We start from the raw sequence: 105,607 nt of genomic DNA on the forward strand, positions 1-105,607 counted from the left end.
AAGTCTGAAATGCCTCTGTGCAAGTCTCCTCCCAGTTAACGAGTTGCTGCTGTCTCAAGCTTTTAGAGTTTTTTGGGCTTATTCCTGTTAATAAGCGGTTAAGTGGGCTGGCAATCTTGGCAAAATCTTTGACAAAGCGGCGATAATAACCTGCTAAACCCAAAAAGGACTGAAGCTGTTTCACTGTTGTAGGGATAGGCCACTCTTTAACACACTTAACCTTCTCCGGATCTGGAGAAACTCCTGCTGCAGAGACTCTGTGCCCCAGATATTGCACCTCCTTTTTTAGAAAATGACATTTATCTGGCTTCAGTTTTAAGCCATGCCTCCCCAACTTTTCCAAAACAGAGTCCAAGTGGGTCAGATGAGAGTCAAAATCCGGTGAATATATTATCACATCATCCAGATAAATCAATACCGACTGCAGGTTTTGGTCTCCCAGACATGTGTGCATTAATCTTTGGAAAGTAGCCGGTGCATTGGACAACCCAAAGGGCATCCTTGTAAATTCATACAACCCCATTGGCGTAATAAAAGCAGTCTTTTCACGATCGTTTGGGGCTACCTGTACCTGCCAGTACCCGCTGGCCAAATCCAAAGTGGTGAAATATTTTGCCTTGCCCAGGCCAGCTAGTGACTCTTCTATACGAGGGAGCGGGTAAGCATCTTTATGAGTCACTGCATTCAATCTGCGGTAATCCACACAAAATCTAAGAGTCCCATCTTTTTTACGCACCAGTACTATAGGAGCGGCCCATGGGCTAGTACTAGGTACGACAATGTCTGAGTCCAACATACCTTGAATCAACGCCTTTACCTCTTGATACATTTGTGGTGGTATTTGGCGATACCGTTCTCTAATAGGCGGTGCACCTGCTGTTGGTATCACATGTTGCACCGTGGTTGTGCATCCATATTCTTCATCACTGGTTGCAAAGACAGCCTTGTGTTTGTAGAGCAGGGCTTGCAACCGCTCCCTACCTTCTGCACACAGGTCCAAATCGTTCAAGTTAGGTAAAGCAACAGGCTCAGCACACACTTTGTTATCTGTACTCACTCTCACTGTGTTCGCATGAACTCTGGTCAGGGTCACATTATTCTCAGGGATTACGTCTGCAGAGTTAACTTCAAATGTTTTAGCTAACAATTGGTGCCTATACAGATACATTGGTGCGTCGTTTGGATTTCTGACTTTTATCAAAACTCGCCCACAATGAACAGTGGATAAGGAACGAGCTATTAAAAGTCCACCCACCTCCAGTGGTTCCACCAAGCACTGGTAATCCTTCCCGTCAATTCCTCCCTTGGTCCGGCCCCACAGTAGAATTTCGCTTTGGGCTGGGACCCGAGTAGGATGACGAGTGATTGTCCTCACATATCCAATTGCCCCCTCCGAATCTGCAAACTGAGTCTGTCGGGAGCAGATTTTAAATGCCACATTCCATGCCCGCTGTTGTGAAACATCACAGGTCATTGATGCAATAGTGTGCTTATCCATTTCCTGCCAAAGGCGAGAAATAATGTTCATCCCCACTACGCCACTAGAGTCCATGAGGCAGTGGTCTTTCACAATCAGGAAACCACAATCCGTCAGCTCAGCCTCGCCTACTTTAATAGGGAGGATTACATAACCCAAATAGGGGATGTTAAGCCCATTGGCGGCCTCTAGCGTGAGCCAGTGTCCTGCATCCTCCAATCTCTTTCCCTCCGTGGCAAAATGATGCAGGAAAAAGCTATTTTTCATCAGTGAAACATTTGATCCTGTGTCTAGGATGTAATGAGCTGGAACATTTTCAATCATCAAGTCAACATTTGGTACTTGTCCAATTAATTTGGTTGCAACACTCGCCTCAGGCCCTTTAGGTTCTAAGCACCCCACTGTGTGGGCCACCACAGTGGTGTCAACTAGTTTAAAGAAGTTGACCTTGGCCTGCCATTACAAAAGCGGGCAATATGACCTACCTGATTACACCTATTACAATGCGGATTACCCTGATCGTCATACCGGTTTACAGAGTTCATACGGGCACGGCCCCTCCCAGCTGGTCTGACTGGTGAAAATGACGTCTTCCATCCTGGAGAGTGGACTGATCCGGGCGGGGTCCTCTGCAGCTCGGACCTAATATCACTAATAATAGTTTTGGACAACTCGGTGAACTTAGCAGTCATCTGAGTGCTCATTTCTTCCCTCAGTTGTGATTTAAATTGTTCAAAGTCATTAGGATGTACTACATTACTGTCATGGCCCTTCAGAGTAAAACATTGAGCCTGCTCAGATGTCTCACCATAGGCCTGTTCTCTCACACATAATTCACCTTTGACAGTTTCAAATGTAAGCGTGTCATCCAGCAGAATTTTGGTACGAAACTCACCCCTAGTTGCTGGGTCCCTAAGGCCCTCAACCAAGTGGTCTCGGAGTAAAACATCATCATCATGAATTCCTCTTGGGTCTTTATTTTTAAGCCTATTAAAATCCTCTTGTAGTCTGAGGGCGAAGGTACCAACATCCTCGTGTGGCTGTTGTTTAGCATTAAAAAATCGTGAACGCAAAGTGGAGGCGGTGGCCTTATCCCCGTACAATTTATTAAGTTCTAAAAAAATTTTTTCCGTCGTGTCCCTTCTATTTGGCGGCAAAATTAAAATCTCTCTTTTAGCCTTCCCCTCTAAGCAACAAAGTGTCAGTTCCACTCTAAAGTCCACTGGTACTCCTTGCAATGCAAAGGTGGTTTCCAAGTTACTTTTCCACTCCCCCAGACTGATTTCTGAGTCTTTGCCTTTAAACTTCAAAGTCACCATATTAAACATGGGAATCATGCCCAGTGGTCTCATTGGAGCTTGACTGGGGTCCGATGTACTTGGACCAGGCTGGGCTTGACTTCGGTCTGTCATTTTGTCCACCACTGGTTGTTCTACTCCTACTTTGTCAGACCCTGCTCGCAGCGCCAAGATGTAACGCAGGTGCTTCTGACCAACCAGTAAGAGGTGGACAAAAATGTGCAAAGTCCGAACCAAGTCAAAAGATAAGTTTATTACAAAAAAGGGTTTAGGGAACACTAAAAAAAAGGGATAAAGTCTTTAAGTGCAGGTGTGCTGCTAGCCCTGTTAGGAGGGGGAGAAAGAGTCAGCGGAGGAAACTGGGTCTGTTACTCCTGGTCATCAAGTGTGTAGCAACTAGCTACAGTCGGCCAAGCGATGCTTGTGCTTTGGCTGTATTTGGGGTCAGACAGCCCAAACCACCGACTCAGGCCCATACAGTTCCTCCTTCTTAGGCAAAACCAGAATCCCCCTCGGAGCACACCTGGACACAGAGTTCACCACGCCACAAAGAGAGAAGAAAAGCATAACCATGAAATGTCTCAATATAACCCCATTATATAAATACAAGAATAAAATAAGTACCGGTACAATGTGTGTTATGCCAATCTGCAGTTACCTGGACACAGAGTTCACCACGCCACAAAGAGGAAGAACATTGTGTGTCTGCTGCTTAAATAAAGTAGTGCTCCCCTGAGCAGATTGAAAACACCTGGTTCACCACACCCACAAACACTCCCACAGCAAACCACACAAAAGAACATAGGCTGGATACAGCTCTACCAGGTTACAGAGGGTCTGATTAGTCCTGTCACTAACGTCAAATTACGTTACTGGGTGTCAGATTACAGTATAGTATTCTATAGCTCTACAAACCCACAGCCGATAACCAGGGGGCTCTGTGTGCGCATGTGCAGAGAAGAGAGTAGCAGCAGTCGGACCGCGGCAAACCAGAGCTAGCAAAATGGACAGAAAATCTAAGATAAAGCAGTTACATCTCCTTAGCTTTTTTAGAAGAAAAGTAAAGGGTAAGATATGCAGTATTGTCCCAAATATGTGTATCTTTTGTTTGACACAAGCAGATCGCCGTCGGGGGTCGCTACACAAGACAGTAGTTTATGTTACACGCGCGCAGGTGTCAGTATGTGCGCGCATCTCGGGGGAAACTCCGAGAGCGCGACAGAGAGATCAGCTCTGACATGTCATGTTGTATATCCTACACAGTCTATGTGCATATCAGCTAAATAACACCACACTGTTTAGTTTTTAATAAAAGAACTCAGTATAAACCGTTTATTATTACTGTAAGCAAATGAGACTTAAAGGACTTCTGCTGTGACTTCCTATTACATAGAAATCAGATAAAAATAGTTCAATTTGATCTGGTAGGGGTATAATGTTAGGGGAAACATTGATAGTCTTTTTCTGAAGGTTAGTTGGAAATTGGGGGTTGTCTTATAATCAGGGTTTGGAAATGTAAGTGTTTACAATAGCCAACAATCATTCTGACTTATACAGCATTTTTGTTTAGGTATGCTAGTGCTACCTAAGCTGCTAACCTTAGTTATCTGTAGTTAGAATTAGTTATCATTAGTTATCCTTAGTTATTAATTAATGCAACTGAACTGCAACATCTCAACAAAAACATGTTAAGTTTTCATATCTTGAATCATGATTGCTCATGCTCAATAGCAGCGGTTCTTTTTCAGTACTTTACCCCTTTTGGAATATTTTTTTTCCAGTCTTGTACCCTGGACCGAATCAGGGCAAACCCCTTGTTAAGAAAAATATTACATGGGAAATACTTAAATAGTAATGCTTTCTAGGAAATATTATTTTGTTCTTTCATGTCATTTTGTTTAATTATTATTAATTACTCAAAGTTTTCATTACCTGGTGTTGTATTTATCTCATGTACCTCCTGTGTAGTTTATAGTACTCTTCCCATTTCTGAATGGCCAGATAGCCAGGAAAGGTTCATGCTTTCATTGTGCTGGAAGATGTTGATTTAAAAAAGTTGTATTATATTACAACATTGTATTATTGTCAGCTTGACTTGTTTTCTGTTTTTTGATTTCATTATTTTGTAGAGGGTAGCAAAGATTAGTTACAGACAAAGGAGGAGCCAGTAGCAGACATCCGAATCAGTTATGGACATTGATAATAGTTATTTAGCTCAGTCAAAGAAAGATAACTTTACAAGCATTTTGTGGCATCTGGTTCTTTGTTTGACTCTATAGGAGCTGCCTCAACGACTCCCTGTATAAACCCCCAAATGTTTTCATTTTGTACCTTTTACTGTGCAGCAAGTGCATAAGGCCTCAAATGTTAAAACCACAGAAAACCTCCTGGACCAGATTTGATAGAGCATTATTATTTGAGAAAGGCTGCTAATTTTGTTGCACAGCCTCTTACAATACTTTTTAATCTTTCGATTGAAAGTAAAGAAATTCCATCAGAATGGAAGTCAGCTTTTGTTGTTCCTCTTTTCCTCTTTTAAAAGGAGGCCAGTTTTAACGAACTACAGGCCAATATCAAATTTGTGCATTTTGTCAAAAATTATTGAATCTCTTGTGTGTGATCAACTTAAAGAAATTTTATATTCAAATGTAATACTCCTGAATATACATATATATATACATACATATACACATATATATATACACATACACACACACATATATATATATATATATATATACTCCCCGGGCTAAGCCCAGGGTGTCCTCAAAAGCTGGAGACGCCCCTGGATGAAACTGTCTGTCCGTCTGCGTATCCATCTCCTGTGTCGAGCATAAATGGGCCTTAAGCCTTTGGAAGTCAAGTTTCAAGTTGTTTATTTGTCACGTGCAACATGGAAGTGAAATGCAGTCGTACATGTATCTGAGGCTGTGCACACCCATTCACCACTAGTAAAAAAAACTAAAACAACACGGTTATAAACGAAAAAGACAATAAATATAATATAATAAGCCACAGTGCAATGACTGTAGAGGTCACAGTTCTGACAGCCTCAGGGCAGAAGCTCCTTCTGAGTCTCTCTGTGTTCACCTTATGAGCCTTAGATGCCAGCCAGAGTGCAGCCACTCGAACACAACATTGTTAGGCTGATGAGAGTCTTGATCCTGTTCGCGCTGGTTGTTGTTCTCCTAATGAAGATGTCCTGGAAGGTGGGGAGTGTTGTACCCATTGTACACTCTTTACTGGCTTCCAGTTGCAGCACGCATCAAATTCAAAACTCTGCTTCTGGCTTACATAACAATAACCAAAAGGCTCCGGTCTACCTCCACTCCTTAATCCAGAGCTACACTCCCTCTCGACAGTTATGCTCTGCCAGCAAAATCAGTAGCCAGACTCTTCTCCTCTGTTGTTCCCCCCGTGGTGGAACGATCTACCAAACTCCGTCCAATCCGCAGAGTCCTTATCCACTTTTAAAAGCAAACTAAAGACTCAGTTGTTTAAGGAGCATTTCCGCACCTTGCTTAACTCTTCTACTCAACAGAATGAGTTAGAAAGATTTGTCCAGCTCTTTTACTCAACCAAGTATTGAATAAGCTGCGTGCACTTATGCCCAAGTTGATATTGTGTGATGAAATCGTGATCTTGTATTTAAACAAAATGACTTACAACAAAACCATAAAAAAGACTTAAAAAAAAAAAGATATGCACTGCATCTAGCACTACATGACAGCACCTGGGTCCAACTTGACTCACAGCAGTCTGACTACCACTTAATTATGACGTCCCATCTTGTTTGAATTCTTGCTTGTGTTGTTCTTACTCTCAAATGTAAGTTGCTTTGAATAAAAGCGTCTGCTAAGTAACTGTAGAATAGAATAGAATAGGTCGGCACAAGATGGAGAGATGTTCCAAATCTGGCAAGCATGATCTGGTCTCTGTCAAAGAAATGAGAAAAATAAGAAGTTTGTCTTTAAGTAAAACAAATGTAAAAGTGAAAAGGTCTTTATCTGGAGAATAGCACATGTCAGAGCTAAAAATATGAGAACAACTGTTATTGGGAACTCATGGCCTGAGCTGTTATTTATTAACTCCCATGTTATAGCCACCAACTGGTGGTGTTATCAGATATGGATAAAATACATTTTCACTCATTTAACAATGAGATTATTAAGATCTAAATCCACAGTTATGTTCACCATCCCCCGTTTACCCTCCCCACCCCCAAACCCCCCACCCACCCACTCCCTGGTGTGTTGTTAATTCAGTAATTAAAAAAAAAGAAAACTAGGAGAATATTAAACCAAACCTAAAAGGATGCTGTGGGTCAGATTATTGCACAATTGCTGGTAAATGACCAGAATATAACAATATATTTTAGAATGAAGAATATATTTATGCTGTCAAGCAGGTGTGGATAGACAAAGGCAAACACCCTTGAAAGATGTCCTGTATAATTAGAGGACAAAGTGACAGGTGGAGAAATTTCCCCATTCTTTATTTTGTTTCCAATTTGTTCGCTGATTGGAACATTGTGCTGAGGCTTTATTTATCTGTTGAACTGTGCAGCTAGAGCTCCATGACCATAACCGGCAGGTAAATACATCATCAAGTTGGGCTAAAAATACCTAGTGCTGCCTTTCAGCACACATACAAAATCACTGAAACGTGCAGGAACTACACTGTCACATGCATCCACAAACTGGGAAAAGTAAGCACACCTTTTGCCCATAAATATAACACTTTGGCAGCTGGACTGAAAAACAAAATTACAGTCACACCTCCATTGGGCTGAAAGCCAAAATACCAAACATGCAGTTAAGTCTCTTTTTCCCTTGACTGCCGATGACACGCAGCAAACAACCGGACCCAAGTGTCAAGTACATGTGTATCTGTGTGGAAGCTCAGTCACTGGAAGGATATTTAAAATGCATGTGGTGTCCACACATATACACAGATACTTATGCATACAGACATCTTACAGGCTCACAAACTTAAAAACTCACAAATTATCTTGATATTCTTTTTCTCTCATACCCTCTTTCGTCCACATCCCACTAATTCCAGTGAGAGAATAACCTGCTCTGTCTGTCTGAGATATTTCAGTACTATTTCACTGATCTCTGCATGGTTGCACCTGACAGGCCACATCAAAGACACATTCACCGACCCATCCATCCTCATACACATGCAGTAGACCATACCTTTTCTGGCAAATGTGTGCATTAGGAGGAATGCATGTTGCAAAATCAGCTGAGCAAAGGTGAGTAGAATGTTTAAAACCTGATAACTAATTCAGCTATAGGTTTGCCAGATAAATCCCTTGTGGCAAGAGGTTTTGATTCTGAAAATTATGCAGCTCATGATTCAGTAATGGCTGTTGAAAACAGAGTGCAAAGCAGAGTTGAGCACACCACTGTCTATGTTTCTCTCTCAGCTCTGCAATTTACATTATGTCTGATTAGCTATGTTATTTTTGGCAACAACCTGTCAGAGCAGCTTCTCTTTATATTTGATTTTCAGTTGTAAAATGAATTTAATGAATCCCTTTTAATTGTACATAATTGAGAGAAGTTGACGAAGTTCCTTTAAGTCTATTGAAGTTTTTGGGAAATCCAACCATACGGAGAAAGTTCATTTTGATACACTAGGCCAACACATCTGTCTCCATAAATACTACTAGAACTACTAGAAATGACTAGTTCTGCTTTACAGGCACACTGTTTGCACAGTGTAACAGCATTGCAGTAAGGAATTCAACAGGAAATACATTTGTTTGTCATCACAACTGCAAGATATGTATAGCTGGGAAAGTCATTCTATATTTTTATGATTATTGACCAAAAGTGTTTTAACAATTATAAATCATTTGCTAGATGATTGCTGTGTGTGTTAAATAAAAAGTGAGAGTGTAAGTGTTGACAGCCTCCTTGCATGAAAGTAAAGAAATACAAAATGTGAAGCCTATGGAATGGCAGGACCATAAAAAATAAATCTGGAAAAGAATAAGGAAATAGATGAGGAAATATAAATTCAAATACATGAAACAATAAATGAAAACATAAAGATTGATAGAAATATGTGGACAAATAAAATAGATCATTTTTTTTATCGTTTATTATTATTTTCCCTAATATTTTCTTTATCATTTCCCATCATTATTACTTCATTCTTTTCCTTCTTTTCCTTTTTTTCTTACAGTTCAAGTTGTCAATTATTTGCTTTGGGGCAGAGTCAGAGAGGTCGATCTCCACACAAATGATGACAGCTCAGCATGAGTACACTCAGACTATTTTAGGCTAAAAGTGTCATTCACCTTAGACCTATAATGCCTCATTTAAGGGATTTTGGTCTGACTTATGGACTGACTTACAAATAGAAAAGAATTTAGATAAATTGGGAAAAGAATGTGGAAAATAAATAAATAAAAACAGAAGAATTAAATTATAGGAAAATAAATAGATTTAAAATATGTTATTAAAAATCCATCCATTTTCTTGCCGCTTATCTGGGGTTAGGTCATGTTGGCAGCTGCCTTTGCAGGGAAGCCCAGACTTCCCTCTCCACCTCTACATTAACCTGCATGTTCAGGGGTAACCAGAGGCATTCCCAGATCAGCCGAGAGATGCAGTCCCTTCAGCACTTCCTGGGTCTTCCCCTGGGTCTTCTCCCGGTGGGACATGCCCGGAACACCTCACAAGGGAGGTGTTCTAAGCATCCTGACCAGATACTCAAACCACCTCATGTGGCTCCTCTTGATGCAGAGGATCAGCATCAAGAGCAGCACCTCCCGGATGACCAAGCTTCCCACCCTATCTCTAAGACAGAGCCCACACACCCTGTGGAGGAAACTTATTTCAGCCGCTTGTATACGTGATCTTTTTCTTTTGGTCACTATCCACAGATCGTGACCATAGGGGAGGGTAGGAAGATGCTTGAATTCCTCCACTTGACGTCCATAAAAGTTATGAACAGAATCATGCCAAAGGGCAGCCTTGGTGGAGTCCAATTTTTACTGGAAATGAACTCGACTGACATCCAGGCAATGCAAACCATTCTCTGGCAGGGACTGGACAGCTCGTACAAGGGGGTCTGATACTCTGATACAACCCCCCCCCCCCCCCCCCCCCCCCCCCCCCACCACCACCCTTACTATCCACAGTGTTGATGGTGCATGGCTTTTCCCTCCTGAGCCGCTCGATGGAGAACCAGAATCTCCTCAAAGCTGTAAAAGAAATGAAAGCTTAATGATGGTTTGATGACTTGCCTAAAAATTAGGGGTGCTCATGTTGTTTACAGAAAAAAATATGAGTTTCTAGAGGTGTTGTCAGATAAGTCAGAAGGTTGACAAGAGGATCCTGTAGGAAACCATAATCTTTGGGTCATTTTGGCAGGACTACATTTGTTTTGTTAGGGTCTCAAAAAACCCAACAACCAGCTATACAAACTCACCCCTACAGCAAAATGTCACAAAAACTTAATCCATTGATTCTTGTCCACAGACACAAATTATACTGAATACAAAAATATTTAGAATAATAACAAGCAGAATGCAAGCATATCACCACCTATCCTGTTGAATGTGGGGTAAGTTGTTTGAAAAATTCATTCTTTTCCAACGAATGAATACTGTGATGAAGACAGCAGTCCAGTATGGCATTGTTAAGCGAAAGGCTCTAAAAGCTTTGTTTTTTTTTTCTTACAGTTCAGTACTTTCCTCCTTTTTTTTCCTAGCCATACGTAAAGTTTCTGTGTTAATGGTCAAAAATTTGAAACGTGTCAAAAACACACAGTCCAGGTCAGAATATTTTAATGTCATTAACAATAACTCACTGTCCTATTCAAACCATCTAGTAAGCCATGATGGTGTGATGACATGAAATATATCAGTACCCAAAAACTGAAGCAGCTCATAGAAATGAATTGCTTTTATTTAGCTAATACATCAGAGGTAAAGTCCTGTTACAGTAAGCGGATTAGAATAATGTTTCCTCCTCTTTTATTTAGAGTATTATACAGGCATCATGATGGAGCGTAGCAAAGGGTCACAAGGATTAAAAAAGAACAATGTGATGAATGATGTATTAAGCCAATTTAGTTAAGTTACAATTCAGGAAGTGCCAGCTCAGTGCACCGGTTGACTGAGACAAACTGTTAGCTTATAGCCAGCAGCCTCTCCCACAGGCATCCATTTATGACCTTTCAAATGATTGCTGATTAGAGCACTCAGCAGCCTCCAGGGAGCAGAACAGGAAAGCAAGGGGAGCAGAGAAGAAGCGAAGAAGGGCCATCCTGTCTAAACTGTGTGAACTAAAAGTATTTTCATTCAGTATTTGCTGCGGGGCAGATCACAGTCACTGCTTGTAGAAAACCATCAGTCACTCAAAGTGCCATTTTTTTTTCCTTTTTGTTTGATTATTTTTTTCAGAACGCTATCTTTTTACCTACCAGAGTTTACCCATCCTCTTTAGAATAAAAGAAATGCTGCCACTGTTCCCAGGCTGGATATGGTGTAGATATTAGGTATGCTATGGTTGGAATTCAGCTGTATATACGTATGTTACTTAGACCTATAAAATATTGTTTTGTGCATGACTTTCCTTCTCTGTGTTCAGTAGAATAAACTGAAAATCAGCTGTTATTGCAGTAAAATAACTTTTGCTTTTGCAATTTGGAACAATCTGTAGAAATTTTAAATTCAAGCCACTTTGTCTTTAAAAGCATTTGATTATCATTTAAAAAAAATATTGCAAAATAATCCTGCATAATTTATTAGGGAGGATTTGTTATAGTATTTTTTTCATTTTATTTAATTTTTGATTTTGCAAAAACCTATTGGAACGTTCACTTGTGAATAAAGGTTTTGCACATGTGGTATGAGCATGTTACATTTTAATACATATCTGTTTTTAAAAATGTCTTTAAAATCTCATTGTAATTGCTGCTTCAAGTTAGAACAACATACATGTAAAATTCAAAGAAATGGCAGAAATGTGCAAAGCTGGAGTGCACAACACGAATGTTGTGCTTTTTCTATTTGCTGCAGTATACTACTAGAAAAAAGAAAAGGAAAACAGATCTGATATGGCCCCTGCTGGTTCTTTCAGTCTGATGGCCATCTGTTTTCCACTCTACTCGTGTTTAATCAAGGATAGAAAAATGCACAGCAACAAACGATGGACAACATGGAACATGTGCAGTTATTGCTCATGTACACATGGACTAAAATCAAACTGCTCTCAAATACAGCTCCTTGGGCGTTCACGCAGACCGCAGTTATATAGAATTCCATTAATAGAAAATGTGACTTTTTGTGTTTTATTAAAGATATTGAATATGAATGGTAAACACACCATTCAAGACGAATCTGTAACCATGATGTATAACTCTAACCAAGTTATGTAATAGGTTTAAACCCAACCAGGAAGTGACACAAGTATTTGCCTCATTTTATGGATTTTGAGACTTTTTAAAGGAAAGACCTGAGAACTGCATGTATTCCGATCTGGAAACAATAATATGAGTTGTACTTTCCTCCTGCTGCATGTAAGGATTCTGTCTTACTGGATGCCATTATGCATCATGTTTAGGGGTTTAAAATTCCTATTTAGTTTAATTGGGAAACTTCTAAAACAATCTTCTGTGGAACATGTTTTAAAAGTGAAAAATAAAAATCAGTTATATGTTTCAGCAGACCCCCCTGGTTAAGTTTTTTCTCTCTCTCTCTCTTAATCAGTGGGTAGGCTGAAATGATGATAAATGGGGGGAAAAAGAATTGTAAACAAACTAATTAAATTGACCTTAAATAGGTATTGAAATGTACAGTTTGTCATGTAAAATGCTGCCCCCTAGTGGAGATAATTTTTTAAACCAAAAGTCACTAAATCTACCTTTAAAGCAACACTACATAACTTTCTGACCTCAAAACTCTGTGCTTCTGACTCGATTTGATGGCACACTGACATTAATTATGTACATTCATGGAGCTGTCGCTGCCCTGCAGTGTCCTGAGGCTTAGAAACATCACATTGTAACTTCTTTTTTTTCCGGCCCAGGGCATCACCTGACATATGCAATTTGTTGTACAGCACACACCAGCAACTAAACATCAACTTATGTTTGTGTATAAAAAGGTCAATGAAGAAAAACGTGAAGGATATTCAAAATAATTTAAGTCATTCTAAAGCAGTCATTTGTTTCTGTTTCAAGCACCTGTTTAAACAGGTGCACGAAAGTTTGTTTTGTTTGATATATATTGCATATTACAGATATCATATCTCCTTTTTCTATTATAAAGGTCCCCTCCAAACTGTGACTACACAAACCAGGTAAAAATAATGTTATTGTCACAGTAAATGCAGTCTCAAAATATTCCATTTTTTGTGGCAGGGATAGAGTATGTGTATACCAAGTGTTTACTGAAACATGAAAGTACTTTACCAAGCTGTACGACACAGAAACAAAAAGTAAAAACAACCAAAGGGATAAAAACATAAAGGAACGGGGAAAGACGTTGGCTGTCTGATGAAGCAGTGAAGATCAGGCCAGAAAGAGAGAATGAGTCAGCAGCAGCTGGCAGCTTTCTCCCTCTCTGAGGACAGATGTTTTCTTAAGATTAATATTTCCACTCAGAGTTTATTCATCTATGTTATCCCCACCCTCACCAGGTGATTTCATGCCTCCTGCACAGCCAGAAATGCCTTTTTTTCCCTCACAGCCTTGATGTCCAACCTGCCCCAGATTTTAATAAATGATACTGATGAAGCTTGCATATGGGACAAAGTTTAAGGTGGGGCTGAATTTAGGCTAGTTCTGTATGCAAGCCCCGTGCCATTCGCAGCTTTTTCATTTCTTCATGAATCTAACTTGTTGAAATCTGATGAGTCATAATTAACTCAGCCAGTTGTGGACATAGTATTCTATACTAAAGGCAACAGCACTCTGCAGTTTTCACTAGCCAATGTCTCAATTGATCATGGATTCAATAGATGGCAGTGAATTATGAATCTGTTTCCACAGATGTTGGATGGTGGTGTATGGTGTCCTTCATTTCTCAGTGCACAGATGATTGAGAGTGCTTTAGTAATCAGACATGAGTCCATGATATTGATCTGTGCGAGGTCATTTCTTATAATGAGACTTGGTGATCAAGTTCCAGCTGTGCAATTGTGTGCATAGCTTTAGCATTCTGTTTAAATGAATGTGTTATGGTAAGCTTAAGTAAGAGGGAGCATGTTTAATTTTTAGCCCTTGTCCTTTGAGACCAGACCATGAAATCTACAGACATAAATGGATTACCTTGTGTGTGATTATTACCTGGCAAATTCTAATGCAGTTCTGGCTTTCACTTTAACCAAGCTTGAGTTCAAGAAGAAATACTTTGTTCTGTGTTGTTTAATGAGCGGTTCAAATCCTATACCAACAGAGCAGCTTTTTCCCCTAATGCCTTTTATTTCCTTTTATTTAATTTTATCACTTCCAAGTGTATGAAAATGACAAATAAATGTATTCTATTCTATTTTTTTATATATATATACATACATTTTTATATACATATATATGTTGCTTTTATCTGTAGTTTCCATGCTGGCTTTTAAATAGTACTTCCTGCTGGTATTCATTTTGCCAAATGCTGATTTGTAGAGGAACTGAACTTCACTTTAATGTTCATGCTAAGGATATCAGTCTCAATCAGTGGGGCATTTATAGAATCCCTGATATTTGCATTTTACTGAAGCTGATCTGCTTCATGATTGTTTGGTAAAAATTATTCTCTAAAAGATTCTTAAATAAGTAAGAATATGGCATAAATGAAGATATGTCCCCTCTCCAAACGAGTTTGAATGAGCACACATTTTCAGATGAAGTCTGTTTTCAAAGTAAAAACCCTTCAACCATTTTACATACTTTATTTACAGTTTTTCTTATCGTTAAAGACAAAAGTCAGAAAATATAAATATAGGAAAAACCTTTATTATCACTCCTTAAAATATAAACAATTTAAACACCGTAGGGGTGGAGGCCTTAAAGCTTTCCGTAGTGATTTCGTGGTTGGAGCATAGTTCATCTAGAATGAGTTTTTAGCTGCTTCCATCCACATGTGGAGGGGGTTCTGCACAACAGAACAGATCTGAGCTTGACACAAGACTGGTGTTCTGTCAAAACGTGCTACCTTGTCAAACGTGACATGGAAGGCGTAATTTTTATCTGACGATCTGTGCTACCCTGTCAGAACAGAATACTGTGTCTATTTTTCATACAATTCAGTTTTGTGCGGTCAAACATAGTTTGTTGTTAGTTTGTAATTACCCTATAAAAAAGTGCTACCTTATACTGTAGCCCATTTTCGTGTACGATGCCAAGATGGTGTAAATTACCCCACCCAAATATTAAAATAGGATGTCTTGACAATATAAATTTATGAAAGTTTATATTATTAGGATTTTATAATAATGAAAAACTCAAAATACTTTTAATATAGGCTTAAAATTTCTACACATATGAAATAAAGGTTATTAGTCTATTTCAGGTACAGCTGACAAAAGCCTCACACAACAGGTACAGTTGTTAGGGGTAGCATGGATTTATAGGCATGTCTTTACTCCACATTGAAATAACACTTTTTGTTGTGTGCATGTGCAGAAGGCATAGGTGGCACGTCTTCATGGGTAGGATCAAATGTTAGAATACCAGCAGCCTGCTTTCGTCTTATCCATTGTCTTTGTCTATACACACTTTACTGGGAAGCTGAAGTTATCCCAAACGGGAGATTTTAATGATGGAAGTGGGTCTTCAAGCTCTGGTCCTTCCATAAAACTAGCCATAATGTCCACTAGCACAGTGCAAGGCAGTTACTCTTCCGTGTTGGAACTAAACGTTCCATACCAAAAAATCTGAATAAAGATACATGCACCATTTACAACACTAATATATATATATATATATATATATATATATGCTCACAGCTCCCTTTGTAAAAACATGGTCTGGTACTTCTTGCAATTTTGTGAGTTTGGTGCTTAAAGGGTTAAAAGAACAGAAGTGAACCGAATTGTGAACTAGTTCAAATTTGACTAGTGAAATATGAACATGAACTATTCATTTTAAACTGAATGTACTGAACTTTAAACTAATTCATGAGAAACACAAATTTACACAACACACACACACACACACACACAGAGAGAGAGAGAGAGAGAGAGAGAGAGAGAGAGAGAGAGAGAGAGAGAGAGAGAGAGAGAGAAAGAGAGAGAACTGCCTTCCTTAACTTCCAGTCAATCAGAGATTTTAAATGAGACACGTCATCGTTAGCTGAACTGATTGAGCTTCTGATATGTTCAATGACACATTGTAAATTTCACTACAACAGTAAAAGAATACTTGTATCCCAACTGAATAGATTTTTTGTGCCCAGTAACATTTTTAACATGACTTACATGTAATATATCAAAGTCGGTTACAATATGGACTATGTTGACCCATATAAACAATATAAAACTAATATGTTGTAGCAATTACTGTGGTTGGTCTTCTCGGGGTGGATTTTGTTTATTTTATTTTTTGTGTGTTTTTCTTTTATATATTTTCCATCATGCTTTTTGGCACCCCTACTCTGTTCTGCACCATAAGTTAAGCAAACCAGTTGTGCACAGAGCACCTAAATGGATCAGCGGCCCTGCTACCATCAGCATGCAACCTGCTCAGAAATAAGACATCAACATGATGATGTGACAACGACTTGCATGTGAAATGTATCCTGACCTAATGAGACAATGTTTTTTATTTCTGAAACATGAACTGTGCTGCACACAGAAAAAATATTTAGAATCTGTCAAACACAATGCTACAAAACACAGTAATGCAACATTGTTAACTGAAAAAGACAGGCTCAATCACCAGGACACGGTGTTCGCTGGTTGTAATCCAGCATTACTCCGTAATGATCTCCATCATATTTAGCTGCTCACGGTAAAGACCCTTAATTACCCCTGCTCTTTTTTTGCCTATTAAATACATGTACAACAGATGGCATAGCTAACCTTCAAATAGAGCCCTTTGTGTTGTTATAGAGCTCCTTAATTATGGCATGGCTTTGACCTTTATTGAGTCTGTTGCCAGTAAGAGGCAAAAATTGAATTGTGGAGTTAAAACACCTGCTATTCCATTTGTTCTCCATGTTAATTGCAAATGTTAATTAAGTTCTCCCTTGATGTAGGGAGTGTTTCCTCTTCCATATGCATCAGATCCGTAGCCTGTGGCCAGTTGCTGCTGACGCCACATGCCTCACAGCAAAGTCAAGCCAATAGCAACAGAGCCAGTCTGCCCCCTCAGTGACCACCAAATGATGACGGATAAAGAAATAACAAAGGAATCTATTTCTTTTTATCCTTTTGCACTGCTCAGTGTTTTAGACTGAGGCAAAGTTGTTTGTACATATTTATTAAATTTTACTTTATGATGCTGTCAGACAGACTGTTTTATAAAGCTGGTGTTTGTTGCACTGCTGTTGCACTGGATTACGTTATATTGCACTTTAAATCTGTCATTTTGTTCTTTAGTGAAGACTTAACGCAGATGTGCTTAGAAGAGTTCGTTCTAGTGTCACCCAATGCTTTTATAAAGAGCAAGAGAGCAAACAATTTTCATCATTCCTGGTTGACACATGTAGTGTATTTTCTATGAGCTTAGAAATAAAAGTAGAAACATAATATTTGCCTTTGCACAATGTAATAATGTAATATTTTTTTTTTATTTAGATTGCAGTTGTACTTCTAATCTATAGGATTATCCAATTACAGGACTCACAGATTAAAACCAGGCCTGCTATACAATTAATATGTCATTGTGTGTGATCTTTTTCAGCATTTGTTTCTTTCTTTTGTTGGATTAAAGGGTTTAAAATTGTAAGAGGGTAATTTTTACCCATGTGAGGAGAATTAGGTTGGACAGATAGTAATCAACTGCCAAGTAAGACTAAAGTGATGGATGAAGAAAATGAGAGAGAAGTTTACATTCAGAGGAGGAGAAAGGAGAAGAGAGAGTCTTTCTATCAACCTGCTGCTCAGAACAAAACAAAAACAACAAAAAACCTCAAGATTACCTGAACAGATTTCTAAGTAAAAGCAATACACAGATGTTGTGTGCAAGTGGTGATATTGTTATAAAAAATAACATGCATCTTATTATATTATTACCCTGCAGGTCACAGATTTGGCTTTAACTAGACCTCTAGCTGTGTCTCGCCCAAACCTGCAGGCATTCTCCCAGTAGCAGACCGGAATCACAATCTGTCACCTCCACCAACATCTACTGTAGTGCTGTATGGCCCTTAGCACCCATTATCACCTCTCCTTCCATCCCCCCATCATTCACCTTCATCAATCCCACCTAAAACCTTCACTGCAGCGTCCACCTTCCCTACCCCTACCCTCATAACCTCTATCCATCCACAGTTCACTTCATCTGTCATTTCCCTGTGCAGGTTACTGAGTACATCATGTTGTGAACTGACAGCAAAAGCTGAAGGTACACATGAAGTAATCGCACAGGCCAGAGTTAAGACAGGAAAACCAGAACGTGTGTGTGGTCTCAAGTTAAAGAACGTTTGACTTTATTTTTCCTGAATAATTAGTTGTTTTATTATTTAGTTACATTGTTGATGTTGTTATCCTGTTTTTACAAATAAAATAAGCCTTTCAATTCTTCCATTCAGTTTCTTAATAAAGTCTTATTTGACAATAGTCTTTACATTGTGTTTGATTAGATAATAATAATGATCAATAATAAAAGGCAAAGTAAATAAACGACTGTAAAATTTCAGCAAAAAGTGTCAGTACTGGCGATACTTGCTCCACCAGTAAAGTAGGCTGCTCTGCAGGGTTTCTCCATTTCTGCGATTGGTCAGACACTCTGGGGTGAATTATCAAGCTTTGTCGTATCACTTATCCAGATCCTGAATGTCTGTGGGTAAGTCAACCCAGGTAACAGAGAGCTATCTGGGATATGTTAATCACACTTTGTCGTAAAGGCCTCTGAAGACTGTTTTATGTTCAAGCGGGGCCTAACAATTTATTGTTCATTTAGCTGCTATAATGCACATGCACTTTATACTTTTTTCCATTGTCTTAGGTTGTGTATTAATAGTTGAATCACCTTTTATTTGATTTGTTTTAAATGTGATTGCACTTTAAAGCCAAGCTTTAAATCTCGTATTTACAATGACAATAAATATCGATTCTGTGACATTGCGACATGGTAAGAAGATATCTAGGATTAATAGTTATTCTGATCAAGTTCATGAAAATGATTTCATTTTTTTCCCCTTTTCGACAAAGAGACATTGGATCACAGAAGCTTTCCCTGTACCACGGGGGAAATGTTCCATTGTAAAAATGACAGCAATAATGCTGGAAAATGAGTGATTAAAAAATTGATTTATACATATTTAAAATTGTCACCAATAACCTTTGTGATCCTGTCTATTTGTCTGTTGTTCTGTATTAAATTTAGTGACTCTAGCCATCATTAACCTTTTCATGCGATTATAATGATCAGGTTCCATAATCATAATTTTCTATTATAAAGATGGGCGCACAGGTGGAAAAGAAGATAGATGAAAAGGTTAAACAAAAATAAATCTGGGGTGAGTGGGGCATGTGATTGCTTTGATTAACAAGGCCATTAGCTTTAATTACTTCCAAGAATTGACTGTCAGCTGGTAAATACTGAGTTTCCTGTTCACAACTACTTAAATAGTCTGGTGGTCGCGACTGTGTGTTTGTGTTTGTATATAAACAGCTGCTTGAACCTTACAGGACTTTTACAAAGAGCAGTTTTATGTTTTGCTGAAGCATAAGTCATTATAGTAAAAGCAGACTGCTGCAGAGAGAAGCAGTTAGCATGAATGCATCCATGTTATATTTCCTGATCTAACTACAGCCATGTTTCAGATAAGAGAGGATAGCTAGTTACCTGCCCTTATAACCTTAGTGCTGGATAGCTGAGTGGGAAACCACGAGCAGTGCTTCTCCAACTGGCTTTGCTTCAGTCAAAGCACACAAGCTTTACATTCATCAAAGTACAAGGCTGCCATTGTCAGTTTCAATGAACTGTTGGGGGAAAAAATGTGTCTCCAGATGCTTTATGTTACATTTAAAACTCAGAGATGTTTAATTCACACAAATTAATGTGAAAGAAAAAGGAGAAATTTATCCTGTTGGATATATTGGAGCTATGATGTTCTCACATTCCTCAATAATATTTGATTTAAAATTTTAGTGGAAAAGATTAATGGATTATTAGAGACCTAAGCCTTATTATTCTCTCAGTTTTTTTTGGCTTGTGGATTTATTGATTGCTTCAACTTTAATTTGATCTCTTGAAAGCTTTTCTAACTATTTTCATTCATGTGGAAATGATTGTGGTAGAGAATTAATCCAACACATCTGATAAGAGGTCAGCAGTAGATTTTTGTTATCTGCATCTTTGAGGTTTTTTTTTTCATTTTTTAGAAACTCATAATAAACGTCACGATCTTTATGCATGGATTACTATTTTAGCTGAATATTATAAACATTTAAATTGCGCTATTTGCATTGTATCATTTTTGCATTAGACAGTTATTGACTTTGTCACAATTCTTTCTTTCATCCAAAGATACATTTGTGTTGCTCTGCGTTGTTGTTTGCACGATGGGCTGCCCTGAGTATCTTGCTGCTGATCATCTGAGTCCATCAGAAGTTACATCATGGACAGTTTCCTGCTGGGTTTTACTTTAGCAAAGACGTGTATGTGTATGCTTTCCCAGACTTTTCACTTATTTTTACTGTCTTGTAGTTGGTAGTTTGTGATTAGACTGGCAGATTTGTCAGTCACGGATATTCAGGATAAGGATATGGACCAGTATGCATGGGCAATGACATGAAGCATTTTTATTGGATGTAACTTCTATGATTAAGACATCAATGCACAGAAAGACCCTGCACAAAATCTGCTACCACTTATATACTTATATACTGCTACCATGTATACTTATTTACTCCCTAAACTTTCATTGTGAGCTATCAGGCCCTCAAAATGCAATGGTTGAACCCTGTTCTATAAATAACGCCTCACGTCACAGCTGCTCCAATTCGTCATCATATCTTCTCACCTCCTCTCACGTGACACATTACTGTTTTGTAGTAAGCCACCAGAATAAAAATACCCCTACTGTGACAGGTTTATGACAGTGAGAGAGCCTCCAACTCAGCTGGTTCTCTCTTCAATTGGTTTCTACACTCAGCTCCCCCAGATGTCTCCTCTCTGCTGATGAGTTTATGCTTTCATCTCCACTTTAGTTGTTCTTCCATCTTTTATTTTAAGAAAGTGCACAGTGGATTAGTTCAGCCTCTGAAAAGCCTTTGGATTAAGATGTGTGAAGGGCGACACAGAGGAAGATGAAAAAGGGACAGAAGAGGCAAAGAAAAGGAGAACAGCGTGAAAAAGCGGAAGATAGAAAATGGGAAAGAAAAGGTAGAGGTTGTTTAAAGAGCAAAACGAGGGAGTTAACAGGATAAGAAAGCAGCATATTTACATGAGAGGATTTGATTCTTGTTGGTGTTTAGGTCTGAACGCCTGCTTCATGTTCAACAGTTTCTGTTTCTTCTGAGTTTACTGTGACTGGGTGTTTATCATCACTATTGGCTCCTTTCAAAAACACAAAAACTGACTCGCTGTTGCTATGCAACTTCTTAAAAGGGTCTCAAAGCAGTTTTAAACCTCTGCACTCTTTTGCTGAAATGATTCAGTGTTGAAATCTTGAAACCTTCAGCATCCCAAATACTTAGAATGTGCACACCATCCAAATCTGAGCCGGAGACTTGGACTTGCTATTACAGGAAAGTCAAGTAGCAGTCACTGTGATGTGCATGTGTACTTATCTTTGGGGCTGCTTACATCTTTCACATAACAACAACCCTGCTTGCCCGGCATTAGCACCGCTAGCAATAGGGCCATGTTTGATTGCATGCTTATGAAAAAAATGCATCTATCTGAGGCAAACCCAGCAAAAGTTGGCTTTTCATATTTACCTTCAAATAATGATTTTTGGCAGAAAGACTAAGATTAGATTGATTGCAGGACTAAATTTGTTCTAGTTTGGTAAACAACCAATGGACATGAGCTGTAAAGGAGGCCAGTGATTGATAGTGTGCCTATAGTTTAGTTTGCCAGAAGGGGATCTGGGTAAGCTTCAAATGAGCAATTTCATTTGATGTGTTGTCCAACCACTTCTTAAGATAAGTGTTCATACTTGCTTTCAGTGGCCAGACTTCAAACTGGGGTGAAAAGCCTGCTCTCACAGATGTTGCAGACTTAAGATGAATTGTTCAAATGAGTTGGCTATTTCATTCTGAATTATGGGAGACTTCAAAAGAGGGAGAAAAAAATACATATCCCAGAATCTTTCATGAGCAAAGATGGGTGTTTAAACAGTTCAATAATTTAAGAATGATGTTTGATCATGTGATGTCATTAAGAATTTTTGGATTTGATTGTCTGCAGTATCAGTAGATCTAAAGGTGTCTCTGTACAAGGAATACAGTTGTAAACCAGCTTAAGGAGGTTGAGATCTTCTGCACTAAAATCACATGGGATTCCATAGCCAAAATCACTGCATGTATTCAGGAACAGCTCTGAAAAAACGCTTCTTACTGAGTCCATAAAGTTTAAATTGAACCATGCAAAAAAAAAAAAAAAAAAGTAAAACTCTTCTTGGAAGTTATAGACACAACATCTACTGGATATGGAGATAGATCATCTAATGTTTTACAATTTGGAAGCCAGCATCTGTCATTAGTAAATAAGCATGTGTGAAGTAGAAACAGATTTTGGAAGCATATTCTGCACATATTACAATAACATCATGCTGGGGGCTAAACTGGCCTGCCTGCAGTCCCGTTAGGGAGGAAAAAAAATGTAACCATGAAAAAATGCAGTCCTGCGTTACTGAGCTGCTGAAATCAATATTACTGTGCAAAAAAAAAAAAAAAAAATGTTCTCAATAAATATTAAATATTTATTGAGATTTATTGATTTATTGAGATGAATGAAGAATGGCAAGACAGGCAAAAACAGTACAATTCCAAGCCTGAAAGCCATTGTAATAATGATTTTTATTCTTTAACACAACCTGCACCCTCTTTTGGAAGCTTTTTTGTGCTCCCTGTGGCAGAAATGATGCTTTCAGCTAAAGTGGAGACCAACATTTTAGCAATCCACTGAGATGTAGTTTCATTTTCACCTTCAAGACCCTGCTCTGCCTTCTTGTTACTTTCTTTAACATCCAATGTTTTCTTCATCCGCTTCCATCACTTTACAAATATCATTCTTAATGCAAGATGGGTTATTTCCTTCTTGGACCAAGAAGGGAAAAATTACCTTATGAGATCGAGAACATGTAGATTGCTCAAGAGAGGAGATCAATGCTGTTTCAGATGTCGGTTAGGAATCTGAAGTGATGATTTGTTTGTCTTGTGCATATAGATTGTGTAAACTCAGCAGTGTTCTACACAATACAAATAAAGTGTTGAAATGATAGAAAAGGAAAAGCATCCAGGGACTGAAATCATATTGAGAACAGCAGCTCAGGCTCTGCAGGTTCTTGCAGCTCCACATTTGAATTGATGTATGTAGTTGTTGTTTTGGTGGTGCTGCCTGCAGCTTTAGGCTACTGTTGTGGCTCATCTGCAGAATTCTCTCATGAATCAAGCAGCCGTTTTCAACAAACAAGTTCTGACAAACTGCACACCACCTGCTCAGTCACAAACAGCACAGTGCTGCATTTTGCAGTTTGCAGACCCAAGTATTTTCTTACAGATGTTGATGGAGCTAAGGAAAAAGTGATAACTGGCTTAACATTTTGAGATTTTCCGGGAAACAGAGCTCCAGCTGAATGCCATATTTGCCCCATGTCGGTTCAATGGACATAAGGTAGCCTACTGTTTAATTGCAAAGTCTCGCCATGTAAAATTTCTACCATGTCTTACTTCATATGTGTGCGCATGTTTGTGCACGTGCTCGTACGTCAACTTGCGCGCGCACTGCCCATGTTCATGCCCTTGCCTGCGTCGTGCAGCTCATTAGGTTTGATCGATGCAGGGTTCCTGCGCAGCTGCTGCTGAGACCGCGGGACTCAGCTCATCACAACCCTTCTTCAGTCACGGTCAGTCTGGGATTCCTTTAGTTTTCACACGGGGATGCGCATCTGGACTGGAGAGCGTCCCGTGGACAATTACGCGTCGAGGCGCTTTGCTGCTGCTCTCCCTTTCCTCTTGCCCACACAGAGGAAATAATCACACCAGCTGAGGACAGTTTGGGTATTTTCTTTTGAAAGAATGGCAGGCGCAAAGTGCCTTCTTAAAACGCCGAGGTAAGACGTCGCTTTTCATCCCGAAATTCCAAACAAATTGGCGCATATTCCTAAACCAAATAAGCAAGTCTCTACTGGCTTTTCAGTTTAATGTCTTGATTGTCAGACTTAATTGCGTTTTTGTTGTGTCTATATTGAAACTTTAATCATTTTCCAGTAAGTATAAACAGTCTATCAGATTTGTGTGATATTCGTGTATTGCATGTTTTATCATTAACATAATTTATTTATTAAAGCAGAGTGATGGAATGGGTGGGATGCGATGCGCCATAATGTATGTATCGATTTATAATTTTATGGAGCGTTTCAGTTTGTGTTGAAGCGCATTGTGAAGCTCTAACTGTTCAGACTACAGTCAGAGTTGTGCAGAATGTGTCAGCTTGGCTGGCTTGAATGACTGAGGTGTGTTGCAATGACAGCAGTCACGCTTCCCAAATAAATGCCCAATTTTCAGACTTTCCAGCAAGCAGATGTAAACCGAAGCTAACATGAAAGGAGTCTGCGTTCCATGTGACTTATATTTGCCTTTTCTTCGATTGTTGTTCTCAGTTTTCCAAAACACTGTCTTAAGAAGGCCGCTGCTGAAAGTTGCCATGTGGATGACTGTCCTCTTCGTCCACGAAGCTGGGGTTATCACAAAGTTATCGTAGATAGTTATAAAAGTCACTCATGGGCATATAAAAAATAAGACGCATCAGACGATAACTACGTGCTCAGGTCAAGCCACGGCAGGGGTGCTTTTTTCGGCACGACACCTGGTACCTGAAGCCTCGATGGCACGAGACCACACCAACCAGTCAATCATCACGGCGCGTGTCGTGATGAAAAGATTGATAAGTGCAAAGAAAGAAGGCAGAGAGAAAATATTCAATAAAAATACATGAAGATGGATTCAAGTGTCGTTTGACTGACATTTCTAAGCGCTTTTCCCTCTTCTGTTTTGCACTGCATTAATCCAGTTTTCTGCAATCATCCGGGGTATTTACAATACAATCATCACCATTTCATGTGTACGCGCGCGCGCTTGGGTGTCGTACGGGTGTTTTTGATGTGCCCCTAGCAGATAAATCTGCGTTTTAAAGTACATCCACTTATATCCACTCATTTTTTTTTTTTTGTTTCTTTACAGCAAACACCCTCTTACCCTGGCACAATCACTTACATCAGACATGCTTTCTAATTGCAAATACATGTTTTCGATTTGCGTTTAAATATAGAGATTATACTCCAGGAAAAAAATATAAAAATTACAGCTCTTTGTATTTAAAAATGCAAGGCCAGCCTCTTCATTTCCCAAATTGATCCTCATTAATGGCATTGCAGATAAGCTTTAGTTTGGCTTATCTCAGGGAAAGCATGCACAGAGGATAATGATGCCTTCCTCTCAGTTTGGAATTTTTTGTGTCTTTTTTTGGGCACATCGTAATTTTGCTTTGTGTACCAACCTAGCGTCACATGTTGGATTTTCTAGCTAAGAATCTTCTGCTGCCATGCACAGTCAAATATCAGTCTAGATTCATACCTACATGCTTACAGAAATTGTGTAATATTGGTGTGTTTTATCATTTTAAAAACAGAGATGCTGTCAGCTGTCAGCAAAAAGCTGCAATTTATGCCAACGTCCAGTTAAGTTTGCTTTAATGCAGAGTCCAGCATGTATGTATTCATGCAGTTCACTTGGAGAAAGTAGACATCACACACATGGTTTCTCATTAATTATATGTGATAAAAGGTTCTTGACATGAACAAACACATGAAGCTCCTCAATAAATCACGAGATGTCACTTTGCTACATGTTACAAAGAACAAACTGGGGCATTCAAAACTGGTTTCATTTATCTCATTTTTTAAGGTGGGAAAATGACGTATTTAGCACATGATTCTCATATTTGAAGTAGAAGAGTGTTGCAGCTCCACCGCATTAGGAAACCTGTGATCAGTGAGGGTGCTCCAGTCAGAGCCAAGATAATCAGTTCTTACAGATTAGCAGTTTTTTTTTTTAATGGAGAGGGTTAAGCACTTGATGAGAACTTGCTCTGACAAAGTCAATTCCGTGCCCTTTTGCCTTGCAGTAACTTCCAGTCATCTGCCATGTTTGAAGGCTCAGAGTCTGTCGAGATGGAGGGCGGCAACACAGAGAGCACTGTGGCCTCATCCATCAGCGCCTGTAAGAAGGTAAAAACAAGTGTTTGTTTTGGGACAAATGTGTGTCTTCCTACATAAGTGTCCCTCTATCTGTCTACTCCATCACCATCTGCCAACCACTGCTTTTTATCACCTTTAGGTCACGTTTGTCTTTCCAGCTACTGCTGTTTCCAGCAGTCTAAGGGATATTCATTTCCTCCTCCTGAGTGCTACTGACACGCAGGGGTTGTGTAATAAGAGGAATAGTTAGGCCCTCAGGTCAGCCCAGTAGATTTATCATCACCCAGTGCCATAGAGACAGGAGGGGAAGTGGTACAGATCAGTGGGCTGAGGTGGTGGCTAGATTGAATTTCCTTTCAAGGTGTGCGTAAGTCTTATGTGACTGCCTGGCTGTACACAGTGAGTGTACAAGTGTGCTGGCTGGTGTGTATTCCTAATTAGCCCACCACCTATGATCGTAACTACTTTCCCCTTGAGTGTCCTAGAGAGACACAAGGTGATGTCTTTCTTATAATTGGGCTTCAGGTTCCGCTGAGTGGTGCCAGCAGCCTTTAATATCATAACTCCCACTGAGATCAGCTGAGCCTACGTCACGTTTACCTGGCCAAAAGCCTGCACAGATGGTCTGTTCCAGAGGGGGCATGGCATGTCTTTAAAATACACAATTAAATAAGCCATACACTAGGTGTCACATGTCCAAGTAAATAAGTAATTATATAAGGTTAAATTTACTTAAGTGTGTGTTATCTGGTACTTTTGGAGTAAAAACTATGAATTGTGGTTCAAAAACACAAAGGCAGCTTTTTTTTTTTCTTTTCACCAACCAGATATTACACATGGTCACACCCCTCAAGGGACTATTTAATTTCACTCTTGTAAAGAACTTGCTATGTCAACAGTCAGTGATGTGGAATTATATCGGCAAGGCACAAAAGCAGCTGGGTAACCACATGTTTGCAGCGTTGCTCCCATTACTGTTGCACATTTTATACACTAAGTGTGGTTAGGTGTCAGATTATTAATCCTGTACTGGAGACTCTGATGCAGACTTACAGAGAAAGGTCACTTGATGCCATCATTCCAAAGGGGAAACACAGAGACATTCAGATGAAAGTGAATGAATGATTCAAATGGTGTTTGCATGTGAAGTCATCTGCTTCATGTATGTTTGTGTGTGGTGTGCTTCTAGTGCTACTGCAGCTGATAAGGGTTTGTCTTTGTGCTGCAGGTTCTGTGCAGTAACAGTGTACTGGATTCCTCAGAGTACTGGCTGAGGAATGAGAAGTCACTATGCAGACTGGACCTGCTGGATGAAGACACAGAGGGCACCTGCACCATGGTGAGTGTAATACTGCGAGTGGCGAAGCAGGAACTGTTTTGGCAGCAAAGCTGGACCAAGTCATTCTTAGTAGTCTTTAAGCAGCAGGAGGTGAGTTTGTTGCCTTAAACGACAGCAAGTAAACAAATTTCAGGCAGCGATGATGTGATATGACATCTAAAAACTCTCCGCTTCAGCTGAGAGGCTTGTAGGGATGGAGAGGGTGAAAATCTTTTTATAGCGGGTTGTTGGTGCTTCCTATCTGCTATTTAGCTAAAAGCTTCGGCTCATAAAATTTGATGTCCCTCAAACCCTATGAGCATTATGTTGACATTGCAGATGGTCAACAGAATGACTGCACTAACATTGCAAAGAAGTTCATTTGTTAGATAACGCCCTCCTTTACTCCTTCTTTGACAATATCTAAAAGTATGTCTGTAATTTGTTTCCTATTAAATTGGTGGTGTTGATATGGAATTTTATTTTGGCTGTAAACCATTTTAAGCTTTACAAACTAACAGCAGTATTAAAAAAAATAACTGTTTGGTGAACAGGAGACAACTGTAGTCACTTCAGAACTTTAACAACAATTTAAAATTACTTCAGTAGATTAAATAGGTATTTTACAATGTTTTTCCTTTGAAAGTGGTCTCATAAATTTCTGTACACTGGACACTTGAATTAGTGCTGATGTGCTCTCACTGAAGCCTGCATATTGTCATTAAAAATGGAGTTTAAAACGCCACTTTATCGTCTCTGTCTGGGTACATTTTTAGTGTCTTTTAATGGACCATTTTCAGGCTTCATTTGCCATCTGTTTAGTGTATGCTGCAATGGATTTTCCAAAACAAATTATGAAAGTGGGATGGATTTTTAAGCTGATATTGACTCTTTTACATCTGGTAATCAATTAGTGTTTTTTTTTTTGTTTGTTTTTTATAAAGACACTGTTTTTGGGTACAGACTTTTCTGTATCCATGAAGTTATGATGTTTAATAATAGTGTTTGTTATTCTTTTGAATACTGATTCACACCATTTGATATACTTCATTAATGCCTGTAGCATTATTTATTATATATCTTAAAAGTTTTTACATATCAACTGGATATGTGTGGGACATTTTGTCTCAGGAAACAGCTATTGGCAAAATACTGAGCAGGTTATAAGCAACTGTTTAGCTGAATCATAACAGGAGCAATTATAATTTATGATAATAAATAAATGATGACTACATGTTTTGGCCACAGAATATGTTTGGGTTGGTTGTTTGGGCAGGGAATGTGACTTTAAAAAATATATATCTGTTAATAGCTTCAGGACATAAATGCTTAATCCTTGCTGTCACCCAGATCTGACGTGTCATCTTTGAATACGCATTCATCTTAAATTACAAGCTGGGCATGAACTGCATTCAGGATCTGCATCTGTCACAAACTACATGGCATAGAATTGATGTTTGCAGAGGAGTGATGGCTGTTTAATCCTTCTAATGCCTGTAGTAAAAAAAAAAAGACTTCTCTACGCATCAAGCCCAGGCATTCAGTATTTACTGTGGGTTTCATTATAGAAATTCTCTCTAATAACACAGACGTTAACACATTTTACAGTAAGAGGGATAGAAACAGTATTATGATAACCTCTGACATCTAGAATCTATTTATTATCCTTCTTCTTCTTCTTCTTCTTCTTCTTATTATTATTATTAAAGTGTGAGGGAACAGGAGAAGATTGAAAGGGGTCTTCAAGTTTTACACAAAAAAGTTTCAGAATCTGAAGGTAATTCTTTCTCCTGTCGGTGCCATATTTATGTGTAAATGTAACCTGCATGGGAACCATGTCTAAAAAAACCCTTTGCTGTCCAAAAATAACTTTAGACGAAAACTACACCTTGTCGTGTAGAACATGAAGGCCATTATGAGACTTTTTAGAGCAACATACTCTCATCAGATGAATGAGACTGAGATTTTTTCGGAGAAGAAACTCATGCCAGCTGGGAAATATAATGTTTTGGAGCTGTCTCGTGGACGAGGCAGCATGCAATTATTAATTCAGCTATAAATTCTTAATTAGATTAAAAATGTTAAAGACAGTATGAGGCTATCTGACAGAAAGTTGAAGCTGAACTGGAAGAAGACCTTTAAAGACAATGATCCCCAGCACACAAACAAAATGATTGCCTGAAGCATAAAACAATGTGTAAGTGTAATTGGTTATGTCAAAGCCCCAAAATGAATGCCGTGGACATTCTGTGCAGAGATTTTAAATGAGCCGTGCATGCAAAATCACCCTCAAATATTCTGGGATTGATGGACTTTTTTTGTAGGATACATAATATATATTGATATATGTGAATAAATTGCAAAAGCGAAGTTTTGTGATGCCAATCAAATTAGACATCTTTCTTTGTGAGTGCTGATTCAAAAGGGATCAAGTTTATGGCATAAGTCCAACAATTTTCATGAATGAACTTGGTTTTCTCATGACTACATTTAGATTAGGGCAGGATCTACTAACAGTTTCCACTTCAGTAATCAACACTTCAAGCTATTGATCCAGGTTTGGGTAAATGATCAAGGGACTTAAATGTGGATTAAATCAAGTCCTTAAGAAATACAAGACGAAAGGCAGAAACAACCAGTGATAATCTATTTCTCAAGAGAATAAAAACCTATCTCCAGTCTTGTCTGTGGCTTAGCTCAAGGGATTTTACTGACACTCAGCTGTTCATTTGACCCATTGGTTTAATCTAGCAATGTCACCCACTGCATGGATTGGTGTGATGTTTGGTTGAAAGATGTCCTCTGGATAGGCTGTTGTAACCTTGAACAAGTTTTTTATCCAGTACTTTCATTTGATCATCACGTTCACTTTGTTTTTATATTGGTTTACATGTTCATAGTTAGTTGCTTCAGCTTTTTACTGTATTTGGAGATGATTATGTAAAATGATTAACTTTGATGGGGAATAAACATGATAAACATTACGCTGCCCAGTCTTACTAGATAAATTAGAATTGATATGTGTGTCGACACCTCCAAAATGTAGTGGTGTCAGAAACCATGTTTGTGATGCCAATATAGGGCAGAATCTGTGTGACCTGACAGAACATCTACATCCAATGTCTACATTTAACCATGCACATTATCTGTGCATTATCATTTCCACTTCTAAGTGTAACCATTCTCACCTGAGATGAAATTAGAAAAGCAAATCATGAGTCCGAGTGCAATACAAAAGACAACAGTGTCAAACTTAATGAAAGATAAGAGTTAAATTCATTGAACCTTGCATGGGAGTATCCCTACCATCATATTTAGAACCACGTATGGTCAAATCAGCATGTCAAACATATACAAAATCTGAAAGATTGGCGTGAAATCATTCATATCAACATGAAGCTTGGACACTCTGAACTTGCAAAGAGAGGTGTGGAGACGTTAAATGCCACAGCGATAAAGTCGAAGATGTAAGCTTCGTTTCTATGAACAAATCAAGGAAAATTTTGAAATTGTAGAAATTTTGAGGCTTGAATGTGACGCTACAACATCTTGACAGTGAACTAATGTACCTCCATGTCCTTTTGTGAGATCGGGTTCCTACTAACGATCAGCTTTTTATCATTAACATCCGATGTTAGCATGTTATGTTAGCATGTAGACTGAAGCTGTGCCATACTTAAGTACGGCTTTACTGAACTTAATGTGAATTAGGAGTCTTGTTTTAGTACTAGACAACTATACATAGGTAATGTTTCTTTAGGAGCTGAATATAAAAACAGTTATAAAGCTCCAACATCAACAATGTTTAGCTTTTACCTAGCATCCATTCCCAGGTCGACTAGTCAACGAAATTTGTCAACTCCATGTGTGTCCACCAGTGATGGAGACTTGACATCTGGGAGATATGCAAATTTTCCATCCGTTTTTTAGTTTGGATAGGTATTCATGGAGGCAATGAAGTATTGTGACCTCTACTGCTAACTTGACTCTGTCACTTCACAAATCCTTTCATCCATTCAGACTAAGCATCATTTGATCAGCATTGAGTCTGAAGATGCCAAAGTGAAAAATATTTAAAAAGTAATGACAGTCACAAGCATCTATGTATTTACTAATGATTCATTCTGCTGCACACAAACCTGTTTACCAGGGAAGAGTTGTTCACCGTTTCAAATCCATTTGGTCTATGTAAAAATAACCATGCCAATAATGGTGTTAAAAAAGTAATAAGCAGTACAATTATAAGTTTTTATAACCAAAAAAATCCTTACAATCATATTTTAATGTCAACTCTTCTGCGTCATGAGCTGAGCTGATCCATTTTATACAATATAAATGTCAATAACTCACAAAAGTGTTCTGGCATTTTTCCATGCTCCCTAAAAGATGCCTCGAGTGTTTGATAATCATTACCAAGGTAACAGAAATAACAGTAATTTAGCAAAGAACACTGTTTTGGCACACTCATCTTTCACTTTGTAGGTGTGAGCAGCTGTGTGCTGACTTGAGTGTTGCTAAAACCCCCAAATGCATCCTGCATTCTCAAGAACAAAATGTACACAAGACTCAACTATTTGAGTGTCATCTGAAAAATTTCAGATTTTCTTTAAGAGCATAGAGACACACAAGATGTGTTTTAGCAGCTAAAGACTATTTATATAAGGCCAATGATCTTTCCATCACCTACAACCCCCCTACATGCGTTAGATAATTGGCCAGTTAATAAGCAGACACTAATTGCAGCATCCCGGTTTCCAACACCATTATTCAGACAGTTATATCTTGGCTATATTTCTTTGTAGAAAACAATCAGCTTCTTCCTCACAGTTTAGATCCATTGCACAGTGGTCATTTGTTTCCATTGCTGTGTCTGATTTTATGAAGAAACTGGAACTTTAATGTGACTGCGAACAGATGGCCTATCCCCCTCCAGCATCATTCTTGGACATTGACATGAGAAATTGCTCTTTTGACTCCCAGTTTGCCGTCCTGCCTTTCAGTAGTTTACGCAGCGAATGGGAGCATGTGATAGAAGATACTGAGAGATAATTTCTTCTGCTTGGTCTAGATTTTATAGGAAGGTAGAATAAAGGTGGGATTTAGAAATGGGCACAGTTATGATCACTGATGCTGTCAGAATAGAAGGAGTAACCAAAAAAACAAAAAAACAGGAAAACTGAAACATTAGTCATTAATAAGAAAGATGTGTACTTCATGACATTTAAACCTAGATATACAAAGTTAACCACAAAGTTTTGATTTCATAGACGGAAAACTAACAATTTAGTTTAGTATTGATTGATTTGATTTAGTATTGATGATAGTATTGATTAAGTACAGACAAATCCATATTACTTTATCAAATTGAGCTTTATAGAAGCTATGTATTCAGGAACAGGTATTGCTAAGTATAGCAAGTGTAGAAGGCCAAAAACTGTGTTGTAAATAAAAGATAAAAGCTTATAGTTCCTCCCTTTCTGCTTCATGACCTAACTCTGTGTGTATCATGTTGTCCCTTTGAACATTCATTCATGTTTTAATCCATGGAGTCACAGTGACGCATCATGATGTGTAGTCACACTGAATTTTATCTCACTGCTGGGTTGATTGACATGCTGAGTGTTTTAAAAGGGAAGAAATGAAATGATGTTTTATTTGAATGGGGAATAGTTACCTAATCTCTGTGTACTGAATTTGCGTTGTTGTTTCCATGCATTGATGCACCATTTTAGCTTATAAGAATAGACTTGCAGTCAACAGAAAGGTTCTGCACATAAAAGGCAGAAACAAAAGTTAATCAGTGGAATATTGGGGCGACTGTAACTCAGGAGGGAGACCAACCAGAAAGGCGGTGGGTCAATCCCAGGCTTCCCCTGGCTATATACCTTGCCTCCAGATGTGTCTGTTGGTATATTTAAGTGATAGGCGAAAGCATTAAACAATATGAGTGTGTGTGAATGCAACATGTAGTGTAAAAGTACTTTGAGGGATCAACAAATGACTAGAAAAGTACAGCCCATTCATTGTCTGGAATTAAACTTAATGTCAGCAGTTGTTTTAAAATACAAGCCTGCAGAGTCTCTCCTCTTCCTCCTTTTCCTGCTTCGAACTGTCGTCTCTGGCTGGAGGTGAGATATCCATTCATCACCAGATTCAAACACTGCCATCTTGGGTAGTGTGTTGTGCCCTGACCTGTTCCTTCGCAGCCTAAAGAGAGGGAGAACAGAATAAATATGTCATCAGTCACAGCAGGAACGCTGACTTACAGCAGGATCAGAGCAGGAAGAAACCCTCTTGTTCCTGAATCTAACCCAAACCTCTTCATTTCAGCTTAAACTTTATACAGTCCTACCTTCTGACACCAGTGCCATAGAAGTAAAAATGGAGAATTGGCCTGTAGTGCAAACAGAGATGGATGAACAGAAGTTCCTTAATGCATAAACAGATTACACAAAGTTATGTGAAACTAATTTAATCAAAACATTTTAAAAAAGACATTAACATATATATTTTCATTATGAATTGGCATCTTTATTTATTCTCTAATTAATTTCCAATAGATTTGACATGAATATTTTTAATTAGTTTATTTTTATTCAGCTAAATTCTAGTTTTATTTCAGTTTAATTTTATATAAAATAGGACATATGTTTTTATGCCCATAGATGTCATTCGTTTGTTCGCTCGTTCGTTCGTTTGTTCCTCCAGTTGACCGGAATTAATCTAAAAGGAAAATAAAACGAGAAACCAACAAAACTGAAATATCTAATTTACCCAATATCAATGTTTTCTTTAAAAATTTTTAACCTAATTATTTTAATTATTGTTTAAATTTGTCATTGTATGTATGAACTAATACAAATTTATTACAAAAGATACAAAGAACGGATGGATATAGATTGAATTTTGCATTAAAGACCCTTGAGTATGAGTGGAGATTATAACATGAATGGATGTTAAACACACAACTGCTGCTACACTCATTAGTGGACCACATTTATTTGGACTATAGTCAAACTGTACTTTCGACACAGTAAAAGTAAAACTTTTAAGGCCCCTGGCAGTCTTGGTCTTTTAACTTTTTCTTGCCTGATAACCCACTTTCTAATTAACTAAGTAGGAAAGCCTTAAAAAGAAAATCACCATTAATTTGATATTTAACTATTAACAAAGTAAATATTTGCCCCAAACTTAGTAACAACCTAATATTCACACAGTTGAATAAAATGTCAAATTTAAAGAAAAAAATGTCTAAACAAAGGTACTTTTTCATTAACACATTCAGCTGATGAAAAAGACAATAAATCTTGTGCAAGTAACACTTTGAATTAAAACACTGTGATCACATCACATGTTGGCACATACTGGAATGTGCTAACAACACGTTAACATTTGCTCTTCAAAGACAGAAACTGCCCAGCAGCTGTATGTAAACTGCTGTTCACCATTTTCATCATAATCCTGTAGGCTTTTTAATTCCCTGTATGAACATATTAACATGTCAAAAGTCTGTTATGACTAATAAACGATGCTGTAGATATCTGACAACCCAAGGTTAGTGTCCATATGCACACCAGCGATATCGCTGCACAAGTTTTCTTTTTCCCAAATTTTCTGTGATACATTCAAATTATTCATGTGGTCAGTTATGTGGTTTTTCTATTTTCCCTGAGACCCCAGTCTGAGCAAGTCACAGCTAAACAGTGGTTGTAAGGGTGCACTTGTGTGTGTTTAGAGGCATCTGGTCATCATGTATGCATATCTATTTCTTTTTTCTTTTTTTTTTAAGGAGTTGAGTTTTACAGAAGTGTTCAGCATGTGGCATTGTCTTCATGACATAATGTGTTTTATAAAGTCATATTTAAATTAATGAACAAAAATATGTTTTTTTATGGATCAGCAGACCTGTCTGGATTTTACACCAACAACACCATGTAGCTTGTGAGTCACATGCCAAAATAATATGGTAGTCACTGAGCCTTGATGTAGTTTTTCCCCCCAAACGTAATTTAAATTCAATTAAACTTAAACTGGATCCTAATTACAGTTGCCAGGGCCTTGGATAAGCAAAAACATTTTTCCACACAATTTTAGGGCTACACTACCGTTGAAAAGTTTGGGGTCACTTTGCCATGGGATTCAATAGGGAAGTGACCCCAAACTTTTGAACGATAGTGTATATATTGTATGTAAGTTTTGTGACCTCAAACTGAAATATAGGTGTACGTATGGAAACATGAAGGACATTTTACACACCAGTAAAAATTCAGAGAGTATGTTAATTAATTTATAGCAGCCACAGAAAATAATAGTACTATAATGCAAAGATAAGGCTATAAGATAGAAGTTTAAACTGTGAATGTATTGTATAGTAACTGAATAGAGGTGTTCTGAATATTTGTTACAAATGTTTGTTTCAGCAGCTTTTTCAAGTACCCATATCTTATTGCTGGTTTTGAAAAGAGACAAACATGTAAAAGTGAAAAAAAAAAAAATGTATGAAAAAAAGCTAAAGAAAAAATTAAAAGAAACCCCAGTTTAATGAAAAAAGGTGACAGAAGGACCAAGAGCAGCAGCTGTGTGTGGGAGGATCATAGTGAGGAGAGAAGGGGAACCGCTAAGGAGGAATGAAGCTTTGATGGACAAAGGAAACTGAATGTTTGCAAAGGTTTCTTGTACTGATCTTATACTTTTTGTACTGAACTTTGTGCATGTATTGAAATTGTGGCTCAGTATAAGCTCTTTTTGTCTGCGTGCACCAGAAAGAAAGAAATCTTCCAGCCTCATAGTAAGGAAAATTAGGATTTAATGCATAAGTGAGTTAGCACAATTAAACCTTTGTGTGCAAATGCAGTGTCAGGGTACTGGATGCACACAGTGTATCTCCAATAATGCATACTACTGCTGAAACAGATTGCTAGTCCTCTAGGTGAACCCCAACTCAGCAGTGGTGACATTGTTATTCCCGAAGCTCATTTAAAGCCCTTAAATAGATTACACCATTACTACAGCAATATGATAATATAGAAAGGAATGAAGCAATATAATTATCATTTTATTACATGTGTGCACCATTACAGCATGAGCAGGGATATGTCTACGTAAATACAGTTGAAGACTAAGTAGAAAATAAAAAAAAAATCCAGAGCAAAGAAAAAGAAGCTGACCATTTCTCCATGCTAAGGAATAAACCCAATTATGGATTATCTGCAACTGTTTATAACAAGGTAGAGGAGTGGTACCTGCATCCAGTAATCACCTTTGATCAGTCACACATTACATCATTAAAAAAAATAAAGGAGCCAATTAATGTTCCATTCACTTCCCTTCCAAACATGTCACAAGGTTTTGATCAGAGCCTGCTAAGGTTGGTGGGTGTGATGTAACTCCATACATACAATTATTACCGCTGTTTGGCTTCAAAGTTAAGAAGAAGTTCAGCCATGAAATAGTACTGTGCAAAATCGCTGCAAGCCAAGAGTCACATATTTGCTTTTTTTGCAATTTAAAACTGAAAAAGTTTAAAAAAAAATTTAAAATGACTCACCTTACATTCAAATATACTAGATTAAATTACAAACATTTAATACATTAGATCCAATAATTAAATTACTGTAATGTTCATCCAAAAACTCACTGAAATTTTAAAGATGTTTTCTTTTATGTTTTTTTTCTTTCTCCCTCTGAAGTTTGATTTTTATTTTTCAAAAGATGGCCTCAACAATAAAAGGAGACATCAAAGTACATCATATAACCTTGTGCACGTTTCCCCTTCAGCGCCAAGATACCGCTCAAATTTCCATTAAAATATCCACCATTTATGTTTTGCTCATAGTAAAACAGAAATGTTACTTCTACAACGCTGCTTAAGGTTTGTGCCCAGTGTGGTCTTAGTGATCCATCAGCACATTTGTTGCAGTGCTGAGTGCTGCTGTAAATTTACTGAGGTCAAGTACTTATGGAAGCAAAAGTCACCTGGATCTCTGCAATAACATATGAGGCTGTACATGTTATCATTAACAGCTTGAAATGATTGACAGCAAACCAAGGAATTTCCTGACCTTCTACAGCTGTGGCAGTATTAACTTCAAGAACTTACATGCAGCTACCTTTTCCTTAAAGGGAAGTTAAAATATTAAATTCATAAAGTAGTAGAAGGCTACAAAAAGATGGCAAAAATGTTTCAGAATAGATGTTACCTCATGTAGTGTGATCAAGAAATGTTATTTACCAAAAGTGGTGGAAATGTACCTAAAAAACAAACTCCCAGACAACCATCCATGCAAAGACTCATGTCCATGATCTGTGAAGCATCACCAGATAACTAACATACTTTTTTGTAGAGTATGCAGAGACACATGGAGAACATGCAAACTCCTCACATGAAGACAAATACATTTAATTTTTTCATTTATCTCACACTGTATCACCTGTTGGGGTCAGGCCAGTAAATCTGTTATCAGCTACAACAAGCTATCAAAATCCTTGATTTTAAAAAAATTCCATTAATATCATTGAAAATTCTAGAGAAACGTGGCCAATTGAGCTGGAGTATTTTTTTTCATTTGAGTCTAGTATATAAAATCCTAAATAGTCTGGCACTTGCATGTCCGCTGGATTTTGTCTGCTATCAGCCTGCTCGTTCTCTAAGATCCACCAGAATATTTTCTATTTATTTAACTGTAATGTACCTTTCTGCCACACAACTTTTGGGCAATCTGCCTTTTCGTTCCAAACCACTGCACAGTGGAATGCACTAAGAGATGATATAAAGAGCTGCAGCTTCAAAAACCGAACCAATCTCAACTGAAAATGTTTTTGAAAACCACTCAAATCTGTAACCGCTGATTTAAATCAGTTTAAATAGTGTTGACTAAGTTTGTGTGTGTGTGTGTGTGTGGGTGGGTGAGGGGACGGGGTGCCCTGCCAGGGTACTGCAAATATAAATTAGCCGAAGGATAACTCTAGTACAGTGCATCAAAAGGAAAAATTTATGTTTGAAATTGTACATGGTCCCTAATAAATAAAGTGAAATTAAATGTAAAAATAATTTTAAACCTTCTTTCTGTAAGGTGGCAGCGCTAAACACTGAACACCTTGTCCTTGGGCTCTGTGTATATTTATTAATGCATGTATCTATTTATTGACATTTTGAGACTGAAACAATTTATTAAATATCTCCTGTTTAGCTTTAAGCCTTTTGGAAATTATCATCTTTTTCCCAATTGCCATTTTACCAGTCAGGTAACCCACCAGCTATGTTCTTATAAATATTCCTCTATAGGACAAAAGGACAATATTGTTTTACCTTCAGTGGGGCCAGTGGTTTTTAAAACCATGAACCTGTTTATATGGGAAAGCTATTTACAGAAACTTTTCATGCCACTACAATCCCATAGTTTATGTGTTTAAAAAAATGTATTTTAAATTCATACAGGTTGCACATTCCACTGTAATTTAAAAGATAATTTGCCACTATAACAGACAATCAAAGTAATTTATTTTTTTAACTTTATAGCCTTGGTCAGTTTGATCATCTCTGTTCTCCGTTTCCTGTCTTCTTTTTCTTTCCACCAGTCTTTCAGACGCCGGCTGACGTATGTGTGTGTATCGTATAATATGTCTGTAAAAACCTGATGGAATCAGACCATGTCCCCAGGCTTGTGTCACCACCAGATGGCTAAATGGTATTCTGCTTCCCAAATTTAGAACAGCTGCCTCTTGGCTCTCACCGTCTGATGGGGTTAAACTGTTTCAACCCCTTTCAAGGTTAGAGGGATCACTCGCTTCCCTTTGCCCAGGTTTTGTGAGCAGGCAATGTGTTGGCAGATAGGAGAAGGTGTTGCCTCTGCTTTTCATTGCATATGTTCCAAAATCATCACATGTAAATAATACTGAGATGCTCCTAAGCAAACCTCGTCATATGTTGGGAATTAAATGACAAATTGTCATATAGCCAAATTGACTTTTTGACTTACTTGTATCTGCAGCCATGAACATGCTGAATAAGGTGAAAGAGTACCATGTGTCCTACAAATTCTTTTCTTTTTCCAATCAGAACAGGGTCAGCAGGTGGTAATAATGGGCCATAGACTTTGTTTTCAGTAAATGGTGTGAATTAATCTCAGGTCCTTAGTGTATATTGTTGACATTTAGAGTCTATTCTGACAAAAAGGTCCTCATCACACTCAGTAAGCTGGCATGAGCAATAGACAGCAAATGAGCAAACTATTTTTACTGCTTGGTGAGTAGATTGCAGTTATTATTGTGAGTAGGAGGTAACAAAGGGGATATTCAGATAAAAGCGATATGTGACACATGAACTCTATAAAGAGCACAGGGCAGAAATGAAATCACAACTTCATCAGTCAGACTGAAAAACCTTTCCAAATATCATATCATTAGTGATTTTGTGTTTTTATTATTAAGCAACTGTTTTCAAGCAGGATTAGTCATCTTCTTAGCCTTGATAGTTTGCTAAATATTATATATAGCTTGAGAAAAGGCGAGGCGAGGCAGAGGAGGGGGGATTGCATTTTTCTGGACGCTGACTCATCCGATGTGACTTTCTAAACATCTTCTCTTGCCCTTTTTTAATTTTAGCTTTGCCTTAAATGTAGAAAGCCTGACTCTTTTATTTGGAAGGAAAATGTGTAACGTGATGGCAAATGAAACTCTTATATCAAGATAGATATTCATCACTACATTGACCTGTAGTGTAACATTTACACCATTTCCTGCGGGACTAATAAAGTATTCTTATTCTGACCTCTTTATTATGGTGACAGTTTTAAAACTGCAGCTAGAAACAGACAACATGACAGGATTTAAAAGAAAAACAGTTAAGAATCTACAGTACATAGACCTTAATGCTGGATCTTTCTTTGGATTTCTGACATGACTTTCTGGGAATATTTCTAGTTTAAATCAACAGATAAAAGAAAAAAAAAAAAGACAATCCTGAAAATATATTTCTCAGAAGTGCTCTTTAAAGGCCCGTCAGGATTAATCTAAAGCTCTTCAGTGATATGTTAATATTTTCTTCTCTCTTTTTTTTTTTAACTAAGCTATATATAATTTGCAGGTGTAGAGAGTGAAGATGGAGGTGTTTTTTTATGTAAAAAAGAAACAGCTGAGTCCCACCTGTGCATGTTTTGCATTTGAAAGAGTGAGACTGCCTCAGTCACTCACAGTATGACTCGGGGATGATCAGTGATGACTACCAAACAGTTAGAAATGTATATGCTGGTGACAGTGACACAAATATCACTTTTCAGCAAAGCGCATCAGAGTACCTTGCATATATATGCCGAATTTAGCTGCTCAAATCACCCCCATCTGCTTCTCAAATACTTTTTTACATGTGATTATTTATTAGTTGCACAGGACTAGCTGGGTTATGCCACCTTACATCAGAGGCTTTGTGTTGAACCAAACAGCAGCTGTAAGACAGTCCCCGACTCCCAGTACTGACATGAGGACTCCATCACAGACCATTAAACCTGCAGCCTGAGGCAAAGACATGTGAGGCAGGAGGGCAGGAGGAAAGGAAGGCAGAATCATCACGAAGAAGCAGATACAGGTCTAGTTCTTAAAAAGGCGTCTGCCAATGAGAGATATTGTGGTTATTCAGACACAACAGACAGCTGCTGTATGTTTAAGTTTCTCAGGGGGAAGCGTTCGTTTTGTCAGGCTGGAAGGATCTGGGACAGAGAAAAGTAGCATTGTTGCATTTACCATTACATATGACACCTGGAAGCACATGTACTACACTTGAAGTTAGCTGAAACCATAAAATGTTACCTGCCACACTTTTACTTTTATGCCGTTTTATCTTTCTTTTCATAGATCTGTTTTGTAAATCTGGACCCACAGAAAGCAGATTGTCGTGATGACAAAAGCATCAAGGTGAGTGGATTCCTCGTCCACACACATTAGTTCCCACCCCTAATTTCTCCTGCTCCCTTTTCTTTCCTGCCCACTTCTCATCTCTCAGGAACTCTCTTCATTGTATTTCACATTTCAAACACACGTCACCTCGGTTGCCATGGATTCAAGATCATTAACCTAGAATTAGAGTGCTGATTTGTTTAGATGATAAGCAGATTTCACAGCCTTTTGCAGCTGCTGGTGACAGTGGTGGGCGATCAATAATTGTTCCAGATGGTTCATGACTTCTCTTGGGAGGGAATTCATAATTATGTCTCTGACTTGGAACCACAGAGAATGCATTGTGTTCAGTTTTGAAATTTTATAAGAAAAAAAGACTTCCTTTGTCATCATCTAGCATTGTCTCTGAGCTCAGCGTGTATCTTGCAGAAATTGGCATCAGTGTCTCCAGACCTGCCAAAGCTCGTTGAATTACTGACTGTCCACCAACCGAAAGAAAATGAGATCCTGCTGCTCGGTGGCTTGGAAGCGTCAGAAACTTGCCCAACACTCCCACACAACCCCCTGCAGGTGAGTTTGCAGTGATCTACAAATCCTTGCAAGTATTTCCATGCTTTGAAAAAACTGGCCTGGGCTGTGAAGTAGAGATCTGAAGCTGCTTTGCTGAGCAATTATTTAGTGTGATTAGATGTGATTCTTTTCCACTTTTGAAAATAGGTAGTAATTCTGCTTGTATCCCCTCAGCATAGTTGCTTCCTCTTCCGTAGCACACAACAATCCAGCTAACAGTGGATGTTGATTAGATTTTCTTTCATCTTAAATTAGACTCATCTATGATCAATACTGCTTGGTCTAAATATAGGTATATGATACTACATTGTGAAGTGGGACAGTGATAGATAAAAGGTAGAAAAGTGTGTGCATTATATATATATATATATACATATATATATATATATATATATATACAGAGCGCTCTTTATATTCTTAATTTGTCACATAATTTGTACTAGATTTTACCCTGAGCCAATCAGGCTCCAGTATTCTTAGCTAATCAGATTTGAGCTTGAAACATTTGCTTAATCTTTAGGACTTTCATTGTTGTAAGAAATGTCATCTACTGGTTATTTCACTGTACCTACAAATCAAAATCTGTTTCAGAAAACATATGACGCTATAAATAAACACGATAAAAAATAATGACCAAATCTTTACTCACAACTATTTACCTGAATAGTTTCTTATGACTTTTAAATGAAAAGGTGTTTGTTTTATTTGTCGTTAATGGTAATCACTCACTGTTCTTCCATTTGTCTTCAATCCGAGTATCATTCGTTCTTTCTATTTTCAATTGTCAATCAAAAGTAAAAAAATGAAAACATGACGAATTATTTTGTTTTTCGTTTTTAAATCTAACACAAAAAACGAAAAATTGCATGGTTTTTAATTTTTAAATTTTAGACTCGGGCCACAGGACTGGATTTGATTTTAATATTTAATTTGTCGGTTGACGTGAACCGGAAATGGCTTTGCGCGCGACAGTTTGGTTGGGTAATGTAGGCTACCATGGCAACACTGGAACCACATACTGCCTTGATCAAGGATTTGTTCAACCACGGCTTGACACACGCCGAAATTTCCCGCACGTTGCAGCAGATGGGTATCCTGCAATGCTTGAAAATGAGAGTAAGAAGATTCTGTGCTCGGCATGATCTGAGAAGAAAAAAACATGTTAGACGCGGAGCTGGAGAGCGCTTTAGTTCAGTCTATATATGAGGTGAGTTTTCATTCAGATTTCCACACTGTATTGCAAATATATTGTATATAGCAAACACTAACAGTAAATTTGTAATCTCGTGACAGACGGACCATCATATGGCCGGAAGTTCATGACCGACTATCTGTCAACACTGGGGCTGCATGCGGGAGAATGTCGGGTTGGAAGAACCCTAAGAGAGCTCCACCAGCCATACCATGATTTCCGGCATCAGGTGATGCTTTTGCTTCAAAAAGTGCAAATTAAGCAGAAATATGATAACCGCGTGGATACCTCTCACGTGTGGGACTAAATTAACAGCTGACAAAACGGACCGACAGCATTATTCCTGAAATTGTTATTGTGTCAGTTATTTCTTTTTTCCCCAGTAAAATTTAAATCCAACTCCCTACCATGCTGAATATATGGGTCATAAACTTCATTCAGACCAAAAATGAAAAGCTTGGGATGTTTGGTGTTACTCATGTTTTGGCTTTTGATGGCTACATCAGCAAAATTGTAGGACATTTGACCATGCCAGTGAAAAACAACCTTGTGATTTATGAGGATGTATACAGGTGAATATTTTCACAACTACCATTTTACAACAACTATCATTGTTGTAACTTTTCTGCATTATCTATTAAATATTTACTCTCATTGAATTAGTTACATTCAGTGCAGTCATGTAAATATTTTATTCCAGATCTGCAGTCGTGAACCATGGCAAGTGGACACAATGTCAGCAGGCCACCATACCTCCAAACCACATCAACAAGGGTGAGGGCTGTGTAAAAGATAATGTGAATGAATGGTGCTTCATTCAGTGTCTGGCCTGGAAAAACATCTACAAAAACTCCTTCATCCTCTGTGCAATAACCAGCCTGAACAGTAAAACATGAACAGTTGCTGCTTTTAACAGAGACCCTGCTCCCCCCTTTTTAGGATGGTTGCACCTAAATGTTGTTTCTAACATTTGTTTTTAGTGTGTTTTATACAACCCTGTCAAAGATTAATTCCTTTCACTTGTGCCAGACAATAAAGTTTCTTATCTCATACATCTTTCCCACTTAATTGATGCAGATTGTAGACATGAACTGTATACACTGTACATAATCACCAATGTACATCCATTCAGTATTTATTTACATCACACTATTTGTTTAGATTACAGCTTAGCAGCTGACTTCTACTTTTTACTTTTCATGTTTTTGTTTGGTGGTTTTATGTGTTCATACTTTTTTCTACATACTTTTTGTATAATCTCATCTATCACTTGACATGATTTGTTAGCCTTACTGTCTATGTTTTTAGGTAGTGTTACTTCAAAAGTAATATAAAAATGGAGGCAAACTCCTTTTATGTGTGGCACATACTTAGAATATGAAGATGATAAAAAAAAATAACAATAATTTATTGTTACATTTTATATTTTTATTTCCTCTCACCTAAAAACATCATTTAAACTTTTGATCAACAGAACCTTCGAGTGGAGAGGTGAACAATCGTGTGAACTATCCACTGAAACGGGCACTGGTGCAGCTGCTTGACCAAAAGGTTGTGAACATGGAGGACAACCTCACAAGATTCTGCATCTCAAATCTGACATGTCAAATTGGACTTGGCAGAGTGGTGAGTTCATGGAATGCACACAAGATTCCAGGTATGTTTAACTGATTATCGACACTTAAGAAATATTGATTTTCTTTTCTTTTATTTTCCCAATCCATCCAACCTAACCAGTACTGTACTGCTTTGGTTCCATGTCTTAGGTTGTGGAATACCTAATGAATTGGCAGCAGGTGGCTGCCCAGCTAAAGTCTCAGAGGAGCTGCTGCCATGTGCTTCTGTTGTGGCAAACTTGTATGAGCAAGACTTGGGATCCTCACAGACTTGGGAGTCAACTTTTGGAGCTGATCCATTTTCATCTGAAGAGGGGAGATGCCATGCAGAACAGAGCTTTGCAGAGAACTACCCTGACTTCTCTCTTCTCTTTAATCATGTAGTAAACAACAACGATCCTCCTTTCCAAGATGCTTTAATCTGCCTAATGAATGTGACAGCAAGATATGTCTGAAAAAAAACTGCTTAAGTTGTACTTTCTCACAAATTTTGGTGTTCTTGAGTAACTGAATAAGCAGAGCATGGTCTGTTTCTTACATACTGAAAAACCTGGATGTAGTTATTAATATGTTACATAGCTGCCATGGTCCTAAGTTAATAATTTGGCAAATAAAGTTGCATTTTGTTAACTGTTTTATTTAACCCTTTTTCCAGAGACTTCAATGACCTATATTGGTAAAAATTCTCACAAAGACAGTCCTCTTCACTTTCTGATTGAAGAAAATATCCATACAAATATACCATTATGATGACTGACATAAAAAATGCTAATCAAGTTAACATACCTCCGTCTCCTCTTTTTGCTTCCTTGTAACTGCTGCAAATGTCTTTCCTTCACAGCACAAAACCATCCTTGCATTTTGCTTCCAAAACACTGATCCTGAGAAGAAAATAGTTTATTTAGAAGTGCACATAGTATACAATTTTTCAGAAAAGGGTGCAGTTTTGTTAAAACCAGGGGGTTATAAATATCCATTATTATTTATTAATTCACCTCTGGTTCCCTCTGTCTCCAAGATCTGGTTTCCCTGGCCATCGGTAAGGATGAAGAGTCCTCTTGTTCTAGGGCATCATTTACCTTACTTGCGATTCCCATGACGTTAGCCTCAAATTCTGAGAATCAAACTGTCAGGGTTTTGCTTGTTTCCAATCTGCCATCCACAAGATCAGCAATGAAGATGGTCCTGAAGACAAAAATAATTTTGAAATCCGTTCTTGTAATACAGCCAGAACATATTAAACTCACAGCATTTGTGACAGACAGACAGACATATTAGCCTGATGTGCCTATATGATGTATTAAAGTATTTGTTCACCTTTGAAGGCCCTGGAGAGGGCCTTGCAGTTGAAGCTGAGCTATGACCTGAGACCGCAGCACTTGCTGGTCGGCAGAAGGAGAAGTGGGTAGGGAATGGTCCAGACACACTGGCTTGCTCCCCCACACCGTCACTCTCTCCATGCACTTCATAATGTCCCCTTACTGTAAGGTCAACAGTTCTGAATTGACCCTGATTTCCAGGGAATATGGCCATATTGTTATCATCGGTGATGTAGATGCTGGAGTTTTGTGCCTTTGAAAAAGTAGAGTGAGAGGTTCATGCTAAATGTATGCTAGGTTACGTTTTGTGGTTAAAACTAGAGTACAATTTCACAGAAAAGTTTTTTTGTGAACATATATACCTGGAAAATCCTGCATATTTTTTCGGTAGTCATGTCCTCCTCCTTTAGAGTAACACGCTTCATTACCTGATTAGGCTGATCCATAGATTGATTTGTCTGGCAATGCTTGCTAACGTAAATTTCAAAGCACGTAAACGCGACAAATTAAATTTTAAAATCAAATTAGGTCCTGTGGCCCGGTTTTTCATTTCGTATTTTTGATCCGAGTCTGAATTTTAAAAATGAAAAACCATGCAATTTTTTGTTTTTTGTGTTAGATTTAAAAACGAATAACAAAATAATCCGTCATGTTTTCATTTTTTGATTTTTGATTGACAATTGAAAATAGAAAGAACGAATGATACAGGGATTGACTTCCACTCTACACATTTATTTCCTCGGTTATTTGTTTTGTGGCACCTTTATTATTCTTAGAAATGCACCTCAGGTACAAAACAATGGATGACTTAATGATACAATTTTAACAATTAATTTCAGCAAAATCTCATAATTTAACAAATCGTGACAAATGGAGACACACTAAATCAATATTGCTTTCTCTCTTCAAATTTTTGTTCCTATTGAGCTCATTTAATATATTAATGTTAAAAAAAAGAAAAAAGTTAGAATACAAACCCTAAAGAGCACATACTATTAAGTTTTATGTACAGTATAATCAGGAGTAATAGAAACATACACATTTATATATGCTTATGTGTAGAATTGTGTGTCCATACCTGCAAGCCTTTCTGTGTATACAGCATTAATAAATATGTGTAAATGTTCTATTCAGGGCGGGCAGCAGCGAAGTACAGGTGTGTGCCTGCTTCAGTGTTCAGGGAAGAGGCGCTCCACACCACCTGCCACCATCATCCGTGAGATCAACAAGTTCCTGATGGGTATGCAGTGGGGAAAAGAGCGACAGTTTCAGCAGGGTCGGGCAAATGGACAGCGGCTTGATGATGACACCAACCGTTCCATCTCGTCCATAGAAGACGACTTCCAGACTGCCTCAGAGCACCTCGGACAAGAGAGTGAGAACGATGGCTTAAGAAATGGTGAGCTTCAGTACAGAGGTTGAATTTTCAGTTATTAATTTAAAATTTACCTTTAAGCACATTTTGCAGTTATTACATTGTTGTTATTTACCATGTGTATTTAGATTCAGTTATCTAAATGCAAGTTTACTGTTTATAATAGTTTATCAGGATTAATCAAAGGTTATGCTGTCAATTGTTATTTTTTTAACTTGACATTTTCTGCATGTTTTTGGATGCTGAGCATTAATATAACTTTTCAGCAGGCCTTAATCTTAATGAATTAATTACATTTTTTTACTTATAGACAGACTGATGTTATTTAGCTTATTTACACAACAACATGTAATTTCTCATCTGTTTTCTGTATATGTGGTGCTGTGCCCTGACATGCACACACTCCCACCAGCTGATAAAGGTCACATGTTAGAAAATATGAAGTAAAAGTATGTGTTCTTGGAATTAATACACAGATAAGACAATTCTCTTCTGCTCTGACATGCACAGAAATGCCACTACTACAGTGGTGGAGGGTGTACTTTATGTATTTGCACAGATTAGTCTATAGGTGGCATATAATAGGAATTGACTATTCGAAATTAAAAGTAATATTGTGACCCTGTTTGGTTTATGGGTAAACATTAGGTTAAAAATATAGGTTTGTCTTTTGCAGAGTTAAATCCTGTATTTAATGCAACAGCGCTGACCCAGTTGTATGCACTAAATTATTTTCATAATGGAAGAAAATGTAAAAAACAAAAGACAAAAAGCATATTTATTGCCTTTGTGTTACAGCTGTGATGAATACTAAATCTTTTAGATAGAAATAATTTTAAAATTTTCTCTCTAAAGGAAAATTCAATGGAACAAATTCAGCTCCAAAAGTCAGTGGTGGGTAAAACTATGTAATGCTCTTCTCTCAGTGTGACATTGTAGAAATCCATGGAGCAGCTTTCTGATAAATGTGGACATTTTTCATTCCCTGTCTTTCTGTGTTTTCCCCTGTCTCTTCACAGAACCAGAGAGTAGTATCCTGGGAGAGAGTTTGTTTGAGGCTACACAGAAACACTGTGTCAGACTCACATGCTACAGAGGACAGCTGGCTCATCAGAACCAGGAGGATGCTGAAATGAAAAGGGACGGGTATCCACAAACGAGCTTCCAGACTAAGGAATCGGCTGGTCACTACGCCACCAATCTGGCTGAGTCTGTACTGCAAGATGCCTTCATACGACTCTCTCAAGATGAAACTTCATTTGTCTCAGAGGCAGCTGTCAGTGTGTCCAGTTGTCCTTCCAACTCCACTGGTTCCTCAACGGCCAAAGAGCCTTCCCATCAGCGTGCCTGCTCTTTTGAACTCCCCAAAATTGTCATAGTTCAGAGCCCAGACAATGCTGATGGGGCTGCAGAATGGCCAGAAACACAGGTGTCTCCTGTGCATGAACAAGATACTTCTGCCCAAACTGGAGAAGTGCCACAAAATGGGGCCCAGGCTCATGCTCCCCACCACAATGGAGGGCACAAACACGTAGAGATGGCTTTGGCCTGTGCAGCCAGTGTTATTGGCACCATTACAACCCCACAGCTGACTGAAAAGCTCACTCTCGAATCGGCTTCAGAAGAGGATACAGAAGAAGAGTTGCAGGAAGCAGAAGAAAGAGGTGACTACTCAGTTTCCTCAGCTGTGTGTGGCATGGCTCAGGTAGCTGGAGCGGTTGCAGCTGTGGAGCTAACAGAGGATTCAGCAGAGGGCAGCGTTCCTGATGCAGAGATCCCGAAGGAATACACAACATCAGAGGGTCTGATGTCTGCTGCCAAGGCCTCTGCAGCATTCACGCTGCATTGCAGTGTGGCAGAGGGTACAAGCGTTGAAACATTTCGAGCGAACATTGCTGAGGTCCTGCACAGAGAAGCTGCTGAGGTGCTGACACAACCACAAGGCTACAAGAGTGTCACAGACCTCCTGGAGGCCATGCATAACAAGATAGTAGATGGCATTACTTGTACAAAAAAATGCTGCATGGATGAAACTGAGGTTGATGACTTAATAAATGAAGTGGCAGACAGCCTATTCAAGCATGCTTTAGAGAAGGCAAAAAAGAAAAAAGAACTGGAGGGAGCTGGAAAAGAGGCTCCAAGTCTTCAGGTTTTTCTACAGGACAGCGTAAACAATTTGCTGTTTGATATTCTTTGTTTGACACAGAAAAAAATTAGTCATATCTCCAAATGTGACCAAGGGGCAGACCAAACACAAGAGGAAGACATTTGTGTTAATGAGGCATCTACCACAAAGGAAAGCAAAGATCCATTAGGTCAGTTACAGTGCTTCGTTGGCCGTAGTAATTTCACTAACAGTGAGAACCTGAGTGACACGCCACACTGCATGGATAAGATGCCTATGGTTACAGGCCTGTGGCAGAAACATGCTCTGGAGGATGCTGATGTTACTTCATCTTCCTCTACAGAACACTTGAAAGAGCAACAACAGCAGTCAGTATGCAGACAAAATCAGTCCAAACCCAAAGACTTGGCAGATCAGCAGCACAACAGCACTGCCATTAGAGAACCTTTAAGTGAAATTCCCATTCACAGCACAGAGAGAAGGGGTCGACTTGTAACAGGGAGTGACAGCAGACAGTCCTCCCTCAACTCATGCAGTTCTCTGCTTTCTTTAAGAACAGATTCTGAGTCCAGGACGCCCATTACTTGCTATGCTGATGATTTGGCTTCAACTGTGGTGTCTATGGCCACAGAACTGGCAGCTATCTGTCTGGAAAACTCTACTGGAAAACAGCCTTGGTTCTGTGCCCTAAAAGGGACATCTACTGAAGGGCCAGAGAGCTACTTAATGCCAGCTTGCCGCACAGTACTCAGGAGAAAAGAGGTTCAGAGCAGCAATGCAGGTTCCAGGAAACATCGAGCACCACGGCTCAGTGAGATTAAGAGGAAAACAGAGGAGCAGCCAGAACTAATGGAGCGGCTGGTCAACCGGGTGGTTGATGAATCAGTCAACCCCGATGAACCACAGGACCCATTTGCCCTTTTTGCCTCTGAAGTCACAGCCAGGATCATGAACTGCCCTGAACTCAATGTGGTGGACACCTCCAAAACAGGCCAGCAGCGCAGCAGGCTGCAGTGTGAGAGGTGGAGCCGTGGGAAGGCATCTAGTTATGAGAGCATTCCAGAAGAAGACGCAGACCCCTCGGGCACACCCAACACCCTGGGCCCTGGCAGTCGGTTAGGTCAGAACTTGAGCCGTGGTAGCTCAATCTCCAAGCAGTCCAGCTGCGAAAGCATCACAGATGAGTTCTCACGGTTTATGATTAATCAAATGGAGACTGAAGGCAGAGGTTTTGACTTGCTGTTGGACTACTACGCAGGAAAGAATGCCAGCAGCATTCTCACTGCAGCTGTGCAACAGGCTGCAACAAAGAAAAATGGCCACCTTAATGTCAGGGCCTCATCCTGTCTCTCGAAGCAGTCTAGCACAGAGAGCATCACAGAGGAGTTCTACCGGTTTATGCTTCGGGATATGGATAAGGAGAACAAAGAATATGGCATTGCCAAGACTAAAGAGTGGAGCAACAGCCTTTTCCCCCCTTCTCCTCGAACACCTTTCTGCATACGACAGTCTTCTGTTCCAGATAGGCGGTCCTCAGACTCACGATTGACTGTCAACTCACCCATTAAAGCCAACTCATTTGATGGATTTGCCCGCAATGTTCATGGAGATACACTTAATATCTACCCCACAAACTCAGTGTCAGCTACAGGACTATGTAAGTCTGACTCCTGCCTCTACCAAAGAGGTAAGACTGACCAGATTACTGATATGCTGATCCATGAGACCTGGTCAAGCTCCATTGAATCTTTGATGAGAAAGAACAAGATCATTGCTGATCCAGAGGACAGTATTGAGTTAGAGGCTTCAGGAGACTCCCAACCTCATGTGCAACAATTTGCCAATCGGCTGGCAGCTGACATTGTCGATATTGGCAAGTCTGCACTGGGGGGACAGCAAGATGTATCTGGGGGAATGTCTGGGTCACACTCACAGCCACAAACACCTGTTGGTGAAAGGAGAAGGGGATTCAAACAATCTCACCTAATTTGTAATCGGAGCAGGTCCAGCCAGGAGCAAACTGGCACTGGAGTAGGGTCCGGGACTTGTGAAAGCGGTGCTTCCTGCATGAGGGGCCCTAGAGATGTACCGCTTATCCATATTGAAGGAGATCAGAGGGTTGAGGAGACTCTTTCAAACTCTGAAAGAACAGGAGGAGGACCTCAGGAAACATCTTCAGACACCATACGTATGGAGAGAGTTGTTGCAAACAGCACCAGGTATTCCACTGCTCACAGAGCTGTTTAAGTCAGTTTAAGTAAGTTTTTTATAGCCCAGTAGCACAATCATCTCAAAACAGACATAAGAAATAGAAATCAATCTGTCTAAATAGAGTAAGCAACCGAAATATGTTACAATTATTTTTAAAACAAACATAATAGACATACAAAAAACAACACTTAAATAAAATCAAGGTTTACAGTGCAATAACGCTATTCTTAGTATTACTGCACATCAAAGCATGGCTGGCACACCAAGGATCCATTGACTGAGAAAACTGATCTATTAAGACGTGTATACGGTTTGACAAACCTTTGGCTAGGATGGGAATCACACTGTCAGGATGATGTACTGTGTGCTGCGGGCTTTTAGTGCCCTCATCCCTTATACTCTGAGGACCTGTTGAACTCCACTTAATCAGTACAAGTTGCCATCACTACTGGATAACACCACAGTACACTCAAAGGTATTAACAATGCAATGAAAGAGATAAAATAGCAAGGCAAGTGGGTGTTATCGGTCTTACATACCTTATTCAAGCCACACTAAGGACTCGGTTGCAAGATTCACCCTACTTTAAAGAGTAAAAAGTTTTGCTGTGTGTTTTTAGACTCTGTGGACATGAAGCAAAGTGCAAATATCAGCCTGGAATCAAATGAACTTACGATAAATATATCATAAATATAAGTGTTTTTGCTGATGTGCAAGAGAAGTTTATCAATAGAGGCAATAGAAACTGTACACACACTAAAACATACAATTTTTTATATCCATTCCAATAATGATGGACTTTCTTTGGCAAAAAAAAGGAATTATGTTAAAATGTTATGAAAAGTTACAACTTTAATTTTTACATTTCTTTTATACTCTTCCAAACTTGTTCTCATAGAGTTCTTATAGAGACCAGCTTTGTGCAGTTTCTGTCTTGAGTTGATGTTACCAGAATTGTTTAGGGCCTTAGCGGTAATGTTATCATTTTATGGGCATTTAGAAAAAGGACTAAATTTAAGTTCAGAAGAGAAAAAAATATGGGTTTTTGCAGTATAAATCTTCCAAGAATATATCTAAAAAGTAAAGCCAAAGTGCTTAAAGAATTATTAACAACAAACTCAAGAGCCAAAGTCAAAAACCTTAATCCCTTTTAGGGTCTGTGAAGGAGTCTAAAGTGAGGACAACAGAGTCTTCCGATCTCAAATACCTTGAAATCATAGCAGCAAAAGAATGGTCCAAAATCCCAGTGGACACATGCATAAGCTTGTTTGCTTGTTTGAAGAAATGTACCGGTTGGAAGAAAATAAATTAATACTAATGCATATTAATTAATTTGGGCTTATATGTAAAGTTAAAAATATGTAATGTGTTTTTTCTATTTTAATAAAGATCATCGAAGTAAGCCATGTTCAACAGTAAATTAAAGAAAAAGGTGGGCGTCATCCAGACCACAAGAGGGTAACCAGACATGCTTCTTTTCACTTGACAATACATGTAATCCAGAAACAAGTGGAGTGCAACTTGTTAGTCCCTTGTGTAAAAGTGGAACTTAATCACTCGCCTATTCAATTAAACCTGATTTCCCTCCAGAATTGGTGAGGACATCAGCCCTCAAACATTTAATTATGACTTAATTTAATAACTCCCCCCCCCCCCCCAAAAAAAAGGAAAGGAAAGGAAAAACACCGAGCCAGCAGTGCCAATGGGAAATGCTGTTTGCTGATGCATGAAAGATGCTGAAATGAATTAGCGTTCTGCTTATGTGGTGCTTATTTATGTACATTTCCAAAGGCTTGTTTTTATAAGGAGTTATTGTGTGTTATATGAAACAGCGTTAATTGTCCCATTGCTGCATTTTAGAATATTTAGTCATTTTAACTAATGCTTACTCTGCATAGACAGTGATTATGGAAACACGGGAACAAAGTCACCTCCACCATCTTGCGGTTTGCTCTCCCCAGCAGCGAGAGGGACAGGCCAGCTGTGGCGGTGGCTGCAGTAGTGAAGAGGGACAAGCGTTCAATGAGTGCTAGCAGTGAAGATAGCATGGGGAGCTGGTCTCATATAACCCCCGAAGATGACCCCCACGAGGAAACCAGTAGTTTTATCCAGCTGAGTGAGGGGTCAGTAACCGTTGCTCCTCGATACTACTCCAAATGCTGCTACTCCCACCCTCACCCCACTCTCATTGGCCCATTGCTACTGACACTTGTGTTCTCCTGTGCCAATGCAAAGTGACTCCCTGCTGCAAAGCACTCTCGCCTGCTTAAGCAGTGTATGGCAAAGAGCTCTGCAAAGCCATACAGGGCTAGACCCTGCCTGCACTTCAGACTACCTCTAGTAGGCTGCAGTGGTACAGGGCTGTGATGTTGCATACTAATATCTTGTTCAGAACATTGGCTACACCATGCTCTGCTTCATCAGATTCTCATTTGAAGTTAAAATGAGGTCAAAGTAGAGTATATCCTTTATTGTCAAGTAATACACCAAAATAACAGACCAAATATTGCTTTATTGTCTGCATGTTTCATGTTTCTACCTCTAAAGGTGTTGACATTTAGTTGATCAAAGAAAGAAGAAGTTTGATGATTCTATGTGTTTAGTATAATAGTGATACCAGGTTAACTATACCACCATAACACCTGCTGCTCCTTGCAAGCTCTCCATCTATCTGCTTATTTTAATTCCACCTCATCCCTAATCCATGTTGTGACACAAGGGCACGGCTGCCAGCCTGACCTGTCCACCCTACCCACCAGAACTACCCCCAGATCTCCTCATCCCCATATTCAGGCGGGCTCACTGCCAGAAAGACTTCACCAGCCCCCCAAGCTTGATCGTCCAGTTTTGCTACAGCTGCTAATAAACAACATGACCTACATCGCTATGTTTGGTTTTTGCTCTCTTTACATGTCAGCAACAACGTACATGTGGCGTCACCTCTCTTCTCATTTTTCGATGGCAGGAATGGGACCAGCAGCACGTCTAGTCTCGGCTTGGTTGACCTGGATGCTTTTACTGATGTACCTAGTCAGAGCACAGTGATCAGGTATGTACTGCTACCACCAGCAGCTACTGAGATTTCTTATTACTGTGCAACGCTTAGGTCCATCATGACATTATGTAATACAAAATTTGCAGATAACACAGTATGGCTTTTTCTTGTTTTATTGGATTCTCTTTGTAAAAAAAATGGTATATATCTTTAAAATGTTGAACTGCTTCTTAAAGAGATTATGTAACTTACTTTTATATTCCGTTTTTAATATTTTTCTCTCTTCACAGTGAGGAGGCAGAGAAAGGCCACCAGGCAGGAACCAAGCTTATTCGTAAGTGTAGTTTTAATCTTATCCACACAAAAAAAAAGAAAAAGTTCCAACAAAGAAGAAATTTGCAACTGTTTATCTACATGTCTGCTGTTTGTAAAAAAAAAAAAAAAGTACAAAGTCAGCTCAGGTCCATTCAGCTTGTAAAATAATATAAATCTCATCTGGTCAAGACCTTCCTGTCAGTTCACGCAACTCAGTTTGTTATGCAAAATGTCTCTGAAGGGAGATTCTCCCAATCTCCAACTTTCTGGCCAAGTACTGGCCCAATGCAGCTGCTGAAGTTGGAATTACGACTAATACTCATGGAAAGGGCAAAGGAATTGGTCTTCTTACTGTTTTTGCTAATTGTTTGTGTCTGAGCATAACATTTGTAAAAGCAGTGTATAATTTCATTGTGAATTGTATAATATACAATAATATTGCTTCTGCTTTGTAGCATAGCGCTTACCGCATGCAGGGGCTACATTGCATGAACTTTATCATGTTTAAAAGAGTTAAAGGACTTTTTAGGGGTACCTTTAGACAAGTCAGTATCTTCCAAACTTCAACAGAAGAAATTTTTTAAATGAGTTTTGCAACACAGGTATGTTGTAGCTGCATTTTAACTGGTTGAAAATAGGGCAAAATTTGACAGAATCCATGATAAACTCTCAGTTTATGTTCATATCTTCACTTTCTCTATTTAATCTACCATCGCAGTAGAGTCAGTACAGTCTCTTGTGGCTCCCATCAAGATTTTTTTATTGCTATCCAGGAAATTACTAACTCTTAAATATTGTTAAAATACCATAAAAATTAAATTACTTTTTGTGTTACTTTAAAAAATACTATCATATAAAGACATTTTATTGTTAGCTTTGATTTTATGAGTATATGAATAATTCAACTTGCTTCAGTTTCATAATCTCAGATAGTCACGAAGAGACTTAACTGACTCAAAGTACAGAAGTGTTACCCATTCAAATCATATTTTTTTAATGACTGGTGCAGCAACAGAGATTAACCCAAAGCAAAACATATCCCATGGCATCTGAAGTTAAATATGTTGTGTGACTGCCTTGCAACTTTATGTACAAATTCCCAACAACAGAACAGAACTAGTAGAGTGTTTAGTCCTGTAGTGCCATGATGAGAGACATCTGCAAGACGTGTTATGTGGGAATGACCTCCAACACCGTATGTCCCATACTTCTGATTTTTTAGAGGGCAGTTCAGCGAGTACAGCCGGCAGCAGTAGCAACCTCAGGGAGCTTTTAGTGGTAAACTGCGACCTTGAGCAGGAATGTGTGGACTTGGAGCTGAGAGTGGCCCTACAGTGGATTGCTGCATCCGAGCTGGGCCTCCCTATGCTCTATTTCAGGAAGTTCAATGAGAAAAGGGTTGCAAAGGTAAGAAGAATTAGTCTTATTAAAACTAGGAAGAAAAGATGGCCTAATTTTTCAACTGATAGAAAAATATATGCTAATATTACCACTTGTAACTAGAGTTACATAAAATTTGGTAAATATCTCTACACATGAAATGGATGACCCTTTACTTATTGCTGGGTTTGATGTGTTTCCTCTTAGTTCCAGAAGGTGGTCCACTTGATGTCTCAGAAGTCAAGGAGGATTGCAGACTTGTTCAGAGCTGTGGTTCAGTTCTGTACGCTACACGAGAATGAGGAAGAGGCGGGCCGGTCTCTTCAGGCCAGCTTGTTTGATTGGCTTTTGGAAACCCTTTAGGACACACTAACCTCCTCTTACTGAAAACAAAAAACACACACACCTACACATTCATAAAATTTTGTAACATCCTCAGCTGTTCTTAAGTGACTCCTACTGCAACCTAAATGCACAATGCAGTCAGCATACTTAAAAAAATTGTACCTCTCACCTGGTCCATGAAGGTGGTTTGTTTGCAGTTATGAATGGACCATACTCCCTTTAACTAGAACATGTTTCTGTTGGCAGATTTATCTCTATAGTGAGCTGCATGAAAAACAAAGAGTAAACTTTAAGTCTATGAGTTGGCCGTTCCTGATGGGGATGAACTGACTCTCAAATGGTTATAGTCAGCAGGTTCTATCTGCTCCAGAATATAAATATATATTTAAATATGTGTATTATTTAGAGATTCGCACAAGAAAAAAATATATTCATTTATCCCAAATGATAATATATAAATCAAAGTATCAGTGAAAAATAGGAAAATCAGGTTAAATTTCTTCTACAGGTCAACATGCTCAAACCTTGTCTAAAAGAGGCTGTTGAAGTGAACGCCCAGATAAAAGCTCTTTCACTTTGTTTTTCTCTCTACTTTGATGTGCACATTTGCTTTAAGTAAGCAAAACATCCATATCTTTGTTGTGTTCACAAGCCAATGAACCACCTCTGTTGTGACTTTGAAACTCTGTTTGCAGTAAGTATATGATTTTGTTGCTGTTACTTGAGAACTGATTATTTTGGATAGTTGTACTGTATATACTGTAGATTTGGAACTGCTGCACTCTGGAGTAGTGGACTGCTCTCTTTAGCTTTTACTATGTTCAAAAGACAGAGTAAGGTTTGTAATGTCAAATTTGTATGTGAATATGGTCTGTCTATTTCTTAGTAGTAATCTAGTGTTGCATCAGCATAGGGTAAAAACAAACAAACAAAAAAAAAGCACATAATTCAGCTGTAAACTGTCACAGTAGAACTGAATGTATTTATCTTTTGACCTCAATAAATTTCTGTGATGTGAAATACAAGCAGTCTGGATCTAGTAACATGGAAATAATAATCAAAAAAAGGATAATCAGATCAGATCTTCATTTGCTGGACACATTGGCCCTGCAGGCTGGTTGACCATCAACAAGCCTGTGGTAGATGTGGACACTCACCTTCCATGGTTTGATAGTGTTTGTTTTGAATGAATGTGTAGAAGAACCACATGATGTTTTATAACACAGCTGTGTATATATATATATATATATATATATACATATATTATCATGCTTTCAGGAAATTATGCTTTGGATACATGGCATCAGAAACTAAAACAGAATATCACTTGTGAAAACAAGACATGGGGTTAATGTGCAGTAATGCTTAAATATTGTATGCAAATGATTAAATAAGCTTTTTGTAATTTGAAAAAATCTATGTTTATTATTTGGAAATACAATGACATCTATTTGACAGTGAGCTTTAAAGAATACAACCCTTTTTACAAAAATGGGAAACATGATTTACACACCAATGAATGCAATGATTTAATTATTATTTAAACCTTCTATTTAATTAAAAATGATATAAAGACACTGTATCCAAAGGAAATTTGGTTGTTTAACAATTTTGTGTCTGGACTTTTACATAGTTTTAATAGGCAACACATGCTGTACTGACTTTCTACCACAGAATCATGCTGCTGTTATACATGCAGAAGGTGGTTTGGCATCATCTGGTTAAATTCATCGGGCCTTCCCTGAGAAAATTTTATGATGATTGTTTGAACTGTATTAATCACTGAACATCAATGCTGCTTCCACAGATGTGACAGTAACTGATTACATGTTCACTAATGAACCTCCATATTATACACTGTGTGCAGAATTATTAGGCAAATGAGTATTTTGACCATATCATCCTCTTTATGCATGTTGTTCTACTCCAACCAGTACAGGCTTGAAAGCCTACTACCAATTAAGCATATCAGGTGATGTGCATCTTTGTAATGAGAAGAGGTGTGGACTAATGACATCAACACCCTATATCAGGTGTGCATAATTATTAGGCAACTTCCATTCCTTTGGCAAAATGGGTCAGAAGAGAGATTTGACGGACTCTGAAAAGTCAAAAATAGTGAGATGTCTTGCAGAGGGATGCAGCACTCTTAAAATTGCCAAGCTTTTGAGGCGTGATCATCAAACAATCAAGCGTTTTATTCAAAATAGTCAACAGGGTCGCAAGAAGCGTGTTGAAAAAACAAGGCGCAAAATAACTGCCCATGAACTGAGGAAAATCAAGCGTGAAGCTGCCAAGATGCCATTGGCCACCAGTTTTCCATATTTCAGAGCTGCAACATCACTGGAGTGCCAAGAAGAACAAGGTGTGCAATACTCAGGGACATGGCCAAGGTAAGGAAGGCTGAAAAACGACCACCACTGAACAAGACACACAAGATAAAACGTCAAGACAGGGCCAAGAAATATCATAAGACTGATTTTTCTAAGGTTTTATGGACTGATGAAATGAGAGTGAGTCTTGATGGGCCAGATGGATGGGCCCGTGGCTGGATTAGTACAGGGCTGAGAGCTCCACTCCGACTCAGACGCCAGCAAGGTGGAGGTGGGATACTGGTATGGGCTGGTATCATCAAAGATGAGCTTGTGGGACCTTTTCGGGTTGAGGATGGAGTCAAGCTCAACTCCCAGTCCTACTGCCAGTTTCTGGAAGACGCCTTCTTCAAGAAGTAGTACAGGAAGAAGTCAGCATCGTTCAAGAAAAACATGATTTTCATGCAGGACAATGCTCCATCACACGCATCCAAGTACTCCCCTGCGTGGCTGGCCAGAAAAGGTCTAAAAGAAGAAAAAATAATGACATGGCCTCCTTGTTCACCTGATCTTAACCCCATAGAGAACCTTTGGTCCCTCATCAAGTGTGAGATCTACAGGGAGGGAAAACAGTACACCTCTCTGAACAGTGTCTGGGAGGCTGTGGTTGCTGCTGCACGCAATGTTGATCGTGAACAGATCAAGACACTGACAGAATCTATGGATGGCAGGCTTTTGAGTGTCCTCGCAAAGAAAGGTGGTTATATTGGTCACTGATTTGTTTTTGTTTTGTTTTTGAATGCCAGAAATGTATATTTGTAAATTTTGAGTTATATTGGTTTCCCTGGTGAAAATAAATAAGTGAAATGGGTATATATTTGGTTTTTGTTAAGTTGCCTAATAATTATGTACAGTAATAGTCACCTGCACACACAGATATCCTTCTAAGATACTAAAACTAAAAAAGCCGCACTCCAACTTCCAAAAATATTCAGCTTTGATATTTATGAGTCTTTTGTGTACATTGCGAACATAGTTGTTGTTCAATAATAAAATTAATCCTCAAAAATACAACTTGCCTAATAATTCTGCACACCCTGTAGATGCTGGCTTTGAACTATGCACTGATAACAAGCAGAATGGTTCCTCTTCTCTTTAGGCCGGAGGACAAATCGTCCTTAATTTCCAAGACTAATTTCAGATTTAGATTTTCAGAGTAAAACACAGTTCATGCTCAGAGAACAAGCCACTGTAACTGAATCTTATTTTCATGTTTTCTTCTTTCTTTTTTTTTTGTCACTGTTCTTGCACAGTAGATGCAGCAACAAATTATCTTAAGTGAGAATGATTTTCAGATGTGAGTCAGCCCATGCAGTAGTTCCCAAAACAACACAATTGTTTTTGTAATCCACTGATACCATAGGGCCTGGTGTCACAACCAATCATAATTCATTTATGACTTTTGTCATTGCATACATCGATGATAATATTCACAAAGCACTTTGTGGTTTTAAATTATTCAATGCTGTTCCTCACTTGCTAACTATTTGCTTTGAATTTTAAAAGACCAATTTTACTGCTGAAAGACTCCTTGGATGCTCATTTATAATGTAATGTTGCTGACCTGTTATCAGTAAAACTCATTAGCTGCATGATGTTGCACCAGATTTTCTTTATAGCGTCCTAAATTTTAAATGAGCATACAGTAGGTTTATTATCAACAATTAAATATACAGAGTAAATGAGACTTGCATATGCACGCCTGAGCCTCTGACTGGATCGGTGAAGGGTCAGTACCAGATCCTGCATGTGTTATCCTTGCTGCCTGCAGAGGAGCACAAACATAAACAGGTGGTTGCACAGAAGGACAAAGATACCATACATGCTTTTCATCTAACACGTGCGATTAAGCTCTTGTGATGCCTGGTGAAGAAGATTTTATTTACCCCTTATGGCAATGTTTTAACCAAGCAAGGCTATCAATTGAATGTTGGCTTGTCATATGCAGTTTGTCTGTGGATACCTGTTATGATGGCATCACCCTCGTAGTTGAAGACACAGGAGAAGATCTCATCAGTGTGGCCCGCTAGGATTTGAAGGCAGGCTCCAGACTGAACATCCCACAGACGAGCAGTCTTGTCTGAGCTGGCAGTCAGGATCCTGCTGCCCTGGGGGCTGAAGCAGATCTGAGAGGAAAACAGAGAATTATAGAGAATGGCAAAGCTAGCAGAAACACCAGCCCGAGGGGTAAAATGTCAATTTTCAATGTTTCAGCACCATTAAGTCAATTACGGTACGGTACTCACAGTATTATGAGTATTATGGAAATCCTGTAGAAAACTAAAATAAAACTTATTTTATTATAGCCCAAGTTTATCATTCCCTGTATGATAAAGAAGAGATGATTAAATTAAGTTGGTTGTAGACAACCATGACAATAAAATTATTTTATTAAAGCTCTAAATTGAGCACCAAGGAACGACCCCAACAGGAAATGATAACAGACAAAGGCAGGAGGGCAAAGATGGAAGTGGGGACTGACAGGTGCTGAAATGGGGAGAAGATGGATTACAGTTGAGAGAAAAGAGAAAGATGGAATGCACAGGACCATGGTATGCATAAACAAGACCAATGCTTTGTCACACTACCATGTAGTATCCGAATTCTGCAAAAGCTGATGGATATAATCTGAGTTACCAAAAGGTGCATTTTAATGTTACACCTTTGCTTACAACATATACAATATTTTTCTTTGGCAAGACATAAATTGTACTAAAAACACATCTCTCACACTATTTTGCCTGCCATGATAGATCACACGAAGAAAACATATAGAGGGATCAAATTTTACATGATAGTGTACAGTTGTAAAGCTGTATCTCTATGCGATTCACCTGGCCATCATATCAGGGTCCCCTTTCCAAGTGTGATTACAATATAGCATTCATATTCTAGTGGCATATTACAACCTTAATGAAAGAAGAAAAAGCAAAGAGACCATCTTTGGGTTAGGTAAAGTGTTTAGATTCAGTAAGGGTAAAAAATTATAATCTACCATCGCCTGTAAAGGTGTCACACTCTGTCATCTGGATTCTTTCTCTTTAACATTCAAACATGCTGTTAATATGCTGTATACATTTTATAACAAAGTGGATCTTCTGCTAACCTGTCATTTTGCCTTGATGTGGAAGAACAAAGCTAATGAGGTGTCCAGGATGGGAAGGATTCCCTTTTTGAGCAGTGACATTTAAAAACAAAATGTATTTTGAACATGAAAAACACTAAAATTGGTCATAGAAACACAATTTAATCTTTAGAGCCAGTTCCATTTCATTAAGAGTCCATCATTTTTATTTTTCATAAAAAAAGAAAAGGGTAGCAAGGTGAAATAGTACAAGGAGAGGCCTAAACATAATGAAAACGAAAGGAAATTCATGCAGAGTGAGATACTGAAATAGAAGGAGAAATCTGTGAAAAAATGGTTAAGATGCTTGCAGGGGTGTGGAGGGGAGAGGGGGGTGTCCTGTTAGGAAGAGATTAGTGTCATAATCCTCTGGAATCATCCTCCATCCAGCCTTTTTATTTATTTTTTTACTAGCTGTCTGTGTTTCAGTAAACACATACAGAGAACCCCTCTGAGCCAGATCCAGAGGAAAGCATGCTCATGAATAGCAAATGTGGAAAATGAGTTCCATTAAAGAACACGGTCAACAGAGGGCCAAATAAACAAGTATCATGCCAAAGCATGCCCCAGTTTGACTTTACAAATCCACATAACACAAGGTTAACGGTTCTTTTTGAGGATGAGAGATTAAATGCCATGGAATAGTGTAACATTCTCGCTCAAGGTTCAAAGACTGATAACACAAGGTCAGGTCTGGAATGACACAAAACATCCTGAAGCCTGGGCTAGTGTCTCTCCACTTCAGCATCACAATTTATCCCACGTTAGCTAGGTAAACAGGAAACATCCTATTTAAAGCACTGGCAAGGAGAACTGTATCTGAGGAGTTGATGTTACACAAAAGGTTTAAGGTAATTCACAGTTGCCAGTTCTCTGATGCATCTATGATATGGACTTGTGGTAGAAACTAATAAGAAATAATTGGTTGTAAGTAATTATAACATTAATATTTAGATAAACCTCTAATTAAAATTTAAAAGGCCTTATGAATATGTATAATTTACTTGTAACATATTTGTCAAAGTAAGCAATGAACTGGTCATGGCTATGCTGCTCAATGCTATTAACTGGGTTCTTAAAGATTCACGCTTCTGTTGAAACAGATACAACAATTTTACATTCTCATTTAATGTAAGATAGAGGTTACTTGTTTGAATACTTTTATTACTAATTGTTTTAATATTTTTAAAATTTAGAGCAGAAAAAAGCTATTTAAAACACAAGCATTAACTGGCAGAAACTTCAAAGTGAAATTAAATAACTCTTGGGATACACATTTTTGGGTAATTGACATACCTTGAAGACCTCTCCACTGTGTCCTTTTAGCGTCATAAGACACTGATGTGTAGTTGCGTTGAACACCCGTGCTGTACCTTAGAGAGAAGGGGGCAGGTGTCGTTTTTAATCACCATACATTGTACATTTTTCCATGTGAAAATGTAGATTGTTCTGTAAATTACAATTCTGGTATACACAACATTAATAGCTCATTTTAAAATAAAGCATTTAATAATACTGAGTGATGTGATCTTACCATCAGCAGAAGCAGTAGCAATGAGCTGACCACTTAAATCAAAACACACATCCAACACCTCCTCTGTGTGTCCAACTAGGGTGGCTACACACTTCCCACTGACTGCCTCCCACAACTGCAAGAACATTTACAAGTCAGATTCATTTATATGCCATGTTTCATACAACTGTCATAATTGCCAAATTGTGATATCTACTTTCCTGATACTGCTGACTGACTGTGCACCATTGGTTATACACCTTAAAATATGACTTAAGCAATTATGTTATGAAGCTAACAAAATGCAAAAATAGAAATTGTGCAATATTTGGCTAATTATTTATACTCCACCAGAAAGGAAGGAACATAAACCTTAGGAATCAACTGTGCAGCAGGAACTCAGTCAGAAAGAAAAAATTAAACATGATCAAACTGAAATACAAGGAAATCTGAGGTAAAGCCTTTCAACCAGCACATAGATTTCCATCTCAAATAAAGCAGATCAATTTGAAGTCTAAACTTATCTGTTTCTTTGTGTGATTCATTTTAACCAAAGAGTGCTGTATTGAAAATAACAGCAGTGCCCATTCCAACAGAGACTCAAGTGAACAAACACACACTTACAGCCAGCCTGGCTCCATAATATCCTTGTGTGATATAGAATTTCAGCTTCTCGGCTCCTTGGAGCCTCTTTCGTTGTGCTTTTTTTCATTATGCACCAAATGTTTTCACAGTGTGTCTGGACTGCAGGCCAGTTTAGCTTTTGGGCTCTTCAGCTATGGAGCCATGAATTTATGTTTAGAATGTGCTTTGGACCATTGTCTAGCTGAAAAAGGTAAAAGTTTCTTTTTTAAAATAAATAATAGTTTTCTTAAGAGCAGCATGCCACACTAATGACTCCTCCCTAGACTTTCATGTCTGTTTGTAATGTGAAGCCTCTTAAAGGAACAAAGACCACGGCCAGTAATAACTAATCTTTTACTATGTGGTCGTTTGTATAAAAAGTTCTCTTGATTCTTTAAATGTTTTTTTTTTTTTTTGTAGATGAAGAAATACCCCAATTGTAATTCCTGTTGAGAAACATGCTGAGAAAGACATAGCCTCCCTGATGCTCACTTCATACTCACCCATTGTCAGTTAACATGATTAATTGTGAAATGTTCTGCCAAAGTCTTGTTTTCTAGTCTTTTGTTGTCCTTGTCCCAACTTCTCCAAAATTCTAAATATTTCTTGGTTTTGGGATTTAGGGTTTAATGATTTGCTAATCTTGGCATTCTGTGGTATTTACATTTTACACTGCAGTTCTTTTTTTCAGAAGTAGCATGTTGCATAACTAAAATGTATAACTACACAGGTACAAGCACTCAGACGAAAGAGACATAAGCCCTAGAAGTAGAACATGTTCATATGAATACAAACAGCATACAGTTAGCTGTATGAGACAGCTTTGTTTGAGCCGTCTCCCCTCGAGGAATGCAGTGAAGTGGATAATTCTAACTTGTGAGTATGACTCATCTTGGCATAATTAATGAATTGGAATTCAATTCTTCTCCTTGAAATGATGGAGACCTTAGAGAAAGGAGGTTGTGAGAGATGGAAAGAGGATAATAAAGGAGAGCCAGTTTGTATGACAAGGGACATCCCTGTTCTCTATTCTATTGCAGGAGTTTGAATTTTGAAGTCAACGACTATTATTATATTTCATCTGCAGCAGGATACAAATAATATGTCAGATTAAAAACAAAGAAAAAATAATAAATGCATGCGTTAAAGTCATCAGGTGTAAGATCACTCACCTTACAGGTTTTGTCCATGGAACCTGACACTATGAGAGAGCAATCCCAGTTAAACTGAACATTGCTAATTTCTCCCATGTGACCAACCAGAGTGTGAACACGTCTAAGTAAAAAGCAGAAAAACATAGAATTCAGTCAGACATCCACTTTTGTTAGTAAAATCTGTAGGCGTTATAAACGTCTACTGTACAATAAAAAAAAGGGCTTGTGCACAAATGGGTTTATATATTGCAATTACACTGATGTCTGACCTTTTGGAAGCAACATCCCATATAGCAACTGTGTGGTCAAAGGAGCCGGTGAGAAGCTGACTGCCAACTGTGTTAAAGCACAGAGAAAGAACTTCTGCAGTGTGACCCTGGATGGAATAAACAGGAGAAAAAAAGCATCATTCTTCCCTGGGTAACTTAGATTCTTTCTCATAATTTCACTTTCGGTCTCTTTCTACAATGAGACCGACAGGCCAAAAGATGGAGATTTAAAAAAAAAAGGCAATGCCACTGATTGAACAATTCAATTTTAATTTTCTAAATATTAGTAAAGCTTCTATGCTCCAATGATTGCTGTCAGCATGACTGATTTTTCATGATGTAAGGTGCTAAAAGAACAGCGAGCACTGCTCCTCACTGAGATAGAGCCAGCCTACAAGTCACACTATGAACCCACGTTCAAAGTCCTCATCAAAGAGGACTTACTATTCCCCCAAGGATGCCTTAATAAGAAGTTACAGTTGAATTCTCCATTTGATAATTCATGGTTAAATGATAAAAATATGGGGCAGGAGCTGCAATTTACAGCATTCAGCTTAGTAACAACTGTGTCACAATACAATAAAACACAAGACAGTCAAGGGAATATACAGTAGTAGATTGGCACAGAAGAGATAACTCACAGTCAGTGTGGCCACCTCCATCCCACTCTTCACATCCCACAGCTTGGCAGTGGCATCCATACTTCCTGTGGCCACCAGTGTACTCTGAGGGTTGAATGCCAAGCACACCTACCCAACAAAATAAATTCATACAACTTATAGTTGCATTTGTTTTATTGTGGTGCACAACTTAATACAGTATGGCTCAGATGTATTTATTAAGTGTGATGCCAAAGCTGCACTATTTATTCTCTGCAGTTTGACAGGACAGCTTGCTCTGGACCTGATAAAGCATTGCTCAAAGTATAACAATGTGCATGAATACTGACTACACACAGAAAGATATACAGAAGCACCTATGATAGTACCTGATTAAAAAGTGAAGATAACTGTATAAACAGATGGTCATACATACAATTTCTGCACGGTGTCCTCGGAAATTGTGAAAGCATTTGCCAGTCTCTGCGCACCATAGTCTGCAGGTCTTATCAAAAGAGCCTGTGGCAATCTTGTCTCTAAGATTAATGAAGAGGAAGAAAAGCAAGAAAAGCTGATTTTATTTGGAATATCAAATAGTGTGGAAAAATTCTTATCTTCTGCCAAAGTTTAGCTGAAATAGCTCATTACCCATAGGGGTTGTTGAATGCAATTGCATATACCACATTTTTGTGACCCTCTAGTGTGTTTAGTTCTGTGGCAGAGGCTGTATCCCAAACTCTACAAGTCCTGTCATAACTCCCAGTTATGAACCTGCATGGCGTGAGAGAGAAGAAAAAAACAAACAAAAAATAACTAAACAAAAAAAAAACAGACATTAATCTTCTCAATGCTGAAGTATCTAACTATTTGCAGGGTTGGTTAGAGTTAGGCCTAATGAGTATGTATAATTTGATATCTTTAAAATTAATTTTAAATGCGTCAACCCTGTAAAACCACACTTCCAGAAGGTGGAGTCACTTAGACACAACGTCCCTGAGGAGCCAGAAGTGATGGATAAGCATGGAACAAGCCTGGAGGAAGATATCATGGACCATGATGGTGGCCACTACAGCCCTACTTTGGAAAAGTTGCAGGAAGTCCTACACTTCCAGTTGTTTGCTTTTCTCATTTTGAGAGTAACAACAACAAAAGCTTTCAAACTGTGAAATACAAAAAAATTAAAACAAAATGTAACCCTAATACTTCTTCAATATTTGCAGAAACCTTGACAGTAGTGACAGCCTCTGAAGCTTCTCTTGTGGCTATCTAGTAGCTTTGTGCACTTTACAGGTTAAAGTTTCTGTCACTTTTCGCTTGTTTTTTTGATCCAAGCTTGTATAAGTTTGCATGAGTCGTTTTTGCGTGGCTGATTACTGTCTAGTTTAAAACAGTCCTTCTCATAATTTGTGCTGTTGTATGTTTGCTTAAACTGTTATCCTGCTGAGCTGCACAGTGGTGGTTACCTTGGTTAAGGTGTTCTGTCGAAACGTAACATTGCGGGCTGAATTTATAGGTATATCTGTCCATCTGTGCTACCCCACCAGAAGAGAATACTGTGCGTATTTTTCGTACAATTCCTAGTTTTAAAATGATTAAATGATTAAAAATCATTAATCTACATATTTGTGGATTAATGATCTTTAAGGGAGGTACCTTTTAGATATGATCTTGAAATAACGTTTCCGTGTGGAGCCCCTTTTGTTCCAATGTGCAGCGCATGGTATGTGTTGAAACCACCTTTCCAGATTGCTCCAGGACTCTCTAAAACTCTCTTGAGTTGTATTTCATTGAGTACTTCATTAAGTTTTTCTTTTTTGATGCCATGACCTGGAGGTGTATTTTATAATAAATCGACCTCTAACATCCAGACATTCCAGTGCCATAAAACTTTAATTTAGAGGTTCACCCAGCTGATGTGAGAGCTTGAAATGTAATAAATGTGAGCCACACTTATGTTATTTTGTTCAATAAAAACCTTAAACTCATTATTGTATTTCCACCGTTGTGTACATAGCACATCCTGTGTTCATAATTTTTTTTTAAATACATTAAAATGTCTTTATGTCATCTAAATATTCTTGTAAACAAAATTTGGTCATCTCCATTTTTCTATAAAGATATTGAAATTGTTATGCCTGGAGTTCAGGGGTACCAAGAAATCTGACCAACATTTCATGTAATAAACTCACCTTGATCCAGATTTGTCAAAAGCAACATTTGTCAGTGGCAGTACGTGTGCCTTAAGCTCCTACAAAAAGAAAGGTGAGACAGATAAATGAAACTTTGAAGGCACTATGCTTATTCATTTAATTAATTTTGAAAATGAACCATATAATTTCCACATCTATAATAAATCTATGATAATCATAAGAGTATATGTCCCATCTGACATACAAGTTGTGGAATGATTTTATTTTTTTAATTTATTTGTTTTCTTATTCAGAGAATAAGGTGAATCTTCCAGAAGTTTGAGCAACAAACAAATAAAATTAAAATCGTCTGTTCTCTGGCCAACTAATTAACTACATCAAAGATCTGGAGAAAAGGGTCTGCTAAAATGACTGTAGAATCTGTCTAGCTGTGTTTAGTGCCTTCTATAAAAGACTAAGAAACTAAGACTAAGATTTTAGGGACATTTCCTCCAATTAAACAACATAGTAACTAAACCATAACTGTTCTCAAGTGCCTCTTTAGAGCCCTGACTACTGATGTCACAACTCAAACTCATTCATGTCCACAAATCTACCAATGGGCCCCAGATCTTAATACTCTAATGGAGGATGAATTCATGCTATTTCACTGCATACAAATGGCATGTCAAAGATGTGAATTTTGTGTCTGACCTTGCAAAAGCAGAACCTGTGGTGGTCCTGCTGGCCTTGTTTCTGCTGGAGTTTGATAACCAGTTCTTTGACCTGTTCAGTCCGGGACTCCGTAATCAGAGGCTCTGATTGCTTGATCTCTGCCACCAATTTATCTGGATTTGTTCTTTAGAGTGAGAGAAGTTTTTCAACATACTTTCACATTTCAAATGGCAATAATATAAAAAAAAATGTTTAAATAAAAGTAAAGCAAAAATATCAAATATGGGATTACTAGGCACTAACAATGAAAAAAAATATTCTCTAAAGTCAATTCTCAGTGTTCTTTTTTTTAACCCAAGTAATTTCTATTTATATCAAGCATTGGGTCATTCCAGAATTAGAGGACATTTTGGGTTTAAAAACCTTTTAAAAATACTTTTTATTTTAAGTTTTGTTTTTTGTTTTGTTTTGTTTTTTTGTATATTTTTTTCTGTACATGCTGTTAGCATAAATCTTGATTAGGGATTTCCTGTGTCATTCATGCAGGGTTGCAAACAACTCAAAGATTATTTAATTTTTTTTTCTCATCTCAATGATATAAGTTTCTTTATGTTTGTTTGTTTTGTAACATCCTACTGTTATTGTCTGAATAGGGGAAAAAGAAGAAGAAAAAGAAATACCCCTTATAGGGCTGCACACATGTGGGACAACTTCTACACACTATTACAATTATTTATGATTTGTTGAGTATTAAATTAACTATTTCAATAATAAAAGAGAAAACACCTAGACAAGATCATACAAAAAGGTGCATTAAAACCTTATTCCAGTGGTTATATTTCACATGCAAGTTTGTCATTTAAAAGATAGGAAAGATGAATCTATGTGGTAGTTTGAATAATATTTTGGAACATATTTTTCATCAACTATATTTACTTTTTTTCTCAAGACAAGTGTAACTTACACAAGCAGTGCATGTGTTGTACTGTGCACGGATTACTTGAAATTCTACAGGTGGGACGTGAAATGTCCTCCAGCTCTGGAATGAACCGACTGTCGTTCCTGAGGGAAATTTAGGTTGCAGTGTAGCATCGAAAATATTGCGATAATAAATGTGAGTGTTATACAGCTCACTGCCAGTTAATCAAAAAAGTTATCTTAACGGTAAAAGATACAACTCACGCACTCTGGTGTCAAGTCCAAAAGATCGATTGACTTTGTGCACAAATGTCCTCCTTTCTCATATTCCAGGATTATGCCTGAAGGCAGAAGTAACTGCAGTCATGTAAAACCACCTACTGACCCGCTGCATTTAAAGACGCATGACTAGCACAACTTTAGGTCGCTAACCCAAACCAGGCTAGCTAAACTTCTAGTTTTACAGTTCCGTTTAGGAACTCGTTAAACGGACTAAAGAAAACTAACAGGAAGTAACTATTAACATTAAAAAAAACTACGAAATGCTTTCATGTTGCTTTAATAAGAGATATAAATTGGTTCAAAATAAATAACTTCTGTTACCTGGCGGATAATATCTGAGAAGAAAGCGCTTGAGTCTCATTTCTTGACCCTGTTTCTGAAAAAAAAAAAACTGTCAACAGACCGTTGCTATGGTGACCTCAGCGCGTGCACAGATCACCCAGGCAAAATACCAACAAAACAAAGTGCAGTTATGCAGAAGGCCTATTACTCCAATTTTTTTATATGACCTTTTCTTTTCATTTTGAAAATAAATTAATTAATGGCTGGGCAAAAAATATATTTAATTAATAAATGGAAATTTAAAAAAAAGAAAAAAATGTCGATGTCTTATGCATATGAGATACAAAAAAATTAAATAGATAAATAATAATAATAATAATAATGGGTCAAAAAGCTCCATCTCCAAGCTCCAAACATGTTTTGCCTGTAACAAGATATACCAGAAACAAAACACTCAAATATAAAAACAAAACTATGCATACAGCGTACAGTGCACTTAAAAGCATCTATCTAGCTGTGTGAACAGATTTGGTTGGTAATAAGGGATGGTATTTAAAAGTGGTGTATGTGATGTGTTCTCTTATTACTGTAAAGGCTTGCACTTATTTCAGCACATCTAACCAAGCTTTCGGTTCCCCAACAGGTCAAAGTCTATTGCTCACAAATCCTGACTAGGGCATGTGTAGATCATAAAGATTATGTGTTTATATATTGTGACTGATGATTAGAGATAGCTTGAACCAAGCTGGTGCTCCGGTAGCTCCTTTGGAAATCTGAACCAAAGAAAACCTCCTAACTGTGCTGAGGTAAAAACATGGACTGTTGGGTAAATCTGAAGTTATCTGGATGGGTTTATCCCACCACAGTCCTGTCACTCTATGGCTTTTTTGCTAACTGCAGAGTAGCAGAGCCATTCCTGACACCATACCTTATTGGACCACAAAAGAACATCTCTGAAGAGGTGGTAAGGACCGGACACATGCTTGTGTGTAATTATGTATATAGCATGTATCTTTTATTGAAATAGTAATAGCTCTTAAGTTGTGGCTGACAGATAATCATTGCACAGACATAAAGAATCAGCAATCATTTTCTCTATTGTCTCTTACTTCCCACAGGTGACCAACTATTTGTTTCCTATCTGGACATACTCCTACCTGGCTTTCCTGTTCCCAGTTTTCTTTTTGACTGACTTCCTAAGGTACAAGCCTGTCATTGTGGTGCAGGGGCTGTGTCTTGTCACAAACTATATTCTACTCTGCTTTGCCCCAGGTCTCCTTGCTATGACCTTCCTTCAGGTCAGTAGGAAACTAATTTCAGAAGTTATTGCACATATTTCAAAAGTATTTCCCCACTTGAAGCTTAAAATAGATCTACACATATAATGTCTGAGTTCATAATTGATTGATATTGTATGATAAAAGGTAAAAAGGCTTTATGCAGAACTACGCTTCTCATTAAAAATGCTTCATCTAATCAAAAGGTCAACTATGCAGTAGTGACCTCCACAGAGGTGGCCTACTTCTCCTACATTTACAGCATGATCCCAGTTGAGAATTATCAGAGGGCTACTGGTTACCTGCGCAGTGCCATGTTGACTGGATATACATTTGGTGCCAGTCTCGGTCAAATACTTGTTTCCCTTGCAGGTACGACATCAAACACTGAAATGAATATTAATTGGATTGAAAAAAAGTTGAAATTGCATTTATTTTTCCTTGATACCACTTAAGAGAACTCATAATAATCTGCTGAGTCTTCCTGCTTTTCCTTAATGCATGACAGATAACAACTGCAAAGAAAATAATAAAGATGCACTGAACTGTGCTACAAAATTTAAGCAAATGCTGATGCTTTATTATAATCAACAGGACTGGACTACTTCTACATCAATGTTTTAACTCTGGGGATTGTAAGTATATCTTTTCTCATTTCCTTCTGGTTGCCAATGCCCAAAAGAAGCATGTTCTTCAAAGGGAACAGAGCTGGGGAATCGCAGTCCCAGATGGAGGGAGCACTTGGAGACAACGTCCCTGAAGAGCCAGCAGTGATGGATAAGGATGGAACAAGCCTGGGGGAAAATAAGATGGAGCATGATGGCTGGTGCAGCAGGCAAAATGTGCACACTGCAGTCCATCTACTTTGGAAAAGTTTCAGGGAATCCTACTCTTCCAGGTGTTTTCTTTTTCTCATTTTGATACTGATCCCACTTTGAGTTCAGAGCATGTGCGCAAATACACTGCAACAAATTACCCCATTATTACTAATTGTGGCATTTTTCTATAAATTATTCACATGGTAGTAGCCTTGTAATTACAGTTATGATAGTAATCTGTTGTTGTGATTTTCCCCATCTAGGCATTTAATCTACTGGTCCCTGTGGTGGGCTCTGGCTACAGCTGGCTATGTGCAGATCTTTAACTACATCCAGCTCTTGTGGAACCATGTAGAACCATCTGCCACGTCATCTGTCTACAATGGAGGAGTGGAGGCTGCATGCTCTGTTGTTGGTAAACTTTATAGTTTTTATCTCAATGAATTTTTTTTTTTTTTTTTGGAAAAAAAAAAAATCACTAACTATATCCACTAAGCAAATTAAGCCTTCCAAAAGCATTATCATGTGTTGTAGTATCATTTAAACCAACCATAACATAATATCTGGGTTAAGGCTAATGTTAAGATGTTTCACTATAAATGAAATCTTTTAGAAAGCTGCTTTTTACAGCACAATTTAACAATAAAACAGAAGATTAATGGAAACAGAATACTGCTTAGCTTTACCGCATGTTAAACTTGAGTTGGGAGTTTAATAAAACCAGGGAAAAAGAGAAGATGGCAATCCCAATATATGAGCAGAGTAACATTTAACAGTGTTGTTAAAAGCTGCCATGTCGGATGGCACACAGATGTCTAAAAGGTTATAATTAAAAGAAACCAAGCTTGCTGTGCCTGGTTATATGTGATGATGCATTAAATAGAAACTGTGATTTTCAAAGGGAATAGCAGCACCAGGGTCATTGTAGTTTGTGCCCATCCTGCCTCAGCATGAAAGGAGAAAGAGTAATTGCTTCAATTAAGAAGATAGTCAAAACTTAATGGATCATCTGATTACTGCTAATAGTTTAGTGCAAAAGCAAGTGGGTGCAAGTGCTTCATCAAACCACGATGTGGAGGCCAGAGCAGGCTCGTGTGTGTAAAGGATTTTGTTTATACCAACATTCAGGAAAAAAAAGATGACAGCTTACTGAATGATGTACAACAAAACAGTGGAGGTGTTATACCCTGAACGCCAGATTAACTGCTTCGTGTTTCTCCTTCAGGTGCTGCAGCAGCTTTCTCTGCGGGCTTCATCCAGATCAGCTGGGCTGTGTGGGGAGAGCTGGCATTGGGGCTGTTCTCAGCTGCAGGGGCAGCTGCAGTGTTTCTGATGGCATTCACCAGTAATATCTGGGTCTGCTATGCTGGATATGTGATATTCAAATCCTGCTACATGTTCCTCATCACCATCACAGCGTAAGCTCACCAATAAGGTTCTCTATATATGTGTTAAATCTCTGTTTTAGAATAAATAATTATCCATAGATAGTCATTAAAAGCCAAAAAAGTAGTTAAACATGATCAAAACTGGCAACCCAAGATAAGAAATATATTTGATATACAGTGGAAAATATTAAATATTTAGATCTGATGAAAAAACAAATGCTTGCATAATCATCTACTTTTAAAATATTGACTCTTTTTCTTTATTCCTTTTTTTTTTTCTTCTTCTTCTTTTACTTTCATTATTGAATTTGTAATCACAATCAAAAATAACCATCAGTAACTCCCCTTGACCATACATATCTATATCTGATAATGTATGCTGGACCTCACATAAATATATTGTTTGTGTAGATTTCAGATAGCGTCTAACCTCTCCATGGAGTGCTATGCTTTGACATTTGGGATCAACACTTTCATAGCCCTCTCACTACAGACCATCATCACAGGCACTGTCGTTGATGAAGCTGCACTGGGACTGGACATAGTGACACAGGTATATTTCTATTCACATCTTGCATTATTACTTACATTTTTAATGGCAACACAATAAGCTTTTACAGGAACAATCTAACATAAATCTAAAAATTAAAGCAGTATGAATTTTATTTTAGCTTAAATATGAGCAAAGAGTGACATCTGGTGGTGATTATTAACTGTTACAGACATGTTTGATACTGGTTAATCTTTGAGATGAATAATATATTGCTCTTTGTAGTTCATCGTATATGGCAGCTACTATGCTGCCATCTCACTGCTCTTTTTATTACGAGGGACCTACACTGCCTGTGTAAATCAGCGCCTTCCTCAGCACACGGAAGCCAAAGAACAGGAATCCAGTGTGGGGTGATCTCTGCTCAACGTTTATGACATGTTTTAATAAAAACAATTGTGCATATAAAGCATTACTGTCCTTTATTTTCTGACTGACTGGGTGTTTTCAGTAATATTTAACTTATTATCTCAAAAGTCTAAGGAGTAAGTCGCATAGAACAATAAAATGCAATAATTGCTGATGTGTATGAATGATTAAGTCAAGAGATTAAGGTTCACAATCGTGTTGATCTTTGACCGGGTTGTTGATTGACGCACTGAGGCAACTTCAGTTTTTTCCCTGGGAAGTAGGCAAGACAAAAGGTGCTGCACACCATGAGGATGTAAACACACCTGAAACAGGTTGAAGAATATGGAGGCAGTGAAGAGATGGAGGTCAGACTGGAGGTATCCCACAACTCTGCTATGCATCTATGGATTTTTTAGTTCAGTTAAGCCGTTGGAGCCTTTCCTCATACCATACCTGACAGGACCCGACAAGAATCTGACAACTGAACAGGTACAAAAGCAAAGAGGTAAAACTAAATGACTTCAACATAAATAATCACACAAAAAAGATGTACTGTTAAATATACATGAAAAAGGCAATCAAGTATTTAAGTGTATGTATGTATGTATATATACATATATATATACATACATACTGGCTGGTCCAATAAATATCTAGAGCATGATTGTTGTGTTTTGCAATATTGCCTTTCTCACCATTTTCACAAGTTCATAAGAAATCATACTAATATACAATTTTTTAGGTGTGGCCTATTTCCTAAGACTAACTTGTGCCTGAATTATGGGGGGAAAATATGTAGGACAGTTTCATGAGACAAAACATAATTAATCATCTCTCAAACATGGTGGAAGCAGTGATGGTACAAGCATTTATGGCTGCCACTGGAACTGAGTAATGGTTTTTTAGTGATTTTGTGATTGCTGATAGGCATAAGATGGCTATCTGTATTTTCTGTCCCATCTGACATATTCTCAGTGAGCCTGCTTTTTACTTACTAAAGATACAAGCAGAAAAACAAAAAACCCACTGGGAAGAAGCTGCTGTAATGGGTTAACAATATATCTCAGGGAGGGCAACAGTTGGTGGCATACATTAGCTCCAGAGTTTAGGCAGTTATTGACAACAACATTTTTGAAACCAAATGTTAAAACAATCCTTTCTTTTATTATTATTATGTAAGCTTGACCAATTAATTTTAAATCAATGAAAATGGATCATGCTAAAATAAAATCAAGGCTTGAGTTAAAGCTAAAAATCTGCATATAACTGAGATATTGACTGCTTTATTTCAAATTCACTGTAATGGTGTAAAGAGGAAAAAAAAACAAAAAAAAAACATCACTGTCATAAGGAAAGTGCAATGCCTCATAATCATTATAACCCCTGCCATACTGTCTTCTCGACAGGTTAACAGTCAGATTTTCCCGGTGTGGACATATTCCTACCTGTCTGTGCTGGTGCCGGTGTTTCTGCTCACTGACTGGCTGCGTTACAAGCCAGTGGTGGTGTTCCAGGGTGTTATCCTCTTCATCACTACAGCACTGCTAAGATGGACAGGAAGCGTATCAGCCATGCAGGCCATGCAATTCTCCTATGGGGTTGTGACAGCCAGCGACGTTGCTTATTTCTCATACATTTACAGGTCATGCTCTCTATCTCAAAGTACAGTCTGATGACATGGGTTTGAACTGTGCATATTGGAACAGCCCTGACAACTTACACAGCCTTTGCCACTGTATTTCTTTGCAGTGTGGTAGATCTGAAGAGATACCGGAGGGCCACATCTTACACTCGCAGTGTCCAGCTCCTGGGATACACAATAGGCTCTGTGCTGGGTCAGCTGCTCGTCAGCTTCAACCTCATGTCCTACAACAACATCCTAGATTTTACTTTGGTTCTCACTGCTATCGCTCTCTTCACCTCCTGCTTCCTGCCTATGCCACAGCAGAGCATGTTCTTCCACCGACAACACTCAGCACAGAAACCAGCAATGGCAGAAACAAGGGAGCATGGAGATGGAGCGACGGATGCAGAAGGAAGCTCAAGATCAAGCACATCCCTGGAAGAAATGAAGGAAGAAAAGGTGGTGGGAGGAAAAACAGAGGATGATAAAGAGAAGGAGCCAAGAGCTGAAAATGCTAATGAACCTGGAGGCAGACAGAGCTGCAGCCAAGTTATCCTCCAACTATGGAGGGACTTCCGCCAGTGTTATTCTTCCAGACAGCTGCTATACTGGTCACTGTGGTGGGCAATGGCCACATGTGGATATAACCAGACTGCCAACTATGTGCAGGTCAGTAATGAAGTAATCAAAAAGGAAAAACTAAAAGCTTTCATTTTTCTTAAGTAACTGACCTGAAGTGCAAAACACAACATTAGACAAGAAAGATATAAAACAAACACAAGAAGCCACTATAAAGATGAGATCAAACTCATGTAGCAACCTGAATTGTCAAATGTAGTTTGACAATGTTTAATCTATATTAAACAAGTGTTAAAGTGTAATCTGAAATAGAAAAAAAAAAATCCACTAATGATAATTGCCTCTACTCTTTTCATCCTCAACTGCAAATAAAGAGGCCTCAGTAAAGACATCCTACTCTTCCAGCTTCTGTATTCATATTTAATAATTACACAAGGTCACTTTAACATCATGCGCAGTCAGCATTTGGATTTATAATGCCTATGATCTACGCTGCAGGTACTGTGGGAGCATGTGCAGCCTTCTCAGAACTTCAGCATTTACAATGGAGGTGTGGAAGCAGCGTCCAATCTATTAAGTAAGCAATATCAGAGGTTTCAGTGAGCAAAATGCAGACTAAAACTAAAACCCTGAAGAAAATGGAGAATGAAGGGGACTGATAAACAGTTTATGTATACTTAATCATCTGTGCTATACTGGCATGTTTTACAGGTGCAGCCACAGCCTATGGTATAGGCTTCACTGAGGTGAGATGGGAGCAGTGGGGGGAACTGGCCCTGGGTGGTTTTTCTGGACTTGGGGGAGCTGCACTTTTCCTCATGACCTTCACAGGCAACATCTGGGTCTGCTATGGCGGTTACATACTTTTTAAGTGTCTCTACATGCTGCTGATAACAATAGCCATGTAAGATGATTGTCTTTTACAGGGTTATTTTAGTGTAAATTAAAAAAAAAAAAAAAAAAAAGGAAAAGCGAAGTTAAATAACATGCTAAAAAAAACTTTTCTAGGTATCAGATTGCTACTGGCCTGTCAATGGAAAGATATGCACTGATCTTTGGGGCAAACAGCTTTGGAGCGCTGGTTCTTCAGACAGTGATCACATCTGTTGTGGTTGACAGTCGAGGGCTTGGCCTCGCCATCATTCCTCAGGTAACCTATCTGGTCACAATAACATGCTCCGAGATGTCTGTATGGTGTCTATAACTTTTAAATTATGTGCTTTTCTTGCAGTTCATCATATATGCAAGCTACTTCTCGACCATCTCTGTTGTTTTTTCACTCCGGGGACTATTTAGTATTTGGAGAACACATAGAGACAAAAAAGAGGAAATCGCTGCAAGCAAAACAGAAATTGGGGTCTGTGAAGAACACAGATTTTGAAAACAATGACACTGCAAAGTGATTTCATTGATTTACACTGGCTTTCTAACAGTTTAAAGTAAAGAAAAAAACTCCAAATTACTAACTGAATTATTAGTTTTTTCCTATAGATGCATAGAAATGAATGCTTTGGTCATTTCTTGTTACTTAAAATTCATTTAATATATATATACTGTAAGTATTTACACATTGACTTAAAATTCTTTAATATTGGATGAAAGTGGTTTTCAGTCCATCAGCCGTTCCAGTTCTCCACATTGATGTGGTCGACTGTCATTCAGAAGTGTTGTGACCGGGGCTTCTGTCAGCAGGGCAGTTGATAGCAGAGAAACATGTCCTCCACTCATCTCTGATGCAGCATTCACTTGTTTTCCATCTCTCCACAACTGTTTTTTTTCCCTTTCTTTAGTGAGAGCAATTTACCCAAAAAGATTCTGCACAAATAAACAGTTTGCATTTTTTACAAATACAGTAACGGGCAGTACCCAAGCAACAGCTCTGTCTTAACAATTTTGTTTTACAAATACTGATATGCACAAAGAGCTAATCTCCTAAAAGAAAAATAATATGTACAGAAATGCAGCATCATGAATGGGATACACTGTACGCAATAACTTAGTTTTCAGCTAGTTTGATTATACATTGTGGCTCAGTAGAGGCCAGGCCAGTTCACAGGTTAAATAGAAGAGAGGATCAACCTCTCCCTCTGCACAAACCATCACTTTGTTTTGTAGCCACAGACAGTGTGAGCAAGACTGTCTCGCATATTGTTCCATATGTGACAAACTGCCATAGAAAATACAAATTCTTACAAACATTGTGTTTTTAAAGCTACTTGTGAAAACAAAACAGTGCAATAGGTGCAAGCGCGCCCGTTGTTGACCCTGTAGTGCAGCTGACAAGATGGATCGCTATAAGAAGGGGTTTGTTGAGGAGCCTCCAGCTGGATACTGTGCAGGTGGACCTGAACCCTGGAATGAAGGAAGGACACCAACACAGTCAGAAAACTTAAATGACTAGAGATGACTGACGAAAGATGACTATTTCTGTTCAGTCAAACTTCGTGTGGGGAAAATAGATCATCAGAGCGAGCGGGGAGAAAGCTTATCTGTGACGTCACGCAGCCACAGCTGGGACTAACAGCTGATCAGTGGAGAAGTGCTAATGTCGGAAGGAGACGCCGCCAAACATTTCTGTCACATTGTTTAGCGGAGTTGGGGAAAAACTAAGAGACATCCATAAGAGACTGGAGAGGCAGCTGGTAAGAGAATAAATTCTTTCTGATTTTAAGAATGATCGCTGATCTGCCAGTTGACGGACTGATTTAATGTAGCGATTAATCCAGCGCTGTGACGAGGATGACGGAACTTCTTGAATGACAGAGCTTCCTGTGCTGGACTTATGAGGAGGATTAAGTGTTGTTAATGTGTGTAGGCAAATGCTACTCTTGTGCTAAATGGTGATTTTAATTTAAGAGAAATATTGACATCAGTTGGGTTTAAAAATAAATAAATAAATATTTACAAAAAAATGTAGTAGTTGGCAAATCAAGTTTGATATTTATACTATTCATACAGAAATAATGAAATGCATTTATTTGTTTTTTTTATTTCAAAGAATTGTTGTGTGTCAACTGAACTATAAGTTATGTGTATTCTTTTTGTTTCATTTGAAGGTTTTTCACCTGATAAAAGACCAAAAGAGATGGCAAAGGAAACATATTTCACAACTTTTCTTCCTACTAAAGTCTAAATAAAGAAAAGAAAGGAAAGAAAGTAGAAAAGAAATAATTGACTGCTGCTTGGTTATTCGAGTGAAGTCCGGTGTAGAGCTCCAGGTGGATGTCATTCCTTATCAAGTTGGGGAAAATTGAAATAATACTAAAACAACTTGACAATTTCTATGTTGATGGAGTATGTAGCTGGAGCCACATGTGGCTTTGCTTGACAAAAAATAATAATACGCAGATTATAGAGCAACTTAAACATAACTGGTAAAGAACCCATTTTAATCCTTTAAAGAAACAAATGAAAAAGAAGAGCTAGATTATCAAAATTTCCCCATGGAGCTGTCCTGAATCTCAAGAAACTGGTTTCAGTTAAATGAATTCAAAGAAACTTTAAATATACTGGAGGCAGAGAGCTCTGTAAATGTTATGATTGGTCATCTTGTTTGGCCCGATGAAGATTATTAAATTTTATTTCAAAGCTCACATTTCTTTTTCAAGACATCTTTTTGAATAAATGATTGTGTGTAGAGTGTGTGTTTTATTGTACCATTTCTGCCACCCTGCGTTGCTGCCAATCTCAGCCAGAATGATCTTTTTAAAGACCTTTGAAATGTCAAGTGTTTCTATTTCCTGGTTATATAAATGTTAAATTACTACACAGCCACCATACTAACCAGAAAAGGGTTGCTAGGGACCATAGGTCCTGCCATTGCCTGTCCAAAAGGAGTCACAACAGGTTTGACCTGGCCAAAAGCTGGAAATCCTCCACCTGAAAGACAAGAACACACTTTCCATTATTTAATACAAACTAATTTACTGGAACTGTAATAAATCAAGTAGTGTTTCTTCAATCATTCACAAAATTACAGTACAGAAGTGCAACAAAGTGACAACTGCTCAGTCTGGTGCAAATTTTCGCATCATTATTAAAGCTAATTAGTTTACAGCTACATAACCTACACGCTGACATACCATTGGGTTGCTGTGGAAACGCTTGAGGCTGAGGGAAGGGAGCCTGGCCAGGAAAGGCTGGATGGAATGTTCCACTAAAACTGGTGGGGAGGTTGTAGGCGGCAGCATTCCCAAATCCAGACGGCATACTCATTGAGCCTGTGCCAAAAGATGCTGAAACACAACAGAGGAGCCAATAAGACATCTAAATGCAGCAATTGGTAGTACATCATGTAAGAGTTTTACAGTGCACACACTTGCTTAAAACTTATGAAAAGGATGCAAACATTTTTAGTAATTCAGTAGGTTTGTTAGGAAGCAGTTTACTGTAAGTAACAAGTGAGTAACAGTGAGCAACTTTGGTTACAGAGCTTTCCAAACAGAAACAGCAATACAGTTAGAAAAAATAATAGTATTCAAAAACATATCATACATACTTCATAGTAGGTTTTTTCTTTTATTTCAATCTTTTAGTTAGCAAGTGGATACTTGCACATCTTAAAAAAAACGAAATATCAGTTCAACAACCTTTTCCTTGGTAGGACCCTCAGAATCTCAATCCTATTTATTTGCAGTTGAAATACATGCAAAATTAGAATACAGGCATGTCTAAAGACAGCTTTAGAAAAAGGATAGATTCAGTCAGACATCAGGCTTCAACACTTGCCTAAGTTTAGCATCAGTGTCTGAGCTCTGATGAGCACAACTGGGATTAAACTGCTTGGAGTCAGCCAGCAACCAAGCAATGTGATAACTGATGCCACTGCACCATCCAAGGCCCATTAAACAAAATCCACGATAAGCCTAAAACGTCGATTTAAAAGACAAACAAGACTTTCTTCTTGTTTGATGAGAGGAAAATGTTGAGGAAACATGGGACAAGCATATAGCTCAACACAAAACATGAACACACTTTAAGTTACTTTTTTTCTGTTGTTTTCCATTTCATAGTTTATTTTTTCATTTCTGAATGTATCTATATGGCAAAAACTACTGATTAAATAAAAAAGTAATTTCACTCTGAAGTTGAGGCCAAGGCACTGTATTAATAGAGGATAGTTATATTAGGGTCAGTTACAACTACACTCACTCTCCCATGTGAGGAGAATACTGACAGTTAAAAAAAAATGTGGCATTTTATTACACTATAAATGCATCGTCAAGCATTTTCCTTATTTTGGGACAGGAAATATTAGGCACTGCCAGAACAAGGCACAAAACCACAGGAAGAAAGCAGACAGCACAAGTCAACCTACCAAAGGTGGGAGTACAACCGTGCCAGTGAAGAAACCTCATCAAGCCTGTCCAGCATGGCAAGAATAGTCAAGACAAACCATCTCAGATTTAGCTGGTTCTTTTATCTTTCTTGTGCTCAACAGCAAAAAGGAACACCAATCCTAATATTCATTTCCAGTGGAAGCCATAAGAGTTCATAAGAGACTTTTTTTATTATTGTTTTTTCTCTTTTATTGCTGTGTTTGGCACTTTAATTGGAGGCATATTCATTGCTACCATTGCATGGGCAAAGGCTGCCACATCAGGGTTGAATGGTACATTTAATGTGGGATAATTTTACCAAAGTTTTCCATATAAATAGATTTGTTTTAATAATAACCACAGTAGCTTAATTTCAAGCACATGCAAAAGTCAACATAAACAAACCTGCTGCAGCTGCCACGCTTGCTGCTCTGCCGTTGCATTGAAACGGGTTGGTGGGAGCCGCTACCGGAGGAACACCCGCAGCTACAAATGGATTGGTTGATTGTGCTGCTAGAGAAAAAATGTCAAGTCACTGAGTGTAAGAAAGCAGTAGGAAACAGAACAAAAAAAACTTCAAGGCCTAAATACAATAAAAAAAACTATTGGTTTCTAAAGGATACCCTGGTTAAAAATGCCCCAGGCTGTTATTGCTAAACCTTTCATGTCCATTGGTATTCCTCAACATGTTATTTCCTGTTTCTCAAGCAAGAAGATGATTAAATTTAAAAAGCTATTTTACATGAGGACAGCTCAGATCTTTCCCAACAATTTGATGGATTAAGTATTGCAATAACTTGTGAGGTAGGTTAGGTGAAAAGTAACAAAAACTCCTGAGGAGTACGGCTCTGACATGATAATTCATGCAACATGTGTTCCAAACCTTATTCTTTCATAAAATCTTAAACATGTGTTTATCTAAACTAAAATGCAACTCTAACAATCACAGTGTACCTCATCAAATAACTCTTCATTCCAGAGTGCTTTTAAAAAGTTTCACAGTTCCCACAACTCATCAAGAACAATCAGTAGAATCTCTTACCTCCAAAACCTTGAGCCATGCCAGACATGGCCTGCTGCGCTTGTGCTGTTGAAACCACCGTCTCTGAACCAAACACACTTCTGCAGTGACACAAAGTCAGCATGAGCATGTAGAAAAGACAAAAAAAAAAAAAAAAAAAAAAAAAAAAAAGTGGTTGCTGCACACAAAGCAACTACTTTTTAATTTCTGGGCTCACCCTGTAGCCTTTACTTCTAAGCGTGCTAACTTAGTGACATGTCTCACCCTTGTGAGGTGCTGGAGGTGTTGTAAACACTGGTGGCAGGGGCTGAAGAACTGAAAACAGTATCAAGCTCGGCGAGAGCAGCATAGCGGTCCCCCCCTGCAGGACCTGGTGGCAGCTTCTGAGGCAAACCTGCTGCTGCAGCTGAGCTCACCCCACCAGGAATACCACCTCCTGAAACAGAAGCACATAAAAACAGAGCTGGACTCAAGCTATCTCAGCTTTCATATCAGGGAAGAAAAGTTAGCCAACTTTCAAAGACACAAACAAAAGGTCCCGAGATAGCTTCCATAGTCAACCTACCAAAAATAATGGGGAATAAATTTTCAGTCATTAGGGAACTTGCGTTTTCTACAGTTTATACATTCATATGAACAAAAAAGTAATCCATGACCAGCCTGGTAGAATTCACAAATGCTTCAACCCGATAAATATTTCATTTTTTACAAGAAAAAAGCATTCCCACCAGGTTAGGTGGCCTATTGTCATTATGCAAGCTAATTCAGGATACAGATGATGGAACAAAGAAAAAGAAAGAAGTATGGCCATCTTTAAATATTATTAAGCCTGGGCTAAATTACATATAATGCAATTAGGATTGGATGTTAATTGGAAGATTTGAATCAGCCCCTCTTTTAGAGTCTGTATGATACTGCCCTGGCAAAACAGAGCTTACAGATGTTTAAATTTATTTGCCTGATAACTTGTTTCTTTTAGACGTGTCTTCTTTTTTGAAAGATCCTCTAGCCCTAAACTTGACATCTATGAAACAGGCTAGGCTGGAGATGTTTACCTTGCTCTGTTTTGGCAGAGCTAAACATGTTATCCAGGTCAGCCAGGGCTGCGTATCTATCGGCAGGAAGGCTACTACTCTGTACAGGGTCTTTTCCAGCTCCAGTGGAGTTACTCTGGGAGGAGGAACTGAAGGATCCAAAGTCAGCACTACACGATTTGGGGCAGTTGTCAAAATTTGCAAAATTGGCATTTGCTAGTCCCCCTGGGGCGCTACCTGCATGAAAGACAGAGATTAAAAAAAATCATAAGGGAAACCTTGATCACTGATTTTGAGACACAAAAAAAAAATGAGTGGAAAAGGAGAGAAGCTGCTGATTGGGAGGTATTGGAGGGGGGGGGGGGGGGGGGGGGGGGGGGGGGGGGGGGGGTTAGGTGGAGGTAAGGACACCAGCATTATCTGAAGGACAGATTGCATTTATCCGCTGCATTTCTGCATTAGACTGGATTTCTATTGGCTAATGAAGATGAAGAACATAAAAAATTAGCACTTAACTGATGTACAGTGCAGCTTCTTTGTTATGTGCCCATTACACTTTGTGACCTTATTCTGCTGATAAAGCAAGTCACTTAAAACAAATAAACAAAAAACTAAAGTAAAATGTTAGATGTGACACAGGCGACGGCTTCAAAATAGTATGACAAAGAATCTTCTGCTCCACTCTATTTATCAATCTCCATATTTGTTTAACACTATTTGCTAATGGTTGCAAAAAAAAGCCTTTGTGATCATTAATGGAAGAGAAGTAAATATTAAAGCCCTTTTCACACAGTGAATTTCTTGCACATCCTGACCAAAAAGAGGCAGTGTAGTGCTGTGTCACCGTGGGCTTTCTAACTGAAAACTGTTGTCTCAGCATCAGCTCAATGATAACAGCTCTGATGCTAAAAGCTTGTGATCTAGCAAGCTTCAATCTGGCTCTTTGAGTACTTCTGTTGCCAGCTCAGCAGCTCATCAACTTCAACCCCCTCCATTCCTTTGTCTGAACTAAACAAAAAAGACAGTGATGCACAACAAAAGTACACCAGTCCCACTCTGAACACGAGCTGTAAAAAGAGCTACTCAAACCACCAGTCAGTCTCAGTCAGGCATCCACTGCAGATTCATTGCATGGTGTAAAATGTAATTTCTATAAATACTTATAGGTGAAACTAAGAAAACTACTTCATCTGAAAAAGAGTTAAAGGGACAGATACAAACTTACGTGCATTCTTTTAAACACTGCCAAGAGAAGGTTAATGAAGACAGTAGAAGATATTTTTAAGGTGTTGGATGACACTCAAATATACCCTTTGCTGGAGAAACACACTTAAACTACATAGGAAGTGTGTACGTTGTTATTTACTTAACTTAATTTTAATTTAACTGTGGACTTTTAACAGTAATCCATGGAAAAGATCCTCACAGTACTCTTGTGGTTAGTAATTACTGCTTAGAAAGTGGGTTCCTGTTTGCTTTCCTTCCTTTTTTTCATATTGCTTTGCTAGTAATTCATTTCATCTTTTCGTAATGTAACTCGTAACCACCAGAGCAACATATACAAAGCTTTTAATCAACTATTAAAATAGCAAACCAATTCTTATTTATAATGTCCTTTTGTTTGCTTTTGTAAAAAAAAAAAACACAGACTGGTTACACCCACAAAGAGGCGGATCAGATGAATACGCATCAGAGATGGTGGAGATGGTTAGAGCTGTTATGAGGGCAAGGCCAGTGAGAGACTTACTGTGCACACTCTGGAGAGGCAGAGCAGTAGCAAACTCACCCATACTGCGGCTGGATGAGAGTACAGTGAACGCTGGCAGACAAAAATCAAAGGAGGGGAAAAAAATAGTGCAATAAGCAACAAAAGATGGCAAAGAAAGACAGAAGTAAATGAAACTAGTGGTGGAAATAAGTTAAAGCAAATAAAAAGCTACTGAAGCAAAGTAGGATAAACACATTAGCCAGATAGCACAGCTGAAGCCAGTTAGCAGTCAGTCAAAGGGATTTCCTTACAAAACTACATGGGAAAGAGAGATTTCGCCATTAAGCGACAGACTTTCTGAGAGATTTCCCCAAGCTCCACACCAAAACAGTCAATTCACACATCCAGCAGAGGACACTGTAGTACAACATCAGTTTGTATTGAGGTCAATGCTTGTTGGAAGAGAAGGCAAATATGATAATATTCCAAATTGTTCCTTAGTGCATTTTTTATACAGTGTTTGAAGGGTTACAATGTTACCGCAGCAATAAAACTGCTGATTCACATGCCCTGTGGCCAAGTAATTATCTGTATTAGTCATCATCACATACTGAAGGGTATGTTTCCCTATTCGTGGTATATTATCTTTACTCTAAAGCACTAAAATCACATAAAATTGATTTTTTGTTGAGTTTCCATGGACTTCAGCATTTATGTCTTCTATTTGATTAGGACATTATCAAAGTTTGTTGTTAACTTTCTCTTTATTCTTCTGGTTTCAAACACTAGATTATTTGAAAACATGCAATTATTTGGTTCACAGAGGTTTTCCACAACTGACAGGATGGATAAACATAGAACATATGAAAATGTTTGCGATGTGAAGTTACAACAGTTAAGACACATCTAGAAATTACAGAAAACATCTGCACATGAATTGCAATTAGCTTGTTCGTATTTAGGCTTTACACATTTCTAAATATTTAAGCAGATTAATTTATGTTAGTGTTTGAGATGTCATTCATCCACTAAAAATAACTTGCTCTACCTGTATTTGAAGGTTGAAATGGGGCTTGGGATGCAGAAGGGAAACCACCTGATGACCCAGAAGTGCTCCCGAATGCATCAAAATTAGCAAAGTCTGTATCTGCGTTGGCATTCTGTGCCGCTGGAGGTGGTGAAGAGGTGATGTTCAGACAGACAGATGAAAAACAAAAACAGTGGGGGGGGGGTGTGACAATGAATGGATGGATTTATACAAGACATTCAATGACATGGGTGACTGCAGAACAAGTACAATGAATTATGTGCTAAAAAAAAAAAAAAAAAAAAAAAAAAGAGGAGTCTAGATTAAGTGCAGAGCAACTTTGAAGGATGGGAAGATAGTGTGACATTCACCTTTTCCCTGGAGATACCATGTAACTGGGTGTGTGTTTATGACTACCCACATCATTAATTTTAGAAGTGCACATCTTTCTCAAGTTTTCCATGTGGAAACATGTATATTCCACTGGAGTTGCAACATTAAGGGCAAGTCCTGATGGCCTGTTGCTTTTGGAGGATAATGTCCTATCATTTCTCTTGATGACACTAATATCCTTATGCTACACAAATTAGTAACCATGGAGATGTGTTTGTGTGCCTAATACTATTCAATAATGCATGGCCATGTTTGGCCTGGCTGCTCTGATGCAACAGTTTCTGTAACATTCAGAATTCCTGCCACACAGTATTAGAGGTGTTAGTTGAAAAGGAACATCAATCAGCCTGCAGCTTTAATGCAAACACCTTGATGAATAATAGTGCTTTTCAGTCTGCATCCCCTTTTTAGTTTTCCCAATACTGGCTCGATTGGTCATGCCACTTGTGCACACGTCACTTCTTTGTTGAAACTTGGCGGAACAAGGAGTTGCACAAAGCAGTGAGTGAGCAGCAAATAACCTGGCGGCAAGAGCAAGCCAAAAAAAAAAAAAAAAAAAGCTTTTTATCACAATGTGGGAAATGGCGCCACCAGATAACCATTTAGCTATTTTTTGTATGTTTGTTTTTCTCATAGATTTCTCTTTTCTTTTATTGTGGACTTTAGCAGGACAAGAAGCAAACAAAACATTCTGTACATAAAATTATGTTTTACTGTTAAAGGGTTTTTGTACTGTATGACAAGCAGAGCAATCAGCCCCCATTATGTTTTTTTTTTAGTTGATCTTTTAGAAGGCAAGTTGGCATTTTCACATCCACAAGCACATAGCTTTTTAATATGAAGACTTATCTGTTCTACCTCTCTTCAGCAAATGTTTTCATTTTCAGTCCCCAGCAGAGTAAGCCTCTATCCTTCAAGTCTTTTTTTAGTTTGATTTGGCTCTTCCTGTATGTACCCCAGCTCAGATTAAAACGTTCAACCATCAAATGAGTCAAATATGCAAACGATCCATGTCTGTAAATGAACGTACCGATGATTAGGTGAGCCGGTAGGATAAAGCGGGTGATGGATGAATGGTGGAGATATCTAATTCAGCATTTAGCAACGTGGCCGTCCTAGGTGGTCAACTTCTGATTCAAAAACAAAGTGACAGACTTATTCTTATAAAATCATGTTTACTGAAAAGCTGCAGGGCGCTTGCAGTTGTCTTAATGTAAACGCTTCACACCATTTTTCTTTCAACCCCTTCTTTCTCTGAAAGTCTACAAAAAGATTGAAAATAAGTATAGTGAAGCCAAATACAGCAAAATAAAATAAAGTGTAATTATCTTTCAACTGCTACATCACTTTAGCTATAATAAAAATATATATATTCTAAATAAAATATAAAAAATACTGAAACTGGTTAATGAAAGAACATCATTCAGTCCCCTAAAGCTCAAGATTTGATACTAGTGGATTTTTTTTTTTATGAAAGAATCTGACATGGACATTTCCTCCACTGAATTTACAGTTGTTGCTCACTGCCTCAGCTTCCTTGATGCTCTGTCTCATCAGACAACCTTTCCTCCATTTTAACTTTAACAATAAGGTTTAAATGTCTTGGATCAGATAGTGTAGCTGCTCACAACTGTTCAGTTTTTCTCTTAGATCAGACAGAAAAGTTATTTGTCTGTTCTTACTTGTGTGGCTGTTGAAATGTGCAAAGTTAGCAAAACTGGAACTGGCTGTTGCATTCACATTGGGAGGGGCAGCAAAGATGTCTCCACCCAAGTCACTGAGGAGGTCAAACTTCTTATCATGGAACTGCTGTTGATGGGTTAGTCCACGGCTCACCACTGGAGACTGATAAGAGAAAAGAGATTGATAAAAGATTAAATAAATAAAGCAAACTAAACAAAAAATAAACGTATGCATGTGTTGGTTAGCATGCAAACATGTGTTTAACTCTTGACGTGTTTAACTCTTGACTCCTGGAACTACATTCATTCAAAGAGAATAAAGAGCTTGTAGAAAAGAAGACTAACCAGTGGTGCCACTGTTTTACAAACACTGATTAACTCTAACATTTAAACCACTGGTAGATAAAGTCAGTAACATTGACAATATAACTTTCCTACCGTAATAGCCTCCCTTAAAAGGACCCTACCTCAGCTTCAAAACTCCACACATATCATTCTGAAGGGATTTGTTGTCATTTTTTGACAAGCTAGCACATCAAAAAAGACCCCAAAGCACACCCCATAGGGCTCAGGATTATTGCACCAGACACTCCTGGACATCCTCAGAAACCTTTTTTGAAAAGGTGCAGGTGCTGAGCTGGTGTTAGCGCCAGTTCAGAGCTGGTTCCACTTTAAAAACATCTCAGAACCACCCTATGATTTTCCACAGCCACAGAGCTACATCATTATGTCACTTTAAATGTGCCTTCTAATTTATATTTGACCTTTCCACTATTGTGTTTTGAATTTCTGTACAGGACCACAGTGCAGGAAGATAGCATATCTTCACAAATTACAGTGTTTGTATCATTTTCCGTGCAGCCTGAAGTATTAATATTCCCAACTCAGTTGATAAAACACCCTTTTAGAAGAGAGTTAGTGTTTGTGAGTGCTCTTTACAGCATCTAGTAGCACTTCCAAACGCTGATCTGTACGACATATACGAGTCTTTTTGATCAGGATATATAAATGCTGACTGGTGCTATTCAAAACTTACACAATCATTTAGGCACATATAGCTGCAAACACAGTTTAGAAATTAAGCTGTTGTGAATGCTGCTCTATGTAACCCTATGGGAAGCATTCGCAAATGTAACTGGTGACATTAAAAAATTAAACAGCAGGGAAATGAGAGGATCAATAACTGTGTGCACATCTCATACTGCTGCCTTTACTTTACATCTATGCACTGGCATTAATTAGCACTAAAAACTGCCTTGGTGGAAAAGACCCCAGATTTTCTTTGCTCGTGTCCTGACTGGTCAGGCAAAAGGGGAACCTATTCAAATATAGGCAGGTGGTCATAAAGTTATCAGTGTAAAAGTTATCAGTGTAAAAAAAATTAGTGTGACTATAAAAACTTAATTTTAATCAAATGTTCTTATGGAATACATAAAACCAAATAAAACAAAATACATTTCAAAGACATGCTCCTTATGAAGTTTCCCAATTTGTATATCCCCTATTTTTCTCCCTGTGTCTTAGTCTATCCTACTGGAAATGGGAGAGGAGGAATAGATGTGAGAAGACAGGAGTCAAGGCAGGACGACACAGGAGATAAGAAACAAGGAGGCACAAATTATAGACAAGAAATAAGTCTACAGTCTCATCCAATTATACTGGCAGAATCCACACATACTAATCAATTTCTAAATGTAAAGATGTCTTATCAGGAAACACATTTAGTTGTTTTTGATAATGTATAATCTGATATAAATTGAAAAAAGAAACAAGCATGTAAAATGTGAGGATGTTTAAGTAAAAAAAAAATCCTTATACACTTTAATTTTATTAAATATAACAATGGCAAGCATTTACTACAAATCTATATTCCTGCTCATGACTAATCTTTTTAGAAGATATTATTGTTTGTACTGATGTGGTATGACATTACCTGTTAAAGGTAAATACAATATCTGTTTGCAAAGTTAGCTCTTCTATGCTCTCCAAACAGGCCATTTATTGTGTTGTGTGTCTGTATCATCTGCAAATTCATCTTTGCATTAAAATGTATGACATCAACTAAGAACAAGGTGGCGCAGCTTCCTTTAAAAATCTAATTATTGTAAAATAAATTAAGTATGATAAAAGTTGTAAAAGAGTGTGTGAAGTACTCACCTGATTTGGTGGTGTGTTCTTGTTGAGGTGTAGAGTTGGGGCCGACTCCCCCAGCAGGGATTTTAGTGGTCTAACTTCTGGGGTGCTGCTAGTGCTGCTGTTTGAGGAGCCAGAGATGGAAGCATGGACTGATGCCACTACTTTGGCCTGTTCAGGAGGGACATACCTTGAAAGCAGTTCACATTTTATGCCATTAGTGGAACAGTCATTTCAACTATGCAGATCCAAATGTGATTATGAGGATTTATTTACATGTTGATGAGTGAATTCTTGTAGAGAATAAACATTTATCATTGAAGCACCATCGCTGAGGTGTATACTCGTGTAAAACAGAACAGTGTCTTGTGTGAATGAGAATGCTTGTCTGCAGCAACAGTGGCATGTTGAGACATGCACTGCTTTCCTCACTGCTCTCATTTTCAACAGAATCCTTCTGAGACTGAACATCAGAGAGACTAAAAATATCTTTTATAAGAAGGTCCATTCTCTAGATGAAAAATTAGAATATCCAGAAAAAAACATTTGTGCTAAAGATTCATCTTATTTTTCCAACTACACAAATCTACACTTAATCTATACATTAAAATATAATTGTTTTGAAAATAGAAAATCTAACATCTTCAGTTTTATTTGTAGGAACTGCCCCTATTAGTCATGACACTAAAAATGATCATTTGCTAAAATGCCACAGCTCTCACATATTTAAATTTCATTAAACCTACAACTTCCCACAGTCATTTTGTCATGCACATAGAGCAGCTTGACTGTAGTGACCTACATTCACAGCACTTAAAGAGGGGTATTCAGTGGCTTGCTGGAGGCTAAATGCTATGAGCTGCCTTTGAGCCAAAGAGAAGCCACAGAAAAAGCTATATGTCTGTGTATCCCTGCTTACAACTTTCCACTGTTCAGCTTCTAAGTGTAGAGTTGTGAGTTCATAGCTCTAAGAAGAGACTTACCATCTCTTCTTTTCATATTTCTCTTGAAGGAACTCCTTGACTTTCTGTGGTTCTCTGAAGTCTGGTACCGATGTGGTTCTGTCATCATAAAGACCAAGCCAGATCTGTTTACACACCTGAAACATACAAAGTGACGTTTAGTTGAACATCTTTCACACACCCAACTACACAGGGCTGTGCCAGCCTTCATTTGTTATTTTATTGTTGTGGTAAAATAAATGATGACATGCATACATGTATAACTAAATGAATAACTTAATAAATCAATCTATCATTTCAGGAGTACACTAATATTTTCTAATTGTAACTATGAGCAGAAAAAGTCATAGTTTATCATTTTTGTGTAAATATTTAAACATTATATGATCCTGTGTTCCCAAGTTTGGAGAGAAAACTTAAAAATAGCTGCCTTGAAATCAATCTTGTCTTTCAATGGCTATTGATTTTAGACAGCATTCCCTAGTAACTACCTAATCTTGTAGATTAGGCTACCTGTGTAAATGCTTGTATGTATAGAAATCTGCATTTAGTCAGAATGGGTCTTATGTTTTCCTTTTCTTTAAGTAACCTTAAGGCACACACACGAACATTTTAAACACACACAAGTCATGTTTTTGTTTTGGATTTTAAAATGTGTGCTGCCTCTTGTTTCACTTTTTATTTCTTCATCCAAAAACTGTCCAAGGAGAGAAAAACCATTCAGCTTGAGGCTGTAATATTTATTCAGCAGCCTTGAAGGGTATGTGCATCAGCTCCAACCTTGAGTCTCATGATTGTCTTCCTGGTCGGCCACTTTCCAACAGCTTTTAATAGGTTGTGCTTCCCGGGTGGCATTGTTCTATTTCATACTCCGTTTACCAGAAATGTGTCTTGCGTGACAATGGACATGATGGACTTTGGTTTCTCTGGGTAATACAAATATACAGCCCTACTCTATCATATTAGGATGGATAGGTAAGAGCTTGAATTACACTTTATAATAAAGACTGCTAACCACTCACATAATTTAACATTCATATACCTTATTATCATACAGCTGAAAAACATAAAAATTAAACCAAACTATGGATTCAAGAATGATCTCAATCCTACCAAACATATTCTCCCCTCATAAATTTTAAACTTGAACTAATTATTTTAGATACTTTAATTGATTAAATCAGTCACAAGACACATTTAATTCAGTTTGACTGCACTAAGTCCTGATAAAATAGAAAAAAAGAAAACAAAAACAGTTGCTGTGTGGAACTGTTGTTACAAGAAAGAATGACCTCCTGTAACATTTTTTGGAAAGGTGGAACTGATGAGGTCCCCAGCTGCGTCATCTTTGTTTAGAAGGTGTGTAGTGTTGTCCATTATGTTGAGCAACTTTTCTTTGCAAGTCAGCTCAAAGTGCACAATAACAGTCCCCAGCACTGAACCTAGCTTTCTGTGTCAGTTTGCTGACTTTTTCTGTTTTTGTTTTTATTCACTGGCTCACACTGTTGCATGTTTATGCTGAAGGATATGATAATGCTTATCACAAATACTGACAAAAAACCTAGTTTCAATCTATCTTTTGGGGTCACTTTATTACTCAGGTCTAAATATAGATAAGACAGAATAAAGGATGCACTGGAATATTTCTTCATTGATTCGCACTGATAAAAATACTGTGGTTTTCTAAAATGCTTGTAAGTTTCTAAGTTACACAAACCAGCCAGAGCAGCTGGAAGTTGACCTTACATGTAGTTAATAAACATGTTAAATGACAAAACAGACTACTACTTACCTCATTGCCGTGTTTCTGTAGAAACTCGATTTCCTGTTGCGTGAAAGTTGTCATGGAGATTGACTTGACTCTATGGGGTGGATTCAGTCCTCGTCTGCAGGTGAAGAAATGGAGACTGGGGTCAATTTAATTTGAAGACAATTTAAATGACAACCTCAAATGGACATACTCCAGAGTCAACCTCTGTGGATGGGGCCATTTAATTAGCTACATGCTGACTGGCTGCTGGTGTGTGTAACTGAGGACAGGAAGATAGCATCAGGACGAGAAATTACAGACAGGAATCATGACAGAGAAACAGAAAGGGAGAAGGACAGAACAAAGGAAGTGGACTAAACACTTCCTTAACTTGCACTGACTGAACAGAGGTTGTTGGTACAGTAAAAGAATGAGCTGTCTTCTCTAATACAGGAACTGCCACTGCAGAGTAACAGCCATTATCCCACAAAAAGCCTAGCTAACTTTTTCTCAGAAGGTCACAGCTCATGCTGGAGCAACCAAAATTTAAAAATGCCTTGAAACTATAATAACTTGAAAGGACCATTATTAGGTTCTTTTTTTAACTCACTGAATATCTTCCCAGAGGTGAAGACTAATTCAGAACCTACTGAAAGTTCACCACATGTTCTGTGTGCAAACATGACCAAAGAATATATTAACAGACTATTTTAACTGTGACTAGCTGAGTCTAGTTAACTTTTAACTGTCAGTAGAAGAAGGGCGTGTGATCATTAACCAAAACTATTTGAGTGAAAATAACAAATAGTCCAAGTAACACGTATATAAAAGACAGAATGGTGATGAAGAAACAAACACCAAGAGTAACTTTTCATGCAGTTTACAGCAAACAGGAGATATCAACATGAGATGTTGACAATACATTCTCACCATAGGACATAAATCACATGGCAACCCATTTGAGGGCATGTAAAATAAAGTCCTGTATAATTCCATGATGCAAAAATAATATCCAGGCCTAATTTTCTTCATTCAAGAGCTTTGACACCCTTCACTCTGATGATAGCCCCTGCCATATTATTTACAAATGTTAAAATGTTATTTAAAGAGCCAAATGTCTTGTTAATAACAGAATTCAGAAATTCAACTGTCTCCGTGGATTAGGATAGATACTTATATTTATTAGAGATGTAATGACAATTTACAGAGTGAACTTAGAAGTACTTGTGAGAATTGTCTAGGAAATAAGATCCAAAGTGTCACAATTACAAATACGATGTCATGCACAAAGACATGTCAGATCCTACAGTGAAATACTAGACCAGGCGCTAAATTATTCACTGCCCTTACCTATTACAGAACTTGTTTCCCACCAAGAAAACAAGAAGTGAGCTCGGGCAACTCATACTCAAGAAGATGAGTGATGTTAGACATTACCAGAGAAAATATGAGAAAGGCCAATGTATGTCCTCACTGCAATATTAAGCAGGTCCACAGGAAGTACTGGGAGCTATTTCTAAAGTTATCACCTAATCAACTTGTGACCAGTTATGTCATCTTGATACTTTCTAGAAAATAAGTAAAGGCAGCACAAAAAACAAAACAAATATGTAATCAACATGACAGCTACAGTTAAAATTTAAAAGATTTTAAATTACCAGCTTAAATTACCAAACCAACAAAAAAAACACGAAGAATTGAAAATGAACCATTAGTTCAAATTATTTGTTAAAAAAGCTGAATTTGCCTTTCGAAGAATGGATTTAATTTCCTTGTTATTGTGTTAACAACTTATCAAATAAAATGAAAGCAAGAAAAGATTTTTTTTTTTCCGTGTCAGAAACAGGTCTAGAAAACAATTAAGGTGTGACAACATTGGCATCTGTGTGTTTAAGCTTTGGTTAGTTTATCAGTGCCCGGGGTAGGTGAATGATCAGATTCTACTCAAACAAAGATAAAACTAGGCCAGAAATGGGGAGAAAGTCCCATTGCCCTTAAGGTCTAAATATGACGGCAGCATCTCTGCCCAGCTGTCTCACTGTCTCACACTCTAATATTGGTTTGTTTGCCGTTTGTCCTCTTTCTTTTTATTTTCCCAATTCATATCATGTGCCTCTGATAGATTTAAAAAGCATCTTTTCTACCTTGTTTTAATCAAAATTATCCTCCGGAATAAAAATCATTCATTAATAAGGGTGACCATATTTTGAAGCAACTGTGGGCTAGAACAACTGTCAAGTCAGTCTTGATTCCCATCGTCAGTGTGAAAATGTTTTGGCCCTCAAGATTTCACAACGATCAGTGACAACAGATTTATATCTTAAGGGAGATTTAAACTGTGAAGTAATAAAAACAACTGCATCAAAATTCTGTAAAAACCAGCAATGTCTTTACTCCACTACTTGGCAACCAAAGGCAACCCATTTTACCTCATATAAAGCAGCATTGTGTACCAGAATATCACATATTGCACAGTAAAATAATTATGACCTAGTTGCTACTGTATACCAGGACAGCTGAGCCAGGGAAACTCATCTCATTTAAATACTGTAACAGCTTCAGGGTGAGACAAACTGGCAACATTAACTTTCAAAAGAATGGAGAGGCTTGCAAAAAGCCTTATTTTACTGCCCTAAGTCCCTGCAAAGAGTATCTTTTACACCTCTCTTCTTGGTTTTAGTAACTGCCTTTCATTACTGAATATGTCAATTCTTTAACATAAGAACTTAAATTACACCATCACTAATGGTGTAAATCACTGTTATTTAAGAAATAAAATGTCATGGGAAGCATGAAATGTTTAATAATTAAAGTCACATTTAGTAATTAGCCAATAATTCATCTTCCCCATTGTATTTGATGTCTGTGACACCTGCCCACTTCTGACATTGTCTTCTCACTTTTGCATCCCTGCATATTCAGGACACACAGGCAGAGTGGCGTGACTTCCTGCTGTGAGAAATACTCCAGTAAGAAACATTGTGAGTGGTGTTCCTCCTGGGAAGACCCCCACCTTCATAAGGAATGTGTTTACATAGCAGATTCCAACACCACCCATTAAATAACCTCAACTACAAGGAGGAGACGGTTGTATGAAGTAAGTGCTTGTGCCCCTGCCATAACATACAATGGGTTAATGAAATCCATTGTAACAGCTAAACCTGCAGCCGGAAAAGGGAAAGAACGAGACCCTATAATTGTATTTAGAATATTAAAAATAAGAAGTTCTAATATTCCTCTGCAATTGGCATGCTTCGATCAACAGCATTTATTTATTAACACAGATCAATCACACCAAATACCAATTCTGAATATCACTCTTCCTGAACTGGTGCCAATGTTTTATGGTTGTTTTTTGTTTTTGTCTTTTTTTTTTATTAACACAAACCAGTCAAAAAAGAGGCATCATAAATAATAAATTATAAGTCACCAACATGTACATCTATTAGGTTTAATGTGTCAGTGACCCAATTTGCTGTCTGGCAGTTGGCATTTCATTTTATTTCATTGTTTCCTACTTGCCTCCCCTGCTCCTCCACTTCACTCTCCTGCTTCCTCTACCTCACCTATGTCATGCTGTTCTGCACCTAACCCTTGGGCTACTCCTAGGGCTGGGCGATATGAACCACATTTTATAACTCGATATTTTTTATCTGAATTACGATATACGATATATATCTCGATATATTTTAGTTTTTGTCAAGTAACCAAAGAGACAGCTCTAATTTACAGCCTTCAGTGCTAAATACACTGTTATTAAGGATCAGAGGCACATGTGCATTAAAACCGTTGACTGAAATTGAAGTAGCTATATATTAAATTAAATGCTCCTAAAACAAAATTAATGAAAATACTTTTCAATGACCATAACAAAAATACAGCTGTGCAAAATGCATAAGAAAAGATGCTTTTAACTCTAAACAAGCTATCTCGATATAAACAATATTCCCTCATTCTCTATCGTATCTGATAAAATCCTGATATATTTGAAAATCTTGATATATTGTCCAGCCCTAGCTACTTCTGCCTGTCAAACATTCAGTCCAGATTTAAAGATGCACTGTTTATTATCAGGAGCTGGTCTAATGTGATCTAGGTTCCCAAGAATTCAGTGGAATCGCCCTTTACACATATGGCAAATACCGGCGTTGTTTATTTACATGTGTTGACACTTTAGAGAAGGTTTTTCTGACATTAGCTGGAAACCAACCAATCAGGGGATAAGACATGTCAGCCACAGTCTCCACTTCCGGAGTCTCAAAACTCCAGGGGCCTCATGCATAAAACTGTGCGTAGCAAAGCAAACTACAGGTGCTGTCTGCGGCGCAAAAAGGAAATGCAACGCACTTACACTTTTGGATTTATAAAAGCATGCGCACACACGTCCCACGCCTGTTTCCATTTATAAATCAGAATCAACTCTAAAGCAGGTGCACGCCTTCTCACACCAACATGGTGGCTTTAAATGGTCAGGTGAATGCCTATAATTAATATTCCTCACATCATTTCCATGATGGCTTGGAATGGAAAAAGAGGGAAGAAGCAGAATTTTTCAGCCTGTGAGACTGAGATCCTGATAAGACAACGTTGACAAATGCAAAAAGGTTTTATTTGCAGGGCATGGTGTGGGCATTACTCGTGTCAGAAAGGTAGAATTGTGGCAGCAGGTGGCAGATCATTTCATCGCAGTGTCAGAAGGCAAGACACGCCAGATGTATCGGAACATGCGGCTGGATATCTCAGTCGGTAGAGCATCCATCTGTCATGCAAGAGATCGAAGTTCGAATCCCACAGGAGTGAACAGTAACACCTTCCAGTTGGGGTCTTGGCAAGACGCTACAGCTCACTGTAAATTCTTTTGGAGAAAAGCATCTGCTAAATGACAGTAATGATGCAGGTACTGTACTCTTTTGTTTTAATGTATAAAATAAATATGTACAGATACATCTAAGAATGGTAGCAGTGTATTTCATGTAAAAGGATTGTGTCAGAATGAATGAATGAATGAATGAATGAAAGAAAAAAGAAAGAAAAAAAGAAAGAAATCTACCTCTTGTGTGTTTCATAACCATTGCATCACTTCTAGACGCTCCAGTCTGCGTCCTACTGTGCTGGATCTCAGAATAAATGACCAAAGCTTACTTTTCACATTTTTTTTTTACTGACTGGTAAGTGTTGGCAGCAGACTCTCCACCTCATCAATCTCTTGATTTTATTCTCTGCCGCTGGTGTTGAGTTTTCCCATATGTTGTGCGTACACCATTGTCGGAGGAGGTAGGAACATTCTCCTGCCAAGTTTGGTTTTAATAAATCCCAAAAGTTGACTATATTTGGCATGGGCGCAGATGGTGCTAGGGACAAGGGGGATGTGTCCCCCTCCAGATTCAGAGTGACACCGATCCGCCCCCCACCCCCCTTTCCCAACGTAAGGCGGCAGACATCATTGCAGCGCGTATTGAGAGCCCGGCGTTTGTGTGCTTCGCTAATGGTGCGTTTCAGTTGTACAGAAATGTGGGAATTTCCAAGCTCCAAGTCAAAATTTTAATCAGAACCCCCATGAAGTCACATCTCCAACTCGGAAAATCGAATTAATCTCATTAACCCAACATAGAATTCACGCTATCTGCTGCTTACGTAAACAGTATTTCCATGTTTTGTTGTACGTCTGTAAGGCTGGGAAGCACTGGGAACACTGAACCTTGGGATTATGTTTGCCTGAGCTCCCACTTCCGACACACCATGCTCAGTTGAACACACCATAAGACAAACTCTCACTCCCCTGGGTCCTAAAGAGAGTTCCATCTGTGCCTGTGTCTGTTGCAGCCATTGTAAATCTACTATACATGGTGTCCTAGACACAATAGAGTATTTAGACACATTACTGAGAGGTTTATGCAACCAGGCATTCAAACATTAAAAGAACTGGAAAACTCACTCCCGACTCACATTGCTAATGACGTAGCAGTTTGCCAATATCCTGAACTGAAAAAGGAGTTGAGAGTCCAACTGGCCATGTTTAAAAACAAGCACAAGGTCAACACACGCTGTGCAAGCTTTAAAAGAAATTCTCCCTGAAGTCTGTTTGATCAAAAATATCTTATCAGGCCAGTTGTTCAAATGTAATCCGATCGGATTTCGGTTATCGGATAGAATCAAATCTTGAAAATGGGTTGTTCAAAAGGGATATCCGGATTCCAAAATCGGCTTGGATTACGTAAACCACTCCTGGTTGTCATCTGGATAAAACCCTCAGTTTGGGTTGTTCAAAACTTTTGAGAAGGATCTGGATAACTTTGATCCAAAAAAAACAGGATTATCCTGATCCCAACAGAGGGCAAGATTACAAGACGAATTTCAGGAAGAACATGCGGTACAACCTAACAGCCGATCAAATAACAGAACTTTTAATTCGGTGCATATGCTTATATTTGTATCTTGCACCTGACTAAGTGTTACAGTGATAAAGTGGTTAACAGGGGAATAGGCTACCTTTTTACCTTTGCAGCATAGTAAAGCAAAAATAAACGTGACATTATCATGTCCCCACAAAATAAACCCCCCAAAAAATCCAGTAAGAAACACAAATAAAATATTCAATTTTCCTGTTATTCATCACTACATAATCAGAAAAGAACCTGTCAAGAAAATGAAAATTCTAACGATTGCATCCCTCACTACACGCCCCGTCTGTCCCTCATTCTCACAAAATGCCAGAGGTTTTGAACCTCCATATGGGACTCGGGTGCGCCATCAATATTGTCACAGAGAGGGACAGTCCGCCTGGTCACAATGTTATGCAGGACAATACATGCATGTATTATGTTGCATGCTCCCGGTGTTTCCACTAGCAAGTAGTTAAGGCATGCAAACTGTCTCTTCTATGTTGTTTTTCACATGGCCGGCAGCGCACATTGATGTACATGCTGAAAATCCAGATTTGGTGATCCTGAAAAAGGTGATTTTGGATCAGGGTGATCCAATCCTACTTTTCTTTAAACAACCGAGGTAAAAGTAAGTCGGGTTACGTGATCCACCGTCCCAAAAATGGGAACAATTTGAACAACTGGCTCATTGCATTGAAATCATTTGCTGACAGGTTCATCCCCCCCAGTTAAAGAAATCCCATCTGCGCCCTGATATTTGGCGTACGCAGGTTTTTGTACCCACGCCAGCTTTACACATGAGGCCCCAAAAGCTGAGCGAGCGAGGACTGTTTAGCCTGGTGTGCAGTGACAGAATTGAGAGTGCGCTGGTCACCACAGTGGATTGATAGACCTTCACACGGGTGATTCTCTGTTTGTAAATACTGTGTTATTCCCTCGCAGTGCAAAAATGCTTCCTCGAGATGTGTGTTTTCACTTGCGGGTAATCATTTTACTCGCTCAGTGTTAACCGTGCGAGCGGACTGTATCCATGCGAGTGGTCCATTTTCAAACATGCCCCCTTTTAGAACTAAATGAACAAACCATAGACATGTCTATGAAAGAAACGCTATAGAATTCTGCATGCAGCGTGGGGGAAATGCTTAAGTTTCTTTTGCTAATTACTGTGATTTTAAACACGAGTTGCTGTTCACAATGTATCGTTTTTCATGGGACAAATTAGGTGGTGAGTTAGTCGATAGTGACTTTACTGCGTCCTTTCAGATTTTAATACGTCAGGGCTGCAGGATGCGTGCCTACCAACATCACTGCAACAGTTATTTTATTCACATTTTGGACATTTAGAAGTTGTCAAATTTGAAAAAAAAGAAAGAAAAAAAACGAGTAATTTTGCCAATAAGTCCTGCAGAAGCTTTGCTCTACAACTAAGGTTGTTTCTGACAACAGGGAATGCAATATAAATGATGAGCAGGAAAACTATACACAGTCAAGGATAAAGAAGTGGTTTGATTGAAAAAACCTATTAGTCTATTTTATACCTTTTTTTAAAAATAAAAAAAAAAAAAGTATGAATTAAAAAGAATAGAAAATTATAAATACTGTACATACTTTATACTATAAAGTATTTACTATAATATGCTTTATAAATATACAGTAAAAAAAATACCACTATGCAGCCGTCACTTTCTAATTTTCATTTCATTTCATTTTACAGCTACAGCAGTTTATCAAACTTATCGACTGCACTACCTTGCAGTGATTTTGCCCTTCTCAATAAAAAGGAACTAGAAACAGAGGGAGAACAAGTGAGAGAGAGAGAGAGAGAGAGGGAGGGAGAGAGAGAGAGAGAGATAGACAGCGACCTGACCTCTACCACTTCCTGTTGCACATGTACAACATCACATGCTGCTGATGTAGCAGCAAAGTGGGGCCATACCACTTCCTGAGCCTACAATCACACCCGACTTCCTGCAGGGAAGAATTTGTGAATGTGATCTCAAACTACAGAAGATCTCTCAACACACAACACAGACTTACATTAAAGACTTTTCTATAGCAATCTTAGTGTTCAAAAAGAAGATGGCTAGTTTTCCTTGTTTAACATCATAAACTAAATTTAAAAAGGACTTTATCAATAATAAACTGTATTTCACAGACAAAACTAAAACCTGAGCAGTGGGGATTTACTGAAATGTGGACCAAATACCTTCCCATTCCTTTCAAAACCTTTGAAGAAGGTTTATACATGGAGAATGGCAAGGTGATTTCAATAAATCGTCAATTTATTGACAAATTCTTGATAATTTATTGACCAGAGCAAACTGCTTTCTGGATTACGTAGAACAGGATTAATGGGTAATTTTTTATTTACTTGCCAATAACCTGCTGCCAGTTTTCTAATTTTATCAGTGACGGGACAACATTTCATATTCACATTCATGGCAACTTTAACTACCTTAATAAGAAAATGCATCAAAAAATATTTTTTTGGAAGGGGAAGCCAAGCTATTATCTGTAACACACTAATGCAGGGTGTTTGGATGTTGAGTCTGAACAGTTTGTTGTTTCAACAGCGACCTTGCACAAGCAAAATAGTCACAACACACGACTTGAAATGTCAATTAGGGCAAATTAAATCAAATAAATCATTTTGCAACCTCTCCCCTCCTTTGTTCCCTTTTGCTAATTATACAAAAGAGAAACTTGAATGTTGGTATTTTCTTTTTATTAACCAACAACAGAAGAGTGTCTGTTTTAACATTACTTACTGAAACAACACATGTTGATACATGTGCTTTGTAAACATATTTATAACACTGGACTTGTTGCTACTGAGTGAGAAGAAGGTTCTGTGTGAACAAAGCAAAAGCAACAGGAAATAACGGAAAGGAAAGATTTCATAGCCAAAAAAAAAAAAAAAAAAAAAAAAATGATGCAACTTTTGTGGAAAAAGAAAATTTCCACCTAATAACGGATATGTCAGCCCCCCCAAAAAACATGTGACTTTGAATCAGGTCCTGGTTATAGTTGCAATAATATGCCACTGACACAACTAATTTTGTTTAATTGATGCAATCACCAAAAGAGAAGCTCTTTAAGTAATAATTGTCATTATTATATCATATGTAGACTCTTTCTAAATCTATCACAATGACACAAAACCTTTTAACATCCACATTTGACAGCTGCATTTAGGTGTTACATCTGCAGCAGAAAAAGAAGAAATGGGAAGCTTTGCTAATCCCAAATCCCAAGCTACAGATGCGTGGTTACACAACTACAGAGCAAGGCTGTAAGTCAGGCAAATGCTATTTAAAGTCAAAACACCCAGTTAGACTTTAACTATCATTACAGTAGATTTTTAAGCTTTGACGGAGAGTAAATGTAGACAGCAGAGAGTTAGTAGATGAGGTCTTGATCAGCTGATTGCTGGTTAAAAGTGTCATTAATATCCCATTAATAGAGTTGCACTATTGGGTTACGTTAGTGTCTTTAAAATTACATACCAAGATTGATGACTGGGCTAAATACAACTGATGATAGCATGAATACAGTGTTACAGTTATCAGTCGCATCTCAAAATAGCGCGACTTTCACAGGCCCATATGTCTACAATCCTGTCTGCAACAAAAACTGTGCAATTGGTAACTCCACGTGATTACAATAATTTTAGTGCATACTCTTATGTCTTAATATATGATAAGTATACTATCACCGGATCATCAAATCATCAGTTTACCAGCAGTACGTCATGATGTTACCAGCAACTGGTAGTAGCAGCTGGCTACTGGCTTATCTATAGACCTAGCTTGCAAGTGTCAGATAAGTTCACTGGCTAACACTTCAGGCTAAAGTTAGCTAGCATCTAGGGTGGTTGCTACGTTTGCCTGCTTTGTGAAACATTGACATCTCTGCGTACCCCGCCCAACACACCGCAGAAAGACAACGTCAAAACAACCAAACTCACACTTTGGTAATCCGTATAACGTTAGCTAGAGCTAAAAAGGTTTTCCCTGTACAACAGGCACGTCCTAAAACGCTACATCATGTGCGCAATGTCGAAGCTAAGGTCATAATGCAACTTCATACTTACAGGATGCCAGAGCAGGAGGTACAAACGAAAGAGCCCATGGTCATGTTGGCATAGGTTGGGCCGCGCTGGTCGCAGTCAAAGCACTTTCTATTGGGAGGCAAACTCGTCATTTCTCTCAGCATCTTCAGGTGTTTCTCCTCTTGTTTTCGTTTCGCACTCGCCGCCATGGTAAATTATATACTATGTGATTAAATAAAACCAGGAGAGGCTGTAAGATCAGCTACAACTAAAACAAAGGACTGTGCTTTTTGACGGTTGCCGACTCGTGCTAGGGGCAGAGAGAGAGAGAGAGAGAGGATGGGTAGGAGCGGAGACTCTGTTGTCAGGGCGGCCTCACGTCTCCTCGAACAAGGAGATTCTGGCAGTGGATCAGCGGGAACAAGAGGTTTCCTACCTTGTACTTCCCCGTTTGTTCAAACCACGTTATGCAGGCCACATAGCTCATTTGTAGTCTAGGGCCAAATATGAGAGCTTTATATTCAATATAATATAAAATTTAAAAAGCACGACAAATAACCAGTTCTGTATGGTTGTTAAATTGTAGGTTTGATGATAAAGTACATTAAAAGGACAGTTTTACTCAATACTTGTCAATAAA

The 105,607-nt window shown here is 38.2% G+C and overlaps 5 protein-coding genes across 12 annotated transcripts; 3 read left to right on the forward strand and 2 right to left on the reverse strand.

Annotated features, from left to right (window-relative positions):
- Positions 1-23,861: 23,861 nt before the first annotated feature.
- Positions 23,862-58,023, forward strand: LOC121646530 (SPHK1 interactor, AKAP domain containing). 3 transcript variants are annotated; one of them, XM_041995566.1, is made up of 12 exons: positions 23,862-24,181; positions 26,254-26,356; positions 27,555-27,665; positions 41,493-41,552; positions 41,964-42,104; positions 47,366-47,630; positions 48,626-51,950; positions 53,904-54,065; positions 54,908-54,991; positions 55,228-55,271; positions 56,475-56,659; positions 56,840-58,023. In XM_041995566.1, the coding sequence occupies exons 1-12, from the start codon at positions 24,147-24,149 to the stop codon at positions 56,993-56,995; spliced, it is 4,671 nt and encodes a 1,556-aa protein (XP_041851500.1). In that variant the 5' UTR covers positions 23,862-24,146; the 3' UTR covers positions 56,996-58,023. The 3 variants fall into 3 exon arrangements, with proteins under 3 accessions (XP_041851500.1, XP_041851501.1, XP_041851502.1); XM_041995567.1 differs by lacking the exon at positions 53,904-54,065 and having other exon boundaries at positions 23,863-24,181; XM_041995568.1 differs by lacking the exons at positions 53,904-54,065; positions 54,908-54,991 and having other exon boundaries at positions 23,863-24,181.
- Positions 58,024-60,395: 2,372 nt separating this feature from the next.
- daw1 (dynein assembly factor with WDR repeat domains 1) lies at positions 60,396-71,020 on the reverse strand. The gene is made up of 13 exons (XM_041995591.1): positions 70,958-71,020; positions 70,623-70,695; positions 69,476-69,620; positions 68,822-68,880; positions 67,281-67,403; positions 67,069-67,168; positions 66,675-66,782; positions 66,034-66,140; positions 65,783-65,885; positions 64,008-64,122; positions 63,770-63,846; positions 61,313-61,475; positions 60,396-61,114 (listed from the first exon to the last, which is right to left on the reverse strand). The coding sequence occupies exons 1-13, from the start codon at positions 70,995-70,997 to the stop codon at positions 61,080-61,082; spliced, it is 1,248 nt and encodes a 415-aa protein (XP_041851525.1). The 5' UTR covers positions 70,998-71,020; the 3' UTR covers positions 60,396-61,079.
- A 651-nt stretch (positions 71,021-71,671) lies between these two features.
- On the forward strand, positions 71,672-75,308 carry slc19a3b (solute carrier family 19 member 3b). Its single transcript, XM_041994017.1, has 8 exons — positions 71,672-71,882; positions 72,037-72,216; positions 72,402-72,567; positions 72,790-73,093; positions 73,277-73,428; positions 74,239-74,431; positions 74,813-74,954; positions 75,177-75,308. The coding sequence occupies exons 1-8, from the start codon at positions 71,733-71,735 to the stop codon at positions 75,306-75,308; spliced, it is 1,419 nt and encodes a 472-aa protein (XP_041849951.1). The 5' UTR covers positions 71,672-71,732.
- A 336-nt stretch (positions 75,309-75,644) lies between these two features.
- Positions 75,645-79,010, forward strand: slc19a3a (solute carrier family 19 member 3a). The gene is made up of 7 exons (XM_041994661.1): positions 75,645-75,791; positions 76,709-76,944; positions 77,052-77,595; positions 78,004-78,082; positions 78,217-78,409; positions 78,514-78,655; positions 78,737-79,010. The coding sequence occupies exons 1-7, from the start codon at positions 75,645-75,647 to the stop codon at positions 78,884-78,886; spliced, it is 1,491 nt and encodes a 496-aa protein (XP_041850595.1). The 3' UTR covers positions 78,887-79,010.
- A 16-nt stretch (positions 79,011-79,026) lies between these two features.
- agfg1a (ArfGAP with FG repeats 1a) lies at positions 79,027-105,365 on the reverse strand. Of its 6 annotated transcripts, XM_041994659.1 has the most exons (14): positions 105,010-105,365; positions 94,576-94,669; positions 92,805-92,920; positions 91,846-92,011; positions 89,689-89,851; positions 87,635-87,754; positions 86,626-86,697; positions 84,900-85,115; positions 84,109-84,280; positions 83,866-83,945; positions 83,229-83,336; positions 81,588-81,740; positions 81,290-81,384; positions 79,027-79,857 (listed from the first exon to the last, which is right to left on the reverse strand). In XM_041994659.1, exons 1-14 carry the CDS (start codon positions 105,174-105,176, stop codon positions 79,798-79,800), a joined length of 1,782 nt encoding a protein of 593 aa, XP_041850593.1. In that variant the 5' UTR covers positions 105,177-105,365; the 3' UTR covers positions 79,027-79,797. The 6 variants fall into 6 exon arrangements, with proteins under 6 accessions (XP_041850593.1, XP_041850589.1, XP_041850588.1 ...); XM_041994655.1 differs by lacking the exon at positions 86,626-86,697 and having other exon boundaries at positions 83,229-83,333; positions 105,010-105,363; XM_041994654.1 differs by lacking the exon at positions 86,626-86,697 and having other exon boundaries at positions 105,010-105,363.
- Positions 105,366-105,607: the final 242 nt, after the last annotated feature.

The sequence above is a fragment of the Melanotaenia boesemani genome, chromosome 9, assembly GCF_017639745.1.
Source record: "Melanotaenia boesemani isolate fMelBoe1 chromosome 9, fMelBoe1.pri, whole genome shotgun sequence".
Classification (NCBI taxonomy): domain Eukaryota; kingdom Metazoa; phylum Chordata; class Actinopteri; order Atheriniformes; family Melanotaeniidae; genus Melanotaenia; species Melanotaenia boesemani.

Excerpts from the sequence above, each read along its gene's own strand:
- LOC121646530 (XM_041995566.1), top strand. The coding sequence starts at position 24,147 with ATGGCAGGCGCAAAGTGCCTTCTTAAAACGCCGAG. Across the intron at positions 27,666-41,492 it reads CAGAGGGCACCTGCACCATG|ATCTGTTTTGTAAATCTGGA; the intron begins GTGAGTGTAATA and ends TTCTTTTCATAG. Across the intron at positions 41,553-41,963 it reads GTGATGACAAAAGCATCAAG|AAATTGGCATCAGTGTCTCC; the intron begins GTGAGTGGATTC and ends TGTATCTTGCAG.
- daw1 (XM_041995591.1), bottom strand. The coding sequence starts at position 70,997 with ATGAGACTCAAGCGCTTTCTTCTCAGATATTATCCGCCAG. Across the intron at positions 66,783-67,068 it reads GAGGACACCGTGCAGAAATT|GTGTGCTTGGCATTCAACCC; the intron begins GTATGTATGACC and ends TTTGTTGGGTAG. Across the intron at positions 66,141-66,674 it reads TGGAGGTGGCCACACTGACT|GGTCACACTGCAGAAGTTCT; the intron begins GTGAGTTATCTC and ends TATTCCATCCAG.
- slc19a3b (XM_041994017.1), top strand. The coding sequence starts at position 71,733 with ATGGACTGTTGGGTAAATCTGAAGTTATCTGGATGGGTTTATCCCACC. Across the intron at positions 73,094-73,276 it reads AGGGAATCCTACTCTTCCAG|GCATTTAATCTACTGGTCCC; the intron begins GTGTTTTCTTTT and ends TTCCCCATCTAG. Across the intron at positions 73,429-74,238 it reads GGCTGCATGCTCTGTTGTTG|GTGCTGCAGCAGCTTTCTCT; the intron begins GTAAACTTTATA and ends TTTCTCCTTCAG.
- slc19a3a (XM_041994661.1), top strand. The coding sequence starts at position 75,645 with ATGGAGGCAGTGAAGAGATGGAGGTCAGACTGGAGGTATCCCACAACT. Across the intron at positions 75,792-76,708 it reads AGAATCTGACAACTGAACAG|GTTAACAGTCAGATTTTCCC; the intron begins GTACAAAAGCAA and ends TCTTCTCGACAG. Across the intron at positions 78,083-78,216 it reads AGCAGCGTCCAATCTATTAA|GTGCAGCCACAGCCTATGGT; the intron begins GTAAGCAATATC and ends CATGTTTTACAG.
- agfg1a (XM_041994659.1), bottom strand. The coding sequence starts at position 105,176 with ATGGCGGCGAGTGCGAAACGAAAACAAGAGGAGAAACACCTGAAGATG. Across the intron at positions 87,755-89,688 it reads ACATTTCAACAGCCACACAA|CGGCACAGAATGCCAACGCA; the intron begins GTAAGAACAGAC and ends CACCACCTCCAG. Across the intron at positions 81,741-83,228 it reads AAGCGTGGCAGCTGCAGCAG|CATCTTTTGGCACAGGCTCA; the intron begins GTTTGTTTATGT and ends GTTGTGTTTCAG.